Source organism: Mirounga leonina, unplaced genomic scaffold, assembly GCF_011800145.1.
Source record: "Mirounga leonina isolate KUSES-001 unplaced genomic scaffold, KU_Mleo_1.0 Mir_128, whole genome shotgun sequence".
NCBI classification, from domain to species: Eukaryota; Metazoa; Chordata; class Mammalia; order Carnivora; family Phocidae; genus Mirounga; species Mirounga leonina.
This window is the reverse complement of record NW_023270320.1, coordinates 1,843,802-1,980,567: the sequence shown is the minus strand read 5'-3', so window position 1 is coordinate 1,980,567 and position 136,766 is coordinate 1,843,802. Positions and strand designations below refer to the sequence as shown.

Genomic DNA, 136,766 nt, shown 5'->3' with positions numbered 1-136,766 from the left:
GGGGGGGAGTACTTCTCTTTGTCTTCAGGATCTATCTGACCCTGGATAGAATCAAATTACTCTGAATTAAAGTCCCTTGAAATATCTCACTTCTGTGCATTATGCCACAGCTCCATATACTGTTCGGTCTGCTTGTGTAGTTGCTTTCAATTTTTAGGGATTTTTTTCCTTTGTAAATTTAACTTTTTTATAATTGTACAAAATATTTACTTGATTTCAGGGGCACCTGGCTGGCTCAGTCGGTAGAGCATGCGACTCTTGATCTCAGGTTGTGGGTTCGAGCCCCACATTGGGTGTAGAGATTACTAAGAAAGATAAATAAGCTTAAAAAATATATATTTACCTGGTTTCAAAATCAAATCTACCAGACAAGTTACAGTCAGAGAAGTCTAGCTTTCTAAACCTATTCTCTCAACCCTATTCTCTTTTTTCCCTGTCGGTAATCTCTTTCCTCCTTTATGGTTTCTTGTTCCATTTTTAAAAATACAAGTTTATATACATCTATAGAAAAATATGGGGATGCCTGGGTGGCTCAGTGGTTAAGCATCTGCCTTCGGCTCAGATCATGATCCCAGGGTCCTGGGATCGAGCCCTGCATCGGGCTCCCTGCTCCGCGGGAAGCCTGCTTGTCCCTCTCCCTCTCTCCCTGCTTGTGTTCCCTCTCTTGCTGTGTCTCTCTCTATCAAATAAATAAATAAAATCTTTAAAAGAAAGAAAGAAAGAAAGAAAAAAGAAAAATATGTGTGTGTGTGTATATTTATATAGATTCATATTCCTCCCCTTTATCAAATAAATGGTATATTAACATTTCTTCACTTGTACTTTCCACTTATTGATATAATCTGGAAATAACTATGCAGTACTAGTATATGGAAGTATTTATTGTTCCTTTTCTTTTCTTTTTTTAAAGATTTTATTTATTTATTTGACAGAGAGAGAGACACAGCGAAAGAGGGAACACAAGCAGAGGGAGCGGGAGAGGGAGAAGCAGGCTCCCCACCGAGCAGGGAGCCCGATGCGGGGCTCGATCCCGGGACCCTGGGACCATGACCTGAGCCGAAGGCAGACGCTTAACGACTGAGCCACCCAGGCGCCCCGTTCCTTTTATTTTCTGTTACATACCTCTCCTCTTTGAAAATGTGAGTAATTCAAGCTGCCCCTATTGAGGGACAGTTGGTTTGCTGCCAATCCTTCGTTACATGGTGCTGAATAGCCCGCCTTGTACACGCATCTTTTCTTATTTTTGCTACACTATCTTTGGAATAGCTACCAGAAGTGGGAAGTCCAGGCCAGTGAATAGATGCATATGTAATTATGCTAGATATTGCCAAATTTCCCTCCACAGGAATTACACCATTTTGCATTCCCAGCAGGAATGTATAGGAATGCCCATTTTCCCAGAGCGAGGCCAACAGAATGTGTTGTCAAACGTTTTGGCTTTTGTCAACCTGCTAAGTGAGAGGCATGGTATCTCCATGAACCTTATTTTGCATTCTTCTTATTGTAGGCAAGGTTGAGAATACAGTTAAGGGCTGTTTGGATTTCATTTTCTGTGACTTGTCTATTCATTTTTCTAGTCCTTGTTTCTATAGATTTGTGGTCTTTTTCTTCTTTAATTTAGAAACTATTTATATATTAGGAAAAATAACATTTTGTCTATAATTCCCCCCCCCCAGGCTGTTATACTTTGCTTATGGGATTTCTTGCCATGTGAGCTTTTTTTTTTTTAATGTAGTCAGATTTATAAATCTCTTCTCTTATTGCTTCTGGATTTAAAACCTTAGGGAAGTTTGCTCAGTGCATTCATTACACAAGAATTCACCCACATTTTCTTCTAGCAGTTGTGGGGCTCAATTTTTCACATTGAAGTCTCTTATCCATTTGGAATTTATGTGTACCATGTGGAGAATGAATCTACTTTTATCTTTTTCCACAAGGCTATCCTAGTATCTTAAAACCACTTATTAAAATGACTGGCTTTCCCCCACTGATTTGAGATGCCTCCTTTATTATACACCAAGTTTCCTTTTGCAATTGGATCTTTCTCTAGATATTCTAGTCTGTTTCTCCGTCTGTGTGTCTACTGATTTGCCAATACCACACTGGTTTATTTATGGAGGTTTTACAGCATTTTCCTGTTTTACCCTTTCCTATTGTTCTTTTTCAGGGGTTTCCTGGCTATCTTTGCCTTTTTGTTCTTTTAAATAAACAAACCATTCCTTCTATAATTTACATGATTATACACTTTATAATCAACTTTACCTCCATGAGATCACCATGACCCCTGATAACCCCACCAATTCCATCACCCCGTATCTAGATGCCTCTTGGAGAAAAGCCAGCTAGCGGGTGGAGGATGGAAGCTGAGCATTTGTTCAAGAGAGCGAATCATCCAAAAGAGACGGAGATGCCACTCTCCGACAAGCTTAAAGCTCAAGGGAACTTTCCTGTTACCCTGAAGGTGAGGTCTCAAGTGAAAATTCATATTGCTTATGGAGAAATAAAGAAGATATATTTTCTTTACATATCAGCCCAAAAGTGTGAGTAAACATGCGATGCTGCTCTTTCTCTTGATTTTCTTATTTCTCTTAGCATAACAATTCTCATCTGATGGAAACCCCCGGGGGGTCTTTGCGCCTCTCCTTCACACTCCTCATCCGATCAGCCACCAAGGCCTGTCATTTCCACCTTCACAGTGTCTCCGTGCTTTCCCGGATAGCAGGTCAGCAGGACCTCAAGGCTCTCAACCGTGTTGTCCCATTGGCACCCCGCTGTCATTTTCAAAAGAAACATCTTTCCAGGGTCAATTCTAAGAATACACATGTATGCATTCTTCTAACCAATTAATTTTAGCCAATTAACTTTGAGGAACAAAACACACCAAACCCCCATCATGGCTTCATCTCTTTCTCTGTGCAGCATCAATGGTGATGTTGTTCCTTGTATGAGGGGAGCCTGCCTCTCCCTCTCCCACTCCCCCTGCCTCTCCCTCTCCCACTCCCCCTGCTTCTCCCTCTCCCGCTCCCCCTGCTTGTGTTCCCTCTCTCGCTGTGTCTCCTCTGTCAAATAATAAAAAAAAACTTAAAAAAAATCTTTAAAACAAAACAAAAAACAAAACATTATGCCTTCTCCAGACTGGGGCCCGTCACAATTAAAAATTCATTTTCTGGAAAAAAAATTCATATTCTATGGGCTGCAGACAGATCTCTCTTTAATAAAGATCTGTACACATATTCAGATTTAAAAACTTAGTGTGCTTTATCTAGGAATATTTTTAGAATCGAAAAATACCATCAGATTCGACTCTTAGATGTGTAGCAAGAGTCATAAAGCACACTCACCCACCAAAAGACATGTGCAAGACTGTTCATAGCAGCTTTATTTTTTTAAAAGATTTTATATATTTGTTTGACACAGAGAGAGAGAGAGAGTGCACACAAGTTGGGGGGAGCAGGAGAGGGAGAAGCAGGCTCAGCGGGGAACCTGACGCCAGGACCATGGGTTCATGACCTGAGCCGAAAGCAGATGCTTAACCGACTGAGCCACCCAGGCACCCCTCACAGCAGCTTTAGCCATAATAACTCCAAAGTGCAAACAACCCAAATGTCCATCAGCAAGAGAACACACAAATAAGTTGGAGTATTTTCCTCCGATGGAATGCTACATGTCAATAAAAAGAGAGGACTACTGCTAACATCGATATGGAGGACCTACAAGCATAAGCATGGGGGCAAAGGAACAGACAATAAAAAAAAGAGTACATATTCACTAGATCCATTTATATGAAGTTCAAGACAAGTAAAACCAATCTATGAAGACAAGTCGGAATACTGGTTCTGAGAGGGAGTATAGTCTGGGAAGTGGAAACTTTGGGGGTGGAGGGTGGGTGGAGATGTCTGTATCTCCAGCCGGGTGGTGGTTAGCTAGTGTTTAGTTATGCAAAAATTCCCCCGGGGTTGTATATTTAACATTTGTGTATTTTCTTTGATGTAGGTTATACTTCAATAAAAAAATAAATATATCTTAGAGAACCTCCCCTCCCAAGTCCCTTGTTTAGCAAACTTCTCTAAAATCCCTTGGTCCCCAAATATCTGGGACAGGAAAATCCATGTTCTTACACACCACCAGGAGTCACAGATCCAATTGTATTCTATGTAATGGTGCTCCCTGAAGCATTAAAGAAATGTACAGTTTACATTCTGGTTAAAATGGAATTTCTCAGCCTTTTATTCCCCATTTACCCCAATCATCATGTGCGCGAGGGAAACCTGGCTCAATTTATGAATCAGTAACACAATAAGATGAGGTTGGAACTCCCATACAGGACAATAGAAGTTCTCATGGCAGGCATATAGCTAGCTTTAAAGGCAATTGTAAATTCCTTGAGGGTGGGGGATCATCACCCTAACCATTATCTTGTCCTTTGAGCCATTATTACTGTGCCTTTCCTTTTTTTTTTTTCTAAGATTTTATTTATTTATTTGACAGAGAGAGAGAGAGAGCACAAGCAGGGGGAGTGGCAGGCAGAGGAAGAGGGAGAAGCAGACTCCCTGCGGAGCAGGGATCCCAATGCGGGACTCGATCCCAGGACCCTGGGATCATGACCTGAGCTGAAGGCAGATGCTTAACTGATTGAGCCACCCAGGTGCCCCACTACTGTTCCTTTCTGGAACAGAGCAGAAAATCAGGATGGATTAATAAATGGATGGATGAATGGATGAATGGATGGATGGATGGATGGATGGATGGATGGAACCTTACGTCCTCAGTACAACAGTTTAATTATCACTTCTAAATGCATGTTTTCTTTGTGGTAAGTCCTCCTCAAGGCTACATGATTATAACAAGCTTCCCTCATCTCTTCCCCTTCAATTTTATTGTGTCTTTGATGAAATATAATTATATCTAAGTGGTATTTTTCTCAGTGTTCTTCTTTGTTGAAATACGTCCTGTTCTCATGATTTGTGTCCCACGGTGAAATTTTCCAGTGATAAGAACTGGTTATAATCTCATATTTTCTTTCCATGGGAACTGGCAACATTAACAATTAGAGTCGTTAGTTTAAAATACACAAAATATATGAATACTGGGATTTCTCAGCAAAGGCTTAATGTAAAAATGAAACTGCCTAGCACTTCTCCTGGATAAGAGTAAATTTCTCATTGAGAGCCAGTCCCACCAGCCTGGGCCCAGGGCAGCGGTCCACCCAGGGAAGGGCTGTGGGATAACTGGGATTTCTTTCTGGGGCGGTGAGGCTCTTCTGGACTATAGAAGGGAATTGTTTGATTCAAGGTTGCTGCTGTGTTTCTAGAGTTTGTTAGAACAGGAGTGTTTGTGATGTGAAGACACCCTTCTGTTTCCACCTAAATGCTGCCATCGTCCTTAGGTTGCAGGTTGAGGAAGAAAGATCCATGGGTGCCTTCTTTTTGCCACTTTCTTTTTATTTTAAGATTTTATTTATTTATTTGAAAGAGAGAGAGAGAGCATGAGGGAGTGAGGGGCAGAGGGAGAAGCAGACTCCCCACTGAGCAGGAAGCCCAATGCAGGGCTTGATCCCGGGACTCTGGGATCATAACTTGAGCTGAAGGCAGACGTTTAACCAACTGAGCTGCCCAGGCTCCCCCTCTTTGCCACTTCTTAGAACATCTAAAACATTCTTTCCACTTTATCCTACACCCATCCTTAACCCTCCAGAGAACCAGACTCCTGCTGTTTGTTGGACTAGAACCAGAACCTAACCTTGGCACATTAACATTGTGGGCAGATAGTTCTTTTTTGTGGGGTTCTCCTGTGTTAGTAAGGTATTCAGTAGCATCCCTGACCTCTACCCACTGAATGCCAGTAGCATCCCTCTTCCCAGTGTGACAACCAAAATGTCTTCAGACATTGCCAAACGTCCCATGGGGGACAAAATGGCCTCCAGTTGAGAACCACTGAATTAACTGATCAGATGTGAGGGCCAATACTCAAAACCCAGGGACCCAGCTCCCACTTGTTTCTACCCCACACAACTTCTAACACCACCCTACTGATAGCAACTGAGAAGGGAACAGGAAAACATTAACTCCATGACTCAGTGATAGCCACTGGGTGCAGTGTAGGTAGAAACTATCAGATATAAGAAAAGAAGATAACAAAATGCAAATTTTATGATAATATTTCTGGTGTCCAGGACATCTTCTGCCTGCAGGCAGGCCACAGAGAACTCACAAAGGATTGCAGAGTTGGTGAGATCAAGGAGTACGTTTCACAAAACCTTCTGAATCAAATCTAAGAGCTAGAACATTTCCTTGGTGGTTACTGTGTTATAGAAAGAAGGGGGAGCCTGGGAATTCGCTCGTTAAATGTTTTCTGTGATTCCATTCTTGGACTTCAAAGACTACCCAGTGTTTCTGCAAGGCCTGCATAGCCAAAGAGCCATGGTGGGTTGTGGTGGCAGTGAGCAGACTCACGCAGGCCAGGAGATGGCCCCAACCTGTGTCGATCGCACATTTCCTTGGCCCATTATTACATACTTTCATGACCGCTTTATGTCCATGAGTCTCGTCTTGCCACAAGGACTGTGTGGTGACTTGATTTTGTCTGACGCCCTATGCTCTCTCCTTCTCATAAAGGACCCTACCTACATTCCTTAGCTACAGAGGGAACACAGGATCCAGGATGGGTCCATTATAATACTTCATCTCTGGCCACAGTGAATAGTGGCCAACATTCTTTTTTTGACATTTTCAAAGTTGGGAGAGAAGCTCCCTTGCCTCTCTGGTCAGGGACTAGGTGAAAGGTACAAGTGAGGCTGGATGCAGCAGGCACGACGTGGAAAACCATCTACACCAGGAGACACGAACACAATACCTGGAGAGAGAAAGCTCCAGTGACTTTGAGTCCCTAGTTCTGGTCTTCACGGTGCCCAGAGTCCTGGTTCCCAGCCGTCCTGCACCTGGATATTTAAATCTTCATCTGACTGCATAAACCCCCCGAGGATGACTCCATTAGGTGCCCCTCCATTTTTTTATTCCAAGCAAGTGTGATTTGAAGTCTTGCTCATTCTAACAAGAAAGTGCTGGCTATTGTAGATTGCCAGGATGGACAGGATGCTGTCTTCCATTTTTGTGTATTACTCAAAGTTTCTATCACAGATGACCTCAACACTGGTTTTCAAGAGATTCTCGTTGATCCATTCTGAATATTGAAGTCTGAATAATCGTAATTCTTAAACAACAGCCTTCACATTGTTGGATAAGCTAGAAATTTTCCTGCTTTACTATCTGCAAAACTATGCGCCTTTAGCTTGACTGAGAGGGACTGCACTGACATAAACCATGTTCACGTTTAAGGATGACCTGTCTGTGACATGTCCCCCTGCCATCACCAAGGTGATTTGGCTGATATCCCTGGGACATGGGGTCTTTCCTGCCTTCATGAGTGTCACTTCTGAGGCTTAGTCTAAGAGGATAATCTTCAAAGCATGTAAGGACTAATTGTTCTAGCATGGCTGTATTTGTCTGGAGCAACTTGCTGGAGCCTATATTCAATGGAATATTATCTTTTTAACACCTATAATGGTATTTAATCAGCAGTACATAAATATATATTTAATAGAATTATATTATATATAATTATGTCAGTAGATGGCACATGGAAATTGAGAACTCACTCCGGGACACTCAAATTCCAGTTATTTGAATGTTTCTTATATCACTCATGGGGGCCAATAAATATGGCGGGTATGGGGGTAGGTCTCTCTGGTCTGGCCTCCTCATCCGTTGAAGGCCTACTGATGTGGCTCCTCTAGCCAGACCCTTTTCTCCACTGTTGTGATCTTTGCCTCTAGCCCTGTAGGGACAGAAAACTCGACGTTCTCAGTCTCAGTCTCAGTGGTCAGTTGGGTCCCCTGAATATCTCTAAAATCCACAACTCACTAAAAATAAAATAAAAAATATATTAATCATGAGGAAGAAGAACAGCCTCAGTTTTCTTTTCTATGGGCCACCATCTTTGTTTTTCTGATATGTACATCTTACCTTCTTGCTTAATGCAAAGGACAAGCAATTCTAATATCTGTGCATCTGAACTATAATCAAATTATAAATTGTTGTCAACAGTTGCAAGGAAGAAAAATGACACCTCGGAATCCCATATTATCATGCCTTATTGCTCCTTTTATAAACCAAAGTCATTTGGTTTGGGTCATTTGGGAAAAGATGGGTGTGTTTTAAGAGCACCCAAGAACTCGCTTAAACTTTCACTGTTTAAAACCCAATTGAGAATTTAGTTCATTCTGACTCTTGGCTCAAAAAAAGACTCCAGTAGTTTTGAGAGGGAAACAGCTTGCCACGTGGGTAAGATGACTGTTCTATAAGACGGAGGATTGGATAAGAGCCAGTGAGGAATGCATAGAGAGGAAAAGAGAATAAAAGAAAAACAATAAGAAGGAAGAGTGAGTGGGCTGCCTGGGTGGCTCAGTGGTTAAGTGTCTGCCTTCGGCTCAAGTCATGATCCCAGGGTCCAGGGATCGAGGCCCACATCGGGCTCCCTGCTCAGCGGGAAGCCTGCTTCTCCCTCTCCCGCTCCCCCTGCTTGTGTTCCCTCTCTTGCTGTCTCTCTCTCTGTGTCAAATAAATAAATAAAATCTTAAAAAAAAAAAAAAAAGGAAAGAAGGGTGAGTGAAGGTAAATGGAGTAGATGAAAGAAATATCATCAAAACATAGGTCGGAAGATTTCTGTTTCAAAGAACCATTCATCTTCTCTCCCCCATAAAGTTCCCATTAAAGATTTTTAAGAACTACAATTTAATAAATTTTCTAATCACGAAGCTTAGAAGCTCCACAGCTCAGCAGGGCTACTATCAATACACAAACAAACAGAAAATGACAAGTGCTGGTGGGGACACAGAGACTTTGGGACCTGTGTGCACCGCAGGTGGGGATGTGACATGTCACAGCAGCTGTGGGAAACAGTGTGATGCTTCCTTGAAAAATTAAAAATAGAATTACTGTATGATCCAGGAGTTCCTCTTCTGGGTGTACCCCAAATAACTGAAAGCCGAGACTCAAAGGGATATTTGTACACCCATGTTCACAGCAACATATTCCCAGAAGGTGGAAGCAACTCAAGTGGCCATCGACAGATGAGTGGATAAACAAAATGTGGTGCATCTACATATATGCAATGGAATAGATATATACAGTGGAATATTATTCAGCTTTAAAAAGGAAGGCAATTCCGACCCATGCTCCAACATAGATGAAGCTCGAGGGCATTGTGTCAAGTGACATAAGCTAGTCACAAAAAGACACAAATATAGCAGTATGATTCCACCTATATGAGTAATCAAATTCAGAGAGAGAAAGTAAAATGGGGGTTGCCAGAGGCTAGGAGGAGGACACAATGGGGAGTAGTGTTTAGTGGGTACAGAATTTCAGTTTTGCAAGATTAGAAGAGTTCTGGAGATGGATGGTGGTGATGGTTGCATAACAGTGTGAATGTGCTTAACACTTCCAAACTGTATGCTTAAAAATGTTTAGGATTTTATGTAAATTTATGTTATGTGTATACTAACACCATTTTTTTTTTTAAAGCCCAGAGCCCAAGAGTCATGTTCTTTTCCTGGAGTCCAGCATCCTACCCTGCCCAATCTCCATGCATTGCCCTGGAATGCAGCAGGTAACACCTGGGACCTTGTTGGAAATGTGTACCATGGGTCCCACCTCAGATCTCTTGAATCAGAAACTCTGGGCCCTGGAATTAGTCTTAGCAATCCTACCAGGTGATTCTAACATCCCTCAAGTCCGAAAACCACTGCACTAGGGTAATTGAAGTAGAGCTAGAAGGGAGATGTTTTGAGATTCAGAATATGTTTTGAAGATCGAGAAATTATGATTTTGTGGGGGACTGGATACAGAGTAGAGAGGGAGAAGAATCAGGAGGTAAAGATTAAATGGATACCTGTTGGATGAATGAACATTTTTAAAAACTGCCCTTAATTTGTCTTTGTTTTACTAGAGTCAGAAAGGGGCGGGGGGAAGCATGCTTTCTTAAAACATCAGGCTGGAGAACAGGAAATAGGCCAGGATGGTTGACCTATAATCTTTAGAAATCCATGCAAGATAGGTTTTACCCAAATGTGTACTTACCTACACAAATGGCAATTATGTAGCAGGTGAATGGTGGAGTCATAAAGCTTACCGGCTGTAAAGTCACACACAACACCTGCCCCTCCCCCCTCAGCCCCCCACCCCCACCCACCCCAGAGCTGTGAACACACCTCTCTTCTTTCCTTTTGTACTGATGTCAGAGGGAGGAATGATGGGACTCAAACCTGGGATTTTCTGGGATAGGGGACTTTCAGTTTTAAAACTGGGACACTCCTGGGCAAGTCAGATGGTTGATCACCCTGCTTATGACACAGACTCATAGAATTTTCAAATTTAAGGGAAGCAGAGTTCATCTGGTCTATTGTTTGACACTTGGGCTGCAGATTGGAATTACCTGGAGAGCTTAAAAAATACATGATTGCTGGGCTTCACAGTGGACCAATTAAAATCAGTATCTCAGGGGCGCCTGGCTGGCTCAGTCAGTAGAGCATGAGACTTTGATCTCGGGGTTGTGAGTTCAAGCCCCACGTTGGGTGTAGAGATTAATGAAAAATAAAATAAAATCAGCATCTCTGGATGCCATTCTCAGGCATCAGTATTTTTAAAAGCTCCCCAAGGGAGCACTGAGAACTGATCTAATCCAACTTTTGTTTACTGGATAGATGAGGAATCCAACGCCGCTAAAAGTTATTTATCCAAGGTCACACAATTAATTAGTAGCAAAACTCAGGGTTCCTGACTCTTATGCCAGTGATCTTTCCACACACCACAATCCTTTTATAGAAAATTAGTGATTAATTACTGGTAACCAAGCCCTTTGCCCAGTGCTGTGAGGGCAACTCACGCACACACACCACCTGTCTGGCTCTCAATAAAACAGAACTTTGAGCTTCCAGATGGGTGCACTCACGGCTGAAATCCAAGACTCTCTTTTCTTGCTCCCTTCCAACTTCCTTCTCTACCGCCTGCTCTCTTCCTAAGTCCCTCTGATTCCTGAGAGACACAGCTCGGATTCCTTGCCCCGGGCATCCTCTTTGCTCCTGTTTACTGATTTGGCCTCAACTGTTTTGACCCCAACACCCTCTCACTTCACGTTCTGGCAGCCCCTGCGTGCATGTGTGGTGGGCACCCAGGATCACTCACCTGGGTCCAGAAGCCCGCCCTGGCAACAGCCTGCTTGAGCAGCACTCCCACCAGGAGGGGCTAAGATGAAGCTCCCTTAATCACAGAGCTTATTCTGTAGAACAAGCTAAATCCACAGCAGCCTGCAATGCAAACCCTCCTCCGTATTTGCCAGGGGAGGGGTGAGCCTGGCTGCCTGACCACTGGCCATCTAACACTAAACAAGCACCACTGCTGAAGATGAGTCCAGAATGAAATTAAACGCCTCTCAAAGGTTAGGGTTGGAAACCCAAACCTCAGGCTTGGCAATTCAGAGGAGGAATGGCTGGACTGTGTCCCTGACCAAGAAAAAGTGCTGAAAATGATGGTGGCGAGTTGACCATAGTGAAGGAAGACTCCATCATTCACATAGGAGGCAGCCAAGTCTCGGAAAAGGAACAAATGAAGAATGAAATTGAAAGTGCTGAAATAAATTTCTAGGCTCAAGATGGAGCCGCTCCCACCCAGGAGCCACAGCGGCAAACGGAGACCTGGATGACTTTGGGGTCCCTACAAATGCTCTGCGTGGCCAGGCATGCCACGGACCCAGCCAGCTGGTCCCCACACGCCCAACCACCTGTGGGCCTCCTCCTCACCCCAACAAGACGGCCAGGCCGATATTTCCTATTTGTCTCATCCTTGATCTTTTTTCTTTACCCAATAAAACTTCCTACCTTCTGCCCCATTTTTGTCCGACAGGAGACTGTCCACTTCGTGAAATGTGACATTGAGTGTGTGTCACCCAAAGTGTCTTCTTTAATCCTCTTTGTAAGAGAAGAACAGGAGCAGCCCCTCTTCCGCCTGAGCCCTCCCTGGACCTGGGCAGTCCTCCTGGGGAGGAGGGGGCGGGGACCCTGGGACCTCCTGGGGATGCCCCCCACCACCCCGCCCTGGGCACCCCGAGGCCCTCCTCCCCGCGGGGTGGTCTCATGTGGTTGGGCCCACTGTCATCGAGTGTTTCCTCCGAGTCCTTGTGGCGGCTTAACTTAGAAGACCATGCAAGTCGGTGGTCTGCGGCAGTAAACCCTGGCTTCTCTTCAAAACCACGTGAGCCCCATTCCAGACCCCCGGATCGAGAATTCCTGGGGAAAGCATCCAGGAATGTATGTTTCTCAGAAGCACAAATAGGTCTGGGAAACGCTGCTGTGCGGGGGAAGTTTAGAGATGGTTTCTCGGTTCAAGCCGTCCTTCCCACAGTGACCGCCAAGGTTCCCGGTGGTGGGCGCTCCCAGCGCGGCTGCGCCTGAACCCTCCCGTGCACCGCCCCCCCCCCCCCCCCCCCCCGCCCCCCGCCCCCTACCCCCCCCCCCCGCTCAGGGGCGGCCCTCAGCTCATTCCAGCCGTTCCTGGCGGCCTGCACCCCCTGCTCGAGAGCTGTGTGACGATGCGTGGAGCTGTTAGACCAACAACCCACTGCATTCTGGTGCTTAGGTTAGGATTTAGGCAGCCCGCTTTTATTTTAGTTTATTTGTTAAATTTAAATTTTAAGGAACGAATATCTAAAGCACACGTCCTTTAAAAGGGAGCCCGTCGGCCTAAGCCTGCAGTATGCCCCAATGTCCACCAGGGGGCCCCCAAGTCCCGTACCGCACCTCTGGCGTCGCTAAGTCCTTTCTCCGGGTCCTAGTCGCCACTAACGTCAAACCTGGGGAAATGCAAAGCATTCCCCGCAGCCCCTTGGCTCCTGGCTTGAGCGCAGGAAATAATTTGACACGTATTTAAAAGCCGTGAATTTCAAATCTCTGCAGATAATGAGCAATGTTCCTATTGGGAGGATGTCACGTAAGTGAGCAGTGCAAAGAAAGGAAAAGGGTTGAAACTCTTTGTATTAAAGGGCTGTCCCTCCCAGGCTCTTTGAATTTAATAAGTTTGAAACCCAAAGAATTATCTTTAGAGTGAAAAGTGAGCCATGAAAGGATGGGAGATTATTTGGGAGGGCAGTGAGACTTTCGAAGTCATATACTATGAAATTCTAGACCTTTGACTCCTATGACTACCAACACCCCGCCCGAATCCCTCCCACAAAACCTCCCACTGGTGGTAAGAAGAGTATTTGAAGTTCTAGTAATGCTGGCTAGATGGAAAGGCAGACAGGCAGCAACAGGGATGCCTGAGGTAAGACCTGGGGAGGGGCCCAAAGAAGAGAGTGTGATGAATAACTGGGGAAAGTCAGAGGGATGAACCTGCAAAGGCAGGGTGTGTGTTCTCTCCATGCCCATTTCTCTATATACAGTCTGGTTAATGGGTATCTTAGTAAGTGGCATGGTACATGATTCTGACCCTGCTTCTACCATCACCCCGCTCTGTGCCTCAGGACCATGACTCCACCTCTTTGGGCTTCCCTTTCTTTGCTTGTAAAATGATGTTGGTGTCCAGGAGTTCACTGTCACATAGCAAAACTTTTCACAGCTAAAAGACAGTTCCCTAGGACTTCTTTTTCTCTAATTGAAACTCCTTGCTCTTTAACCATTTCTCACAAGGCCTACTTTATAGACCCTGGGTCTCTTGACTCCCCTAGATGAGCTTTATTAAAGCATGTAGCTCTCAGTGAAATGGTTCGAGGTGCCTCTGGCAAGGTAGAGCTGCTGCTCTGGACACCATTCTTATGGCAACCAAGAGGCTGTCTGTATTATATAATTGCAATAAAAGCAATTCATTAATGAATACCGCAATATATTTAGTGTTTCTAAGTGTTCAAAAATCTTTTTGGAGAAATGGACATATTTTGTCCCAATTCACACAAATGTCATTCAAAGCTATCCTACCTTGTCGGTATGGGCTCAGCATCCCAGTTTTTTGAGGTTGCTCTGGATCTTGATTCTGTCACAACAGTAGATGACAAGGTTGTATAGTTTAGTATTGCAAGGGACCTTGGCAATCAAGTTGATCCTCTCATTTTTGTGTTATTTGCAAATCTGACAGAATATTTTCCATGTCTTTAAGAAAGCACTTAAAGATGTTCAATGTGTCAGAGCCATGTTACCACAAGGGAAAATGTCACTAGAGACCTTCTTCTAGGTTGGCATCCACTTGTTAATCAACACCCTGTCTGTGGTTGCTCAACTAGCTCTGAATCCACTTAACTATACTCTGGAACCATCTACAATTCTCCCTTTTGTCTTCCTACAAGTCATGAAATCATTTCTAAAAGTTTCTTTTTCTCCTCAAAGTTGATGTTAACACATTCTCCTTTTTAATGTATCAAGTTTTATATTACAAATAGTAACAGTCCTGCTGAAGGTTGTGGGGGGGCGGTGTGTGTGTGTGTGTGTGTGTGTGTAGACCAAGATCTTGATGGTGGTTAGATTAGGAAGATGAATCATAAGTGTTTTTAAAATTTATGGTTAGGGGCACCTGGGTGGCTCAGTTGGTTAAGCGACTGCCTTCGGCTCAGGTCATGATCCCAGAGTCCTGGGATCGAGTCCCACGTCGGGCTCCCTGCTCAGCAGGGAGTTTGCTTCTCCCTCTGACCCTCCCCCCTCTCATGTTCACTCTCTCTCTAATAAATAAATAAAATTTTTTTAAAAAAATAAAATTTGTAGTTAGGATTATACTACTTTCACAATTTAAAAAAAATACTGATCAGAGGCACCTGGCTCAGTTGGTAGAGCACACAACTCTTGATCTCAGGGTTGTAAGTTCAAGCCCCACATTGGGTGTAGAGATTACTTAAAGAAATAACATCTTTAAAAATAATAAATAAATAAATAATAAAAAATACTGATTGTAACGTTTTCCAAATCTTCAGTTGAAAGCACATCTGCTTTCTCTCATCTTCAGTTTTGGTTTTGTGACTCTCATAAGTATGTGTCTGGAGCGCATTCCAGAGCCTCAGAATGAGCGAGCTCACTGTTCACACGGAGCACATTTGGTCAGTGATGGATGAGCAGAGGTTTTGCTTGGGGTCTTAGAATGCAAACTTATCCTCCATGGATAATGGAGACCTCTGATTATTTCTGCTTTGATAGACCCAACACCATAGCCCAGGCAGCTGCCCAGCTCATGTTTATTATTGGTTATAGAATGGGCGAGGGAACATGCGCACATTGGTTCAAAACAGGATGATTTTTTGAGGTAAGGACTTGTGTTTTGTTCTCTGTATGTCTTATTTCTACATTTTCCAAGAAAGGAGCTGGGCTCCGGGCTCCTTGAGTTTACAGGGACCCAAAACAGAAGCTGCTTAAAGACAACTTCTCTACCTGTTCATCTGATGTCCACTGACACTGAAAGTCTAAACTCACCGAAGAGATCATTCGAGGCTTCCAGACTGCGACGGAGACCAGGTGAGTGGCTTTTCAGGGAGAAAAGCGCTGCAAGGAGAGATAGGTGAGAACTTTGCAAAAGTGCAGAAGGAGCCAGAGGCTGGCTGGTCCCTCCAGCAGCCAGAACCATGCTACAAGGGTGACACCCAGTAGAGGTGGCCATCCTCAGGAGGCAATGGCCCTGTGGACACTCAGAAAGGGGGGCATTCTCTCACCCAGACTTCCAGTCCTCGCAGAATCCTGGGCATTCAACCAAGCAAAGGGTAGCACAAGTGCCACTTCCAAAGGACCCTGTGGGCTGGCCACTGCTCCGTCTGCTGTGGTCAAGATGGACTGGAGCCTGCAGGGCCTGCCCTGTATTGTGGGCACCACAGAAGCCTTCCCAGGTCTTGTGCTACCCCAGGCAGGAGGATTGAGACTGATTTTTCTGCTTGCTCTGTGGAACGGCAAGCTTCATTTTATTTGAGTTATTGAAATAAAGAAAGGTGATACATCCTGCACCTCTGGGTTAGTGGTTAATTTATTCCTGATACAGTTGTAAATTCACAGCAGGCCCAGAACACGATTCAGATGCATAGGAAATCAATGTCTGATTGTTTCCTTCCTCCTTTCTTCCAAGCAACACTCTTAAGCATTTCACGTGATAGGCACAGGAGAGAAAGTGGAGTTACAGAGATAAAAGAACAGAGCCCCATCCTTGGGGGTTCTCAGAGAGGATCAGAGAGGTGGGCATGAGGAGGGGACAGAGTCCCGCCTCCTCAGCCAGGGCTGTTTTGATTATATATTGGTAACTTATTGAGCAGTGCCTGGTGTTTGAAAATTGTTAGTGGCACATAGTGGGAGCCTAATAAGATAACATCAAGCGAATTTTAAATTGGATTAAGACAGTGTTAAAAGGGGGAGGAGGGTCAGTAATGTATCCTCCAGACTGAGAAGGCACTTTAGTACTGAAAAACAAAACACCATTTACACAGAGTTTTGTTCAGTGTCGCTTACTGACGGACAATCAGAGGGGCGAATGGACCAACCATCCAGGGCACTACACAGTAATTCTCCACCCCTACTCTCGGCCTATTCTCTGCAGCTATCCAGACCTTAATCCCCAGATTTTATGGAGTGAAGGGCAGGGCGTGTGTGGTCACAGGATAGTTATCTAAGATGGCACCACCTGCGCCCCAGATGGAGGACCAAAGATGGAGTCAGCGTGGTCCAGGTGGAGTTCCTCAGTGCCCTGGAGCATGTCGCTCCAGCGCTCAGTCCCCATCCATGTGCCTGTTCCCACCTGGCCCTCTCCTGTATCCAGCCTTCACTTACACTCGTTCATTCATTAGATTTGCATTTATGAGGAACACGCACTGACCTCGATGAAAATCTGATCCACTGTGAAGAAGGTGAATCAGAGCAAGGGTGGCATTATCAGATCTCCACCCGGGAGAAAAATACCACAGGGCATTCAGAAGTTGTCTATCCTTTCCCTTCTGCCCTGCATCTCTTTGTGAGAGAGCAAATTAATAAGTCAGGAGTTAGGACCCAGAGCTATGTTTTCAACTTACACAATCTGACAGCTGAGTGGAAATCAATGAAGTGTAGTTGAAGAAACATCACACTGATGTGAGGTGGTTTGAGACTCTCTTATCCCACTTCAGGTGTCTACTCTCCCCTTGGGTTCCGCTTCGGATTTTGAACCACTGCATTTTCTTTTCAAAACCTCCCTTTCTGATGGAAATACTGTACTGTTTAAAAGGAAGGGGTTATCTTTCCTACACTGACAGCATGAGACTGGCAGGCTTTCTCCTCGTGTTCATCGTCCTTGGTGTCACTCCTTCAGGTAAGCTCAAGTTAAAGTAAATTAAAACTTCATCATTGTACAATGATTAAAGCAAGGGAGGCAGAAATATGGTGTTGATAATGTTAGAAATATAAAATGTATAGGTATCTTTAAGGATAACCTCTAGGATGTGGCTGTAATGAGTAATTCTAGGAAATCTGCATGTTGCTAAAGAAATCATACCTATGGATTCCATCAGATTTATGCCGTTGTCTTCCTTTTGAATCATGAACTTGGTAGGAAGATATAAAAGGAGGAAAAATGTTACTGAATGCACTGAATGCTTCTCAGAATCGTTAAAATATATGGCACAGAAATTTACTCTGTCAACATTTTTATATCATGTCTACTAATAATCATTATATCTGTGTGTAGGTACTTAATTGTATCCAATATATTCTATAGACTTATATACAAACTTTAATAAATTTGTGTGTAGGTATATTTAATGTGTTTGTATATCACAATTAAACAAAAATAGACATTACATGTCTATGAACATGTGTGAGTTTTCTGTGACTGTTATCCATGTGAAATTTGGAGAATTCTTAATAAAGAAAGAGGGCAAAAAAAGGAGAGAGGGAGAGAGAGATGGACAGACAGCCAAAAGAGAAATGGAAAGAGGGAGAAAATAACTGCAAAGTTTAGGGGGAAATGGTCATTTGCACCTGCCAGCTCTCTGGGTTTGGGAAACACTTCACTTTTTATGTAACTTAAGAACACAAAGCCCTTCCCATCACAGTGGAAACCATTAGAGCCAGGGGCCAGCTGGCTGTCCCATTAGCAGTTTGCATTTATTTCTCAGTAGGAATTTTGCCATGTTTGACTATTGCTCCTTTCAGATGGGGAACCAGGAGCACCGAGTGAGATTCACCCAAGTCCTGAAATAAATCCTAGATTTAATAAATTCTAGATTTCAAATCTAGGCACACACACCTGAACAGTATCATATCTTTAAAAACGTAGCCTTTCTTCATACTGAGGACTCAAAAGGAGTCCTTTCTAAGTACCGAGGGCATCGGACCCACTTTCAAATATCACTAAATTTGATCTCTGGAGTCTGAAATGAAATTTGTCAATCATAAAAATGATAATCAACTTCTGTGTGTTTTAGCATACAATTAATATCCACAAGTCTAATGTTTTTCTGCCTTTATTTACTGTTCCATTTACTATGAAATAATTGATTCTTACCATCTTTTGCCCAGGGAAATCATCTTACTCGCAGGGGTGGTTGCATAAACCCTCTCCATTCACCTGTGTACCCCCTTCCTTGCATAGTAACGGTTACATAAGAAAATTGAGAATGGAAGGGAGCCTGGTACTCATTCTCTATCAAGTAGGGCAAGGGTTTGGGAATGTATACTGTGCTGGGTACATCTGTCACAGATCTATAATAAATCAATAACCTGTAGTCACTCTTGCATTTGTGGACATTTCTAGATCCCTTGGAGTCTATTTCTGTTTGCAGATCTGTACCACCTTTCCTTAAGTTCTTTAACTTTGCTACTCCTTGCAAAGGAAATAGTTTCTTTTTGTTACCCAGAACTACCTTTTCCAAATTACAAGGGGCAACCCCTCATTTTTAGATTTCTGGCTTTGGTGGAGAGGATGATTGTGTCTGGGCATGTGACATTTCTTGTGTTGCAAATTCATGCTTTGTGTGTTTGGGTCTGCTCCCAGAAAAAGGGACTGTATCTTACTCATCTTCCCATCACTCTTACCGCACGATGACATGTATTTACTCATTCAATAAATATTTACTGAGGATCTACTGTATCCTAGGAACAATTCCAACATGGGGGATGCAAGAGGGAGAAAACAAAGTCATTCGAATAAACTCTCACGCTAGGAAGGATCCATCCAATATTTATTATTTATTTCACCCTGAGGGCTAGTTCTGTGTGTTGACAGCAGAGGTAACATATTTGTGGTATGATTTTTTTTTTTGACGAGGTGGTGATAATGGAAGGACAAAACCAAAATATAACAAAAGGTATCTAAACAAAAAAATGTGTCTCTCTCAACCATGTTTGCTGAGGTTTAGAAGTCTTCAATTACTTCTTTACTCTCTTAGCTAAGGATAAACAATGATGTTGTCTTCAATAAAACCATAAATAAGCATGTGAGTTGTCATCAGTTAAGTCTTATCAGTTATTTATACCTCAGCGTGCATGAACTTGTCAAAATTCTGCAGAAAGTGGGTTTTGATAATTGAGTGAGGAGAGAGCAGAATGTCTGAGAGCCTGAAGAAAGGAAAGGAAACACGGTCAAGAAGAATAAAGAGGCCAGAAGTTCAAGTTGTAGGTTCCAAAGAAAAAATTCTTTGTCTGAAGCTGGTATGGGTACCTCATCCAATCTCTCATGACCCCACTTACAGGGGTTGAGAGAGTCTTAACTCCTCCTGAGTCCTGTCTAATCCCTTCATAGTGTTAGTTACGTTACCTGATGTCTCCTCTGTTACAGTAAATGGCAGCCAGGAGTAAAGTTCTCCAATCAATGGTACATCTTAAACATTACCTCTTTTTTGTGTCTTCAGAATAGCAAATATTGGGCATAATAGATCACATTTTATGGCTGTTCACGGACATGAAATCCTGGAAACATAGGGTGTGTGAGTTGGTAAGGGCTTACCAATCATCCACATTCTATTTTTACTGGGAGAGGTTAAATGCCTTGCTTAATTAAGATCGCCTGGTTTGGAAACAAGACCAGAACTCATGTCTAAATCTGAGTCCAGTGGTTCTCAATGTTAAATAAATATTTGTTGGATTCTCGTTTTAACAATAACGAGTTTGGCAAGAGACTCAGCATCCAGAGCCAAGAGTAGAGTGCCCTCCTACAGCACTTTCCCAGCCTGAGTTCCACATGGAGGAAATTACTAGAATCAGGCAGAGAGCTCTCCGTCTGTCTGATCGCTTGCATGTGCTCTCCCTCTGGTTCTCCCTCTTCTTGTCCTCCACCTGCGGAGTTGCTTATGTAGTCCCAAGAGAAATATTTTGACAAAGAAAAAATAAGACAAAGATTAAGTAGAGAGAGGGAGAGAAGAAAGGGGGGGGATTGGGATTTAGGGGAGCAATGGTGACAAGCTTTAACAGCCAGCACACATCCTCTGGAGATGTGCATTAGACTATGTGTGTGTTGGGGGAGGACGGGGGTTGCAAAGCAGGACTTAATGCAAGGAGATGTGAGGAGACCATGGTCAAGTCTGAAGCAGGATTGCTCCTACTATAAAGCATTGGGTGTCCACCTCCAAGGAGAGTGACCACAGTGCCCAACCAAGAGGTGCCCAGGGCCAAGCTCAACTGCAGCAGAGGGAGACTGAGTAGGATTATGGGACACCATCACCAGTGTTGAGCATCTTCCTATCACCAAACATTATCTGTGACCTGGTTTTAGAATATCATTCTTCCTGGCGATAGATTGCTTTCAACAACAGTGAAGTATTTTTGGTAAATACAATGCTAACAACAACACAGCAACAAAAAAAGCAAAAACAATAAATATGTGTCCATAGACATGAATTGTTGAAAGTTTTTATGTGGCCATAAAGTAAGGAGACCACAGCATAGGGAACAGTCTTTTTGCCTCCTCAATCCTCCATGGATGAGCTGATGGAAAGATCGACAACCTGGGAGTCAGAAAACCACACCCACCACGTATTAGCTGGGTTGACCCTGGGTAAGTCACTCCCTCTCTCTGCACCCCAGGATCTACATCTGTAAAAGGAGGGGCTTAGATCATCTCAGAAGTCCTTTCCAGCTCCACTGCCTTCACTTCTTCATCATTTCACTTGTCCTTCCTCTTTCATGCTGAAATTATTTATGAATACAAATGCTCTCTCATCCCTCCCCATCCAGAAGCTGACTTTGGGAAATGTAAGCACCCACTCAGGGAGTCACTCATCTTCTGACATCAGCTTCCCAACTTGTCCATGTATTGCTGAGATATATCTTAGAATGTCAGTCTTGTCAAATTTGTTTAAAATACAAGTCCATTTGCAAAAATTTGGTTTACACACATTTCAGGAATCCATTTATTCCTTAAAACAGAGACCACTTGTCCTGGAAATCCTGACAACATCTGTGATTCTACACCCTCTGGAGCAGTGAGCCAAGCTCACTCCGCCTCCTTCCCTGTGCATGGAAAGTGCTGTTAGAGCTTCTTTGCATTTGGTTCATTCACCAAACATCATTGAGTATTTACTGAGGCCCTAGCCTCAAAGAATCAACAGTGGGAGCACTTTCCCTTTCTTATCATGTTCTATTTTACAGGAAGGACAAACCAGAGACATTTCTAGGGCATCTCTGCATCTGTTCCAATAACATCAATGACTTCAGCTTTTATTTGGGGAAGCTGAGACAGGTTGAAGATGTTGAGCAGAAAGCATTGAACCTCTGGCCTTTTTTTTTTTTTTTTTTTTTTGGTCAGATCTGTTTTGGTCTTTTTTTGGACAGACAGATTTGTGCTGTCTTAGACAGCTCGGGCTGCCATAACAACACACCACAGACTGTGTGACTTACCAGAAATTTATTTTCCCACAATTGTGCAACCTAGAAGTCCATGTTCAAGGTGTCAGCAAGTTCGGTTTCTGGTGAAAACTCTCTTCCTGGCTTGGAAACCGCTGCCTTCCGGCAGTGTCTTCACCTGGCTTTTCCTCATGCCTGCATGGAGAGAGAGCTCTTTCGTGTCTCCTCCACTTCTTCTAAGGACACCAGGCCGATTGGATTAGGGCCCCACACTGATGACTTCATTTAGCCTAAATTATGTCCTTGTAGGTTCTATCACCAAAGATAGTCACACTGGGTGGGGGGGGGAGGGCTTCAACACAGGGATTTGAAGAGACACAAATATTCAGTCCATAACAGCCTGTGCAGATTTACCTTTTTTGTTCCTCGATTCAGACAGCAGCTCACCTTCTGACATTGGCCGAAGTGGGTAAAACATACAAAGGTCCCTGAAAGAACAGATCTGCTTATTTCCCTTTGGAGCCCAGCAAAGAGCAGGGATCCAGCCATTCTCACGGAGGGTGTAGCTTTGAAGGCGGCAAGTGCTGGGGATTGTCAAGGTCATCATTTTAGAAGATCCCTCCCAATGGGCAACTCCACCTTCCTGCAAACTGACAGTCAAATTGTCCTGCCAGGAAAGGAAACTCAAAAGTACAGTTTCTGTTCTCGGGATCCCCCTCTCAAGTCCAGAATTAAAATGGCAGGGTTGTCCAAGCTAAGAAGTCTGTGTGTGTGTGTGCGTGTGTGCGTGCACACGCACGCATGTGTTAGTTCAGACATTATGCAGTTGTTCTCAGCCCTCCTGGAGCATCTCCATCCACTGTGAGATGGTGTCATAAGTAATTAGTTCTCACTGGCCTGAACTGGAACACGGGCTGTCGGGGAAGGGCAGAACTCTGGTGCTAGGACTGCGCTCAGATGCGTGTAACGATGGCTCTAACAAAAGAGGGTTGCTTTTCTCACACACCAAAAAATTTGGAGGCAGGCAGGCCTGGGCTGGTTGGGGGTCCTATAGTGCTCTCAGGGACCCAGGCTCCGTCGGTCTTTCTTATGTGTGGAGCTTTCATCAGGCTGCGTGAGGTACCTGTGGGGCCCAATCCCTAGATACCGTGTTCCAGCTCCAGGCCGGAAGGATAGAGAGCGAAGGGCGAAAGAGGAAAGGTGAAAGGTGCAGGTCGGGCCGAGTCTGTCCTCTTCAACAATATTTCCTACAAACGGCACCCACTGGCTTCTGCTTGTATCTGAAGGCGCCGATGGATAGGTCACATGGCCGTCCCTAGCTGTGAGGGAGCCTGAGAAGGGAACATTTTAAGCTGGCACCATGCAATCCTGAATAAATTTAGCATCTGTTACCGAAAAAGAAAGGGCAAATGGGCTGTTGAGCAGGGAACCAGCAGTCGTTGCCATGGTGCCCGTGAAACAATATTCTCCTTATGGGAGGGCCGCTCACACAGGGGAAGGCCGAGGGGGCACCGCTGTGGCCTCCCTGCCTCTCTTCTCCCGAGCAACTCAGCTCTGGCCCAAACTCTCCAAACACCACTCAGCAAACAAAACCCAAGTAGCTCACTGCCTTGCTACGCAGGTGTTGGCTCAGGGGCCACGATGTGCCAGACCCCACAGAGCTGGGAGGCGGTGGCCAGGAAGGTTTCTAGGAGCGCCGTTTTCCCAGGGGGCAGACAGACAATAAGCAAAGACACATATAATATGTGCAAGGGCTCCGATGCAGGATAAAGTACCGTCAAGGGGATAAAGTGAGAGGAGGGATGTTTAGACCGCTAACACATACACATATGTCCCTTGCCACAGTGTGTTGTGAATTCGTCATTGTCCATAAAGTGCTGACCTCACGGTGGGAAAATCCCGCGGGAGTGCGAAGCTCTGGGTGAAGCATAGAGTCTGCTTTCAGCCGTGTGTTGTGGGCATGGAGCATGGTTCGAGAACCCTTGTACACTCAAAGCTGCCTTCGCCGCACTAGGCCGTGTAGACTATATGAAGGTTCAGGCTGTAGGATGCTAAACCAGCCATTACGCCTTTCCCATTAATTCGGGTTTCCCTCATGATTCTTCCAGCCGCTGCAGGATTCAGCTCAATAGCTGAAAGTGAAGATGCCCTCCTCAGACACTTATTCCAAGGTTATCAGAAATGGGTTCGCCCTGTATTAAATTCTAATGACACCATAAAAGTATATTTCGGACTGAAAATATCTCAGCTCGTAGATGTGGTGAGTAATCCTTGGCACAAAGCTGAAAAGAACATGCATTTCTTAACCTGTTTGTGAGCCTAAGATTTTATTTTGTTTTCTTTCCGCATGTCTGCCATTTCCATTTTAAAAATAGCTTACTGTGAGAGAAAATCTGCCCCAAGAGGCCAGTGAAATGACCCGAGGAAGGAATGAGAAGTGTCACGGAGTAAATTTTCATTGCAGCACTGTTTGTGTGGGACCTTTGGCTGGGGGGTGGATGTGGTGGCTAGGACAGGCATTGCCCCTGGCAGGTTTGCTGAGCACCAGGACGAGCACCCAGGGAGAAGCAAGGGCTGGAAGAGAAGGCAGAACTGAGCCAAGGGCTCGTCAGTGTCCCCCTGGCTGATTCGGCGTCACCCTGACTGCGGATTGGGTGAGGGCTGCCAAGGGTGCTGGCAGGGAGAGAAGGCAGATGGTGCTGGCACCCCAGTGCTTGGCAACCCCATCACCCTCCTGAATTCCCCCAGGACCCCGCAAATTCCCCTGGCCCCACCCATACCTTAGCATTCTCTGCTAATGTTCCTGTTTGGCTCCCACTTCTGCCATGATTGCGATCCCAGGAAATCAGTGAACTTTAACAAGCCCATTCTGCAAAGTCATCCTGCTGTGCTCCACAAAGTTCCAGAACAATCCCCCCATATTGCCCCAATCCCCTGCCCCACCACTGGCACACTCACCCAGCTAACTCGATGCCCAAGGAATCCTTCTAGAAAATCATGCAAAACCAATCTCTGATTTAGCTAATGTTCATCCTACATTGCCACCTTACCATGCTTTCTGGGCTATGCAATTTTAGATGAATACCACCACAATTAACTGCTACTTGCTTTAATTGTTATTTTTTATTTTAAGCAAAATATGTGTAATATTTTAGGATCCCATGCCATTTAACTGTGCTTAAATTGAGAATCCTTTACACTTTGAATGCCTCAAATGTATGTGTCAGAGAGGTCTTTCTGACAAAAGAAAAAAATTGTAAAAGACAACTTCACTTAATTTGAATTTACATCTTCCTAATTGTCACTTTCTTAGGATGAAAAGAATCAGCTGATGACAACAAATGTGTGGCTCAAACAGGTAACTGTCAATCCAAGCATTAGATATGCTAACCTAATTATTTCCATTGCTTTTCTGTTTAGAAAGACACCCATTTGAAAAACAATTGTTTTACAGAGCATATTGGGTTCCTCGGGGAGATATTTGGGAATGGTTGGGAAGGGTTTATTATTTACTTTTCTTTTGCGGGAGGTGGAGAGCAGCTTCTGGAAGCTCGGAGGCATGCCTGGAGGGGACTCTCTGACACCCAGGCCTGGGTGCTGCTCCTTGGCTACTTGGAGAAAGGGGGGAAAGCTCCAGAGTGCCACTTTCCCCCCACTAGGGTACCACAACTGGAGCAGACAATCATCAATCCTAAATTCTCCCTCATCCCCACTGGTCCTCCGTGGGAGGAATCCGCCCCTAGTGTTTCCCGTTCCTCCCTAGAAAGAGAAAACGGGGAGGACAGAAGGCCTCTCATCATCAGTTTCAGAACAAAGTGAAGCCCAAAACAAATAAGGAATATATGTTTTCCTGGTATAACTAAAAAGGCATTTTGAATGGGTTCAGCTCTCTGCTTAGATGATTGCTTTTAGCTCGACTGGAGCCTGTTTACTAAAACCAAGACATCCGTTCAGAGGAGCTTGTCCTAGAATGTTCAGGAAATAACTATCTTTCAAAGCCCAATTTTGCATGTGTGATGGAAGGAGAAAATATTGACACTTCTTTGATAGGAGATGAGATTTTGGTCCCCTTGTTTGTTTTTCCTTGTTGTTGTTATCGTCAGCAATTACTTGTTTTCTCCTGAATGTCCAGGTATTGCCTAATCTCCCATAGACTTAAAATCTTCCCGATGAGGAATCTTTAATATCTCACTGAATTTTAACATACATACATAATATTTTTGTTTGTTTATATTGAAATAAGTTAATTACTATTCAGGTTCAGGAGACATTGTTCAGTACTGCTAAGGGTTTAAAGGAACAGTGGACCGAGATCATAGGGAGATTCCCCGGGCTTCCTTTCTGTCATATTTGTCCCACCCAAAAACTTTGGTCAGAGTTACAGAATTATTATCATTTTTACTACCCTCTATTCCTCCGATTCCTTAATTGGTAGGTATGTTAGCAAGTTATGAAATAGATCTGTGTATTATTTTACTTGCAAATAAAGATGTCCAGGAGAAAATAATAAGCTGGTAATGTAGATAGAAAAATACAATTCAAATAAACATATTTTTCTGTATACCCATCTCCTTCCTCAGTGATGTATCCCACTTTTCCAACTTAGAGACAGTGGAATTCAGAAGTATTTTGAGTTAATGAAAATCAGTAAGAAGTGCTGTATTTGAGCTTGCAGGGGAGAGAATAAAAACTTTTCTCTTAAAGTGCAAATGGGTTTAGGAAGTTAACAAAAATAAAACAAAAAACCTCTCACTGCTTCACACACACTGCTCCTTGAGATTAAGCTTTTATTAATCTCTCACATAAAACAGTGGTCCGGAGACTCCTGGCCTTTACTATTTGGTACTTTTCACTTTGCCTGAGATTTTGAAAACATGAGGTCATTTCAGTAGAAGTGATCGAGAAGCCACAGCTCCTCAGACCTTAACTACAACTGGGGAAGTGACTTCCAGCAAAGTTGTGCCACCAGAATCACTGTGGCCTGGTGAATGCCTCCAGGTCAAGCCAGAGTCAAAACCTAAACATCTCCAGAACCCAAAACAGAGCAAGAGAAATCCATAGGGATGGGGCAAGCTGATGCTTGGAAAAGCCAGACTGATGCCTTAGGTTCCCATTTTTTAGAAGTAATGAGGATAATAGTAGACTTTTTTTTCATTAAAGTCTGGTCGGCACACAATGTTACTTTAGTTTTCAGGTGTGCAACATGGTGATCTAACAAGTCCGTACCTTATGCTGTGCTCACCACAAGTGTCCCTCCCATCGGTCGCCATACATGCTATTCCAATACCATTGACTACATTCCCTATGCTGTGACTTCTTCATTCCAGAACTGGAAGTCTGTACCTCCTACCTATCTTCACCCATTTTGCCCACCCCCCTCCAACGTCCCCTCAGGCAACCATCACTTTGTTCTCTTTATCTGGATCTGTTCCTGCCTCTCCGTTTGTTCATTTGTTTTGTTTTTTAGATTCCACATATAAGTGAAATCATATGTTATTTGTCTTTCTCTGTCTGATTTGTCTCACTTAGTGTAATACCCTCTAGGTCCATCCATGTTGTCGCAAATGCCAAGATCTCATTCTTTTTTATGGCTGAGTAATATTCCATTGTATATATATACCACATCTTCTTTATCCATTCATTTATCAATGGATATTTGGGTTCCTTCCATATCTTGGCCCTTGCAAATAATGCTGCAATAAGCATAGGGGTACATGTATCTTTTTAAATTAGAGTTTTCATTTTCTTTAGGGAAATACCCAGCAGTGGTATTACCAATCATATGGTAGCTCTATTTTTAATATTTCAAGGAACTTCCATGCCGTTTTCCACATTGGCTGCATCAGCTTGCATTCCCAGCCACAGCGCACGAGGGTTCCTTTTTCTCCACATCCTCGCCAGCGCTTGTTATTTCTTGTCTTTTTTATATTAGCCAGAGAATAACAGACTTTCATTTGGAAAGGGTTGTCATCTCTCTTCTCTCATTTACATTTCTCAACATTCTGAATTCTCACAGCAGGTATCACACTGCCCCAGGTTACAGAGACAGATGGGCCCAGGAATTCATCTGGCTAGAATCTGGGTCTCCCCAGTTAGGGCCTTCTCTGCCATATCCAGTCTCTGCACTAACCATCAAGCCTTGCTTCTAAAGCACTGGAAGAGCCAAAGTAGGAGAAACGTCTGTACATTTCATAGAACCACAGAGAATGCTATCAAAGCTATTCTGCCCACACAGATTGGATTTGGAGTGCAAATATCATGATAAATATTAGTCAATACATGCTATGTTATGGCACAAACAAGGAGGTGTATGTGCTGCTGAAGCAAGCACAGGACACAAAGACTGTGGAAGCAAAAAAAGAAAGATGATTCTGTTAGCATGGTGGCAGTCAGGGAAGGCTGCATGGAATAGGAGGCGTTTGAGCTCCATCGTATGATGTATATGTATCTTTTTATTTCTTTCTAAGATTTTATTTTTAAGTAATCTTTACACCCAACACAGGGCTCAAACCCATAACCCCGAGATCGAGATGATCCATGTTCCACTGACTGAGCCAGCCAGTTGCCCCTAGCTTTTTAAAACTACAAAGCTAAAAGAAAGGCGAAGGGCAAAAGAAAAGAGATGATAAAGGCTAAAAGAAAAGAGATGCTAAAAACAAGATAAAATTGATGTTAAAAACCATGGGTGTTTTATACACATCTCAGTTTTAGAGTAGCTAATAATAACACCTAAGAGTTATTGAGCACGTACTAGGGGTTGAGGTGCTCTGCGTGGGTGTGTCATAGGAATGAACTCAGTTCATTCTCACAGCCACCTTATGAGGTAGGTTCTATTAGGATCCCCACTTTGCAGATGAGAAAACTGAGCGTTGGAGAATTGGAGTGACATGTCCAAGGTTGGGCACTGTTAACTGAAGTCGGGCTCACATGAAGAAATCCTCCTGTTGCCTTGGACAAGGGAGCGGATGGAAGATGTTCAGTGGTCCGCTCAGTGCTGTCCCTGTGGAGACTAGTTCCTTCCTAGTCCTTGTCTTCTAAGGTTTTGGTGCCTCAGCCTCTGGGACATCTGATGGTCTAGAAAGGCATTTAGGAGAGAATGAAGTAAGGATTCACTCCATCTTCCATTCATTCCACAGGGTTTATGGAGAGCCTGCTAAGTATCAGCCACTCTGCTAGATCCCGGGTATATGAAGAGTAAAATACAGCCCTGCCTTCAAGGAGAGGATAGAGTGTCACTTGTGTAGAAAATAATGACTGTCATATGATAAACACCATAAGGAAAATCTGCATGAATACCGTGTCACTATAAAAATGACAATGCGACAGGGAGAAAATCAGGGAATGCTTCCAAGGGAGGGGATATTTAAGTTAGGTCTTACAGGATCAATAGAAGTTCTGCAAGCCAAAAAGGTAGAGAAGTTGTGAAGCCCTGTATACTCTTCCCAATCGCATAACTTCCCAAAGTTCTCATGCCAGAACAAACCTACGGGAAACTCTCCCCAGCCACCCCTGTATGCCTCAGTCAGAATAAAGACGGAAACGATAAACCCCTGTTCTTTTCTGGACACTGGAAAATGCTCCCTGACTCATATCACAGAGAGAATAAAACTCTTCGTACTTAAAACAAAAACATGCTCCATGTAGTTTCCACAACTGAGATGCTTGGTATTTAATTCCAATTCTTCTGTCTTATCCTCTATTTCCATAGTTCCCTTCTGGTATATTTAGACGTTCTTTCTCCATCCTCTTAACCAAAGACCTTTATCAAGCACAAATTTAGTGACATCCTGAGAAAGTCCTCTGTGTGGAGCTATTTTTATTTTATTGATTATATTTTGGAAACTCATTTGTCTTCCTCCTTCCTACTTCCAGAAAGTAATCAAAACCCTATAAATCATAAATAGATTATTAACACTGACTCACTAAAACTACATGAGAAAGTACTTAATGGCTCGCCACTCAGATTCTGCTCCATCATATTCAACTGCATCGCAAGCACCTTAAAGGCAAATGGGAAATGAAACCACCTTTTCTTTAGTGATAAAGGGTTGAACCCTTGGCCTAGACGTGATCACTAAGACAACAGATGTCAAAATTACTCACTCAACAAGCATTTACTGAGCACCTACTATGCACCGGGCACTGCATAAGATGCTGGACCATCGGGTGTAAACACCAATAAGACAGTAAGATTCTGAGTGATCCGGCTTCACTGTAGCTGAGAACACTTTGCTGTCCTACCCCCTTCATTTTCCCAAGGAAAATAAAACTGCCTGAATGTCTGCCAAGGCCAACATCTCAAAGTAGCCTTGTTTCTCCAACAGCTGATTCCCGTTTTAGACCAACAAAAAGTTCAGCAAACATATGCAGGCCTCAGAGGCTAGATCGTGGCGCTGGTCTCAGAGGGGAAATCAGAAACAAACCTGCCATGGAAGGCTCAGCCTTGCTGTAAAGGTCTGGGGAATCTTCCTGAAGTCTAATTACCTTCCACAACCTGCAAAATGGCACCTGCAAGTCTGTGAATGTATCCCCGACCTTTACTCAACATCTTAGTTTCCTTTCTTCTCCCAGCCACACTCGGACCTTAGCACAGGAGGCCGGGTTGGTGGATGCTGAGTGAGAATTGAGCAGGAATTAGGAGTTAGGAATCAGAACTCCTGCTACGTAAACTTGGGCAAGTCATTTTGCCTCTCGGACTCTCAGTCTCTTCATCTATAAAATAGAGGCGATGCCTAGCTCACAGTGTTAACAGGTGAAATGCGATCATGTGTGTGAATGCAACTGGTACCTTAACTGGCGAGTAGTGGGGACTCAATCAATGTCATTTCCTGCCGCCATCTTTGGAGGCTTTTTCATCCTTAATGACAAATCCCATTTCTTGGCCCTGACAACTCATGGTTATAATGGGAATATGAGACATATCATATGTCATGTTGTTGCCTTTAAGATTAAAATGTATGAACATTAACTTGTTTTAAGAATTTCACACTTGAGGGCACCCAGGTGGCTCAGTCGTTAAGCGTCTGCCTTCGGCTCAGGTCATGATCCCAGGGTCCCGGGATCGAGCCCCACATCGGCCTCCCTGCTCAGTGGGAAGCCTGCTTCTCCCTCTCCCACTCCCCCTGCTTGTGTTCCTCCTCTCACTGTGTCTCTCTCTGTCAAATAAATAAATAAAATCTTAAAAAAAAAAAAAAAAGAATCTCACACTTGAGAGCGCCTGGGTGGCTCAGTCACTTAAGCGTCTGCCCTCAGCTCAGGTCATGATCCTGGGTTCTGGGCTCGAGCCCTGCGTCGGGCTCCCTGCTCAGCAGGGGAGCCTACTTCTCCCTCCCCTGCTCGTGTACTCTCTCTCTCTCTCCCTCTCAAATAAATAAATAAAATCTTAAAAAAAAAATAAAGAATTTTACACTTGATTTTAAGATAACTGAAGATCCTGGGGATGCCCCAGAGGCTACAAATCAAGGCACTACTTGTTCCTTACTATCTTTTGGTCTTAGAATTAAACTAAGAATAATTAGGAGAATTTTTTTTGTAGTAAAAAAGTCTTTGATTTAGGTTTAAAAGAAATGTTGTTCTGGATAATAGCTAAACATTTAAGAGTGGTATTTCAGATAACGTATGTAAGAAAAGACAATTTTAAGGGAATATATATGATATGGATTTGAAATTGCACTTTTCAGAATTAAGAAACCTATTTTTCCATTTTTTTTTTCTTAGTCACAGATTAACTTTGCTCTTTGGCCCTGACATATCATATGCTCTCCCATTTCCTGCAATGACACAGCTCTCCACCCTGGAACTGCTTCAAGGTAGAGCTGAGGTTTGTAAAGGGCTTTGAGAATCTTGGCTGGAACATGCTATATGAACACAGGATATTATTTCTAATCTCTTACTTGAAAAAGGGAGAAACAGGAGATTAGTCTCCAGATGCCCCTAGGGTTTCAGGGAGAACAGGAAGTAACCAGAAGGTCTCAGAGCTCCTTAGCAAGCTAGAGGATGGGGGCTCTGAATCCTCACCCTGACACTCTGACCTAGCACGCGTTGTCGTCCTGGGGCATGGGGCTCTGTCCACACCGTGATGGACACATATGTTGATAGAAATTCAGGGAACCCCTCTGGACGGACATGTCAGGGAGAACATCTCTGATTCTTCAGGTTTGGTTACAGAAGGACACCTCACAAAGGAGTACAACCGATAAAGGACCATACGGGTGGGGAACTCAGGGTTTCTGACTCTAATTCAGTGCTCTTGTTCTTCTGGGTACTCCAAAGTAAACAATATTCACCAAAAGTCCCACCTACCCCCTTTCTCTTTACTGGTCAGAAATGAAACCTAGGCGACACCTGGGTGACTCAGTCGGTTAAGCATCTGTCTTGGGCTCAGGTCATGGTCCTGGGTCCCGGGAGCCTGCTTCTCCCTCTGCCTGCCATTCCCCCTGCTTGTGCTCTCTCTCTCTCTGTCAAATGAATAAATAAAATCTTAAAACAACAACAACAAAAGGAATGAAACTTCAATCACTTTAGATCTCTTTATGTCCTCCTCAAGGATTCAATGCACCCCTCCTTCATCGTTCACTCATTTCTGCCCCAGCACCTTCCCGAGCCCCCTTCTTCTCCCTACCCTTCATTTCTGCCCCACACCACCACTCACCACTCCTCCCTACCCTTCAGGTCTCCGTTTTTGAAGGTTGTCTCCTCAGAACTACCTTCCCTGTCCACCTTGCTGTTCCCTGCCATTTTACCCAAACTTCACCCCTTTCAGAGCAATGACCACAAGGTGTGCTCATTTGTTTCTCGTTGTCTGAGGCAGCCCCAGGCCAGGAGTACAAGGCAGCAGCGGTGTGCTCCATGTGAGCACAAGCCTTGCGTACTTGTGGAATGCATTATTCCCCCCAAACTGTGAGCCCAAAAAACCACCACCACTCTGTTCTCTCTGGCTGCAGATGTCCATCCTGCAGTTGGAGGCCTGGTGAGCAAGGCAAACCTTTCTGACGCCAAAGTCCCGCACCCTAGGGCTTGCCCTGGTTCCCTTAGAACAGTTTGTAAAACGTTCTAGGTATGTGTTGGCTGGGATTTGCAAGAAGGCAGGGGTCCCAGCATCATAGCTGTCCACCTTCTCTGCAGGGTGGAACCGGGCACAGGAAAAGATGGCTATGCCTGGAGCAGAGAAGAAACTGGATCCAGGAAGCAGGCAATTTTGTTTGCAGCAATCTTTCCCTTCCAGATGGAGGAAGTGTGAGATTGGACTCTGTGGCTGAGCTCACCAACGTTGTCCACTCAAGACAGAGCCAGCTCATAACAGCGCAGTTCCAGCCAACCTGCCCGAGTCTGTGTCTGCCCCAGGGCTCACTGCCTGCCTGCCGGCCGGAGAGCTGCTCAAATTCTCCCAGGATCAGCTGAGAACCTTTTAGTTGCACATGACAGAGAACCCAACCCAGACTGGCTTCAGCAAAAATAGAATGTATTGGCTTACACAGCCTGGAAAGTCCAGGGACAAGGCCAGCGTTAAATGCAGCTTGATCCAGGGGCTCAAGCAATATTCCCAGGGACGGTGTTCCCTCTGTGTGTCTCTGGGCTCCTCGTCCTCTGGGTGATCCCATTCTCATCTTAGCCCGCCTCTGGTGGCAGCAAGGTGGCTGTATCAGCTTCAGCCTCAAAGTGCTTCCTGTGTTCAAGTTCAGCAGGAGAGAGAATGGTCAGCCTCTTTTCCAGTGGTTCTAGAAGATTCATGCTATCTCGCTGTTTCCCATTTGTTTACCTGCTATCTCTGAAGATCACAGTGGGCAGGTATGAGGTGCAGCCCCACTTCTGGGGCAGAAGGAAGAGCCAGATTCACCCACAGCTGGTGGGTGACAGTGCAGTAAGGGGGTTCTCCAAGAGGAAACTGGGGTGCTCTTACCAGGAGAAAGGCAGGTGAACTTGAGGCAACAGGCAGTATGTGTCCACTTTATTTCTGAATTCATTTTTCTCCTCTTTCTATAAAGAGCTCTTGACATGCCATGTCCTTCTCCAACGAAGCCTTGCCTAAGTGGAAGTCAGCCAAAGGCTCCTGTTATTAACAGTTCATTTTCATCCCATAATTTCTCTCCCCTTCTTTGTCCATGAACTGGGACACAGTGTAACATGCTTATTGTGTAATTCCTCCACTTTTGGACAGATATTTCACCATTAAGACCAAACAGATTTTCTGTTGTTATTGTCTTCATTTTCTTTTTTTAACAGAGGAAAAGATGGAATAAGCTACTTTTTTAGCCTGAGTACAGTCAGTAAGCCTTATAGCGATCAGCGCTGGAAATATCATTGAGAGCGGAGCCATAGAAAGCCTGATCAAACAGTTGACGTTATGAAGAATTTCAAGCCACAAGTTCTTCCACTGTAAGGTAGCATGGGAAGAGGGGAAAGAGTGCAAGGTGTGGCTTTCAATGTACCATGGCACACCTCCAGGGGGCACCCTTTACATCCTAGTCAATGTGGAAGGCACCTCCTGGAGTTGTGATGCCAGGCATACACAGTCATATGCAGCAGACTTGATCCTGTTTTCTCTGCTGACCAGCTGTGTGGCCTGGGACAAGTCACTTGAACCCTCTGAGCCACAGGTGCCTCATCTAGTATAACACTAATAATAGGTCATTTGTAGGTTATTGAAGAAATTAGCATTAATAAATATAAAGCACTTAAGCCAATGCCTGGCACATCATCAGCACTCAGTAACTTTTATACTTACTATTTTTATCTTATTATCAGCATAGCTACAAAATAGTAGGTTTTTAATGTATGCTACAGTCGTATAAAATAATCAGATAAACATTCCCAAAGAAAAGTATTCCCACTGCTAAGAGAGAAATATATGGGTTGTTTCCTCTCTTGTAATTAACCCAGACTTGCGTTAGATATCTGGTGAATTATTGGAATGTATTTTTTACATCTACACCAACAAATATTGTTTTAAAAATGCTTCAGTAGCAAAAGCACAAAGGTACATGTCACCTATTTCACTGTCCTCATCTTTTCTCAAGGAAACCTCACTGTGTTTTTATTTGAATTCAAACATCAGGAAAATGGTTAGAGCAACACCCTCCTTGCCAGTGCATCCTTATTTTTGAAAGGCAGCAGTCTACGTATTTTTCTGTGTATAAGAAGAAAAAGTATTATATAAAACTGTGATACATCAAGACTATGTGGGGTGGATCCCAAGAATGCAAGGCTGGTTCAACATTTGAAAATCAATCAGTATAGGGGTACCTAGCTGGCTCAGTCGGTAGAGCATGTGACTCTTGATCTCGGGATCTTGAGTTCAAGCCCCATGTTGGGTGTGCAGCCTACTTAAAAAGAAAAAGAAAAAATCAATCAATATAATTCATCTTATTAGGAGATTAAAGAATAATCATGTAATCGTCTCTATAGAAGCTGAAAAGCTTTTTATACAAATCAGGATCCATTCGTGATTAAGAAAAAAAATCTCAGGGAGTCTGGGTGACTCAGTTGTTGAGCGTCCAACTCCTGATTTTGGCTTAGGTCGTGATCTCAGGGTCGTGGGATCCAGACCAGCATAGGGCTCCACACTGGATGGGGAGTCTGCTTGGTATTCTCTCCTTTTCCCTCTCCCTCTGCCCTTCCCCCCACCCGCCCCGCTCACGCTCTTTCTCTTTTGCTATCTCTCTACCTAAATAAATAAACTAAAAAAAAACAATCTCAGCAAACTAGAAATAAGAAGACACTTCTTTTTTTTAATTTGAGATCTTATTTATTTGAGGGGGGGACACAAGCAGGGAGAGTGGGAGAGGGAGAAGCAGGCTCCCCGCTGAGCAGGGAGCCCGATGTGGGGCTCGATCCTAGGACCCCGGGTTTGTGACCTGAGCCAAAGGCAGATGCTTAACCAACTGAGCCACCCAGGCGCCCCAGGAAGAATCTTCCTTAATCAGATAAAGGGCATTTATGAAAACCAACAGCTAACATAATACTTAATGGTGAATAACCAAATGCTTTCCAACCAACATCAGGAACAATGCGAGGATATCTACTCTCCCACTCCTATTTAATGTCATACTAAAGATCTAGACAGTGACTTAAAGCAAGAGGAAAAGAAAAAAACAATAAAAGGCACTCGGATTGGAAAAAAAGAAATAGAATTTTTTATTTGTAAATGATGTAATTGTCTATGTAGAAAATCTACCAAAAAAGTTCCTAAAATTAAATGAGCTTAAATAAGTTCACAGGATATACACAAGGTCAATATACAAAAATCAAATTTATTTATATTTTAGCAATGAACAATTGGATTTTTTCCCTTAATTTCAAAGTACCATTTACACTAACATCAAAACAACAGGATTCCTCTCTCACTGTGTCTCTCTCTGTCAAATAAATAAATAAAATCTTTAATAAAGGGGGGGGCACCTGGGTGGCTCAGTGGTTAAGCGTCTGCCTTCGGCTTGGGTCATGATCCCAGGGTCCTGGGATGGAGCCCCGCATCAGGCTCCCTGCTCGGTGGGGAGTCTGCTTCTCCCTCTCCCACTCCCCCTGCTTGTGTTCCCTCTCTCGCTGTGTCTCTCTGTGTCAAATAAATAAATAAAATCTTAAAAAAAAAAACAAGAAATACTTAGGTATAAATCTAACTAAATATGTGCATGGTCTATAAGCTGAAACTACAAAACACTGATTAAAAAACATCAAAGACCTAAATACATGGATTGAGAAATGATTTTCCTGGGTCAGAAATCTCAATATTATGATGTCAGTTCTCCCCAAACCAACCTATAGATTTGAGGCAATCACAATTAAAATTTCAGAAGGATTTTTCTTGTGGATAGCAACAAACTGACTTAAAAATTTATACAGAAAAGCAAAGGAACTAGAATAGCCAAAATGATTTGGAAAAGGAGAATACAGTTGGAGGACTCACATTATGGGATTTCAAAATTTACTAGAAAGTGATGAAGGTTAAGAGAGTGTGGTACTGTGGAAAGGAGGGACACAGATTAATGAAACAGAACAAAGAGCCCATAAATAGACCCACACAGTTTACGGTTAGTTGATTTTTGACAAACATGTATAGGTAATTCAATGGAGAATGTTTAGTCTTTTCAACAAAAGGTGCAGGAATGATCCGACATCCATATGCGACAAAACCCAAAAAACTCAACCCATATTCACACCGTAATTAAAAAATTAACTCAAAATGGATTTTAGATCTAAATGTACAACCCAAAACTATAAAATCTCTAAAAGAAAACATGGGAGAAAATCTTTGTGACCTTGAGTTAGGCAAATATTTCTTAGATATGACATAATTCCTAAAAGATAAAAATGGTAAAATAAACTTCAGCCGAGTGTAGAACTTCCGTCTTGTTAAAGACGTTATTTAGAGAATTAAGAAACCACAGACTGTGGGAAACTATTTGCAAATCAAGTATTTGACCAAGGGCTTTTATCCAGAATATGTAAAGAAGTCTAAAAACTCAGTAATAAAACAAACAGTTTGATTAAAAAATATGCAAAAGATTTAACAGCCACTTCGCCAAATAAGATGTATGGGTGGCAAATTAGCACAAGAAGAGGTGCTCAACATCATTAGTCATTAGGAAAACGGATATTAGAAACCGTAATGAGATACCAAGTCACAACTCTTATAATTAAAATAAAAAATAAGATAATAGCAAGTACTGGAGAAGACACTAAAGAACTGGAACTCTCATACATTGCTAGTGGGAATGCAAAATGAGACAGACACTCGGGGACACAGTTTGGCAGTTTCATATAAAGTTGAACATACACTTATGATATTGTCCAGCCATCCCACTCCTGGTTATTTATCCAAGAGAAGAAAAGAATGCTTTTCACTCAAAAAGCTGCAGAAAATGTTTATAATGGTTTTATTTGTAATCATTAAAAACTGGAAGAATCCAAATATCCTACCTGGAGAATGAATAAATAAACTGTGGTATATTCATACAAGGGAATACTACTCACTAATAAAAATGAAAAAATCACCAATATAGAAGAATCTAAAATGCATTATGGTAAGTAAAAGAAATCAAGATCAAAAGACTCTCTACCCTGCAATCAATTCTATTTATATGACCAAAGGCAACATTACAGGATCAGAAAGTAGATCCTCGTTGCCAAGGGGTGGGGGATGGGAGGAGTTGATTACAAAGGAGCAGCACAAGGAAAACTTTTTGGGCAACAACATTGTTCTTGTATCTTGACAATGTTACTGATTATACAACTGTTTGCATATAGAACCATACACAAAGAGTGGATTTTATTGTATGTCAATTTTTAGAAAGTAAATGAAGTGAAAGTGAAACAAACAGAAGGTGCTATTCTGACTTCCTTTTAACATTTCTGAGATTCAGACCTGCTGCTGGTAGTACAAGTCTCCTTAGCAGGAGACAAATTATTCATAGGAAGGAAAATATATTTGCTTTTCAAAATGGGCAGAGGAGGAGGAGGAGAGAAGCCTGTGAGTACCAAGTAAACATGGTAAATACTTTATTAGTTTGGGCTCTTAAACTGTCAATCTTCACATGCATGCTTTTCCATAAATAGCCATGCAATCTTTTATCCTTTAGATTGTAGCTTTTTAATGACCCATTTCCTTTTCCATTTGTTTTTCAAGAATCAAACCTCACAAATATTGTCTAGGATAGACAACATCTCATCTGGGGTATAGTGTCTCATACTTTTTCAGGCATCATGCATATTTTAATACTTTACTATCTAGTGAAGTTACTCATCTGCTGACTCCTGATTTTTTAATGACAGGAAGGCTTGCATCGCGCACACCCTTCAAACTTTCTGAAATGTCATTTAATATTATCCTACATCATTACTCAGCTGTCTACATGAGGGACAGTGGGATAGAATAATTTAATTTTCAGGTCAGATTTCATAAGATTCTGGACCCAAATCTTTTTAAGAAAGTCCACTTCTGCTGTAATTGGATCAACTATATATCATCCTCTTGACCTTCATAATCCAATCAATTAGTGGTCAGGTTGGTTAATCTGGGTCCATTAGCTCCTATAAAACATGATAAATGATTTCATTCTATTATGAGGAAAAATACATAAGTATCTGGAGGCTAACAATATTAGGAATATAATTTAAAACTGTAATTGGGTGGTCACAAAATAAATTCAGATTAGAACTTAAAAGGAAATTCTTGGAAAATATTTTTTCATTGGATTAAAGTTATAATGTCAGCAAGACCAGTCAGTGGATACTGGATTTTTCATATTAACATAGTGGGTGGATGTTTGTTCAAGACTCTGGAGTGATATTCAAAATTGTTTGTACCCATTATCACTAAAATATTATTGGACCAACTGTCCTAGAATAAACTGAGTTAGATCTATCATTGCTTTTCTTTTGCTTCTTAAGAGAAAATAGGCTGAAAAAAATAGATCACAAATCAGTGGTGTTTGTTGCTGAGACTCTTCACTGGGAGGCAGATATATGGCAATTTTGGAAATCCCAGGTAGGATGGCTCTGTGGGCCTGGGCAAGATCAGAGGCCAGACTGGCCCAACCTGCATCCTGAGAAGTGTAGCGAGCCACAGGTAAGGTCATAAGATCTAAAACGCATGGATTTCCCTTTTTAAAGAAAACCCTTGATTAGTAAATTAACATAAACTTGAAGAATTCCACAGTGTAATACACTGACTTTTCAGAATAAAATTACAGTACACTCATTTGGTGCAGGAATGGACAGACCACAAATTACGCTGGAATCCTGATGAATACGGTGGAATTCGTTCAATTAAAGTTCCATCGGAATCTCTCTGGCTCCCCGACATAGTTCTCTTTGAAAAGTAAGTATCCCAGAAGAAATACCCCCTGGTCAGATTAGGACCAGAGATGGAAAAGCCTGACTTTGGCAGAAGAATTGGGAGAAATGTACAACTTTGAGTAAGAGGAGAACCGTTTCTTTCTGAAATAATGTTTGACTCTGTGGTAGGAAAGTAATAAAGGCCAACAGTAGAGGGCGGGGTGGGCAAAGACCCAAGTCATCAGTGTCGACTCTTTCACCACAGTGCTGATGGCCGTTTCGAAGGCTCCCTCATGACCAAAGTCATCGTGAGATCCAACGGCACCGTCTTTTGGATGCCCCCCGCCAGTTACAAAAGCTCGTGCACCATGGACGTCACGTTTTTCCCATTCGACCGGCAGAACTGCTCCATGAAGTTCGGGTCGTGGACTTACGATGGAACCATGGTTGACCTCGTTCTGATCAATGAAAACGTTGACAGGAGGGACTTCTTCGATAACGGAGAATGGGAGATACTCAATGCAAAAGGGATGAAGGGCAACAGGAGAGACGGCGTCTGCTCCTATCCGTTCATCACTTACTCGTTCGTCCTGCGCCGCCTGCCCCTCTTCTACACCCTCTTCCTGATCATCCCCTGCCTGGGGCTGTCTTTCCTGACGGTGCTCGTGTTCTATCTCCCTTCCGACGAAGGGGAAAAGCTGTCCCTGTCCACCTCGGTGCTGGTTTCCCTGACGGTGTTTCTCTTAGTCATTGAGGAAATAATCCCCTCTTCCTCCAAAGTCATTCCTCTCATTGGGGAGTACCTGTTGTTCATTATGGTTTTCGTGACCCTGTCGATTATTGTGACAGTTTTCGTGATTAACGTTCACCACAGGTCCTCTTCCACTTACCACCCCATGGCCCCCTGGGTGAAGAGACTCTTTCTGCAAAAGCTTCCTACATTGCTTTGTATGAAGGACCACGTGGATCGCTACTCTTTCCCAGATGAAGATGAGAGTCAACCAGTAGTGAAAGGTAAAGCTCTAGAAAAAAGGAAACAAAGACAGGTGAGTGATGGAGAAACAGTTCTTGTTGCTTTCTTGGAAAAGGCCGCTGATTCCATCAGATACATTTCAAGGCACGTGAAGAAGCAGCATTTCATCAGCCAGGTGAGTGCACTGGTGTTCATCCCAACACGTCCACCGAAGCGAGCAAAACCAACGTTCTCATATCTCTCTACAGCAAAATGCTGTCATTGTTTAAATGTGACACTATTAGCTATCTGCTTTTCATGTGGAGAATGTTAAGCAAGCCCTGAGATAAGAAAGAATTTTAGTATGGATTTTTAGGAAGCAGTTCACAGAAACAGAAGGAGCAAAAGTGAAGCAAGTGCAGATTAAGCGCCATTCCTTATAATTAGACTTGATTCTATTTAAAATAATTTAATTCTACATTTCAAGTTGGTTATCCTGGTCTCTGGTAATGTATCTCTCATTTTTAGTGCAATGATGGTTATTTCTATCTGTAGTATTTGGAAATAAAAAAACAATTAGATTTTGGGATTAATATAAAGATATAGTGTTCCAACAGATATTTTGGTGAGGGAAAAGGGCATAGTTATTTAGCTTACAGATTTAAAAAAAAGTGTAGCAGAAGTGTGGATTTCAGACCCAAGACAGTCGTAGATTGAGATCGTACCTGCTGCTTAAAACAAGTTATAGGCCAATTTACAGCGTTCAATTACTTTACTCTAAAATCAGTGAAAATTAGTGCCAAGAGCTTGATCCCATAAACAAAATTACGAAAGAATTTTTTTTTAAAGATTTTATTATTTTTGACAGAGAGAGAGCGTACAAGCAGGGGAAGCAGCAGACAGAGGGAGAGGGAGAAGCAGGCTCCCGGCAGAGCCGGGAGCCCGATGCGGGGCTCGATCCCAGGACCCTGGGATCATGACCTGAGCCGAAGGCAGACGGTTAACCATCTGACCCACCCAGGCGCCCCTATGAAAGAATTTTTAATTAATTAATTAATTAAATTCAATTAGCCGACATAGAGTACATCATTAGTTTCAGATGTAGTGTTCAATAATTCATCAGTTGCATATAACACCCAGTGCTCATCACATCATATGCTGAAAGAATATTTTTTAAAGAAATATCCTTCTATATTTTATCTAGACACTACCTAGTATATTCTCTCTAACTATTTGTTGTGTTTTTCATCCACTGAAAAACATTTTTAAAGCATTAGGGAAAATGCTATAGAACAAACATTTTGGCTCTTCTTAGGGTTGTTTGTTGTTGTTTCTTTACATCCTTTAAAAATTCTAATTCAAAGATTCAGAAAGCCTTTTAAAAAATTATAAAAGTAACACCTTTATCAGGGTAAGGAATTTGGAAAATACAAAAAGTATAAACAAGAAAATTAAAATCATTAATAGGGGTGCCTGGGTGGCTCAGTTGGTTAAGCGACTGCCTTAGGCTCAGGTCATGATCCTGGAGTCCTGGGATCGAGTCCCGCATCGGGCTCCCTGCTCGGCAGGGAGTCTGCTTCTCCCTCTGACCCTCCTCCCTCTCATGCTCTCTGTCTCTCATTCTCTCTCTCTCAAATAAATAAATAAAATCTTAAGAAAAAAAAAGTTTCAAAAAAAAATAATAAAATAAAATCATTAATAATCCCACTACTTCAGGTTGGCACTTCAAACATTTCAATGTGTCTTCTTTGTGTTCTTCCCCAAAGTTTTACTCCTAAACCTCTGTGTGTGCAGAATGCATTTAGGTTCCTCATCAATACCTGTGTCCCTTCTAGAAGTCCTGTTAGGTTCCATCTTTATAAAACCCCCATATAATAGAAACAGGACATTTCTTTTCCTTCGGAAGAGAACTGGCCCCTGTCCTTCACACCTCTCACCTTGTTCCTGCTCTGACCTTGTTCTTACAGTGGATTGCCCACTGTGCCTCAACTTCCCTTCCTCCAAAGAGACCCCGTCTCCCCTCTCCCTTACGGATTGCTGTCCTGGCTTGATCACTTCTCCTCCCCGGCAGTTCCCCAGCATTCCAGAGATGTAGCAGCCAAACCCACATGCAGAGTGGAAGATGAGAAGGCTTGTTATATTAGGCCATGAAAATGCTTAATTTATAAGTTTGTGATTCATTTCTTATGTAGTATCAGGAAGAGATACTAGTTTTTTATGTGTGTAAAAATCAGGGTTTTCCCATTTTGATCAGTATTGTTTACAAATTCATACATGATTCCGTTGTTTCTTTTTTTTTTTTTTTAAAGATTTCATTTATTTATTTGAAAGAGAGAGAATGAGAGAGAGCAAGCACATGAGAGGGGGGAGGGTCAGAGGGAGAAGCAGACTTCCTGCCGAGGAGGGAGCCCGATGCGGGACTCGATCCAGGGACTCCAGGATCATGACCTGAGCCGAAGGCAGTCGCCCAACCAACTGAGCCACCCAGGCGCCCCGATTCCGTTGTTTCTATTTCACATCTTCAATGTCGAAAGTGTTCACAGGCCAGTAAAGTCACGGGGAGAATCTGAGCCTACGCTGCAGGGGATGTGTTCGGTGCATTTTGAAAACTGAAGTGCTGTACATCTGAATATTACTCTTTTTCAATCCCTTGAAATGAATTCAGAACAGTTGCCCTGCAGCTTGAAAGGAAGGCATCTTTTTCTCTTTTGCAGGTGGTACAAGACTGGAAATTCGTAGCCCAAGTTCTGGACCGAATCTTTCTGTGGCTCTTTCTGATAGTGTCAGTTACAGGCTCTGTTCTGATTTTTACTCCTGCTTTGAAGATGTGGCTCCATAGTTCCCACTAGCAATCCAGAGCCATCTAAAATACCATAAAGACAAAATTACGCCTTAGAACTGACCTCCAGCTGGCATGTACGTACAGTATCCAAATGCATGAGCTTCTTGTAAGGGCCTGTGTGGGACTCGGGGAAACTGAACATTGGCAAATGTGGGTTTGCCCACAGTAAATTCATGACTGTCACTGGAGCTCCTCAGGCCCCTACCTTGGCTTCCCCAGATGTTCAGGGAGTCATAGGTTCCAGGCCTGACATCACAGCCAGGACGCACTAGGACTGTTGCTGATTGCTGGACTGAGGCCCCCAGGAAGCTGCACTGAGGCCCCGCCAAGGATGCACACCAGGAATTCAAGACAGGCAATCTCCGAGTCAAGCTATTTGTGCGCTCAGACCTGGGCCTTCTGCGTCCACTGGTGTCCTTGGTTTGGCCTGAGTTTGCAGACTGGTGCTGTGTGTCATGCCACTGGACAATGTGCTTGCACAAAGCTCGACAACCATTCAGGGAATTGCCCTGGTTGGACAGATCTGGCACAGCACGCTTGTTTTCACAAAGATCCCAAGATGCCTGGTGACTGAAGTCCCTCCCCTTCCCCCCCACAAATGTGGTATTTGTTGAAAATAGTCTCTCTTGAATGTGGTGACCTCTCAGGCAGGTGGTATTCATGGATTGTTCATAACATTATAAAGGTTTTCTGATGCTGAAACTAGAACCTACTGTGAGTTGTGACTTGTTTAAAAGGCCACATCAAAATAACTGACAATAGAAACAATGTTATCTATTACTGGGGGTGCAGTCATTAATACCCATCATCTTTTCCTAGAAAATACAAGTACCCAACATTCTCTGATGATGGCTTTTTATGTCCCCGCATCCAATCGAATCCACTTCAACAGTACTCTCAAGACTTTCCATTCTGTTTCTTTTCTTTTTTCTTCTTCTGTCCACAACCACATTATAAACAAGTAATTGTTTTACTCATTTCTTGGTTCACCACCTTTTTTCTCCTGTTCTCCTTTCTCTGATTCATTTCATTATCTCAGAGGAATACGTCTCCAAGCAATTCTTATAGAAAGTTTTGAGTGGATAGTATATGTTAATTAAAAAATTAAAATAAATTAAAAAATAAAAATAAAAAAATAAGCAAAAAGAAAGTTTTGAGTGGGGTTACCTTTCTGAATCCTTGCATTTCTGAAACTGGGTAGGTTGGTCCTCATAGGATAGGTTAGCTGAGCGTGGAATTCTGAATTCAAAATCATTTTCCCTCAGAATTGTGAAGATAGTATTCTACAATTTCCCATGATCTTTTTTTTTTTTTTTTCTTTTCAATTTCCCATGTTCTAGATGAGAAGTATGGTGAGGATTGATTCTTATTCCTTGTTCCTATAGATTCCTGTTTTTCCCTTTATGAAATTCTTGGACTTTTCTTTTTATCTTTGGGCTTTATAAATGTCGCCTGAATATGCTGTATGTGTCTAAATGTAGGGCTTGTACTCTCTCTCTCTCTTTCTCCCTCTCTGTTTTTGTCTTGGCACTTGATAATTAATGTCTTTCTTCAACTCATGCAAATTTTCTTCTCTTATCTCTTTTATTATTTCCTATCCTCCATTATCCCCCTCCTTTCTTTTTGAAATTTCTAGAAGGATCTAGTATTCCTGGATCTGTCTTCCATGTTTATTAACTTATTAACTCTTCTTTCATACTTTTTATTTCTTTAATTATTTACATTTTCAGCTTGATAATACCGCTAACTAATTTGATATTCAGTCTTTGTCTATGCAGCCCACCTACTGAGGTGAAGTTTTATTTGTTTGTGAAAGAATCATGTATTTGATTTCCAAGAACTCGGTTCTTCTTTTTGGATGTCATATGCTCTGCAATAACTTGGAGGAATACTAATTGTGGTTGTTTTTAAGTCTCCTTCTGTTGTCTGCATTAATAATTTTTCTTCAGCAGTTAATTCTCCTACTGAGTTTTAAAATGCCTTTTGTGGTAGTTTTACTCCAGTGTTTGTTGATTTTTGATATTGTTTCTTTACCTGACAGTGGAAACCATTTCTGATTACAGGACACCAGGCTCCAGGTGCTTTCCTTTACCTTCTGTGTCCAAGAAAGCATTTCTCTAGGGTGTGTGACTAGCTCATCTTCTACATTCAAGGAACCCCTTTCTTCTTGACAGCCATAAATAATCTGGGGGCACTAAACTGTTTCTCTGACTCCAAAGCCCACTCTGGTTTCTCCTGTGTCAGAATGTCCACCAGCTGGGACAGACCACGGAAGCCAGAATGAAAAGTGGAATTGTATCTTGTCTCCCCTGTGTATAATCTTAGAATTATTGTGGGGTTTTGTTAGAAAGAAAATAATTTCTTTGGTGGTCCCATCTTTCCTTCACGGGACCAAAATTCCACTGTTCTGTTAGGTTTTATCATAAATCTGACCTCCTGTCCTACATATTTCAACCATTCCCCACCAGTCTGGTCTATGAAGGTACCTCAGCCAACTTTCCAGGGCTATAATGGATGTATTCATTTTACATTTTTTTGATATATCAATAGGATTTGGAGGACAAAAAAAAAAAAAGGAAACACATCAGCCAGCCATTTTATGCTGATCTTTTCTAAATCTCAATCCTTATGGAAGTTGTATATAGAAACTAGGACACTGTAAAATCATTTTACCATGAGAAGGTGTGGACCTATTTTTAAGGACTCTGATTAATCTTGACTTCACAGACTGGTGGATGCTGGACATGATGGGGCCTGGTAAGATGATTCTGTTGGGAATAAAATTATCAATAATAAAATATTAATTATTGACCCCAAAAAAGTGAAGCATGTCTTGAAGTTAATGATCCACATATGTTGTTAGATTTGGCAGGAGGACTGATAGGAATCTTCACACCTGGCTGTTTACAGTGTTCTGGACATCTGCACTGGTTTCCAAACTGCTTCTCCTGCTTCCAGTCAGAGCTCCATCCTGTTCACACCAACTATCCCCTTGTCCTTTTCATACCTAATCTCTCCTTCCCTTGTGCCCTTGATCTCTCCTCCTGGAAATGGCTTCTTTAATTACCCTGTCTGTCTTGTATGGCTCCCTTTCCTAGGCCTACAAAGTGCCCAGATCTGTTTTCATTTTAGAACAAACACAGACCAGAGTGAACAGAAATAATAGAGTTTTTTCAAAAAGCCTGGACTGCTTTAGTAGAGAGATTCATGCCATTCAAATCATCCTCAAAAGCAGTTATAAATTCAAAAACAGAAATCACCTTTATATATTTTTAAGTGTTTAAGGAATATTTAATATGGTTGGTACATTTTTCAATAGATACTGAATTTTATACAATAGAATTATATTTTTATGTGCTATGCACACACATTGTAGAACATTGGGCTCCTTGTATGATCTTCATATCTATTACTTTTCTGCACATTTTACCGGATTTTTAAAAGGGAAACACCATGGTGAAGTGAAATACAGGTCACTAGGACCTTGGGTTCTAGACCAGCCATTACCTAGGTGTGTGGGCTGTGGGGCCTTGGGTGGGTCATTTGCCCTCCTGGTCAATTAATTAAAAGTTATTACTCATGGTTCTCTCCTGCTCTAAAATGCTATGCTTTGGAGATTTTCACAATTTTTAAACCACACAACTTCTAATCATAGCTTTGTTCCTTTGGGAAATGTCATCTGTTTTATCACTGCTTTAGAACAGGATTTGCAGGGATACGTTGTGATGAAAATCAAGGATTCCCTGCCTTAAATCCCTGATCGGATTGTGGACTCAAAGGGCAAATCATTGTTCTTCCTTTTATTGAGAACACTATTGACTTTAACTCATTACTTAACTTTATCTAACTCATTAGTTTGCTAGGTAAATGACAATACTAATCTTAGAAAAATGCATTTAAATTCAAATTCAGTTTTAAATTTTGAAAAATACCACATGAAACACTTTCCACAGCAAGCCTCTTTCTGACCAGACACAAATACAGCAAAGGTCAAACATTTGTATGTGTACACACAGCTTAAGATAGGACACAATAACAGTTTCAAATACCGGAAAGCATAAATATTTATACATCACAATAACCCAAAGATAGTAACTACGAAAGATAACTTTAAAGCTAAGAAATTTTAATTTCAAATGTATAACAAGAAAAATCTTTTGTGGGCAAAACTTGCCTGCTATTGCAACCAGGGGGCAAGGGTCCAAGAGCACCTGGCTCCGGGGGTCCCAGGCAGACCAGGTTTGGCCATTCTCCGCTGACAAAAATCCAAAGGCAGAGAAACGGGGTGACTGGGTGGCTCAGTCAGTTAAGCATCTGCCTTTAGCTCAGGTCATGATCCCAGGGTCCTGGGATCGAGTCCCACATCGGGCTCCTTGCTCCCTGGGGAACCTGCTTCTCCCTCTGCCTGCCGCTCCCCTGGCTTGTTCTCTCTCTCTCTCTCTCTCTCTCTCTGTCAAATAAATTAAATCTTAAAAACAAAACAAAATAAAACAAAGGTAGAGAGACGAGTGGTGGTAAAACCAGAAAGGAATTCATTCTTGTGAGGCCAACACTGGGAAGACAGCGGACTGAGGTCTCAAAGACTGTCTCCAAAGTGCTGAAAATCCTTCCAGGTTTATATAAGGAAAATGTGGGGCAAATGTCAGTGGGTACATGCAGGTGGCCAGTAGAGGTCAAGTCGATCACTGTCTTGGCGTCAATCACCCCGGGTCTTGCTGACGTCAGAGCAGCTGCCATTGTTGCTTGAGGGGTAGTGGTTTCGGTCCCCATCAAGGGATGCTTTGCCCACAGCTGGGTCTTTTGCCTGAGTTAAGAGATATGCTGGAAAGAAGAACTTAATCAGAAAGTACAGACTGAGGTCAGAATGGAAGTAGGTAGTTGAAGTCCTCTTTCACTATTTCCAACAAGCGGATTGTGTGAAACCCGTACAACTTTCCATCACAAGTGTGGGCATGTGGGCCACACACTTGTGCGGACACACAGAGAGCTGTCCTAAATTGGCCTCATCCTTTACATCTCTGCTCACACCCCACCTCATGAAGCCTTCACAGAACGTGGCCCTGATTAAGCTGCCTGTCTCTGAAAGCCTGTGGTGTTTTCAGTCTCCGCTAGATAGCGTAGAAAGTAATTGTCCCCTATTATTTTATTAAGTGAATTTTATTTCCTTTAGTTATATCATAGCATATCATCCCTTATATCCCCAACAGCATCTAATAGAGCTGAGTACATGGCCAAGGCCTAATTAATATTTGTTGGTGAATTAAACCAACACCAGAAAATTTGATTGTTTAATTTGTCTAAAATGAGGACAAATTTGTACTCTTGCTCAGCCTCTCTCAGTATTTGCAGCTCCGTGTGTGTGTTCATGCAGGTGTAATTTTCAGTATGCACCTTAAAGAAACATTTTCCTACATTGAAAAATGTCTAAAGTACTGTTATCATACTTAGAAAAAATAATGATTCCATATTCAAGTCCCTATCTCAAGAACAGCCTAAATTTGTAGCCAGCTTGTTTAAAAGAGGGTTCAACCACAGTGTTATACCTCTTAAGTGTATTTCCATTTCTTTCTTGTCTCTGACTTGTTGCAAGGACCAGATCAATTTTCACCAAGAATGTCTCATTTTGGGGATTCATCTGGTCACTTGCTTTTGGTGTCATTTAGCTTATTCCTCTATTTCTTCTATTTCCTATAAATTGGAAGTTACAACATAATTCTGGTTAAATATTTTTGGCAGAATACGTCATAGATTGTGCTGTGTGGTTCATATTGTACCGTAGGTCATCATCAGTGTTAAGACTAATCCCCGGATCAAGATGATAACCGTCTGATCTCTCCCCCTACCCAGGGGTAAATATAGTGGTATAGCTTCATGACAAACAGCAAAGTTATAAAGACTCTTCCATATCACCGTAGACCCCTTAAAGATGGTCTCTAACCAGCTACGTTAGAACACTGCAATTTCCAAAGAGTAACATTTTTTATGCTAGGTTGGACCTTTGGTGGTGTCATAATTCTTTCTCAGAGCACCTACTATTATGTATTAAAGTGAATTCGTTTAATGAACGCTCTGGTGACTACCATTTATGTTTAACCTGGTATGAATTCCTCCTTTCTTTTAAGACTTTCTGTTCAGTATGTCAATAAAATAATAGTGAAAATAAAAGTAACATTACTTCTTTGGTTCCTGGACAATCTTAGGTTTGGGAAAACTAGCCGAGAGCAACAGTACATCCACTGGTGTATCATCCACCCCAGAGAGACCGTCGTGGGGGCAGGGCAGCCTGGCCTGTTGTAAAATCAGGTATACCCCCGAGCTCAAGGGTGGTCCCAGCTGTGGGCAGCCAAAGGAGATCCAGCCAGGCCCGAAGAATGCAGCATAAAAAGGAAAATCATACCAAAAAAGAATACACATTATGAAGATTAACTCAGCCAACCTTCTAAACAGCCCGATGAGGAAAGCACTATAGTCATCCCTGCTCACAGGTAAAGGTCTCCTTCCCGGGCAGAAGTCGACCCTCGGGGGAAATGAGCAGGAAGGATCAACCTACTGTTTGTCCTGCAGAAAGGACGTTCTTGCCACCAAGAAGTACCCATTGAGGGTGTGCTCGCGGTGGGAGGCATGCTGTCTGACGGCCCCTAAACAAGCCGGCTTAGCGTGTGTTGTCCCAGCCTGCGCCCCAAACGGGGACCCTCAGGAGGCCTCTGCTTTTTCATGGATATTTTGATGATTCTACAGTGGCCTGTCCCACACATGGCAGGATGCTTCGCATCCTAGCTCCCAGGCCTTACGTGACAATAGTCATTGTGACAAGCAAAAATGTCCTTTTAGACATTTTCCAACACCAACTGGAAATAGAGTGTGTGTGTGTGTGTGTGTGTGTAAAAGGGGCACAATAGCATTTCTGGTTCAGAATGGCTGGATACTGCTGAAGGGGCCAGATGACAGTTCAAAGTCAAAAGGGGGGATGGACAGGGGCGCCTGGGTGGCTCAGTTGTTAAGCGTCTGCCTTCGGCTCAGGTCACGATCCCAGGGCCCTGGGATCGAGCCCCGCATCGGGCTCCCTGCTCCGCGGGAAGCCTGCTTCTCCCTCTCCTACTCCCCCTGCTTGTGTTCCCTCTCTCGCTGTGTCTCTCTCTCTGTCAAATAAATAAATGGAATCCTTAAAAAGGGGGGGGGATGGGCAAAAGGAGATGCTCAGGTGTAGTTCCGCTGTTCTTGTGGCCCTGTCCCCTCACCGCACACAGGAGGCACACGCTAGGCCCTGTAAGGGGCTGCGGCTGGGTGGAGGCATCCCAAGGAGATGCTCCCTAGGCCCTCAGAGGGTGCCTCCTGGTTCTCGGAGTCCACCTCCTCCCTTCCCACTTCTCACACTTCCCTCCACCCAGACTTGGTCCCCTCTGGTAAGACCTCACCCAACGGAAGGAATCAAGCCCCAGTTTGTTCAGTCAACACTGCAAACTCCTGGCCCTGCTACAAACTCCTGGCCCAGCACACTGGGCTCATTTGGCTAACACAAAGATTTTATTCTTGTTTCTTAACTTAGTTGCCACACTTTAAAACTAGGAGACTTTATATAAAAAGCTGGATTTTTAGTTTTTCTTTAAAAATCAGAAGTTCGGGGCACCTGGGTGGCTCAGTCATTGGGCGTCTGCCTTCGGCTCAGGTCATGATCCCAGGGTCCTGGGATCAAGCCCCGCATCGGGCTCCCTGCTCAGCGGGAAGCCTGCTTCTCCCTCTCCCACTCCCCCTGCTTGTGTTCCCTCTCTCGCTATGTCTCTCTCTGTCAAATAAATAAATAAAATCTTTAAAAAAAATAAAAATAAAAATCAGAAGTTCAAGCACCCAAGCCCATACCTGTATCCCTTGTCACTGTTAAAATAAACCTTGACACTAATACGACCTTCCCCAAATAAGGGAGTATGTGCTGCTTCACCTCGCTAACCTGGTTGACATCTCACTTACATTACACGTGTTCCTCCTGATTCCTGCCAGTGAGAGGCTCTCCCCACCTTATAAGGCAAGCGTGGGGGTGTTGGGGGGAGAAGATGGACCAGCTCAGGTGATTCTCTTCTCACAAGAGCCACTGAATTGTACTGGGGTCAGGGAAATGAGGAAAGAATCTGGAGATGTGGAATCTGTTAGCTGTGTGATCATGGGCAAGCCACTCTACCTTTTGAGATTTAAAAAAAAAAAAGAGTTGGGCTAAACAATCTCTGAGTTCCATTCCACCCCTAAAAGTCACTGATCTTGGGCACCTGGGTGGCTCAGATGGTTAAGCGTCTGCTTTCGGCTCAGGTCATGATCCCAGAGTCCTGGGACAGAGCCCCGCATCGGGCTCCCTGCTCAGTGGGGAGCCTGCTTCTCCCTCTCCTTCTCCTGCTCCCCCTGCTTGTGCTCTCTCACTCTCTCTGTCAAATAAATAAACAAAATCTTTTAAAAAAAGTCACTGATCTTATAGTTCAGATACACAGACACTCCCACGCATGTGCACTTGTGTGAGTGGGTGCATGAGCACGGGGCCGCATGCACCCACTCACACACACACACAGATACTGATAATGAAATCATAACCAGGGTAATTTCAAGTCAATTCTAAAAGTTAAAAATGTCAGTTAACAAAGAATTCTTTATGTTTTACTGTCTTCATGACTATGAGTTTTCAATCCTTGCTTCCCCTTGTTCTTCTGAACAAACGCTGTGACTTCCCTTTTATTCACATGCTTATCTTTCTTTTAAATTCATATTGCTGGTTTGCTTACCTGTGAGTACAAGATCCTCTCTCCTCTGAGGATCACTGAGCAGATTCTGGCAAGGTGGGCTGGAAAGTCTGAGGTATGTTCATGTATAAAAGGATGTGCAAAGAAGTCAGGATTGGGGTCTCCCTGCTCCTGGCTGGGAGCATTTTCCTCCCATCTTCCTGCTTTGCATTTCTTACAAGTCTTGTTTTTATATCTAATAAGGGGTTAATGTTCAGAATATGTAAGAACTCCTACAACTCAACAACAACGGAAAACAACCTGATTTTTAAAAGTGCAGAGGACCTGAATATACATTTCTCCAAAAAAAGATATGCAAAGAAGGAGAAGAAGAAAGGAGGAAGAAGAAGAAGGGGGGGGCGAAGAAGAAGAAGAAATACAAATGTACAGTAAGCACATGAAAAGATGCCAATGATTAGGGGAATGAAAATCAAAACCACAAGGAGGTATCACCTCACACCCATTGGGATGGCTGCTATAAGGGGGCAAAAAAGCAGAAAATAGCAAATGTTGGCAAGGATGTGGAGAAAATGGAACCTTTGTGCACTATTGGTGGGGATGTAAAATGGTGCAGTCACTGTGGAAAAACAGCATGACGGCTCTTCAAAAAATTAGAAAAAGAACTGCCATATAACCCAACAATTCTACTTCTGGATATATACTCCAAAGAATGGAAACTCAGAGATGTTTGTACACACCTATTCATAACAGCATCATTCCTGATAGCTAAAAGGTAGAAGAAACTCAAATGTCCTTTGATGGTTGAATGGTTAGACAAAATGTTGTAAGTACATACAATGGAATATTATTTAGCCTCAAGAAGCAAATAAATTCTTATGTCAGCTGTACTTCAATTAAAATTAATTATTTTTTAAAAGCAAAAACATGCTGACACATACTACAATATGGATGAACCTTGAAGACTATACTTAGTGTGGTAAGCCAGTTAGGAAATAGACAAATCCTATATGATTCCATTCATATAAGGTACCTAAAGTAGTCAAATTCATAGAGACAAAGTGGAAGGGTGGTTGCCAGGAGCAGACAGAGTGGTAGGGACAGGATGAGTTGCTGTTAATGGCTACAGAGTTTCAGTTTTACAAGATGAAAGAGGTCTGTGGATGGATGGTGGTGAATACCACTGAACCGTACACTTAAAATGGTGAAGATGGTGAATTTTGTTATGCGCATTTTAACACTATTAAAACTTTTTAGGGGTGCCTGGGTGGCTCAGTCAGTTAAGTGTCTGACTTCGACCCAGTTCATGATCTTAGGGTCCTGGTGATGAAGGATAGTTGGAAGGCAGGCAGGTGGGGACAAGGGGCTCCCCCCACCCTAAGAGGAAACCACCTTAAAAGGATTTTACACCACCCTGGAAGGAGCCCTCCACCCTTTCCCATATGATAGAAACCTGATTGGATGACAGGCACAGGGGGGATTCATCAGATTAAAACAGCCCACCAACAAGCCCTAAAAACCCTAGACCTAGAAATTCCGGTGGCCACCCTCTTGGGTCCCCTCCCTCCTCTGGAGCTTTGTACTATCACTTTTCTATCACTCAATAAACCTTGCTTTGCTGTTCACCACTCTGTCTGGTCTATGTCTTCATTCTTCGAAGCAGCGTGACCAAAAACCGTGGGCACCAATGGAGAAAAAATTCCTGTTACACTGGGCTCTGTGCTCAGCAGGGAGTCCATTTGTCCCTCTACCCCTCCCCCTGCTGGTACTCTCTCTCTCAAATAAATAAAGCCTTTTAAAAAATAAATAAAACTTTTTAAATAATAATATGAAATATCAATTTGGCTTAATAGTAAAAAAAAAGGTGTCAAGTAGATCAAACCATTGTAAGAAAGATAAAAAATATAGACATGATCACAAATATGAAAGGCAGTAAAAATACTTTAAAACAGAGAAATTCAAGTTCACGACCTCTGCCCGGTGTGCCACAGAGTGCCTTGAGGCTCCTGGTTGAGATAGACAAGGAAGAAGAAGCATGAGGTAATAGTTCTGGTGTATCAACACAACGGAGATTAGGCAATCATAAAAAGTTTAGGTCAATGTAGAGGCCGCTGGTAGGCCACAGGCTTGAGCAACGGAAACCCAAGCAAGGCCCAAGGGCCCCCGGTTACCACGGGGCTGAGTGCAAGCAGGCTCGGGAAGCGACCCACCTCGAAATGGCCATAGGCTCTAGCTGACCAATGGGCTACTTACACCCAGGCACAGTTACCAAAACAGGGAAAATCCTATTCGTTTCCATGCCTCCCTCATTCCACCCTATACCTAGAGCCCCTCGGCACCACCTCATGTCAGACAATCTCTCTCTGCTGTCCTGTCCGCAGCTCCCTTGAGGTGTATTCAATAAACTGCCATCTCCCTTGTTCTGCCGCCCTTGAATTCTCTCACCATGCGCCGCCAGCCCCCACGCGAGAGGGACACCCCACATTCAAGCCTATGTAACATCACGGAGAAATACTGCTGACATGTTTTGAGAAAACAGCAAAATACAAAATTGAAAGGTAAAATTGAAGTGTAAAATTATGTGCATGCACAGACGAGGACGAGATGGGGAAAGGCAAGAACAAAAGGAGTGCCTTTGTTAAGTAGATTTATTTTTTTCTGCTTTGAAATACATTTTTTAAATATAACAAATATGCAGATAAATTAGAGTGGAATGAAACAGAATTCCCAAAGTGTCCCTCTCAGAAAAGGTATTGCTCCAAAAGGTACCAGAACACAATTTCTTACGGAAGAAATAACTTTGTCTGGAGTCCCAGCTACAACGAACAAATGGAAACAGCTGACAAGGGCAGCCAGCTCTTTAACCCACAGCAGAAGTTACTTCACGTTTGCGCGGCCACAGCATGTCGAGCTCTCCTCCTCCAGCTGCTCTAGTCACATTCCCCACGCGCTACCTGGTCCCGGAGATCTTGGTGTTTGGTGTTTATGACTTCTCCCAAAAAGCTGCAAGTGCTTTCGGACAGGACCTATTTTGTTGCCTTCTCAATGCCCAGCACAGTGCTGGGTTACCACTCCAGTTTCTTGCCCGAGGAATGCTAATTCGACGCAGCCTGCTGAGCTACACCCTGATGACCTGCTATTACTTTTTGCCAATTAATATATAAAATAATGCTGACGTGTCTGAGTACAACCCAGAGGCATGCCTAAGAAAGCAAGCGTGTAATAGTTCCTAAGCGCTGCTGCAAGGTACAAGCTGGAGTTTCCTGTCTGGATGATAAGCAGTGGAAACTGGAGGTACAAGAGTACCCCTTTTTAGCATGGCTCGATGTTGATTACATGGCTTACTGTATTATGGGTCATTCGTGTCCCTGGAAGTCAGACATGTACAGAGAAGAGAAGCCTGTGGGTGCTGCCAACTCTGGGCTCCAGTGTTATAAAACATCTTAAAGTACTCCTCCGTGCTACAAAGGAGGGCATTCAGCCTCCCGATTTGCAATAAAGTCCTCTTTTTCCATCTAGCCATCAGCTTCAGTATATGGGGGACTTGGATGGAAAGCTTTATATCCCTTTCCTGATGGTCGGGAACAAAGAACAAATACAGCATCTGTAAGTTTCAAAAGCTAAAAGGAAAATACATCCTTAAGACTTTCCTGTGTTCCCTAGCAGCGGCTGTAGAAATAGCCCCGCAGTTCCAAACACACAGACAAATATAAACACCCAAAGAAATACCCTGTCCACCACCATGGCCACGTATTTCCAGTCATCTTCTACCTGAAAGGCAAACAAAAAGTAAAAAAAATTTAAAAATATATTGAAACCATAGAGAATGTGCTTTGTCTCATAAATAAGCTGCTTCCTTTTCAAAGAAGACTTCTCTGGCAATTTTTAAAGCAAATATTGGTTTTAACCTGGTTAAGCCATGTCGCCTGTATAGTTCACAGAACTTTGAAGAGCGTGGATGCGCCCTTCCATGCCTCATGCAGATGGCTACCTAGTGAGCACAAAGGGCTTTTCCCGCAAAAAGCATTCCCGAGATAGCTCAACTTTTGCTCAGAGAGCTCAACTTTTGCCATTGGCACCACTGGATATTTTGACTCCTTGGCAGGTCTGGGAAATGGGTTTGGGGCAGGGGGTGCAGGACGTGAGGAATGATGGAGGGCCCCCTTCTCAGGAATAGGCAGCCCTCGAGACTGCAAAGTCATGCTGGTTGTGGGGAGTTCATTGCATTTCTCATGTCGTTCTGATGAAGTACAGTTGGAAGGCAGGCAGGCGGGGACCAGCCCCCCCTTCGCCCTAAAAGGAACCCCCCTTAAAAGGATTTTACCACACCCTGGAAGGAGCCCTCCACCCTTTCCCATATGACAGAAACCTGATTGGACGACAGGCACGGGAAGGGTCAATCAGATTAAAACAGCAACATGACCAAGAACCGTGGGCTCCGATGGAGAAAAAATCCTGTAACACTTCCAGATTCTGGCTTCCAATTGATTATGCCTCCAACTTATGCCTGAGGCCTACGTCTCAGGTGGTGTCTTGAGGGCCCTACCCAGTGGTGTTTAAGTCAACAACTCTTCCCTCCATTTTATGAAGGTGTCACCATGAAGGTACAATTCTGGGCTCACCTGTCCCATGATACATCCCCCACCCCTGCCTTGTGACTCGCAATCACAGGATCGTCCCCTGCACCAATGGGGCAGACTTCGGGTCTCGAGACAACCTTTCACTAGGAGATATGGATGCCGGCAGCTGCGGTATGAAGTCAAACCCAGACACCTGACACAGGTTTTCAGATGCCCTCAGCTAGTCATCCAGATGAAATGGAAAACTGGCATGATTTTCTTGAGCTCTCTCTTTGGAGGCTGGGGGAGGTCCTTGCTGCTATTCTGGGCAACAAAAGCAGACAATGTTGATGCTAAAAATATCCCTGAGGCTCATTCAGTCCACACCTAAATCCCTCTCCTGTAGAATAAGTGGGGTTGGAATCGCAGACTCAGTCCCCTCCCCCAGTACTCTCAGACTGCAGGCTGCTCGGAGGGGCAGATCTCCCCATTCACCCTTCCCTCTGCCACTGTTTTTAAGAAACACTTTCATTAACCAAGGTTGTCCTGAATGTTTATTTTAACCAGATTTCACTGGAGTTAACATTTTCAGAGGTGGAGGTTTGCAATGAGACTATGGTTTACTCCACCCAACCCCCAGGCCACTTCACCCATAACTGCATAATAACCAAGCTCGGTCTTAGAGTAATGCTCCCTGACCATCTTGGAAACAGAACTCACACTGAAGATCCACCCTGCTCTATAAAGTGCCTCTAAGCCTGCTACGGGTGGACAGGCCAGCAGAGCCAGGTACCTACCTCCTTTGTTTCATTTTGGCTCTTCATGTTTTCTGCTATGAATTGAACACTATTAATTACATCTTCGACATCAGGCGAGCGCTCTGAATTCGCAGTCATCCATTGTAAAGGCTGATGACTTGATCTCTTGCCGGCGGCAAGCTCACTTGATTTAGGACAGCGGCAGCATGCTTTAGGAACTTTGGTCTCTCTGCAATGATCAAAGTTGACTTTGGTGGACCTACTGGAAATACCTTTGGAGTTTTTATCAGAACTTGTCTCCCTCATCTTGTCCAGAGGCCTCCTCATCATCAGGATCTGGGGTAACAGCTGGAGGAAAACCGTCTTCACCCACTTGGGCATGGTGTGTGTTGTTGGGGTGCGATAATGTATGTTCAACACGAACACAGTCACCACAATGGACAGGGTGACAAAGATCATGGTGAATAGTAGGTACTCACCCACCAGTGGGATCACAAGAGACGTGGACGGGATGGTTTCCGTGATTACCAGCAAAAACACAGTCAGAGAAAGCAGAACTGAAATACAAAGTGTCACCTTTTCACCACAATCAGAAGGAAGATAAAAGACCAGCACGGTTAGAAATGAAATAAAGAGACAGGGGATGATCAGATTAATGGTATAAAACATCGGCAATCTTCTAATGTAAAAAGAATAGGTTATATCTGTGTATATCTCCTCACAACAGTTGTATTTTATGTCATGCTTGTAGCCAGAAGCATCAACAATTTCCCATTCGCTGTTTTCCCAAAAATCATTCATATCCACTTTAGATCCAATGATTAGAAGATCAATTTCAGCTTTGTCATATGTCCAGGAACCAAATTTCAGGGAACAATTTTGATGATCAAAAGGGAAAAAAGTGATATCCATAGGACAGGAACTCTTGAAAATAGCTGGAGGAGTCCAGGTTATCATGCCATCATATTTAAGAAGAGCTTTTGTCTTGCCTTCGACTTGAAAATCGCCAACAGCACTGCAAAATAAACTAGACACCATTAGTAACACCCCCTTTGCTGTACCGAAGGCAACTTTGGAAAGAGACAACTGCTGCCAAAAGCCCATACTTGTTGTAGAGAACAATGTCAGGCTTCCAGATCTTATCCGCAGGAACACGTAGAGTCTCAATGCCATCATATTCCACTGGGTCCCAGCGCAATTTATAATCATTCCAGATCTAAAGGCAGAAGAAGTCAGTTGAATAAAAAATTCTTAGTAACTTTCTTCCAATGTTAATTCTATGTTCGTTTAGCAGGGTTTTTTTGAAAAAGTAAGTTCTAATTTAAAGAGTACATTAGAAGGCACCTGGCTGGCTCAGTCAGTAGAGCATGCAACTCTTGATCTCAGGGTCATGAGTTCAAGCCCCACACTGGGCATGGAGCCTACTTAAAAAAATAAATAAAAATGGGCGCCTAGGTGGCTCAGTCGGTTAAGCGACTGCCTTCGGCTCAGGTCATGATCCTGGAGTCCTGGAATCGAGTCCCACATCGGGCTCCCTGCTCAGCGGGGAGTCTGCTTCTCCCTCTGACCCTCCTCCCTCTCATGCTCTCTGTCTCTCATCCTCTCTCACAAATAAATAAATAAGATCTTTAAAAATAAATAAAAATAAATAAAAATAAATAAAAAGTACATTGATGTCTTTCTTTGTGTGTGTGTGTGAGAGAGAGAGGGAGGGAAGGAGAGAACAAGCAGGGGAAGGGGCAGAGGGAGAAGCAGACTCCTCGCTGAACAGGGAGCAATGCAGACTCGATCCCTCAACCCTGGGATCATGACCTGAGCAGAAGTTTAACCAACTGAGCCACCCAGGCGCCCAAGAATACATTGGTTTCTACCAAAAGTTGAGAGAATAAATCCATGTGGAATAGGCGGCTAGGTAGCTGAGCTGATTTTGACAAATATGACTTAGATAATTAACTATATTATTAATTAGCTGGCCAAGTTTATAAACTCAACTTCTATGTTCCATAGACTATATTCACACTGGAGTAGCAACTCATTTCTAATATTAAAAAGATAGTTTAAGTGTAAGATGATGAGTTTGTTACAAAGTCTGTGTAAAAGATCAAGGCAAGAAGGACGCATGAGATGGTATAACTGATAAAACCCGCTAGTGGGAATCTAACCCAGGGGCTCTCATATTCAGTTCCTGACTTCCTTAGGCCTGGTGCAACAGGATCAAAGAGTGGGCAAGCATCTGACTCTGGGGCTCACGTTACAGATAAAAATAGGAGACTTGAGGGCAGAAACCAGAAGGGACAGGTCTCTGTGTCCCAGAGAACTTTATCACTATGTTTCTGCACCTGTGAAGTTTGCATCAAGCAGCTGTTATCAGAGCTGAATTTTAGGCTTCGGAGACAGATAATAGTTTATGCTCTGTCATAATTTGGAAATGGAAAGAGGGAATGCTAGTGAAATTTATCCATTAGACATTGTTAGCCTGGCACATGAGTAAGACACGTCCAAAGGAAGGACACATACGTGACGTAGCCACAGATTGGTTTCCATGATCTGGTTTACTTCATCCTGGGAAAAAGAAATAATATTTTTTAGCCTTAAATGTACTTGCTAATTAAGGTGGATCTTAGAACAAGAATTATAATAAGAGAGAGCCAAATCTGAGTTATTTATACTAACAGAGGAAAACAAAGAGGACTGAAAAAGCAACTTATAAAATACAACCAGAAATATGGTATTTTCACATCTGGTTCCAACCCTGTTGACTCTGAGAAAAAATGTGGCTTAAAGACTGTCTTTCAAATCTGATTTGAGTCTCACCTCTTCTGTGAAACCTTCCTTTTTTCTTTTTTTTTTTTTAAGATTGTATTTATTTATTTGAGAGAGAGTGAGAGAGAGCATGAGGAGGGGGAGGAGCAGAGGAAGAGGGAGAAGCAGACTCCCCGCTGAGCAGGGAGCCCGACAAGGGGCTGAGTCCCAATCCCGGGACTCCAGGATCATGACCTGAGCTAAAGGCAGCTGCTTAACTGACTGAGCCACCCAGCACCCCTTGTGAAGCCTTTCTGATCACCACAGCCTGTAAAGGTTTCTGATTCCATGAAAGAAGGAAGAGAAGGGGCAGTGGGAAGGAGGGAGGGGAAGAACTGCAGATGATGGGTATCAGACCCTGGTTCATTGATTTTACCATCTTCATCCCCAGTCCTTGAAAACCTCCCTTCCTCAACTGTGCTTGGCACTCTCTAGGCTCTGAGTCCTGAGCCCAATTGCCCCTTGAAATGTCAGCCTCAGTTCACCATGGAGTTTCCCAGCTGGGACCTACCACTCCATTGCAACACATCCCAATTCTCATCCAAGCCATGCTGATTGCTTCAATCATTCATTACTTGAATATTTATTGAGTACTTATTATGTGCTCTATAAATGCTGGGACTGCAGCAGTAAACAGGTGGAAAAATTCCCTACCTTCATGTGTCTAAACTATTAACTGGGGAGACAAAAAAATCAATAATAGATATATAATATAATGTATGATAGTTATAAGTTCTGTGAAGAAAAATAGAGAGGGATGGAGTGGTGTGTGTGTGCATGTGTGTATGTGTGCATACATATGTGCATACATATATGCTCACACATCTGTTTTAGACAGAATGGTCAAAGAAGGCTTCTCTGAGGAGGTAGTTTAAGCTGGTACCTAAATGGCCTGAAAGGAGTCATGGAGCTATCAGGAAGAAAACATTTCAGGCCTAAATCCCAAATATGTGTTCCTAAGCAGCTACCAGCCTTCAGTGGGAAAACTGAAGACATATCCAGAACTTTCAACAACCTTACAGCACAACAGCTTGGAAGGTATTGGGTGTTCCCAGTGGCCAACAATGCATTCCCAAAACTTACCAACTGGAGCACTTGGGTGGCTCAGTTGGTTAAGTGTCTGCCTTTGGCTCAGGTCATGATCTCGGGGTCCTGGATTGAGCCCCATGTTGGGCTCCCTGCTCAGTGGGGAGTCTCCTTCTCCTTCTCCCTCTGCCCCTCCCCATCGTTTGTGTTCTCTCTCTTGCTCTCTCTCTCAAATAAATAAATAAAATCTTTAAAAAAAAAAGTACCAACCTTGCTTTACAAGACACATGGACACCCCGAGAGTAAATGAATTCAACTGTAGTTGACAGAGCTGTGGCCAGGACTCAGACACCAACTGGCTCTTTTTCACTGAGCTGCTCTGTACTTCACAACCTCCCCTGCCAAGCTTCCTCCTTCAAATGGGTTTGTGTCAAGTCATAGTAAGCCCCAGGGTTTTAAAAGGTCAACAAAAGGAGTTACATTTATGGTTTCCTATTAGCCAGGAAAAGAAAAGAAAAAAAAAAAAAAAAAGAGGCTATACCTATCCATTGACCAAGCAGTCCATGGCTTTATAATCACCCAAGCCTAAGGCTCATGCCTTCTGCTTTCGAGGTTATGTTGTGACCTATAGATTCCAGCAGAGGCCATGTCAATAAATCCGTTGGCTGCCAATCAGGAATGGACGAACGATGCAGTCCAGGAAGGTCTTAAGGGTAAATGTCTTAAGGATCTTCCAAAGACTGCATCCTCTCTGTACACTAGTATACGTGTTGATAGAACCAGTGTACACTGTGAACTAGTACACTGTGTTCAAATCATTCAAATCTGTTGGCAATATCATCCCAACAACATCTCTGTCTCCCCCCCAACACATCCACAGGCTGGTGAGGCTCCGGGTGGTGTGGACATCCTCAGGGGCGTCAGCCAACTTTATGGATCGGGACTTGTTCTGGCAAGTCTTGTTCTCCACCCAATTCCAAACCACACTGATGGTCATGGGCACTACCATCAGACAGCCCAGCTGGAGGAGGCCAGAGACCCACAATACCATTCCACATTCCTGGGACCATTGCCCTGTATCTCTTTCTTGGGAAAATAAATTAGTTGGAACCCTGCCTGCATCAAAGGATTGGAGTTACAATTTCAAACTGATTAGCTTCCGGAGCAGCGGAGACTGAGATCAGAAAGGCCAGGTGGACTACACTTTAAAGGCCTTTAAGTTTGTCATTTCAGATATGGGAGGCCATCAAAACACTAGACAGGGGCTTTGTCTTGAATCGCTGTTGGGAGGACAGCAGATGTGCTCTAACATTGAAAGATCATCCACCCAGAAAACTCTGTGACCAGAGTCATTCTGTATGGCAGAAAAACACTTCTAGGTAGAGCAGCAAGAGGCCTAGAGACTTTGAGAAGGGAGTTGGTGGTTGTGCATCCTGGCTCCTACATCACAGAGCCATCCCCAGAGCTCACCATGGCTCAAGGACAACAATGAATATGATCCACAGGGACTTTTGGTGCCCCACCCGAGAACAGGTGGCCTCTAATACACCAATGAGAATGGCTACATTAATATCTGACAAAGTAGATTTCAGAAAAAACAGTTAGTATAGGCAACGAGGGACATTACATAATGCTAGAAGGATCAATTCACCAGGAAGACATAATAATCCTAACTGTATACACACCAAACAATAGTCTTCAATTACATGAAACAAAAATTGATAAAGCTGAAAGAAGGAACAAACCCCCTATTATAGTTGGAGACTTCAACTCCACCTCCCTTAGCACCCAGTAGAACCACTAGACAGAAAATCAACAAAAATAGAGAAGATCTGAAGAACATAATCAATCAACAGGATCTAACTGACGTATATAGAACACTTCACTCAAAACAGCAGAATACAGCAGAATACAGAATATTTTTCAAGCATGCATGGAATATTAACCAAGATAATAAACCACATTTTTATCATGGGCCATAAAATAAACCTCATAAAATTTAAAAGAATTGAAAATATACAGTGTGTTTTCTGACCATAATGGAATCAAACTAGAAATCAATAACAAAAAGACAACAGGAACATCTCTAAACCCATAGGAACTAAACAATACTCTTCTAAATAATCCATGGGTCAAAGAGGATGTCTCAAAGGAGATTTTTTTTTTTAAGATTTTATTTATTTATTTGAGAGAGAAAGAACACATGTGTGCACATGAGCAGGGGGAGGGGCAGAGGGAGATGGAGAAAGAGAATCCCAAGCAGACTCTGCACTGAGCACGTAGTCCCATGCAGGGTTTGATTTTACAACCCTGAAATCATGACTTGAACCGAAATCAAGAGTCAGATGCTTAACCGACTGAGCCGCCCAGGTGCCCCTCAAAGGAGATTTTTAAAAATACATAGAACTAAATGAAAATCAAAACACAACATATCAAGACATGAAGGACATAGCTAAAAAACAGTGCTGAAAATAAAATTGTAGCATTATATGCTTACATTATAAATAAGGAAAGATCTCAAATCAATAATCCAAGTTTCTACTTCAAGAAATTGGAAAAGAAGCACAAAATGAACCCAAAGCAAGCATAAGGAAGGAAAAATAAAGATAAGGGTAGAAATTATGGGGCACCTGGCTGGCTCAATCATTGGAGCATGCAAATCTTGATCTTGGGGTTGTGAGTTCGAGCCCCAAGGTGGATGTAAAGATTACTTAAATAAACAAATAAACTTAAAAAAAAAAAAGAGTAGAAATCAATAAAATTGAAAAGGAAAACAATAGAGAAAAATCAGTGAAACAAAAGCTGATTCTTTGGGGGAAAAAAAACAACAAAATTGATGACCTTGTAGCAAGATTGACAAAAATAAAAACAAAGACACAACTCACCAACATCAGAAATGAAATAGGAGCACCAGAGATCCTGTAGCCATTACAAAGAATAGACAATACTATAAACAACTTTATCATACATTCAAAAATTTAAAAGAAGTGGATTAAAACCTCAAAAGCCACAAATTATCCAAATTCAAAGAAGATGAAATTGACAGTCTGAATAGCCTATAGCCATTTTTAAAAATTGAATTTACAGTTAAAAACTCCTGGAAAAGAAACCTCTAGATCTAGTAAATTCCCCTGGAGAATTCTACCAACTATGTAAAGAAGAACTAATATCAATTTTATACAATCTCTTCCAGAACATAGAAGAGGATGGAACAATTCCAAATATTTTTTATGAAGTGTTATCCTGACACAAAACCCAAAGACAGTACAAAAAAAGAAAACTACAGAGCAAACTGAATCCAACAATATATAAAAAGTTATCCACCATGATTAAATGAGATGTAAGACTGGTTCAACATTCAAAAATCAATCATTGTAATTTACCATATCAACAAGGTAAAGAAGAAAAATTATGTGACCATATCCATTGATGCAGAAAAAGCATTTAACAAAAATTCAACATCAACTCATGATAAAAATTCTCTGAAAACTGGGAATAAAGAACTTCCTCAACTTAATGAAAACCTCTATAAAATGCCTACAGCTATCATTACACTAAATAGTGAAGGACTGAATGCTTTTTCCTTAAGATTGAGAACAAGGCAAAGATGTCCACTCTCACCACTTTCATTCAACACAGTACTAGAAATTCTAATCAATGCAATAAGGCAAGAAAAAGGGGGGGAAAAGGCACAGATTAAAAAGGAAGAAATAAAACTATCTCTATTTGCATATGACATGGTTGCCTACATAGAAAATCCATGGAATCTATAAAAATACTGAAACTAATCAGCTAGATCTCAGGATACAAGATCAATATACAAAAATCAATTTAATTTCCATATACTAACAATGAACATGGAGAAACCAAAATTAAAAGCACATTCTTTTCTTTTTTTTTTTTTTAAGATTTTATTTATTTGACAGAGAGAGAGACAGCGAGAGCAGGAACACAAGCAGGGGGAGTGGGAGAGGGAGAAGCAGGCTTCCCGCCGAGCAGGGAGCCCGATGTGGGACTCGATCCCAGGACCCTGGGATCATGACCTGAGCTGAAGGCAGATGCTTAACGACTGAGTCACCCAGGCGCCCCAAAAGCACATTATTTTCAATTGCTTCAAATAAAACAAAATACTTACATATTCACATAATAATGCATAAACAGGATCTGTATGCTGAAAATTACAGAATGCTGATGAAAAAAAGAGCTAAATAAATGGAGAAATATCTTGCATTCATGGGTTGGAAGATTATACAACAGTGAAAATGTCACTTCTCCCCAAATTAATCTATAGATGTAATGCAATTCCTTTCAAAATCCCAGCAAGGTTTTTTGTATACATAGACAGCTTCTTCTAAGGCTTAAGCCCCAGAATAGCTAATATAATTTTGACAAAGAAGAATAAGGTGGCAGGAATCACTCTGGCCAGTACTAAGACTTACTGGGTGCCTGGGTGGCTTAGCTGGTTAATGTCAGCCATTAGCTCAGATCCTGGGATCAAGTCCTCCACAGCCTCCCTGCTCAGTGGGGAGTCTGCCTCCCCCGTCCCTCTGCCCCTCTCCCTGCTTCTGTTCTCTCTCTCTCAAATAAATAAATAAATCTTAAAAAAAAAAAAAAAAGACTTACTATACAGCTACAGTAATCAAGACTGGGTGGTATTGGTGGAGGGCTAGTCACAGAGATCAATGGGATGGAACAGAGGACCCTGCAATAGACCCACACAAATACACTCAACTGATTTTTCACAAAGGTGCAAAGCCAACTCAATGGAAAAAGGGATAGTTTTTTCAACAAATGATTCTGGAGCAATTAGACACCACAGACCACCCCCTGCCCAAAAGAACAAGCCTCACATTTTATACAAAAATTAAAAATTAACTCAAAATGGATAACAGTCTTAAATGTAAAACATAAATAAAGCTTTAAGGAAAAAAATAAAAGGAAATCTCTGGGATCTGCAATTAGGCAAAGAATTCTTAGGCTTAATATCAAAAGCACAACACATAAAAGGAAGAATTGAAAACTGGACCTCATCAAAATGGAAAAGTTTGAGTGAAAGCCCACATGAAAAAGATGAAAAGAGAAGCTACAAACTAGGGTGAAATATAGCTGACCCTTGAATACACAGGTTTGAACTGTGCAGGCCCACTTACACGTAGAATTTTTATGGCACTGTGCTGTAAATGTATTTTCTCTTCCTCATGATTTAATAACATTTTATTTTCTCTTCCTTTATTGTAAGAATACAGAATATAACACACATAACATATAAAATATGTGTTAATCAAGTGTTTATGTAATCAGTAAGGCTTCAGGTCAACAGTAGACCATTAATAGTTAGGTTTTGGAGGAGTCAAAAGTTATATGAAGAATTTTGACTATGGTAGGGGCTGGCACCCCTAACCCCTGCATTATTCAAAGGTCAACTGTATTTACAAACCACATATCTGGCAAAGTATTAGTATCTAAAATATAGCAAGAACTCTCAACACTGAACAGTTAAAAAAAAAAAATCAAACAATCCAATTAGAAAATGGGCAAAAACTATGAACAAACATTTCGCCAAAGAGGATATACAGATGGAAAATAAGCCCATGAAAAGATGTTCTATATCATTAGTCATTAGGAAAATGCATATTAAAACTACAATGAGATATCATTGTATACCTATTAGAATGGCTAAAATAAAAAATAGTGACACCACCAAATATTGGTGAAGATGGGAATAAACTGGATCACTTATATATTGCTGGTAGGAATGAAAAAGGATAGATCCACTCTGGAAAGCATTTTGGCAGTTTCTTAAAAAAACTAAACATGCAACTACCACATGACCCAGCAATTGCACACCTGGAGGTTTATCCCAGAGAAATAAAGATTTACATTTGCACAAAAACCTATACCCAAATGTACATAGCACTTTTATTTGTAATAGAACAAAACTGGAATCAACCCAAATGTTCTTCAACCAACGAAAAGTGAAATAAACTGCAGTGCATAAGTACCACGGAATATTACCCCTCACCAAGAAGAAATGAACTATTGATACAATCAACAACTGGCATGAGTGTCCAGAAAATTATACTGAGTGGAAAAGCCAATCCCACAAGATTACATACTATATTATTGCGTTTTTATATAACTTTCTCGAAATGACAAAATTTTAGAAATGGAAGACATTAGTGGGTGCCACTGGGGAAACTGGGCAAAGTGTACAAGGGATCTTTCTATTATTTCTTACAACTGCATATGAATCTACGATTATTTCGGTAAATAAAATTCAACTTAAAAAACTAAATTTCCTAAGCCTCCCTTACAGCTAGAGGTTGTCAGTGAGATAGGAAGCTAAGGATGTAGTAGGACTTCTAAGAAAACTCCTCAAGGAAGCCACAGATGTCTGTTATGTGCCCTTCTCCCTTCCTCCTGCTTATTACCAAGGGTGTGAATATGATGAGTGAAATCAGCAGTTACCTTGCCAACACTGAGGGAAGAAAGCACATGATGAAATAGAAAGATGGGAACTTTGCTCACTGCCATCATGCACGGTTTATGCTTTAAGCATCATGGTCCATGTGATTGGCATCCCCTGGATGTTGTGCAGTGTCTAACCTGAGCAACCCAACACCGTGGTGCAATCAGTAACACCATGAAGCCACCTGGTGTAAACCTCCTAAACTGTTAACCTTTAGATTTATGTTACATAAGAAAGATATAAACTTGTTTTATTTAAGCCGTGTTATGTTTTAAAATCTCTGATAGCAGCCAAATGCAAATGTCAAAATCTGTAATCTGCCGTCCCCACCCACCATCCTCAGAACAATGTCCTGAAAGGGTTTATCAACCATGAATTTGAAGTACAGTGAAATAGACTGACTTCAGGTGAAACTTACTTTATAACAACCCAATCCACAGCAAATTATGGCTCCCAGCCCAGTAGGAGGCCAGTAACTAGTATAACACTCTTTGGGGGTAGAGAGGATCAGAATAGGTACCAAATAAATATTTTTTAAATGAATGAGCGGGTCCATCTAAGCAAAAGAAAACATATGACTTTTTTTAAACCAATATGTACCAGTATATACATATTTCCAACTTGGGCCAGAAGCCAGAGGACCAGGCCAGGGTCAGCCTCGTCCACCAGGAAGCATGGACCGGAGAAATATCGTGGGCCCTGACTTCACATCTGTAATGAAGGTCTTTCCCCAGTGAACCTTGAGAGCCACCACTGATTCCCACGGGGCAAAGCCTAGGAAGATGGAGGGCTCCTTCCTTATCCATTGGCTGGGACTGATGAAGGGGTTCCCTTTGTTGTGCACTCTTGTCTCTCTGCAGATGCTTACGCTCCCCTTACTTCCTGAGCCTGCCTATTCCTGGAATTTGGTCCAAGCCCGTCCCATGTCTTGGAGCCAGAACTCTGCTCTATGTTATAGTATCAGGTCTCACTACCTCCTCTCCTGCCAACTAGGGCATGAAGATTATTCAAAAAGAACTGCAGTCAGGTGCCTGGGTGGCTCAGTCATTAAGCATCTGCCTTCGGCTCAGGTCATGATCCCAGTGTCCTGGGATCAAGTCCCACATCGGGCTCCCTGCTCCTTGGGAAGCCTGCTTTTCCCTCTCCCACTCCCCCTGCTTGTGTTCTCTCTCTCGCTGTCTCTCTCTCTGTCAAATAAATAAATAAAATCTTTAAAAAAAAAGAAAAGAAAGAACTGCAGTCCTACTTGCCCTTGAACATAGTAGCAATAAATTAAAGTAAGAACTCCAAATTACCATCTGTTTTTTCAGGGCTGGATGGAATTCTATATGAAAGAAGGTGATTTTTTTTTTCTTTCTTACATAATGTAGAAGACTTAAAGCCATTCTTTTTTTATGGAATGAAAAAAACATAAGCTTTGGAGTCGGACAGGTTTGATTAAGATCTCAGTTCCACCATGTTTTAGTCGTACGACCTTAAGAAGTTTGCTTAACTGAGCTTCCCTCCAGCTATAAAATGCAGATGACAGCCACTAAGTGTAGACACAGCGACTGGTGCATAATAGGTGCACAATGAAGTTAGTTCCCTCTGTATTCTCCCTTCAACTTCCCCTTCGCCTCCTTGTTTCATAAACTCGCTCTGAAAGCACTTCCAGAAAGACACTGCCTTGATGTGAGTAATTACAGCATAAATGGGGAAGCGTCTTCTTCCCAACCGGAGGCTTTGCAGGGCCAGCGCTCATGTAGATGTGTGTTTATTCGTGTTTTTAAAATTTCTGTATTTACCCTATACAATAACTAGGACAATGTCGAGAGTTGCTCTGCTCCCCACCCCCACCGCAGAGTCAGGGTTTCTCTGGGAACAGGCAGTGAACTGGCAGCACTTACCACATTGGCCAGCTGTGTGATGGCCACTTCAAAATGCACTGCGACGGGATCAGAAACATTTTCTACAGGCCTGATGAACTGGTTATAATGAGAAAACAGTTTGTGGAAGAGTCTCTCTTCAGAGGCACAGCCTGCAGAGCCTGCATGGCCAAACAGAGGGAAGAGTTAGAGAAGCAGAGAGGGTGCTTGCGGACGGGGAGGTCCCGGCACTGCCATCACCAAGTGACGCGGGCAGTGGGGTGTCCAAGCCAACGGAGCCCTCCTGCCCCTGCGTTCTGTCCACGCATGCAGACTGGCCCTGTGCCCATGTACCTGTACCTCTGGGCCTCGGTTTGTAACCTCTGCCCTGAAGACACAAGGGGAATGCGTACGTCCCAGAAAACTGTGATAGCAAATAAAATAATATTGGCAAGAGCACTTTTAAAAGTCTAATGCCCCACACATGCAAGGGGATAGCATGAACTCCGATTGTGGCTTATGTCACTGAGGATAGCTCACGATCTTACTGCTCTGGTTATTAAGGAAGAGTCCTGCCCTTTCTTGTCAAAACGCTGATCCAACTACCTGTTTCTACAACCAGTGAGGGGCTTAGCTGGGGAAACTTCACCAAGCAAACTGAAATAACTAGTAATCTTATTAAGATCTTAACAAGCCATACTCCTTTTTAAAGTCAGCTTTGAATTCAATTATTTTGGAGATTTGTGTAAGTGCAAGGTTTTTGAGGCAAACTTACTTAAATAGTTTTAAAAGAATTCAAAATTCGTTCTTAAATAACAGCATTTCAGTCACTAAATCTTAAATAGCTTAATGTGTATGTCTGTATTTTTCCAAGAATGCATTAAAAGTAGGTTACTTGCCTTCATTTGACATAATTCATTTCATTAATACCCCTCTATATTTTCCCTTATAGAAGCCAAATTTGACATCTGACATACTGTTCTACAAATTTCCCAGAGGGATTTATACCCTGAAAGAAAGTTAAAGGGACTGAAAACTCATTCTGCAAAAATGAACAAAAAATAGCTGTTGTATCACTAAATAAAGAGTAGTTTGACAAATGCACTTGGAAACACTGAAACTGAGCTTTCAGCAGGAAAGAACAACTTTAAATGTAAAACAGCACTCTTGCCGCTATAATCAATAATGGTAGAAATATTTCTACATAAAACAGACAAGAAACAATTCTCTCCATTACCCCATTCCCACCCGCCGCCCCAGACGCTGTAGATAAGCCCTCCATGAGTCTTGAAGAGCAAGCCCCCGCAAAGCCACCAGCACGTGGAAATGTGGTTTTCTTCCACAGAATAGCAGCTGTCTGTTTCCAAGGCTTAACTTTAAAATGAATATCTTACTCTTAGGACACATTCCAGCACAGTAATATGACATGCTTCCCAAAACAATGATGATTACCTTCAAAATGGAAGGGTTCCCGGAATAAGTCATAGTATCAGCTAACAAACAAATCACAGTTAAAAATATATATATATTAAATACAAATACAAATAAATCAGGTGAATATACCCATGGCAGAGATGGATAGAAAACTGCATCATTATTATCACCATATTTTTAGTGGGACAATAAAATAAGGTATAGTTTACAAGGTTTCATTGTCCTCCCCACCCCACCCCCTAAATCTCATGTTAAACCCACCCAGTAAGAAATAGATTAATTATCAGTTATAACTGCAGTAATTCCTCTGCAGACCCTCTGCATATTCAGACATCGAATATCTCATCTCTGCTCAATCAAGCACAATTAGAAAAGAAGAGCAAACACATGTAGCTGAAAAGAGGATATGAGATAAAGCAGAAATAAAACCTACCTTTCAAGCAAGGCATGAATATACACAACCAGAGACACAAACCAAAGGGAAGGAGTCCCTGGCCCTTGCTGGTCAGCATGACTAAAACTCACTTTGATTTCTTTTCTAGTCAAAGGAGTGTGGAAAACAGAGCTACCAGACAGCCACACGCATCAGACCTTTACATCATCAGAGTTCCACTGCAATCCACGTGTTTCTTCTGTGCAATAAAAACATTCACAAGCGCAATACGGATGTTCCCAATATCAGAGCCTGAGGCCAACAAAAGGGCAAATAAAAAGGACTCAATCTGATGTCAGATGAGTCATCACTTTCCTGTCACCCTAGATCTGTCTTCATGCAAGACCAGTGAAGAGAAGCAGTGAGGGAGCACTGGGCAGGCAGGACCGAGGGAGGATGGAAAACATCGCCTGGCTTCGAGCTTTCCGTACGTAGCACAGTCTCAGCAGTCCTCCTTGGGGGGAAGAAACACCCTCTGACTGAGCCCCAAGTCCAAGGGAAGCAGGTGCTGGGTGCCAGACAGTGTGTTCTATTCACTGAGTTCTCTGGTTAATCAAGGCTTAGCCTTGTCATTAGAAAACTTCCCAAAATAGGAGTTTCCTTTCCTGTCTTAATAAGTGTGGCTTCGAGCAGCACTCATCTGATTTCATCTGACTCCAGCGCTTCTGGTGTCTTGTCTTTCTGAGCTCAGCAGTCACCATCCAGGACCAGAGATTAGCTGTCTGAGAACCAGAGGGATGAGTACTGAACACAGGATGTCACCTGGACAGCCCTATGATTATTGAAACATCCTTGTCATCAACTGGCTTTCTTATAAGTTTCTTCTTGCCTCTATAAGTTTAGTGTCAAGAGGATTCTGATGAACCGGGCCTTCTCGTCAGATTTTGGTGTTGGTTAAAGAGGAGACAGACCCACAACAAAATGAAAAAGCAACCTGCAGAATGGGAGAAAGTATTTGCGACCATATGTCTGATAAGGAATTAATATCCAAAACATGTAAGGAACTCATAAAACTCAATATCAAGACATATCCAATTAAAAAGTGGGCTTCGGGGCGCTTGGGTGGCTCAGTTGGTTAAGCGACTGACCTCAGCTCAGGTCATGATCTCAGGGTCCTGGGATAGAGCCCCACATCAGGCTCCCTGCTAGGCCGGGAGCCTGCTTCTCCCTCTCCCTCTGCCTCCCACTCCCCCTGCTTGTGCGCTCTCTCTGTCAAATAAAAATATAAAATCTTAAAAAAAAAAAAAAGTGGGCAACGGACCTGAATAGACATTTTTCCAAAGAAGACATACAAATGTCCAACAGGTTTACGAAAGGGTTCTCAAAGTCACTGATCAGCAGGGAAATGCAAATCAACCACAGTAAGATCTTACCTCTCACCTATTAGGATGGTTATTCCCAAAAAGACCAGACATATCAAGTGTTGGTGAGGGTGTGGAGAAAAGGAAATCAGTGCAGCTGCTATAGAAAACAGTATGGAGTCCCTCAGAAAATTTGAAAAAGGAACTACCAGGAGCACGGCCCTGCCATTCGCTTGACTCACACCTTCGCAGCTACCAGTTACCTCCGCACCCAGAAGGAAGAGTAGGCCAGAGCCGGTGAGAACTCTCTTCCTGCTGAGATGTCTATCAAATGGCTTGCCGATTGTAGTCCTATGCGGGGCTGAGGGTCCCATTGTGACGTGTGAGACCAAGCCAGCGAGGTGTATCATGGGAAGCTCTTTAAGACCAAGGACAACATAAACTGCCAGATGTCCAACATCACACTCACATACAGAGAAGGCCGAGTGGCACAGCTGGGGTGGGTGTACATCCGTGGCAGCAAGATCCGCTTCCTCATCTTGCCTGACATGCTGAAAAACGTGTCCATGTTAAAAAGCATGAAAAATAAAATGAAGGCTCAGGGGCTGACTGGAGAAAAGTTGCTATTCTGAAGGCCCAAGTCGGGGTGTCTGGGTGGCTCTGTGGGTTACACATCTGCCTTGGGCTCAGGTCCTGATCCAGGGTCCTGGGATCGAGACCCGCATCGGGCTCCCTGCCTAGCGGGAACCTGCTTCTCCCTCTCCCTCTGCCCCTCTCCCTACTTCTGTGCTCTCTCTCTCTCTCTCTCAAATAAACAAATAAAATCTTAAAAAAAAAAAATGAAGGCTCCAGTGGCTACAAGAGGACAGGTACTGGGGCATGGAAACATCTTCCAGAAGAGAAGATAAATTTATCTGTTTAACAGGACTTTGTGTTATATTTTCTTTTAGGTTATCTGGGTTCAGGGAGGTGTGTGCTTATGTACATGTTTTAGGTTTTCTTTTTAGATCAGGGTCAACTCAATAAATATGGTGGTGGTTTTTGGTGGGTTTTTTTTTTTTTTTTTTTTTTGGAAAAAGTAAAGAAAGAACTACCATATGATCCAGCAATTCTACTTCTAGAAATATAACCAAAGCAAATGAAATTAGGATCACATTTGCATTTCTATGTTATTGCAGCATTATTCAAAATTATCACAGTATGGAAACCACCTAAGTGTCTGCTGATGGATGAAAAGACAAAGAAGATGTGGTGTATATATGTGCACACATGTGTGGAATATTATTCAGCCATGAGAAATCCCGCCACCTGAGACAACATGGATGACCCTGAAGGACAGCGTGCTGAGTGAAATAAGTCAGACAGAGAAAGACAAACACTGTATGATCTCATGTATGTGTGGAATCTAAAAAAAGTCGAACTCATAAAAGGATACAGACTTTCAGTTATAAAATTAATCAGTTCTGGTGATCTACTGTGCAGCATGGTGACTATAGTTAATATATACTTTAAATGTGCTAAGAGAGGGGAACCTGGCTGGCTCCATCGGTAGGGCATGTGACTCTTGATCTCAGGATCATGAGTTCCAGCCCCACAGTGGGCGTAGAGTTTACTTAAAAAAAAAAAATCTAATTAAAAAAATTTTTTTAAGTTTTCTAGGAGAATAGATCTTAAGTGCTCTCACCAACACACACAAATGGTTACCAAGTGAGGCAACGGATATGTTGATTAGCTTGACTGTGGTATCATTTCACAATGCATATGCATATCATATCATCACATCATACACCTTAAATATATACAATTTTTATTTGTCAGTTAGACCTCAATAAAGCTGGGGGAAAAGAAGAGTTAGACTAGAAGATGATCTCTCGGGCCTTCCCATCCAAACATTCTATGACATCATCACAAAGGTAGTACACTTTGCAGATGTGCCGAATTCAGACCAATGACTTTCCTCAAAATTCTATTAAACTCATATGTCTTGAGACAACGAAAGAGGAACCGACATTCAGCACCAAACTTAGACCCACCCAGAGCTGTCTGGCTGCCTGCTTCAGATATGTCATCTGAAGATGTTACTCAAGTGCTCCCCATAGCAGATGGGCTTTTGGCCTTTGCTGAAGTGTCCTGTGGAGTTTGGAGAGAATCTAAGGTGATGAAGAGAAAAGGCCTGGACAACACTTTACCACGATGGATAAAATGCCAAGTCATACCCCAAAATGGGACAATGCCTCAGTCATTTTTAGAGTAAAATACAAATCAATTTGGCTGTTTTCCAAAGCACCAACAATACCCTCAACTATTTCTATTTCTCAGCCTTTAACTGATTTGTTCCTCACACTTTCTAACAGATGCACACTGCAGTTTGTCAAGAAAACTGTTGTTTCAGGGCACCTGGTGGCTCAGTCTGTTAAGCCTCTGCCTTCAGCTCAGGTCATGATCTCAGGGTCCTGGAATCGAGCCCCGCATTGGGCTCCCTCCTCAGTAGGGGGTCTGCTTCTCCCTCTCCCCCTCTGCTCCTCCCACCCCACTCCCCCGCTCATACTCTCTCTCAAATAAATAAATAAATAAATCTTGAAAGAAAGAAAGAAAGAAAGAAAGAAAGAAAGAAAGAAAGAAAGAAAGAAAGAAAGAAAATTGTTGTTTTATGTTTTTGTTTTATCCAACAATCCTCTATAGCCATCACCTGTCACCTTAAAGAACCACTTTAGAGGAGCGATCCTCTGGAATGGGTCCCAAATCAGCCCTGCTTTCTTCCAGGAGCACGCCATCAGGAGCCAGGGTGCAGAGTGGGAGGGTGGGGGACTTTATGAGAGGAGGTCACAGAAGAGCCTCCCTGGAGGCAAAGAATGCAGAGGGAAGAATATGGACTTCGGGGTCAAATGGACATGGATTTGGATCCTGGTGCTGATACTTGGGGGATATTGGACAAGTTACTTAAACTCCTTCAGCTCTGTCACCAAAAAAAAATGTGATTAAATTCAGTAGTATAAATCATTTCACCTCTCCCTACCCAATTTTTTCTGTCATTTTTACTCACTCTCTCTTTTGTTTTAAGTTTATTTCTTTATTTTAGTAATTTCTTCCTCCAATATGGGGCTTGAACCCATGACCCCGAGATCAAGAGTCACACATTCTTCCAACTGTGCCAGCCTGTTGCCCCTCTCTTACCACTGCAAACAGACAACACAATTGAGTAGCTCTCAGGCCTGAACTTGTAGGAAAAATGTGCTGTATTTTAAATGCTTATATAGAATATACATTCTCCCATTCAAAGAAAACATTTATACTAACCCCTCATCATCAGAAAAATGCTTGAGTTTTGTAATTCAGTTATGGGTTTACATCCTGCATCAATCCCTCTCTGAAAATTGCAGGGATAGAAGTTAAAACCAAAGACACAGAAGAAAAGAAGCACACTTTCAAAAATTTTTTTAAAAATTTAATTCAAGAAACAAAAGAATTAAAGATATTTTGTCTTTCCCTGATGTTACTGGTTACCATTTCATGTTCATATTCCAGTAATTAGTTTAGCTGAGCTCTCACACCAACCAGAAGTTTAGTGCCGCTCATGGTTTATGGAGGTGGAAAGGCTGAAGGGAGGGAGAGGTTCATCAACCTAGGAAGAGTCAGTCCTGTCTTGCCCTCCCCTCCCTCGCCCCTACCACACACACACCCCTCCACCCCCGGACACCCTCATTCCCCTTAGCCTGTTCCAAAAGGAAAAAGGAAGAAGCAATGCAGCTTAACTTTTCCAGGGCCATAAATCTGATGAAAACTGTGGATCCTAAGCCTCCATGCTCTTATGCCTATTAAATAAAATTTGACATTTAATTCCTGGGGATTTCCAACCTCAGGGGGAGGTAACCTATCATTTTCCCACTTTCTGCTCTCAGTCACCCCACATCACCCCTTTAAAAAAAAAAAGGTTTTATTTATTCATTTGGAAGAGAGAGACAAAGAGAGAGCACAAGCAGGGAGAGAGGCAGAGGGAGAGGGAGAAACAGACTCTTTATTGAGCAGGGAGCCCGATGCGGGGCTCGATCCCAGGACCTGGGATCATGACCTGAGCCAAGTGCAGATGTTTAACCATCTGAGCCACCCAGGTGCCCCCACATCATCCCTTTTTAAAATAACACCCTAGAGAGCTAATGTGTCGAAACCCATAAGTTTCAGAGACTCATTGTTGTGTTCCTTTTGGGTTTTTATCAGTAGATACTAACTTCAATTTGGAGGTTTTCTGAGAAAAAAAAAGTGATACTGCTTAATATGAAACTTTTAATTCTTAATATTGTTTTAAGAGTTTTCCCCCTCCAGTTGCTAAATTAAAGCCATTGCCTCATTTGCTCTAAAAATAAGGGCGACTGTTTGATACAGTTCCATAAAACTGGTTAAGTGCTTAATTGAAGTCTGAGGGGTTTTTGGCATAGAAACTGCACGAATGAACATTTTGTTGACCTTTCTCCAACTGTCAGTTCTCTTTAAACTCAAACGAGAAGACTCTTTAGTTGTCCCTAAAGAAATGTAAAGGAAATAACCCTTTAAACATGTATTATTTATAAATCCACTGCAGCAAAACATCATCAATAATTTAATGATCCCATATGCCTGTTTTTTTTGGTTTTTTTTTAACTACTGTCATTAAAACTGTCACATGTTCAATATCCCTAGTCAGTAGTATTTCACAGTCACCCCACCTGACATTTCCCATGCAGGAAAAATAAGAGCAGTAGGGTAAGTATTCAAATTAAATGCTAATTTTAGACCAAGAAGAAACATTTAATAAATAGCTCATAAGAGAGGCTCAAATTAATCCTACAGTGCCCACCTTTGGACCACCTACATTTTAAGAAAAAGGGAAAGCCTTTGAACCGAGGGTGAGGTAAAGCAGAGAGAGAAAGTCAAAACTGAGTTGAAAGGCGAAGACCGAGCGTCGCATGATAGCTCCCTCCCCGCAGCCTGTGTGCGACCAGCAGGCTAAGTCCTTGCCATTCTCCTCTTTATCCCCACACACTGGAGGAAGTGAGACGCGGTGTTGCAGGTGAAGACACTGACGCTCAAGCAGGTTAAGTAACTTGCTTCAAGGTCCATCATCGCTGATCAGTGGCTGAGTTAAGACGCCAGTCTCGCTCTGTCTGAATCTACCGCTGACGCTTTAACCTTAAAGCTATCCTCGAGTGCTTTTAGATCCATGAATACTTTATAAGTTCAATATATTTTTAGAGGGTTGTTATTGAAATGGGCCGTGGTTAACACTAACTTCATTTTCTTTTGCCATGGATCCTTCACAAGAGTCGAGGGAGCCAAAGCTGATTTATAAAGGGAGCTGGAACGGAGCACATAGTGCCACACAGGAGTGAAAGCCCAGAGATTGCCCCACTTAAGGCACAAGCTGACATCAGGCAAGTCCCCAGCTCGGGGCGTGTGGGCGATGGCGCCCGAACGCATCTCCGCGGGTGCCGTTGCGGGCCGTGCGGCGAAGGTCGCTAGGCTAAGCACTTAGCGGTGACGGCCGTGGTAGGCCAGCTCTCCCAGCCAGAATGATTCCCACACAGAGCTCTGGGAATTCTGTACCTTCCCTCCAGACTTTCCCCATCACTAAATGGGCAGCAATTACCTCTGGGTCCTTCAAGGTAGAAGCGAATGTGCTTAAATCATAAATCCCCTAAAAGGAAGAACCGATTCAAGGTTACCATCGTCCCACAACCCAGTAGTAATAAAATTGTAATACAGTGTATTCCACTTCCAGTAGACCCAGCTCTATGATTGTAAATAGGAGTAACTGCCAATTCGTATTCCTTTCCTGGGGCTGCTATACCGAATTACCACAAACTTGCTGGCTTCATGCAACAGAAAGTTATTTTTTCACAGTTCTAGAGGCTAGAAGTCAAAATCAAGGTGTCAGCGGGACCATGCTCCCTCTGAAGGCTGTAAGAGAATCTTCCTTGCCTCTTGCAGCTTCCGGTAGCTCCAGGGGTCCCTTGGCTTGTGGCCACATCACTTCCGTCTCCACCTCTGACATTACAAGGCCTTCTACTCTATGCCCATGGCTTTGCCTCTTTTGTGTCTTACAAGGAAGCTGGTCCTTCGATTTAGGTCCTAGTGGGTAATCCAGGATGAACTCGTCTCAAGATCCTTAACCAAATTACATCTGCAAAGACCCATTTTCAAAGAGGGCAACATTCACAAGTACCAGGAGTTAGGACACAGACATACCTATCTTTTGGGGGCCCCCATTCAACCCACCACAAAAACTTACAGCATTGTGGTGAGGATTTAATTAGAAAGTATACGTAATAGCAGTACCAGCATTCTGTAGGGGCAACGCACATTCATTTTCTTTTTCCAGAGAACAGAACTCTGATGTGTACAGCAGACTTCAAGGACTGGTGGGGAGGCCCAGAAAGTATGACTGTTTTTGTATAACATGGCGATTTCTTGTTCTTTCAAAGAAGAAAATCTGAAAAGTCACATATATCATGGTCCCTGATTAGTAGGTCAACTGTTAGTGTGCATCAGGATCAAGAGTAAGGGACAATCTTAAAAAGCACAGATTCCAGGCCCTGTCCTCAGAAATTCTGGTTCGCTGGGTCTGTGGTGGGACCTGGAAACTGCATTTTTATAAAGCTCCTGAGTTGATCCTGATGCAGGTGGGCAGTGCCACACCTCTGAGGAGCTCCTCCAGCAAGCTGCGGTAGGATTTCCACCCGGTCCCTCTACAGTGTGCTTCTGTGATATTATAGAGTTAGACGTTTCTAGAACAGGCATGCCCCCACGAATGCGTAGGTCACAAAACAAAAATGTTAGAGATATTCCGAAGTTGCTGTATAGGCACTATGTTTTGTGTGAGAAAGCTCCTTCAACGTAGGTGTTTACTGAGTCCTACTATGTTCTGGGCACAGGGATAGATGCTGAAATAGAGCTGTAGAAAATATACACTTATGTTTTCAAGTATCCATGGAACATTTACAAAAATGGACCTCTTGTTACGACCAAAAAAGTCTCAAAAAGTAACAAAGAATCTTTAGCATACAGAACACTCTCTGTGCACAAAAAAAGCAGAATTAAAAATTCCAGGATAATGCTCCAAACTTCCCTTTCTTGCAGAGCTCAAAATGTTGTATCCAGTCTTCTCGTTTTCAAGAAGCTAATAATGGAGAGAAGTCGTATGGCTCAGGTTTCATGGGTCCAAATATAACTAAGACCATATTAATCTTAAGGTGCTGACCACAGCAGTCATGCAGCCTGGAGCCCCCTCCCCACACTGCCCTGCTATTCAGGCTGCTGTCTACGCCTCTGCAGGAGCTTGACTCTGCCCCGGGCTTTCCCGCTACTTTGCTGAGCATGGCTGTCTTCCCACCATCAACAGTTCCATAAGGTCTGAGAGGTAGGGATGAGGAATGGGGAGTTTGGGGGGTGGGGGTGGGGGAGGTGATCAGGGCAGGAAGGAACCAGAAAGATTCGCCACCTCCACCTGCTGAAGCAGGGCTGCGTGTGTCCCAAACCTTACCTGGACTTTTCTAAACATGGCGGTAAGGGAGCAGCTAGGCCCTCGGCTAGGCTACAGTCTCCATCTGCTAACCCCTGCGCGGTCTTTCCCGGAGCCCCCACACCAGAACACTTCCCTCTTCCTCGAACTGACAAGGCAGAGGCCCGGAGACCTAGCTGTGGATGTGAATTGCTAGGGACAGAGTTGGCACTAGGAAGCTCCAATGTCCAGAAACAACAAGTGAATGGAGGGACTGAGGAAGGAGGAGGGAGGCACCCCCACAGGATGCCCTGGGGAGGCTCCCTCAATGTGCTGTTACTCATAAATAAAGTTTCATGGGGAGGAGAAAGAAAATCAAACTTGTGGCCAGGGAAGTGTACTGATCCTAGAACATGGTGTCAAAGCATTGTGCTGAAAGCAACCAGGGCCATGTCAAGAGACCCAGTTCAGCCTCCACCACCACCTGTGCCCCCTGATTTTCCCTCTCTAGGCAGCAACTTCTTCCTTCAAATGAGGTGATAGGACCAGATGAACTCAAGGCCTCCGCTCTTAGTTTTACTCAACGAAATATAGTGACATGAGCAAATGTGCGGTGGTGGCCTACCATGGCCAGTGTCTTAATTAAAAATCTAGCCTAAGATTAGAGGGTGCAGAGAGGTACAGCCATCCTTGAAGGAAAGCAAGAAAACATCCACTTAAATGACATGAATGAAGGGGGGCAGTCTGTCAGGGGAAAAACAAAGAAGTGAGAAAGTAGGGTATCTGGACAGGTGAAATAGATGAATTTGGCTACCTGACTGAGGAGTGAAGATGCCACTGGATGGAGAGCTCAGAGCTAGATTTTGGAGGAACTTGAATGCTAAGCTAACACATTTGGTCTTTGGGAAATAGGAAACCACTGGAAAGTTTGAACATGGGATTAACATGATGGAAACTATACTCTAAGAACATTAATTTTCACCTTACGCTGTGTTTGTTTTGATGTATCAGACTTTTTGTTTTTAATAATTTAAAAGTATTTTCTCTAGCATATTTGAAGGAATTTAAAGGGATTGAAATGCATTAAACTAATTCCCTTAAGACATCCTAAGACTTTAAAACCCTGTGCTCTTTTCAAGTCCAATGTTCTCATGACTTACAAGAAAAGTTTTAGAATCTACTGCAAACTCATTGTACGCCACTGTAGTTTTTACATTTTAGTTTGAACTTAAGGAACCTATAACCTAAGACTTGAATTACGTGTTTAATTAGCTTCCATATGTTCTCTAGAAGTTCAAAACTAAAAAGGCTAATTTATATGACATCTTATAGTTCAGTTGAAACAGTTGGCAAGACTGTTCTTCACTTCCCCTAGCAAATACGAGGTTAAACCAAAGTAATTCAACTGTTTTGATCTACAAAGATGGTAATTTTGTATAGCTTGGCCGATTGTATTGTTATATGTTTTGTTACTCTACATTTAATGTTCCTTTTTCCTTTAAAAGTGTCCAGAGAGGGGGACGCCTGGGTGGTTCAGTCGGTTAAACATTCGGCTCAGGTCATGATCCCAGGGTCCATCCCAGGGTCCTGGGACTGAGTCCCACATCAGGCTCCTTGCTCAGCAGGGAGCCTGCTTCTCCCTCTGCCTACCACTCCCCCTGCTTGTGCTCTCTCTCTCTCTCTCTCTCTCTGACAAATAAGTAAATAAAATCTTTAAAAAAAAAAAATTAAAAGTGTCCATAGAGGGATGACTGGGTGACTCAGGTCATGATCCCAGGGTCCTGGGATTGAGTCCCACATCAGGTTCCTTGCTCAGCAGGGAGCCTGCTTCTTCCTCTGCCTGCTTCTCCCCCTGCTTGTGCTCATTCTTTCTCTCTCTGACAAATAAATAAAGAAAAAGCTTTAAAAATAAATAAAGAAAAAAGAAAAGTGTCTATAGAGTATATACTACATGTGAGGTATTGGGGCAGAGGGAGAGGTTACTGAGACAAATAATAATGATCCTTACCCTCATATACCTTAAAATCTAGAAGATTCTCAAACTTGCAAATATATAAGAATTATCTGGAGATTTTTTTAATTAATGCAAATTCCCAGAGACTCTAATTTTTGCCAAACATGTAAAGCCAGAGTTCTCAGACTATACTCTCTCAAACACTGATCTACAGAGAGAAGCACTTTAATGACTAATATGTTTGGGAGGTAGGACAGCTAGAACTCAAAGGAGGACCATTTTCTCCCTGGAACTCTGAGGAATTCACTGAACATTTAGAAGCTATTGTCTCCTTAAGGTCCTCCCAGAAATAGGGATGATCTTTGGAGAAAAGGGTTAGGTAGAAAGAAGAATCAACTTTGGACTGTTAATAAGACTTCCCTGGTCTGTGGGTCTCCCACCTCAGTTACATTCCTTTTTTCAAAAATGGTCTAGAAATAGATCACTAACTTAACTGGTAAGAGTATTCTAATGGCCAATCTTCTATTTTCTAAGTAGAAAGTTCAGATTATACTTCTAATTTATTACAGTAAAAAGCACCTGCTTGTTCTGAGACCAGGTCTGATCTTCCACAATTTAATGACTCATCTTTCTTGCAAGTGTCTTCATCTTCTTGGTGTTCTTCTTTTTCACGCATAACCACCATTACCAGCACAGGCATACTCTGGGTGCAATAAAGGCATTACACTAGACCCCCCCAAACCCATACTCTTGTCTCAAGCACACTTCCCTTACTAATAAGTCAACTTAGAAAGTTGATGGTAATCCTGTTTATCCCACTGTGATAGCAGGACCTGAGGCACGTTTTCAGTGAAGTTGGATGTGCTTTGAATAATAAGACTTAGCAGATAACTTAGATGTGAGGAATCAGATAAATTAGTACTGTCAATAAAGGTTAATTAGGAGGCTAACACTGCTGCATCCAAAGTGTGACCATAGGTTTTAAAAAAAAATCAATAAATAGAAAATGATAGAATTTTTATTTCTAGCAATATGATGTATGCTAGAAATACTGGAAAGCTTTTGAGAACAGAACACTTAAAATGATATTAAAAATACAAAAACAGGGTGCCTGGGTGGCTTGGTAGGTTAAGCGTCTGCCTTCGGCTCAGGTCGTGATCCCAGAGTCCTGGGATCGTAGTCCTGCATCGGACTCCCTGCTCCGTGGGAAGCCTGCTTCTCCCTCTCCCACTCCCCCTGCTTTGTTCCCTCTCTCACTGTGTCTCTCTCTCTCTGTGTCAAATAAATAAATAAAATCTTTAAAAAAAATACAAAAACAATCTTTTTAATTCATGGATGAGATGGCAGGAAAGAAAAGAAAATCGTTAAAGTGAAGGAAAGAAAAGAAAGAAAGAAAGAAGAAAGAAGAAAGAAAGAAAGAAAGAAAGAAAGGAAGAAAGAAAGAAAGAAAGAAAGAGAGAAAGAGAGAAAGGAAGAAGGGGAGGGGAGAGGAGGGAAGACAGACATTAGAGGCCCCAAATCCAGATAGGTATGCAAGCTAATTCAGACAGGTAATGAAGCAATAAAGCAACCATTTGTCCTGAGGTAGCATCTGTTGATCCCAGGTTTCAGAGTGAGAGGAGACAAACCTGCAGAGCCCTCACCTCTTCACACATACATAAAGGCAGAACTTGAGTTTGGAGCTGGGGTTCATCCTATCTCAGTTACACAGGAAACCTCAAGGGGAAAACTCAGTTTAAAATGCACAGAGTGCAAGGGCACCTGAGTGGCTCAGTCTTTAAGCATCTGCCTTCAGCTCAGGTCATGATCTCAGGGTCCTGGGATCGAGCCCCGCGTTGGGCTCCCTGCTTGGTGGGGAGTCTGCTTCCCCCTCTCCCTCTGCCACTTGCCCTGCTTGTGCTCTCTCTCTCTCTCTCTCTCTCTCTCAAATGAATAAATAAATAAATAATGCACAGAGTGCACAGGTTGGCACTTGCCCCCTCCTCCCAGGGACGTGAAAGTAGCAAAGCATATCTTTTTTGGATACACCCTTTTGAAGCCCAGTCCTCAAAAACTCCCCACAGATAAAACTCTAAGTAATATGAAGAATAGTTTTTAAAAATCACAGACACATAAAAAAATAAGCCACTGTGAGTAAAAGTCCAAAGAAACAATAAACATAGAATAAAGCTTGCAAAGATTTAGTTATTAAATCATTTATCAGATAGATACAGATTCTGAAATATATTTCACATATTTAAAGAGAAAAGAAAGATGGTTATCATAAACATGATGAAGGAACAAGTGACTCTCAAAATGACCAAATGACAGATATGAAAAAGAATATAATAGAACTTCTGAAAAGGAAAAATATAATCATTGAAATTAGAAACTAAATGGATGGCTTAGACTAGAATTAGACATAATGAACTAATAATGACTTGAAAAATTATGTAGAATGTAGCACAGAGACAGATGGAAAATATAAAGGAGATATTAAGAGACATGGAGGAAAGAGAAAGAAGGTCTAAGATATATCTAATTGAGGGCAATAGGCTAGGGTCACAAGAGAGTTTGTGGGATTGATGAAATAATAATGGCTGAGAACTTCCTAGAGTTTATTAAAGACATTGCATCCATAAATTGGTATAAATACCAAGCAGGATAATTAAAATGAAATCCATACTGCAGTGAAGATGCAGAGCACCACAGGAAAAAATCTCAAAACAGGCAGAAAAGACAAATCACGTACAAAAATATGACATTTCAACTGAATGTAAATTTATCTGTAGCAACAATGGAGGTCAGAAGGTAGTAGACTAGTATCTTCAAAGTGCTTAGAGAAAACTATAGTCAACCTGTAGGTGTAACGCTACCTTTCAAAACCAGGGTGAGATAAAGATTTTCAACAGAGATAATACACCCTAAGTGTTAACTAAGAGGCCCTCACTGTGGTACCTTCTAAGGGATCTACTTAAGAAAGAAGGAAAGTGGGGGCACCTGGGTGGCTCAGTCGGTTAAGCGGCTGCCTTTGGCTCAGGTCATGATCCCAGGGTCCTGGGGTCGAGCCCCACATCGGGCTCCCTGCTCGATGGAGAGTCTGCTTCTCCCTCTCCCTCTGCCTGCCTCTCTGCCTACTTGTGCTCTCTATCTCTCTGTCAAATAAATAAATAAAATCTTAAAAAAAAAAAAGAAAGAAAGAAGGAAAGTGATCATGTTAGATCAGAGATGGAAGAAGAAACAGCAAAGAGCATTGTAAACATGTAGATTGCTGTAAACAAAGATTACTTATCTTAACTGCTGAGCGTTGGTTGGTTGGTTGGTTTGTTCGTTTGATACTCTCTTAAATTTTGGGCCCAAGGCAAGAGCCTCACTCACTTTATTACGCCCTAAGGAAGGGTCTCATCATTCAATGTGAAGAGTTTCACTTTATCTCCCTATTTTCAACATGTTACCCTCCTCCCAGCCCCATGCTTATCTGGGCCAGCTTGACTCCCTTTGGTTCAATATCTCAAGACCATGAAACTCTAGCCCTTTGCTTGGAGGAAGAAAGGAGATCTGGGGTCCAGTGTTTATTATACATTCAGAAATCTTCCTGTTTTTGTCCTTATGTGTATCCCTCATTTCATAAGTATCCAGTGTTTCCAATTCCTGACTTTTCTGGGGATCTGCCAATTGATTGATGGATTTCTCCACTGCTGGCCTCGGTTTCAGCTTTCTTGGGCTCATAAAGTCAATTATCACTCATCTAGCTCTTCTAGCTTCCAAAATTTTGTCTTTTCTCCCATCACCTTTACCCTTATGAACTTATGCTGTGTTTAATCCTTTTCCTAGCATTTTTTTTTAATTTTCTTTTTTTAAAGATTTTATTTATTTATTTGACAGAGAGAGAGAGACAGTGAGAGAGGGAACACAAGCAGGGGGAGTAGAAGGAGGAGAAGCAGGCTTCCCGCTGAGCAGGGAGGCCAATGTGGGCCTCGATACCAGGACCCTGGGATCATAACCTGAGCCAGAGGCAGACGCATAACGACTGAGCCATCCAGGCGCCCCTTTTCCTAGCATTTTAATGGAGTTTCAGTTGGATGAGAGGCGTCTTTTAATCCACCATATTTTAACTACAGCTTCATCTCCTGTGACTCTTTCTTAGGAGAGAGAAGAACTTCCCAGAGACTCCTTCAGCAGCCTTCCCCTTTCATCTCATCAGTCAGAATTAAGTCACACACCCAATTCTAAACCAGTCACAGGCTAAGAGGAGGGAACTGTCATACTGATTCAAAGCCTTATTATTTGGGGTGGAATGGATATTTGAGATCAACCATACCCTCAAGAATCTTAATTAGGGAGTGGATATGCAAACTCCAAACCACTTACCCAAGCTGGAAGAGGACCTCTTAAAGGCAGTGGTCATATTTTATAACTCTTTATACCTTTAGCAGTGAATGTCAGTGTTTATTTGACTGAGGGAATGATCTATTACATAAATACAATGTACAGAGATATTTATATACAAAATGGTGAGATGGTAAAGCAAGATGATAATAAAGGTTATCCACTCAGACAAGACCTGCAATCGTGGAGGGAGGGAAGCTTTAGAGACTCTGTGGTGACGCTGCCTAAGTCCTGCTGCGCTAGCCTGTAACAGTGACTTCCTGTGTAAAGAGGCATTTTAAATGTCAAAGAGCTAAAAGACAGGATTATGGTGGCTTTCAAGCTAAACACTAAATCAAATTACTTTAAGGATTCTAGTCTTAAGGTCATATTTATATAACGATAGCCAAATTAGACTGGACCAAAATGTTTGGGCCATTTGTTTACTGTGGCTTAAGTGTATATACATATATACACATCTGGAACACTCCCCCATTCAGCAAGGCATTAAAAGAGCTTCTAACAAATTTAATCAAGTGAAACTTTGGTCTGAAATTAAAATTTGTCATAATCATAAGGTTTGGGTTTAATATGAAATTTTAAGAGAAAGTCAACAATTTATTAAACAGAATATTTTTTTTATTAAAGATTTTATTTATTTATTTGAGAGAGAGAGAATGAGAGAGAGCAAGTACATGAGAGGGGGGAGGGTCAGAGGGAGAAGCAGGCTCCCCGCCAAGCAGGGAGCCCAATGCGGGACTCGATCCAGGGACTCCAGGATCATGACCTGAGCCGAAGGCAGTCGCTTAACCAACTGAGCCACCCGGGCGCCCTAAACAGAATATTAAACAGTTATATTGGTTTCCTAAAAAACAGGCAAAAACCATGGAAAGACATGTTTTCTCATAGTTCTGAACTGTCTGCTACAAAAACCTTGTAGTTTAAGAAAGAATATATGATATTAAAGAGGTTCCATTTTTTGTCTCCTAAATATCTTGCTAAGAGCTCTTTAAGGGGCACCTGGGTGGCTCAGTCGGGTGAGCGATTGATTTTGCTCTTGATTTCGGCTCAGGTCATGATCTCAGGGTTGTGAGATGGAGCCCCAGCACTGGGCCCTGTGCTGGGCGTGGAGCCTGCTTGGGATTCTCTCTCCCACTCCTTCTGCCCCTCCGCCCAACTCCTCTCTTAAAAAAAAAAAAAAGGCTGGGGCGCCTGGGTGGCTCAGTCGGTTAAGCGACTGCCTTCGGCTCAGGTCATGATCCTGGAGTCCCGGGATCGAGTCCCGCATCGGGTTCCCCGCTCAGCGGGGAGTCTGCTTCTCCCTCTGACCTTCCTCCCTCTCGTGCTCTCTGTCTCTCATTCTCTCTCTCACAGATAAATAAATAAAATCTTAAAAAAAAAAAAAAGGCTATTTAAGTGTGTTTTTAAGTGTATATTTCGGTAAGATTTAGATGCATAATTGAAAAAGAATCTGGGAGTCTCTGAGAAAGATATTTACCTAGAACTGTTAGTTGAGTTTATTGCTAATGCAGAAATCCAGAAAGTTACTGGCCATTTCCAACTTCCAAAGCTGCTGAGCCGCAAATTTTTGAAAAATGAAGAAACATAAAAACTATACAGGCAGGGGCGCCTGGGTGGCTCAGTCGTTAAGCGTCTGCCTTCGGCTCAGGTCATGATCTCAGGGTCCTGGGATCGAGCCCCGCATCGGGCTCCCCGCTCCGCGGGAAGCCTGCTTCTCCTTCTCCCCCTCCCCCTGCCTGTGTTCCCTCTCTCGCTGTGTCTCTCTCTGTTAAATAAATAAAATCTTTAAAAAAAAAAAAAAACTATACAGGCAGCTTTTAACAGAAAGTGCACAAGGGATTATATTCAAATTACACACAAATATGTAGTACAAATACCTAAGTACTATTTTCCTAAAAATGTACTTTATATTGATGATAAAATATCCTACAATACCAGATTTTATGTGCTATGCATATGTGAAAAGATAATAAATTTCTAAATATGTGTCCCCTTGTCTGCCTTCAGCTTGAGTCACATTGGGCTCCCTGCTCAGCGGGGAGTCAGCTTCTTCCTCTCCCTCTGCCCTTCCTCCCCAATCAGGTGCACATGTGTTCTCTCTCTCTCCCAAAAATAAATAAATAAAGTCTTTAAAAACAACAACAACAACAATGCCCCTTTCCAGCAAACTCATGAGTTTATGATATCGCCATGGGGAATTTACTCAAATTTTCACAGAAGAAAGAAAGGTAGATCTTTTAAACTTTGAAGCCAATGGGTGATATATCTGAGAAAAGAAGAAAACTACGTCACACTCCTGACATTTTTAAAAAACAGTATAGGGGCGCCTGGGTGGCTCAGTCGCTTAAGTTTCTGCCTTTGGCTCAGGTCATGATCCCAGGGTCCTGGGATCGAGTCCCGTATCGGGCTCCTCGTTCAGCAGGGAGCCTGCTTCTCCCTCTCCCTCTGCCTGCCGCTCCCTCTGCTTGTGCTCTCTTTCTCTGACAGTTAAATAAATCTAAAAAATAATAACAAAATAAATAAACGGTACAAATAAATAATAGTATAATAAATCAATGCCTTTTTTAAAAAGCAGTAGAACTACAGATGGTTACAAATACTGATCTGATATTCTTAAGCTGTTCTCATTGCTGATAATGCAGAGAAATAGGAGATAGATGACAGTGTACATGGAATTCAGCACCTCCACTGCCGGCCTCTATCCCACAAGGTTCACAGGGGAATGTATGCTGGGGAGGAGAAAACATTTACTGTTTTTATTTTTTTTAATTCATTTATTTTTTTAAGATTTTATTTATTTATTTGAGAGAGAGAGCATGTGCACACGAAAGCACAAGCAGGAAGAGCGGGAGAAGGAGAGAGACAAGCAGACTCCCCGCCGAGCAGGGAGCCCAATGCGGGCTTTCTAGCCCATCCCAGGACCCTGGGATCATGACCTGAGCTAAAGGCAGACGCTTAACCGACTAAGCCACCCAGGCACCCCAATATTTACTCTTAAAAGCAAGCTCCAGTTTAAGACTGTTGATCTGAGCAAGGGCTGCCAACTCAAACACCTTTTAGAGCCAAACAAGTAATAGTCAGGAGTAAAAGGGCAGGTGGGGGAAGTTGCCCGCATCTGCCTCTCCCGATACGCCACAGCCCTGCGCTGCTCCAGCCCATGGGGCCACGTGGAATGGTGTTGCCAGGATTGCTGATTTTTCAAGAAAAACACAAACTTTTGATTAGATGTGATTTCTCTTGTTTCTTTTTGTTCTTCTTTTTTTCTTTTTTAAAGTAATCTGTATGCCCAATCTGCAGCTCAAACTCACAACCCCAAGATCAAGAGTCACATGCTCTACCAGCAACTGAGCAACCAGGCGCCCCTCTCTTGATTCTTAATGTTGACAAATATAAAAACATTTTATTTTATTTTTTAAATTTCATTTTAAAAACATCTTAAATAGCTTGTGGCCCCACAAAATATGTCTGCTGACCAGATTCAGACCATAACTTCATAGAATTTTTTAGAATTTCTAGAATTTTCAGGCGCCTGGGTGGCTCAGATGGTTAAGCGTCTGCCTTCAGCTCAGGTCATGATCCCAGGGTCCTGGGATCGAGCCCCACATCGGGCTCCTGGCTCAGCCGGTAGTCTGCTTCTCCCTCTCCCTCTGCCTCTCCCACTGCTCATGCTCTCTCTCTCTGTATCTCTGTGTCTCAAATGAATAAATAAAATCTTTAAAAAAAAAAAAAGGATTTCTAGAATTTTCTAATTCTACTCTAGAAGAAAAACTGTAGGTAGAGAATTGCAGTGTCACTTAAGAAAATATGTAGATGGATCTTTTTGCTGAGCTAGTCTGCATTGCTTAGCTGCTCTACATAACAAAGTAAGGTAAATGTGTCATTTGCATGGAATTTGGGGGCCAAAAAAAAGACAGAAAAAAATTTCTTGGGAGTCACTTGGAAAGCAGATGTCAGCAATATGGTTGATGGTCTACACTTAAGCTGAGTGAGATGGTCTACACTTAAGAAACTCACAGGGATGAGATGACTGAAGCTTTGTGTGTGTGTGTGTGTGTGAAAGAGAGAGAGAGAGAGAGAGGGAGAGAGAGAGAGAGAGAGACACTGCAATGACCCTCTGTTACCACAGACCAAAAGCACTGCAGAGACTGCCCTAGCAGAATACAAGCCCAAGTTGCCTCACTGGAAAGTTAGAGAAGTTCTGAAAGAAAGATCAGAGTGTAATTATTAAGAATGATGACTACCAGAATGCAAATGTGTATGGAAAAGGAAAATAACAATTTTGGCTACTTCATTTTAATTTGGAGAGTGATGTGTGATGGCAGGGACTTTCAAGGAGGCATTATTTTTGTGAATAGGGGGATTAAAAAACCTGTTTTTTCTTCCTTTCAGACACTTCAAATACCAAGCTTTCCCTGCCATCTGCTGGTTATTGGTTGCAACTTTAAAAAAATATCTTATAATTCATAAAGTATAAAGAACACACCCTACAATATGCCAGCTTAAGAAATAAAATATTATCAATATAATTTAGACTCTCCTGTATTCCTCTCCCTGACTGCATCTCCCTCCTCTTCTGAAGTATTCATCTTGAATTATAAGTTTATCATCCCAACACACTTTATAATTTTTCTGCATATGTATGTATCTCTAAGCTATGCTGGTAATGTTTTGTATGCTTTTAAAGTTCATATAAATGGTATCATTTTGTATAGAATTTTCTGTATGAAATCTGCAGGTTACTTTTTAAACCCACATTGTGTATATGAGATTCATCCTTTTTTTTTTTGTTTTTTTTTTTTAAGATTTTATTTCTTTTTTTGAGAGGGAGAGTGAACGAGAGAGAGAGAGAGAGAGAGAGAGAGAGAGAACAAGCGGGGGGAGGAGCAGAGGGAGAGGGAGAAGCAGACTCCCCGCCAAGCAGGGAGCCCAGTGCAGGATGGGACTCGATCCCAGAACTCTGAGATCATGACCTGAGCCTAAGGCAGACGCTTAACCGATGACTGAGCCACCCAGGCGCCCCGAGGTTCATCCATGTTGACCAACAGTGAGTTTTCACTGCCATATAGAATACTATGAAGTGGATATGTTGTAAGTTATTTGCCCATACTCTTTTCAATGTGTATTTAAATAGCTTCCAATTTTTTACTAATACTAACATTGCTTGTCTGAACATTCTAGAATATGTAACTATTTTGTCAGAATGTTTACACATCTTCATCCCCACTTGATATTGTCAGATTCCTGAATTTTTGTAGTTCTGGTGGGTGTACAGTGATATCTCTTTGTGACTAGTTTCATGACCTCAGTGGCCTTTTGCACCAGATCTGTGAATCAAGTTATTTAGGACGTCTAGAATAAAGGCTTACAATCACCTGCATAAAGATTCTTTTATTAGATTCATTCTTAGGTAGATCATATTTTTATTGTAAATGTATTGTTTTTAAATGACATTTCCTAACATTTTTTTGGTACTAGGGTATGCATCTGATTTTTATATTGGTTTTCTGTCCCTTAACATTGTTAAATTCTTTCATCAACCCCTAAGACTATATTTGTAGATTCTTCTGGATCTTCTATGAAGGCAATCATATTTTCGATGGATTTTTGTTTTCTTTTTTCTTTTTAAATTCTCCTCTCCCCTATTTTTCTGATCTTATTACACTGTCCTGGGTTGTTGTACAGAGTTGAATAGAAATGGTGAAAAACAGGGGCGCCTGGGTGGCTCAGTCGTTAAACGTCTACCTTCAGCTCAGGTCATGATCCCAGGGTCCTGGGATCGAGCCCCGCATCGGGCTACCTGCTCCACGGGAAGGCTGCTTCTCCTTCTCCCGCTCCTCCTGCTTGTGTTCCCTCTCTCGCTGTGTCTCTCTCTGTCAAATAAATAAAATCTTTAAAAAAAAAAAAAGAAAGAAAGAAATGGTGAAAAACAGCACCTTTGGACAGCCCGTGATCTTAGGAAGTTCCCCTTAGTCCTAGTTTTGTAAGAGTTTACTTTTTTTTTGTTTTTACCATGAATGTGTGTTAAAACTTATCTTTTTGGCCCTGAGTATATTAATAATTCTATTTGGTTTGTCTCTTTCATCCTGTTACTCCAGTAAATAACATCAATAGATTTTTTTCGGACTGAAACCATTCTTGCGTTTGGGGGATAAACTTAACTTGAGTTTATCTCAAAATGAGTGAGCTCAAGCCTGAAATGTTCTTTTCTTACACTGTCTGGTTCTGGCATATCGGCCACATAAAATAAATGGGGTCACATTCCCTCATCTTTTCTCTGCCATGAAAATTAAGACCCAGTAGAAATATCTGTTTCTGAAATCTGAGGCATCAGTGGGAGCATTTAAAGAGTACTTCAGGGGTGCTGGGTGGCTCAGTCAGTTAAGCATCTGCCTTCAGCTCAGGTCAAGATCCCAGGGTCCTGGGATCAAGCCCCGCATCAGGCTCCCTGCTCAGCAGGGAGTCTGCTTCTCCCTCTCCCTCTGCTGCTCCCCCTGCTTGAGCTAGCTCGCGCGCTCTCTCTTTCTCTCTGTCAAATAAATAAATAAAGTCCTTAAAGAAATAAAATAAGGAATACTTCATTTCACTTTACAAATGTATAGTCTACAGTTAAAAAGAAAACCACAGGCCCAAAATGGTGTCATTTAGGTTGAGGCTCCGACTCAGTAAACCCAGACTTAATACCTAGTCTAACCGCAATTTCAACCCCCCAGAAATGTGACCTTTCAGCAGCCAACCTGGGAATTTCCTGGCCAGCACTAGGAATTTTACTGATAGACCCCTTCCATTCCCCTTAGGAGGGCAACCTTGCTAAAAACAATGGATTATTGGCTCATAATTTCTTTTTTACCACTCCCTCTCTAACTTTAAAAACCTTTCCTTTTCTGTAGCCCTTTGGGGCTCCCCTCTACTTGCTAGATGGGCTGCTGCCAGATTCATGAATCCATTAATAAAGCCATTAGATCTTTAAAATTTACTCCGTTGAATTTTTGTTATCTGACAGGGCATATGTCAAAGACTGACTTAACTCCTTCATGAGGGAATCAGCAGGGGAATAAAGTTGGTCGAGTATTGAAAGACTGAAGAGGTACTGAAGCCAGATGCTGGAATATGATGACTAGATCAGATTCAAAACAGGTTGCACGGAAATAAAACTGTCACCCGTGGGGTTATCTCTTCTACCAGACGGAAATCTCAAGCATCCTTCCTGAGAAAAAAATTTACAGGTTAGCGTTCAACTTCAAAGGATCTTGGTTCTAATCACTATTAACAAGTCAATCAGACAAAGGTATAGTTTCTTAGAGAATGAAATAGTCTTTGTGAGCCTGTCAGATAATGCACTGGTTTGACACTGAAAAGATTTGCAGTCATCCTTTGCCTTACTTCCATGTTTTGCCTCTTATTTCTTAACAATTGAATGCCTATTATGGGCTGAGCACCCTAGTGGAGACTAAGGTGAATGACTATCCTACAGTCTAGCAGAGCAAGACAGCCATGTCAATGACCAAGTTCAATACTGTATTATAGGTACTGTGATTAAGTCTCCCAGGGCATAGGAGAGACACTAGGAAGGGTGGCCAGGTGTTTTGGAGAGCACAACAGCAGACGCATTGCCCAGATGCTGGGGAGGGGAGGCCATTCCAGGGAAGAGCCATCAAAGGCAAGATGGTGTAAAAAGCCAGTCATTTTACTTGTCACAACCACTATTTATAGCCTTTAATTACATACTGTCCTAAATTGTCATTTAGCTGCTTTGTCTAATAGCAACATTTCAGCAGCATCACATGCTTGAAGTGGAAAAATGCTGGGCAGAGATGTCTTGTGCTTTTTGAAAAAAAGTAAGAGGTCATGGGTAGCCTATGAGATTTGTAAAAATCAGGAAAATTGACATGAGGAACCCACGTTCAAATCCCAGCTCGACCATTTGCTAGCTGTGAGAACTTGGGTAGATTAATAAACTCTCTGTGATTGTTTTGTGCAAAGGGGTCCCCAGACTGCGTGACATCAGCACCGAGAGGTATAGATGAAGAACAGTGCTTCTTTGGAAGCTCTCACGTGGGAAGACGGCAGAGTCCAAACATCACCTGTGCTCCTGCCATCCTTCTGGTCAGCGTGCTAGGTCAGGCAGATAGGGCTGGGCACCTATGGAGGTGTCCAGGAGAAGGACTCCACTGCATAATACCACTCTAACTATGTTTGGGGGAGGGCGAGAGCCAGAGGGAACATTTAGATGAAACCGTAATTACAGGAACTTTCTAGAGGAGGACATGACCTTTTTAGAAAGATGGACCTCTGGTTTCAGCCTGTCAGACCTGTGTTCAAAAATTATCGCTGCACGATTTTAATTCATGCAGGTGACCCAGTGCCAACAGGAGAGGCCAATGCCCTTGAGAGAATTTATCACCTGCATTTCCCATGGGAAGGGGACATTGTAAGGCCGCGCAGGGTCACAGGGGGAAAGCCAGGTTTGGTCAGGTGGCAGAAGACAGGAAGGATGGGAAAGCCGAGGCCAGAGCTTCCATTGGGGTTTAGGGGAAAGGCAAGGCAGTGGCTGGTGGCGGGGGGGGGGGGGGGGGGGGGGGGTGGTTACAGTTTAGAATTGGCTAGTTCAGGTAATTCCGGTGGCTTGGGCTATGAAGGTGGTCTCCAGTTGTCCCATTCCTGACACTGGGGTGATTTAGGGCTGGGGAGACACCGGTTTGGTGTGCAAGAGTCAGAGAAGGAGGTGGGGAGGGCCCAGCCTTGCGTCTGCCAGTCTGCCCATGAAAGGTGTATTCTAGGCAAATTACCCACTGTCCCCAAGAAGTCACTAGCCCTGGGAAGGGCAGTCTCTCCCCAGGTTCAAAAGGCCCCCAGGAGATGTCAAAACATCGTAAGATACAGAAAATTAAAGAAACATAATGAGTACAGCCTACGGGGCCAGCCTCCGGCATCTCCTGGACTGCCCGTCCTCACCTCATCTACCACATGGGAGGAACATTCATGTTAAACCTACCCCACGAGGTCATCACGAGCCTGAAGTGTAGCAGCAGATACTTCAATAATCCCACATCACTCTTTTTTACTGGAGTAAAATACCTATAACATAAAATTTACTGTTTTAACCTTTTTTTTTTAAAGATTTTATTTATTTATTTGAGAGAGAGACTGAGAGAGAGAGCATGAGAGGGGGGAGGGTCGGGAGGGTCAGAGGGAGAAGCAGACTCCCTGCCAAGCAGGGAGCCCGATGCGGGATTCAATCTAGGGACTCCAGGATCATGACCTGAGCCGAAGTCAGTTGCTTAACCAACTGAGCCACCCAGGCGCCCTGTTTTAACCATTTTTAAGTATACAGTTAAGTGGCATAAATACAATCACTTTCTTGTGCACCTATCACCACCATCCAACCACAGAATGCTTTTCATCTTGTAAAACTGAAACTCTGTACCTCCTTCTCCCTTCCCACCAGCTCCTGGCCACCACTGGTACACTTTCTGTCTTTTTTATTTTAACAACTCTAAAATATGTCATGTAAGTGGAATCCTGCAGTATTTGTCTTTTTCTGACTGGCTTATTTTCCTTAGCATAATGGAAGAAGATTCATCCATATTATAGCGTATTGCAGAATTTCCTTCCTTTCAAGGTTGAATAATATTCCATTGTATGTCTATACCACATTTTGCTTCCCCATTCATTTGTCAGTGAACACTTGGGCTGCTTCTACCTTTTGGCTACTGTGAATAATGCTGCTATGCACGTGGGTATGCATATCTCTTTGAGTCCCTGCTTTGAGTTCTTTTGGGTGTATATCCAGAAGTGGGATTGCTGCAACATATGGTAGTTCTATTTTTAATTTTTTGAGGACCCACCATATTGTTTACTACAGCAACTGTACCATTTTACATTCCTGCTGACAGTGCACAAGATCTCCATCTTCTCTACCTTTGCCAACACTTGTTTTCTGGGGTTTTTGGATAGTAGCCATACTGATGTGAAATTATATATTGTTGTAGTTTTGGTTTGTATTTCCCTAATTACTGGTGATGTTGAGCATCTTTTCATGTGTTTAGTGGCCATTCCTATATTTTCTTTGGATAAATAGCTATTCAAGTTCTTTGCCCATTTTTGAATTGGGTTGTTTGGTATTTTGTTATTGAGTTTTAAGAGTTCTCTATGTATTCTGGATATTAATCCATCTCTAATTAGATATATGAGATGCAAACATTTTTTTGCCCATTCTGTGGGTGCCTTTTCACTCTGTAAATAGTGTCTTTTGATGCACAACATTTTTGAATTTTCATGAAATCCAATTTGTCTATTTTTTTCTTGTGTTATCTGTGCCTTTGGTGTCATAGCCAAGAAATCATTGCCAAATCCAATGTCGTGAAGCTTTTGTTCTCTGTTTTCTCCTATCAGTTTTATTGTTTTAGGTCTTGCATTTAGGTCCTTGATGCATTTTGAATTAATTTTTGTATAGTGTTAGGTAAGGGTCCAACTTTATTATTTGGCATGCATCCAGTTTTCCCAGTACCATTTGTTGAAAAGACTGTCTTGAATGGTTTGGTACCCTTGTTAAGAGTCATTCAACCATCTATGTGAGGGTTTATTTCTGGGCTTTCTATTCATTCTATTAATCTATGTCTGTCTTTATGTCAATATCACACTGTTTCTATTACTGTAGCTTTGTAGTCAGTTTTGAAACCAGGAAGGGGGTGAGTCTTCCAGTTTTGTTTTTCTTTTTCAAAATTGTTTTGGCTCTTCATGGGCCCTTAAGATTCTTTATGAATTTGGGAATGGGTTTTTCTATTTCTGCAAAAAAAATGCCATTGGGATTTTGACAAGGATTACATTGAATCTGTAGATTGCTTTGGGCAATATTGACATTTTATTTTATTTTTTAAGATTTTATTTATCTATTTGACAGAGAGATAGAGAGAGCCAGAGAGCACAAGCGGGGGGAATGGCAGAGGGAGAGGGAGAAGCAGGTTCCCCACCAAGCAGGGAGTCTGATGTGGGGCTCGATCCCAGGACCCTGGGATCATGACCTGAGGCAAAGGCAGATGCTTAACTGACTGAGCCACCCAGGCACCCCAATATTGACATTTTAACAATACGAAGTCTTCCAATCCATGTACATGGGATGTATTTCCATTTGTTTATGTCTCCTTTAATTTCTTTCAGCAATGTTTTATAGTTTTCATTATATATATCTTTTAACTCCTTGGTTAAGTTAATTCCTAAGAATTTTTTTTATGCTATTGTAAATAAAATTGCTCTTGTAATTTTCTGCTCAAATTGTTTATAGTTCATATATATAGATATATAACTGATTTCTGCATAATTGATTTTGTAACCTGCTACTTTGCCGAATTCGTGGATCAGTTCTAACAGCTTTTTTTGTGCAGTCTTTAGGGTTTTCTACACATAAAATCATAGCATCTGTAAACAGAGATAATTTTACTTCTTTTTCTCCAATTTGGATGCGTTTTATTTCTTTTTCTTGCCTAATTGTTCTGGTTAGAACTTCCAGTACTATCTTAAATAGAAGTGATGAAAGCAGGTATTCTTGCCTTGTTCCTGTTCTTGGAGGGAAACTTTCAGTCTTTCACCATTGAATATGATGTTTGCTGTGGGGTTTTCATACATGGCTTTTATTATGTTGAGGTAGTTTCCTTCTATTCTTATTTTGTTGAGTGTTTTTATCATGAAAGGGTGGTGTTGAATCCCACATCACTTTTTTTTTTAAGATTTTATTTATTTGGCAGAGAGGGACACAGTGAGAGAGGGAACACAAGCAGGGGGAGCGAGAGAGGGAGAAGCAGACTTCCCGCTGAGCAGGAAGCCCGATGTGGGGCTCGATCCCACTGAGCCGAAGGCAGACGTTTAACAATTGAGCCACCCAGGCGCCCCTCCCACATCACTTTTATTTCTCAAAGCAATCCCTCAAATCTACCATGACCATATCAGTAGAAAGCTCATTATCTCTTTCTTAGGCTCCTCCTGCAAAAGCAGAAACTGGATGCAGGCTCTTGGAAGCTAAGGCAGTGAGAGTACTGCAGAGTGAAGGATGGTCATGGGTACTCTGCTGGGACAGCATCTGCCAAAGAGCTGCTGTTGGGAGGGAGAGTCATCCAAAGCAAACTCGTGTCTGCTCCTTTGCAGCCCTCCACAACTAGTACAAATCCTGTTCCAGCCCCAATGGTCGTTCACACAGACAATTTCCCATTCTCAGCACTCACTTGGTCAAGGCTGCCCCACACACTTTCCTTTATGCCCATGTGCCCAGGTGTTGCTGCCTAAGCACATTCACTGTGAGTTGAGGAAGATGGAGCAGGACTTTCACACCCTGCACTGGGCTCCCTGTCACCAGTCTGAATGAACCATTTCTTCATATTTAGTTCTTCCAGAGGGGCCCTGGGGGCCTTCCCTGCCGGTAGACATCACTTGGTCCCTTAGAAAGGTTCTAATAATATTGAATCTTCAAAGGGAAGTCCACTATACCGCTTGAAACTGTCAAGGTTATGAAAAACAAAGAAAGGCTGAGAAACTGCTGCAGACCTGAAGAGACTAAGGAGACATGACAACTAAATGCAGTGTGGATCCTGCAACAGGAAAAGGACAATAGTGGAAAAAGTAGTGAAATGTGAATCAGTTTGGAGTTTAGTTAATGGCAACATACTAATGTTGGTTTCTTGGTTTCAGCAAAGGTACCCATAGACTATGTAAGATGAAAACAGGAGAAGTTGAACCTTTGCAACTTTTCTAAAAATCTGAAATTATCCCAAAATAAAGTTTATTTTAAAAAAGGGGGGGTGGGGGAGTCCAGGCCTTAGTCCCATTTCTTCTAGATGACACCCTGTTTCATACACGAATTTATTCACCTCTTTCTTACCCATAAGTTTCTTTTTTCTTTTTTAAAGATTTATTTATTTATTTGAGAGAGCGCACGAGTGAGTGGGGGAGGGGAAGAGGAAAAAGAGAGAGGAAGAGAATCCCAAGCAGACTGCCCACTGAGCGTGGAGCTTGACCTGGGGCTCGATCTCATGACCCTGAGATCATGACCTGAGCTGAAACCAAGAGTCAGACGCTTAACCGACTGAGCCACCCAGGTGCCCCCACAAGTTTCTTTTAAAGACAAAATTCTTTTTTGGCAGGGCAACCTGGTCAAACCAAAAACATGGACACATTCATCCTTTGCATACAGTACCTATTTGTTTACATTTATCTAACACATGATGCATGATTCCCACAGATCATGGAAAATCTGCTCCAAGAAGACTAAGTAGCTGAAAACTCCTAAACACCTCCTTTCGCTAAATAAATATAAAGTTCTGGGGTGCCTTTGTAGCTCAGTCAGCTGAGCATCAGATTCTTGATTTAGCTCAGGTCACGATATCAGGGTTGTGAAGTCAAGTCCTGTGTCCGGCTCTGCGCTGAGCATGGAGCCTGTTTGGGATTCTCTTTCTCCTGCTCCCTCTGCCCCTCCCCACACTTACACTAGCTCACGTGCATGCTCTCTCTCTCTCTCTCAAAAAAAAGAGAGAAAATGTAAATTTCTGCTAATCCCCCCCTTATAGTAACTACTCTTACTGTTGATACGAACTAATGAGAAAAAGATAATTACCATATATTTTTTAAATAATAAATGAACCAAGTTACTTATTTACAAATCTTGACCTATGGAGAGGTATCATTAGCATCTTCTAATTGGAAGAGATTGTCTAGATATCTCCTAGGATAAAATGACCCCAAAGTGAGTTCTCCCATTCAGTGTACATGCATTATTTACATTCTGTGTTGGTGTCCTTTTATTGATGAAAACTATCAAATGACTTAGCTGTAAGTACGTTAGTTACATGTTAAATAGCTATCAACTTGACTGCCAACATCCAATATTACAGGAATGTGTTCAGTAGTCCCATAATGTCCAAACTTGTAAATATCCAGGGTTGTAGCAACTTGAATGAATGAATGTGAGCAGAGACCTAGGTCCTCCAAAATCTTAGTCTTATACTGACCTAATAGGGAATCCTGTGCCAAATATACCACAGGTTCCCTAATGAGAAATGCTAAGGAGAGGAGAGAAAATACTTTTTCTGGCCATACATAAAAAAACAGATTCCAAAAGTAAAAAAACAAAAAAACAATAAACAAAACAAAGGTTTCAAATAAATGACAGAAGAGCTAGCCAATGACCATAACTCTTGGTACCCTTCAGCTGTCCCAAGCCAGAAGCTGATCAGGTATTGAACTTTTCCCCACCTCTCAGCAGAATTTAAGCAAGAAGCCTAAATTCAGTAGACAGGACTATTTTGATGCTCCTGCTTTAGCCAACTGAGTGGTTCCCCTGTTCATCATGATTCCCCCAAGATGGAGAATGGGGACCAGCTGGTGGCCAGGCCTCCTATACTAGATGGTAAAATGGGGAAGAGATGAGGTAGAACACACTAAGTCCTCCTGAGCACCATATTCCCAAGAGTTCTATTTTAAGACCCTAGCTATGGGCGCCTGGGTGGCTCAGTCGTTAAGCGTCTGCCTTCGGCTCAGGTCATGATCCCAGGGTCCTGGGATCAAGCCCAGCATCGGGCTCCCTGCTCTGCAGGAAGCCTGCTTCTCCCTCTCCCACTCCCCCTGCTTGTGTTCTTGCTCTCGCTATCTCTCTCTGTCAAAAAAATAAATAAAATCTCTTTTTAAAAAAGACCCTAGCTATTATGAATGTCTAATTTGAATGTGTAAGTTAGGGAGGGTATCTGTCAAGGCTCTTTGTTTTAAGCAAACAGAAATCAATTCTGGCTAACTTAAGCAGAGAAAAAATGACCATATTTAACTGATTTCTACACACATATTTTTTACTTTTGAAATCTTTTGAAATCAGGAATATCTTTCAACAGATGGTGCCTTATAACTTCTGTTGGCCACGTGGCAGTCGTGACATAGTTGTCATTGCCTGAACGTATGCAAACTAGGTTGATATTCCCATTGGCATGACGAAAAACTGCTGTCCTGGACATTTCTGTCAACAAGCCATTTAAGATCAAGAAAGTGTGAGCATCGCAGCTTGAAAAACTAGTATGAGAGACGTGGAAGAACCTTGAGTGGACAATAGTGGGGCACCCTTTTAATAAATGCTTCATCACCTAAGCTCTTAGTGGCGTAGGGAGCAATGTTGTATGGGGAAAAATGTTTTTTAAGGATTCTAAAAAGTCAGACTCTGAATGAGAAGATGTTTTTGGAATACCTTAAGCCACTTGTTCAGTGAATAGTTTCCTTTTCATGTGTTCACAGGTGATATATGATCAGGAACTATGTCTAAATACATCTTTAAAAAACATCTTTGATGAGTATATAGATTTAAAATTCCTGGTTGTAAGAAGACATTTCATCATCATTAAATTGGCAGCCATTTCTCTTTCATAGTGATACATGAACTGCTAGTTCATTGATCATTTGAAGGTTTCTTAGATTTGATGATAATTAAGATGGTATGGTAAACAAGAATTACCAAGAGAACCAAAGAACCAAAATTGAGGTCAGAAGTCAAGAACAATGCTGAGGAGTGAATGGGTGGTGCAGTCTGTTAAGCATCAGACTCTTGGTTTTGGCTCCGATCATGATCTCAGGGTCATGAGATCAAATCCCTCGTTGAGCTCCTCATTCAGTCTGCTTGAAATTTCCTCTCCCTCTCCCTCTGCCCGTCTCTGCCACTCTCTCTTGCTCTCAAATAAATAAATAAATCTTTAAAAAGAAAAAAAAGAACGATGCTGCAAATCATGCCACAAAAATGCTATAGTGTGCACACTGTTACTCCCACTCCCAAGTGTGGATACCAAAGCTCACAACACCCATACCTTCAGCACTAGCTGCCGCAGCAGCATCATAGCCAATGCTGACTAGAACTCAACGTTGCTCTCTTTTAATCCCTACTAGAGACCATGTCTCACCTTTGTTTTCTCCCCTACACTCCCTATGTGTCACCTTTTTGCATTATTAGCTTCTGATACAAAGACAAAGGTGGATATTAATGCCCTCACCACAGAGACTGGGAAAACCAGTATTTGGCATTTTGGTCCTTCATAGTAGAAAGTGGACTTGGTCTCTGGCCAGTACTTACAGATAAGGGAATTCTCCAGCTATAAGAAGGGGATTCAGACGTGGGGCAGCCAGAAAGAATGACAAATATCCACACCGAGAGGATTGTGATAAGACCTTCTACTGGTGAAATCATAGTGCCCTTCTATGAGGCATATGGTAAAACAAACAAACAAACAAACAAAAAACCATGGTTAATGCTGGGGAAAGGTCAGAACCACAAAAACTCTGAGTCCACCCCAAAATCAAACCCCCAAGGACACCAAGGATCTCCAGAAACTGCAGTACTAGATCAAGTGGTTCTGTGCTTATCAGACTTCATGTTTCAGCTTCACTGGTCCTGATTCATCTGTCCAAAATAATAATAGAAAAAATTATTTCCACTTTTACTTTTGGAAAGTCCTTCATGTATTTGGAGATAGCAACTTCTTAAAAAAGATTTCAACATATTAAATTTTAAGTTATGAGAAAATAGAAATTGAAAAATTCTATGCTAGGGGTGCCTGGGTGGCTCAGTCAGTTAAGTGTCTGCCTTCAGCTCTGGTAATGATCTCAAGGTCCTGGGATCGAGTCCTGCATCAGGCTCCTGCTCAGCAAGGAGTCTGCTTCTCCCTCTCCCTCTGCTGGTGCACAGTCTCTCTCTCTCTCAAATAAATAAGTAAAATCTTAAAAAAGAAAGACAGAAAAAAAGAAAGAGAACAATTCTCTGCTAGTATCCTCAGACTAAGACATTTTTTGCCTTGTAGAAAATTTATGGAGAGGAGTCCAAGATGGCTGAGGAGTAGGGAGACCTTAGTTTTGTCTGGTCCCAGGAATTCAGTTAAATAGCTATCAAATCATTCTGAACACCTGCAAACTCAACCAGAGATCTAAGAAAAGAATAGCTGCAACTCTACAAATAAAAAAGAGACCAAATTTGGCAAGGTAGGAGGTGTGGAGAAGTGAATCTGAGGTGATATATAGGAAGATAAACCATGGGGGTAGGGAGCTTCCATCAGCCGCTACCAGCAAGTGATAGAGCAGTGGAGCACCAAATCAGAACTTTTAGAAGTCTGCTCCATTGAGGGATCTCTCTGCCTGAAAGCCGCCCAGGAAGCTAAGTGGGGCGCAATTCTGAGTGGGACAGTGTGGTCTCAGGACCCAGAAAGACCGGGGGTGCCTGAGTGCGGCAGAGCTCCCAGGTATCGGAGCGGGGAAGCCAGCTGCAATCAGCAGGCCCAGGGTGGGCTCTCAGCTCAGGGTTGCCATAAACTGCAAACTGCAGCACAGTCGGGCGACCGTTCTCCAAGCAGGGGCCCAGCAAGCGGCAGATCCACCACCAGACACGCCCCCGGGAGGAGCGGCGCAGGAGTACAGTGCAGGAGTCTGCAGGGTTTGGAGACTCGAAACAGGGTATCAAGCCTGAGACAGAAACTCTCAGTCACAGGCCAAGTGAGCAGGGAGTGCGGCCAGAGACTGGGGAGACAGGAGTGACTGACTGGTTTTCTCTGGGGGCTCACTGAGAAGCGGGGCCCCGAGTTCTCGGCTCTTCTGGGGCAGAGACTGGGAGGCCGCCATTTTCACTCTCGTCCTCCAAAGCTGTATGGAAAGCTTGCAGGGAACAAAAGCTCCCAAACCCGAGCAGACTACTTAGCCCAGACCAGCAAGCAACTCTGCCAGGGCGAAGACAACTGAGAATCAGCACAACAGGCCCCTGCCCCAGAAGATCAGAAAGAACATTGGCTAAGACCAGGTTTACTGATCACACAGAATGGCAAAACTCCAGTGCTAGGGGAAAATAGTATATAGAATTCATAGGTTTTTTTCCCACAATTCTTTAGACTTTCAATTTTAATTTTTTCTCTTCCCTTTTTCAATGAATTTCTTATTTTATCAACTCTTTTTTAAAACCTTTTTTAATTTTCATTTTTACATTTAGATTCTATCCTTTCATTGTATTTAATTTTATTTTTGTATATATATAAGTTTTTCTTTCTTTACAATTTTGGGATACAGTTTCTTCTAACAAACAGACCAAAACACACCCAGAATCTAGTGTATGGCTCTGTCTTCTTCACCTATCTGATTATATTCTCTCTCTCTCTCTCTTTTTTTTTGTTAAAGTCTTTTTTAATTTTCATCTTTACAGTTACATTCTATCCTTTCAAATGTATTTAATTTTATTTTTGTATATATGTAAGTTTTTTTTCATTACAATTTTGAGATGTAGGTTCTTCTAACAAACCGACCAAAATACACTCAGGATATACTGTATTGCTCTGTTATGTTCACCTGTCGGTTTATATTCCTTTTTTTTTTTTTTTTTGTCTTTTAATTTTCATTTTTACAGTTACATTTATCCTTTCGTTGTATTTTATTTTATTTTAGTACATATATAAGTTTTTCTTTCTTTACAAGTTTGAAATCTAGTTTTGTAACAAACAGACCAAAATGATTATGAAGACCAAAATGATTATGAAGATACTAGCTGGGCTTGAAAAAAAGCACAGAAGACACTAGAGAATCCCTTTTTGGAGAAATAAAAGAATTAAAATCTAATCAAGTTGAAATAAAAAAGGCTATTAATGAGGTTTAATAAAAAATGGAGGCTCTAAATGCTAGGATAAATGAGGCAGAAGAGAGAATTAGTGATATAGAAGACAAAATGATGGAATAAAGAAGCTGAGAGAAAGAGAGATAAACAACTACAGGATCATGAAGGGAGAGTTCGAGAGATATGTGATACTATAAAGCAAAACAATATTAGAATAATTGGGATCCCAGAAGAAAAGGGAAGAGAGAGAGAGGGGGAGAAGGTATACTGGAGGAAATTACAGTGGAGAACTTGCCTAATCTGGAGAAGGAAACAGGCATTCAAGTCCAGGAGGCACAGAGAACCCCCTCAAAATCAGTAAAAATAGGTCAACACCCTGATATATAATAGTGAAACTTGCAAATCTCAGAGACAAAGAGAAAATCCTGAAAGAAACTCAGGACAAGCAGTCTGTAACTTACAAGGGTAGACACATACGCTGACAGCAGACCTGGCAACCAGAAAGGACTGACATCATATATTCAGGCTGCTAAATGAGAAAAATATGCAGCCAAGAATACTATATCCAGTTAGGACGTCATTCAAAATAGGAGAGATAAAAAGCTTCCAGGACAAACAGAAATTAAACGAATTTGTGATTATTAAACCAGCCCTGCAAGAAATATTAAAAGGGATCCTTTAAGTGAAGAGAGAGCCCAAAAGTAACATAGACCAGAATAGAACAGAGACAATATACAGAAATAGCGACTTTACAGGTAATACAATGGCACTAAATTCATACCTTTTAATAGTAACTCTGAAAGTAAATGGGCTAAATGCACCAATCAAAAGACACAGGGTATCAGATTGGATAAAAAAACAAGACCCATCAATATGCTGTCTGCAAGAGATTCATTTTAGATCCAAAGACACCTCCAGAGTTAAAGTGAGGGGGTGGAAAACAAATTATGCTAATGGACATCAAAAGAAAGCTGGGGTGGCAATCCTTATATCAGACAAACTAGATTTTAAACCAAAGACTGTAATAAGAGATGAATAAGGACACTATATCATAAGTAAAGGGGCTATCCAACAAGATCTAACAATTGTAAATATTTATTTCCCTAACATGGCAGCAGCCAATTATATAAACCAGTTGATAACAAAATTAAAGAAACACATTGATAATAACACAAGAATAGTAGGGGACTTTAACACCCCACTCACTGCAATGGACAGATCATCTAAGCAGAAGATCAACAAGGAAACAAGGGCTTTGAATGACACACAGGACCAGATGGACTTCACATATATATTCAGAGCATTCCATCAGTATACACATTCTTCTCGAGTGCACATGGAACATTCTCCACAATAGATCACATAGTGGGTCACAAATCAGGTCTCACTGATACCAAAAGATTGGGATCATTCCCTGCATATTTTCAGACCACAATGCTTTGAAACTGGAACTCAATCACAAGAAGAAATTTGGAAAGAACTCAAAGATCATCCTACTAAGGAATGAATGGGTCACCAAGGAAATGAAAGAAGAATTTTTTAAAATTCATGGAAACAAATGAAAATGAAAACACAACAGTTCAAAACCTTTCAAATGCAACAAAGGCGGTCCTAAGAGAGAAGATATATAGCAATACAAGCCTTTCTCAAGAAACAAGAAAAGTGAAGAAAGAACAGAAAATAAAGCCTAAAACCAGCAGGAGAAGAGAATTAATAAAGATTAGAGCAGAAATCAATGAAATAGAAACCAAAAGAACAGTAGAACAGATCAACGAAACTAGGAGCTGGTTCTTTGAAAGAATTAATAAGATCAATAAACTAGTGGCCAGACTTATAAAAAAGAAAAGACAAAGGACCCAAATAAATAAAATCATGAATGAAAGAGGAAAGATCACAACCAATGCTGAAGAAATACAAACAATTCTAAGAGAATACTATAAGCAATTAAATGCCAACAAATCGGGCAATCTGGAAGAAATGGATAAATTCCTAGAAACAAATAAATTACCAAAACTGAAAGAGGAAGAAACAGAAAATTTGAAAAGACCCATAACCAGCAAGGAAATTGAAGCAGTATTCAAAAAACTCTCAACAAACGAGAGCCCAGGGCCGCATGGCTTCTAAGGGGAATTCTACCAAACATTTAAAGAAGAATTAATACCTATTCTTCTGAAGCTGTTACAAAAAAAAAAAAAAAAAGAAATGGAAGGAAAACTTCCAAACTCTTTCTATGAGGCCAGCATTACCTTGATCCCGAAACCAGAAAAAGACCCCACCAAAAAAGGAGAATTACAGAGCAACATCCCTGATGAACATGGATGCAAAAATTCTCACCAAGATACTAGCTAATAAGATGCAACAGTACATTAAAAGGATTTTCACCACAACAAAGTGGGATTTATTCTTGGGCTGCAAGGGTGGTTCAACATCTGCAAATAAATCAGTGATACACTACTTAAATAAAAGAAAGAACAAGAACCATATGATCCTCTCAACAGATGCAGAAAAGGCATTTGACAAAGTACAGCATCCTTTCTTGATCAAAACTCTTCAGAGTATAGGGATAGAGGGTACATACCTCAATATCATAAAAGCCATCTATGAAAAGCCCACAGTGAATATCATTCTCAATGGGGAAAAACTGCGAGCTTTTCCCCTAAGGTCAGGACCATGGCAGGAACTCTCATCACTGTTGTTCAACATAGTACTAGAAGTCCTGGCCTCATCATTCAGACAACAAAAAGAAATAAAAGTCATCCAAATTGGCAAAGAAGAAGTCAAACTCTCACTCTTTGCAGATGACATGATAGTTTATGTGGAAAACCCAAAAGACTCCACCCCAAAATTGCTAGAACTCATGCAGAAATCAGCAAAGTGGCAGGACATAAAATCAATGAACAGAAATCAGTCATATTTCTATACACTAACAATGAGATGGAAGAAAGAGAAATTAAGGAATCGATCCCATTTACAATTGCACCCAGAACTGTAAGATCCCTAGAAATAAACCTAACCAAAGAGGCAAAGGATCTGTACTCAGAAAACTACAGAACACTCATGAGAGAAATTGAGGAAGACACAAAGAAGTGGGAAAACGTTCCATGTTCATGGATTGGAAAAACAAATATTGTGAAAATGTCTATGCTACCTAGAGCAATCTATACATTCAGTGCAATCCCTATCAAAATACCATCAGCATTTTTCACAGAGCTAGAACAAATAATTCTAAAATTTGTATGGAATCAGAAAAGACCCAAACAGCCAGAAGAATGTTGAAAAATAAAACCAAAACTGGTGGCATCACAATCCCAGACTTCAAGCTCTGTTACAAAGCTGTCATCATCAAGACAGTATGGTACTGGCACAAAACAGACACATAGATCAGTGGAACAGAATAGAGAACCCAGAAATGGACCCTCAACTCTATGGTCAACTAATCTTCGACAAAGCAGGAAAAAATGTCCAATGGAAAAAAGACAGTCTCTTCAACAAATGGTGTTGGGAAAATTGGACGTTCACAAGCAGAAGAGTGAAACTGGACCATTTCCTTACACCATACACAAAAATAGGCTCAAAATGGATGAAAGACCTAAATGTGAGACAGGAATCCATCAAAATCATAGAGGAGAACACAGGCAGCAACCTCTATGACCTTGGCTGCAGCAACTTCTTGCTAGACATATCTCCAAAGGCAAGGGAAACAAAGGCAAAAGTCAACTATTGGGATTTCATCAAGATAAAAAGCTTTTGCACAGCAAAGGAAATAGTGGATAAAACCAAAAGACAACCGACAGAATGGGAGAAGATATTTGCAAATGTCTTATCAGATAAAGGGCTAGTATCCAAAATCTATAAAGAACTTATCAAATTCAACACCCAAAGAACAAATAATCCAATCAAGAAATAGGCAGAAAACATGAACAGACACTTCTCCAAAGCAGACAACCAAATGGCCAACAGACACATGAAAAAATGCTCCACATTACTTGGCATCAGGGAAATACAAATCAAAACCACAATGAGATACTACCTCACATCAGTCAGAATGGTTAAAATTAATAAGTCAGAAAACAACAGATGTTGGTGAGGATGTGGAGAAAGGGGAACCCTCTTACACTGTTGATGGGCATGAAAGCTGGTGCAGCCACTCTGGAAAACAGTATGGAGGTTCCTCAAAAAGTTGAAAATAGAGCTACCCTATGACCCAGCAATTGTATTACTGGGTATTTACCCCAAAGATACAAATGTAGGGATCTGAAGGGGTACGTGCACCCCAGTGCTTATAGCAGCAATGTCCACAATAACCAAACTTTGGAAAAAGCCCAAGATATCTATCAACAGATGAATGAATAAAGAAGATGAGATATATATGGAATGTGATACAATGGAATACTGCTGATCCACCAAAAAAAATGAAAACGATGTGGACGGAACTAGAGGATATTATGCTAAGTGAAATAAGTGAAATAAGTCAATCAGAGAAAGATAATTATTGTATGATCTCACTCATATGTGGAAATTAAGAAACAAAACAGAGGATCATAGGGGAAGAGAGGAAAACATAACACAAGACGAAATCAGAGAGGGAGACAAACCATAAGAGACTCTTAATCATAGGAAACAAACAGGGTTGTTGGGGGGGGTGGGACAGGGTGACTGGGTGATGGACATTAAGGAGGGCACGTGATGTAATGAACACTGGGTATTATATAAGACTGATGAATCATTGGGCGCCTGGGTGGCTCAGTTGGTTAAGCGACTGCCTTCGGCTCAGGTCATGATCCTGGAGTCCCGGGATCGAGTCCCGGATCGGGCTCCCTGCTCAGCAGGGAGTCTGCTTCTCCCTCTGACCCTCCCCCCTCTCATGCTCTCTCTATCTCATTCTCTCTCTCAAATAAATAAATAAAATCTTAAAAAAAAAAAAAAGACTGATGAATCATTGAACTCTACCTCTGAAACTAATAATACATTATATATTAATTAATTGAATTTAAATTAAAAGGAGAGAGAGGAGAGGAAGTGGAGACGTTTTCTTTTTCTTTTTCTTTTTTTTGAGACATTTTCTACTGTAAACTTTATTAAAGAATTTTGCTGTTAAAAACATGGTGATCTGAAGGAGCACCTGCACCCCAGTGTTTATACCAGCAATATCCACTATAGCTAAACTATGGAAAAAACCCAGATGTCCATCGATAGATGAATGGATAAAGAAGAAGTGGTATACACATACACACACACACACACACACACACACCGGAATATTACTCAGCCATCAAAAAAAGAAATCCTACCATTTGCATCAATGTGGTTGGAACTAAAAGGTATTATGCTAAGCAAAATAAGTCAGTCAGAGCAAGACAAATACATGATTTCACTCAAAATCAAGGAGAAAGAAGGGAAAAATAAAAGAAGATGAAATCAAAGAGGGAAACAAACCATAAGAGCCTCTTAACTATAAGAAACAAACTGAGGGTTGCTGGAGGGGAGGGGGGTGAGGGGATGGGATAAGTGGATGACAGGCATTAAGGAGGGCACGTGATGTAATGAGCACTGGGGGCAATATACAACTGATGATTCATTGAACTCTACCTCTGAAACTAATAATACACTATATATTAATTGAATTTAAATTTAATTTAATTAAAAAAAGAAAACTTATGATAGCACATCGAGAAAAAAATAAAGTTTATTACAAGGCTAAAAACTACCATTTCCAAGTTAAGTGAGAATTACATATAGCAGAATAACATAAAATCTTTATGATAGGATCTTTATTCATCATTACCTGAATCTGAATTTAACTTTTAACTTAGAATAATGCAAATCAAAATGCTTTCAAATGCTTTCTGCATGAGTATCAATAATAATGATAATAATTTTTAAAGTAATTATGCTGTGACTTGAATTCATTATCATGCATTCTTTTTTTCCAGGTTCACTGAGATATAATTGACATGTAACTGTGTGAGTTTAAATTGTATGACATGCTGATTTGATACATTTATATATTGCAAAATGAGTACTACCAGAGTATTAGCTAACACCTCCGTCAGGTCACACAGTTACCCTTTTTTTTTTTTTTTTTTTTTTGGTAATGAAAACATCTAAGATCTCTTAGCAGCTTTCAAGTATATAATACAGTATTATTAATTATAATCACCAGGTGGTACAATACATCCCCAGAACTTATTTGTCTTATAACCCGAAGTCTGTACCCTTTGACCAACATCTCCCATTTACCCTACCCACCAGTTTTTGGTAACCACCACTCCACTCTCTAGTTTCTGAGTTCAGCATTTTTAGATTCCACATATGAGTGAGATCATACAGTATTTGTCTTTCTCTCTCTGACTTCTTTCAGTTAGCATAATGCCCTTAAGTTTCATCCATTTTTTGCAAATGGATGCAAATATTCATAAGCTTCCTACATGTCCTGAAATTTGTGCAAATAGGTCTCTGAGGTCATTTCCATCTTGCTTCTAGAGTTTAAAATATTTCCTCCTGAGAGGCTAGAATTCAGAATGTTCAAAATATGTAACCATTTCTTTTTCTTAAGAGTTTAGAACCCTAGTCAAGCCCTGGTTTTTCAGATTCTTTGCTTTGAAAAGAATAGTATCATGTCTAATAGGCATGGTTTTCTTCACCATACACTCCTCTCATCTAGAGGTAGGACCACTTTTTTACTTCTTAGGGAAGGCAGCATATCATGATGGCTAAGGGTGTCAATTTTTGAGTCAGGCTGCTAGAGTTCAAATCCTAGCTCTGCCTCTAACTGTGGGATTTCACTGTCCCTCAGTTTTCCCATCAGTAACATGAGGATAATAATAGTATCTTCCTGACTTGCTCAGGTGTCCTGAGAATCAAATGGTATGAAGTGTTTAGTAAGGTGTCTAACGTATATTAACTGCTAATAGATTGGCTATTTGTTGCTTTTTTTTTTTTTTTTTGGTTTTGGAAACTCAGGTGTATGAAATTATATTAAGTGGTTAATCCTTGATTCATAACCCACTGTCATCATTGGCCCATATATGGTACTCTTTTGTTTTATTCCTTTTATTTAATTTGTGTTCATTTTTTATTTTTTATATTAGCTTGTTTAATAGTCTATTAGATACATACCAACACACTCAACCCTATTACCAATAATTTGCATCTGCTTAAAGGCTCTCACCTTGTCCTCATCTTTAGCCTTGTTCCTCTCAGAGATAACCACCATCTTGAATTTTCTGTTACTCCTAAATACCTTTTTAAAAAACTAAGTTATATACCTATATGGCTCAACAATATAGTACTTAATATTGTTGGTTTTGTACTTTAGAATAAGGGTACAAAACCATACATTGTGTTCTAAGACTTGCTTTCATCACACATTATTTTATTATGATTCATCCATGTTTATTCATGAGCTCTGATTCATTCATTCTCACTGTTATATGATATTCTATTGTGTGACCAAACCACAATTCATCAATTCTCCTATCAATGGGGATTTAATTACTTCCTTTTTTCTTTTTTTTTTGTTTCTATGAACATTCTGGTACACGTCTCTGGTGCATATGTGTAAGAATTTCTCTTGGACATATAAATATAATGGATGTGCTAGTTTATATGCTAAATTGTTTCCCAAAATGGGTGTACCAATATACAATCTTACTAGCAATATGTAAAATACCACAGTGGTCTACTTTCTCTCTAATACTTGGTATTGTCAGACTTTTTTTTTTTTTCCAGTAATACATTTATTTTTTGGCCTTATTTGGGAACTATACACTAAACAAGTGATTTTCTGTTAATTTATTAAAAATAGAGAAGGATAGAGGGGTGCCTGGGTGGCTCAGTCGGTTAAAAATAGAGAAGGATATTTGAAAACAATATATGACATTTCAATTGCTGAGCATCAAAGTTGATCTCATGTTCAACAGAAAAAGAACAGAATTGAAGCTGTTTTTTCTCAGTATGCTTAATTTTATGTTTGTTCATTCATGAGCTACATGTATATATTATGATTAAAATGCTAGGTTAAAAATATAATATTAATTGAATGAAATTTGAATAAGTAAAGTCAGTTCTGTATTTTTGTTTCTTATGAGACATGATTTAGATTGCTGTTCAGTTAATAAATTCATTCATTTAACAGATTTATTTTAAATTTATTTTTACCTTTTCACTTCTTAATTCTTTTTTTTTTTTTTAAGATTTTATTTATTTATTTGAGACAGAATGAGAGAGAGAGAGCACATGAGAGGGGGGAGGGTCAGAGGCAGAAGCAGGCTCCCTGCCGAGCAGGGAGCCCAATTCGGGACTCGATCCCGGGACTCCAGGATCATGACCTGAGCTGAAGGCAGTTGCTTAACCAACTGAGCCACCCAGGTGCTCCCTCACTTCTTAATTCTTAACCATCAAACGAGTATGAAATTGTATTTCCCATTATGGTCTGTATTTCCATTTCTCTAATTATTGATGAGATTGAACATTTTGTATATGTTTATCAGTCAAATATGTTTCCATTTCTGTGAAATGCCTTTAAGCAGTCATTCATATTGGCATTTAATTATTGTTTGTTAGTCTAGCTAAAGTTTGTCCATTTTTTGATTTTCCCATACAACCAATTTTTAGTTTCTTTTACTTTCTCTATTGTTTTTCTATTCTCTATTTCATTAATTTCTACTTTAATATTTATTATTTTCTTCCTCCTGCATACTTTAGGTTTAGCTGGTTCTTTTTCAAATGTCTTTAGGTAGAAGGTTAGGTTATTGAGTTGAGATTTTGCTTTTCTTTCTTTCTTTTATTCTCATCAACTTTTTTAAAATTTAATTTTATCATTTTTAAAATTTTTATTTTATTATGTTATGCTAATCACCATACATTACATCATTAGTTTTTGATGTAGTGTTCCATGATTCATTGCTTGTGTATAACACCCAATGCTCCATTCAATACATGCCCTTCTTAATACCCATCACCAGGCTAACCTATCCACCCACCCCCTCCCCTCTAAAACCCTCAGTTTGTTTCTCAGAGTCCATAGTCTCTCATGGTTCATCTCCCCCTCTGATTTCCCCCCCTTCATTTTTCCTTTCCTACTATCTTCTTTTTTTTTTTTAAACATATAATGTATTATTTGTTTCAGAGGTACAGATCTGTGATTCATCAGTCTTACACAACTCACAGTGCTCACCATTTTTGCTTCTTTATTTAAACATAGGTTATAAATTTCCCTCTGAGCATTGCTTGGGCTCCATCCCATAAGTATTGATACTTTTTTTTTTAAATTTTATTTATTTATTCATGAGAGACAGAGAGAGAGTGAGAGAGAGGCAGAGGGAGAAGCAGGCTCCCAAGGAGCAGGGAGCCTGATGCGGGACTCGATCCCAGGACCCTGAGATCATGACCTGAGCCGAAGGCAGACGCTTAACCATCTGAGCCACCCAGGCGCCCAGTATTGATACTTTGTGTTTATTTTTATCTGTCACAAAGTATTTTTTAATTTCTCTTGTGATTTCTCCTTTGTTCCACTAGTTGCATAAGGATGTATTTTGTAATTTTTATATTCTTAAATTTCTTTCTGCTTGTCAAATTTCTTTCTGTTATTGATCTCTAATTTAATTCCATTGTGGTCAGAGAATATACATTGTATGATTTAAATACTTCAAAACTTATTGAGACTTTGTTTTTTTATGGCCCAGCATGTGTTCTTTGTGATTTGAAGAGAGTACGCACTCTGCAGTGGTTGGGTGCATTGTTTTATAGAGGTCTGTTAGGTCTAGCTTGTTTATAGTGTTCTTAAAGTCTTCCATATTCTTGTCAATTATCTACTTAATTGTTCTGATTATCAAAGGTGGAATATTGAAGTCTTCAACTATTATTGCTGCATTGTCTATTTCTCACTTTCTTTCACTTTTCACTTCATGTATTTTGGGGCTCCGTTGTTAGGTGCATATGTGTTTATAATAGTTATCTTTCTGATGTATTGACCTTTTATCATTACCAATATCCTTCTACATCTAGTAATTTTTTTTTTCTTTTAAAGTCTGTTTTGTCTGATATTAACATAGCCACTGCAGCTCTGTTGTGGTTGCTATTTGCCTGGCATGTCATTTCCATCTTTTTACTTTTGACCTATTTTTGTTTTTAATGTAAACTGTCTCTTGTAGACAGCATATGGTTGGAGCTTATTTTTCTTATCCAGTTTGACAATCTCTTTCTTGTGATTGGATTGCTTAATCTATTCACATTAAATGCTATTATTGATGTAGCTGGATTTATATCTGGCATTTTGGTTTTTGTTTTCTCTATTCCTCCTTTATTTCTTTCTTTTGCATGAAGTGATAGTTTCTAGTTTAAAATTTTAATTCCTTTAATGATTCTTCCTCCTACATTTTGGAGTTATTTTCTTAGTGGTTGCTATAGGGCTTACCATATTTATCTTAATTTATCATAATTTACTTCACAGCTGTACCAACTTAATTCCAGTGAGATATAGAATCATTAATTCTATGTACCTCTATTACCTCTTGTCCCATTTGTCTATTATAATTATACATATTACATATATATGTTACAAACGCAACAATACATTTTTAAAATTACTACAATGTATATATATTTTTATATCTTCAAAAAAAAGCTGAACAAAAAAAGGAGAACAAATATATATTTATAGTTTATTAACCTTTTACTTATCATTTTTGTTTCTCTACATGTCTCTTATGGATTCAAATTACCATCTGGTGTTATTTCCTTACTTCAGTACAGCTTTTCTTCCCACCCACTTGTTACTGTGAAATAGATTACATTTCTCTATGTTATAGGCTAACAATTACCCACATAGATTTATGTAATTGCTTTTTAAATTAGTTAAGAGGAAAAAATGCAGTTACACTGTCTTTTATAATTACACAATTATCTTTATTGGTAATCTTTGGGTTTTTTTTATTCAAATTACCGCTGAGTGTCACTTGCTTTCAGTCTGAAAATCTTCCTCTAGTATTTATTTTAAGGTGGGTTGGCTAGCAAGAGATTCAGTTTTTGTTTATCTGAGAATCTTTTTACTTTATCTTCATTTTTGTAGAACTATTTCTCCCTTCAATTGTGCCAAATTTTTCTTTATATATTTTGGTGGTCTGTTATTAGGTATATGAGTGTTTATAATTTTTATGCCCTATTACTGTATTGAGCCTTTTATTAGACAAAATATCCTTTTTTGTCTCTTGTAAACTTTTTTTTTTACCTAAAACCTATTTTGTCTGATAGCCACCCCTGATTTCTTTTGGTTACTGTTTGCATTGAATATCTTTTTCCTCTCCTTTCATGCATAATCTATTTGTGTCTTTGGATCTAAAGTGAGTCTCTTAGAGACATCACATAGTGAGATCATGTTTTGTTTTGTTTTGTTTTAAACCATTCTGCCAATCTCTGTCTTTTGATTAGAATTATTCCATTTACATTTAAAGTAATTACTGATAAGTAGGGACTCACTTCTGTCATTTAGCTACTTAATTTCAATATGCTTTATGGCTTTTTTTGTTTACTTCCTGTACTACTGTCTTGTGCTTCATTGAATTCTTTTTATAGTGAAATATTTAATTTCCCTTCTTGTTTCCTTCTGTGTATATTCTAGAACTATTTTCTTTGTGGTTACCATGGGGATTACATTTTACATCTTACATCCTTTATAACACTATAACACTATAATTTGAATTTATACTATTTTAACTTCAGTGACTTATGAAAACTCTGCTCCTTTACTGCTTTATTCCTACCCCTTTCAGTTATTTATGACACAAAATTACACTGTTTGTCCAAAAATATAAACTAATAATTTTTTGTTAATGTATTAGTCCTTTAAATTATGTAGAAAACAAAAGGTGGAGTTACAAACCAAAGTTACCATAATACCACTTTTTAAACTAATAATTTTTTTTGAATGTTTATGCAATTATGTAGAAAACAAAAGATGGAGTTACAAACCCTTGTTACAATAACAGTAGCCCTTGTGTTTACCTTTACTGAGATCTTTGTTTCTTCATATTGCTTCAGTTGGTGTTTCCTTTTATTTCAACCTGCAGGATTCTCTTTAGCATTTCTTACAGGCAGAACTAGCTGTAATGAATTCCCCAGCTTTTGTTTATCTGGGAGTGTCATAATTTCTCTCTCACTTTTGAAAGATAATTTTGCCAGATACAGGATTCTTGGTTTACAGGTGTTTCGTTTTTGTTTTTCCTTTTAGCACTTTGAATATATCAGTGCCCTTTTCTGGCCACTAAAGATTCACATGAGAAATCTGTTGATAACTTACTGAGGATTCCTTATATGTGATGGGTCACTTCTCTTTAGCTGCTTTCAATATTCTCCTTGTTTCTTGACAGTTTGATTATAATGTGTCTTAGTATGAGTCTTTTCGAGTTTGTCTTATTCAGAGTTTGTTGACTTTCTTGGATATTTATATTCATACTTTTCATCAAACTTGGGGAATTTTCGACCATTGTTTCCTCAAATATTCTCTCTGACCCTTCTCTCTCTTTTCTCTTTCTGGGACTTCTGCAATGCATATGTTGGTCTACTAATTTGTGTCCCACATGTTTTTTAGGTTCTGTTCACTTTTCTGCAATCTTTTTTTCTCTTCTTCAGATTCAACTATTTCAATTGTCCTAGCTTCATGTTTGCTGATTCTTTTGCTGGCTCAAATATGCCTTTTAACCCCTCTAGTGAATTTCTCATTTCTGTTATTGTACTTTTCAGCTCTAGGATCTCTCTCTCTCTCTCTCTTTTTTTAAGTAGGCTCCACATGGAGCCCAACATGAGGCTTGAACTCTCAACCCTGAGATCAAGACTTGATCAAGAGTCAGAGGCTTAACCCACTGAGCCCCCAGGGGTTCCCAGAATTTCTTTTTAATTCCTTTTTAGATTTTCTATCTCTATTGACATTATCATCTTGTTCATACATAGTTTTCTTGACTTTCTCCATGTCTTCCTTTAGTTCTTGAGCATATTTATTAAAGTTGTTTTAATATTAAAGTTGTTTAGTAGGTCTGCCAACTGATCTTCCTCAGGAATAGTTGCTTTGGATTTATTTTTTCCTTTGAATGGGCCATATGTTCCCTTTTTTGATATGCTTTATGATTCTTTTGTTGAAAACTGGACATTTGAATCTAATGATGTGGTAACTAGAAATCTGATTCTCTCCCCTCCCCAGGTTTTGCTGGATTTCATTTTTTTTTTTTATTGTTTTAGGCTATCTACTAAGAATCTTCCAAGGGTAAGCATAAAGTGAAAACTTAACATCTTCTCAGGTCTTCTGCAAGATTTCATTATTCCCTGGGTATGCACAATGACTTTCTAATTTCCCTGTATGTATGGATGGTTTGAATGCCCTAGTCTTTAATGCCTGGCTCCCAAAAGAGGAAAAAAATGATTTAGGGAAGAGAAGTCACCAGCCCCTTAAATTCCCCTGAAGTCACTTCGGTCAGAGCTTAGGAGCTTGTGGAGTGAGAGGGATGCAACAATGGCTGCCCACCTCTGTATCTTCACCTTTATGATCGAAATGGCAGTCATCTTTTAGAACACAGATCTTGATATTTGGAGGTCAAGATCCTTATTGCTCACCATAGCTCTCACCAGCTGCATATAAGCTTCTCCTACAACTCCTCCACTGCCTGCCATGGGGCTGAGGGTGGCAAATGGGTGACTATCACTGAGCTAATAGCTGAAATTGACTGATATTAACCACAGTTTGCCATCCAAGCCTTCTTCTGGAAGTTGCAAGCCCTCAATAGATTCCAGAGTTCCAAATATTTATATCAGATCGATTACATCAGTGCTATTGTTGCCTAGGTGGGGAGACAGATACCTGGTGTTTTCTACTGCACCATCTTCCTGAAAACCTTCACTTTCATTTTTGATGGTTTTGCTACATATAATATTCTTGGTTAACAGGTTTTTCTTTCAGCACTTTGAATGTCATCTCACTGCCTCCTGGTCTTCATTTTTTCTGGTAAGAAATCAGATGTTAACCTTATTAGGGTTCCCTTGCATATAATGTCATTTTTCTCTTTGATTTTGATCATTTTTTACTATGATGCATCTGGGTGTGGATGTCTTTATCTTAGAATTTGTTGGGCTTCTTGAATTTGTAGATTAGTGTTTTTCATCAAATGTATGGGATTTTCACCCATTATTTCTTCAAATATTTTATTTTTTTAGTAATCTCTATACCAAAGGTAGGGCTTGAACTCAAAACCCCAAGATCAAGAGCCAGTCAGGCACCCTTCTCCAAATATTTTTCTGCTCCTCTCTCCCTCTCCCCATCATTTCTATTCCACCCTTCCTTCTTCTGGTACTTCCATTATGCATATATTGATATGTTTAGAGGTACTATGTTTCTTTGAGGCTCTGTTCATTTTCTTCATTCTTTGTTCTCTATTTTTCAGATTGGGTGATCTATCTTCAAGTTCACTGATATTTCTTCTGCAAGTTCAAATAACTGTGAGCTTCTCTAGTTAATTTTTAGTGAATTTTAATTATTGTACTTTATACCTCCAGAATATCCTTTTTTAAAAATTTTACCTCCTTGATATTTTCTTTTTGATGAGATATTGTCATCATTCCTTCCTTTACTTCTTTAAGCATACTTTCCATTAGTTCTTTGGAACTAATATTTATTTAGCTTATTTATAATGGCTGCTTTTATGTCTTTGTTAATTCTGACATCTGGCCCTTTTCAGTTTCTGTTGCTTGCTCCCCCCCCCCCCCCCACCCCATATGAGTTACACTATCCTATTTCTTTGCATATCTCATAACTTTTTGTTAAAAACTGGACATTTTAGATTATATATATTGTAGGATCTTTGGACACTGATTCTAGTGACCCACCCACCCCTCTTCCAGGCTTGTGATTGTTTTATTTAATTACTTGACTAATTTAGTGAAGTTAATTTCCCCTTCAGGGTGAATGAAGTCTCTGATTTCATTTCTTAGAAGGTGCAGCCTTGGGCATGCACATAGTCACATAGGGTGATAAGAGCTTCTAACAGGCCTTTCTCTATTTTCCTGATCTCTTTGTTAAACTATCTGCCTTTGCTGGTGTCAAACTCAAGACATTAGCTCCATGCCAATGGATTGCTCTTTGTTTTGATGATGCCCTAGGGCCTAAAATGCTATGTAGTCTGATCTAATTAGATCTGGGCCTTTTTGCACAAGTTTTTGAGGCTAGTCTTTGAGGCTTGTTACGACCCCAGGAGGTCTCTTTTTACCTCTTTCCCTGTTCTCTGGTTAAATTACCTAGCCTAAAAATAACTTAGTTTGTTACTCTGGTGGAGCTACCAACCCCCTTTTAATTTTTTACCATGAAGTTTTCCATTTCCTTCAGAGTTCCTTAGTCCTGAACTTCCCCATACCCTTCCAGATAAAATTAGTTCCTTTGGGGGGCGCCTGGGTGGCTCAGTTGGTTAAGCGACTGCCTTCGGCTCAGGTCATGATCCTGGAGTCCCGGGATCGAGTCCCACATTGGGCTCCCTGCTCGGCAGGGAGTCTGCTTCTCCCTCTGGCCCTCCCCCCTCTCATGTGTTCTCTCTCTCTCAAGTAAATAAATAAAATCTTTAAAAAAAAAAAAAGTTCCTTTGGGGAGAGCTTCAGAGTTCTCTGTTCTTATGGCTTCCTCTCCCCTGGGGGAAAGAAATCTATGTCACTCCTCTGTAGCTATGGGTGGTAGGGCCACGATCTGCTTCTCTAGGGTTGATATACGTACTTTATGATCAGAACTCAATTGGGATGGTAGCTTCTGGTCTTCTTGGCTTGACTCTCCTGGCATGGAAACTTCACCCTATAAGCATCTAGGAAGAGGGTGATCAGAGTCCTGATACTCTTGGCCTGCTACACCAGGGGTAAAGCCTCCACCCTGAGTGGGAGTTGGGTGGAGGGTCCTGACCTTTTGGCTGCACTTGGCTGCAGATTAGCCTTTGCAACACAAATCTAGGGGGGTATGAGAAATACTGGCTGCCTGCCCCTCCTTGGGAGATACCACAGGACTTCAGTGGATACTGCGAGGACAGTGAGCATTGTCTTCTTGGCCATATCCACTCAGAATGGGGTTTCTGTAGCACTGAGCTGTGTGGGGGGGGTGGCAGTGGTGGTGGTGGTTTAAGGCAAGAATAAGTTGCAGTGTATATGTCACCATGCTCTTAATGTTCTTTTAGAGATTTAGATTTTCTTGAATGTTTCATTTACTGTATGACCTTAAGACAATATGCAGAGACCTTAAATCGTTGTTTAAAAAAAATTTTTTTAACCAATCATGGTAGTTAGGGTGAACATGTAGCCATTCCAGAAGTTATTTGTCTATTTGTTGCTAATATTGTACAGTTTGTCTCACCAAAAACAGTTTAAAACAAAGGACGTTTATTCATATACTTTAGATTTTAAAAATGAAATTTTGATAATCTCAAAACCCCAAATACTATGAATTTAGAAAAGAATAAAAATTCTCAATAGATTTTTTTGCGTTTAAAAAATATTTATCATTCAGAAAAAAATCTCAATAGAATAAAATAACATCCAAGGTAAAAAAGATATCAAGACATGGAATTTTAAGAGCAAACTTTTTCATTATTTTAAGTACAAGAATTATAACTGCTTTTTTGCTTGTTTGTAAATCACTGTTTGCTTTTTGATATTTTTCTTTCACGTTGAGGATTGTATTTTAATACACAATATATAAAATCATAATGCCCAGAAACACCAGTTACCATCACAAGAGCAATGCTCTTCATTTATTGGTTATCCAATTCACATGGTTGCCAATTATTAGGAAGAGTAATAATCAAGCAGATTTGTAAATCTGCTCTCTTTTTCATTTAAATGCTATTCATGGATGGCTGTCTTTTAAGAATTCTGGAACATAAATGGGAGTTTTCTTTTTACAGATCACACGGACTTTTAAGTATATTGTCTTATGCTGCTTAATACTGACTTTATAAAAGCCATAGGTGTTGAGTATGTGTGTATAATTATTTTTAAGAGCTAGAGATGATCAGAGAATATTAATTGAACCAAAAAAAATCCATATCAAGGGAAACTTTCATTTGCTTTCACCATTTCTGTCACACTTCTAAGATAGGAATTACACAAATTATAATTAAGAGAAAAAAAAGATCTCATGTACTTGGACTTCCAAGTAAAAAGTTTTGCCAATAATTTTAAAACACCACTGTTTCTTTACTGCAATGACAATTATTTTTAGTTCACATAACAGATATACAGTTACTAAACATTTAAATTATTTTACAAAATTTTAAAACTTCTTTAACTCAGAATTTGATGGTTCAAACTATGCAGCAGTTCAAAGTGAAGTTTATATTTCCACTACAACCAAGTATAAAAAGAATGGCAATTAATTCTATCCTAATCCAGAAACCCATTTTAAAGAATCTGAGAATAACTGCTTAAATGTAAACAGTAATCAGAGAACAGATGACCACTTGTCACAGATATTTTACAAACAGATTTCTGCAGGGTTTGGAGGTTAGACTAGTGTTCAGTCATTTGTAAGTCCCTTCTGATTCTAAAATTCTATGATTTCATAGTTTTCCTAACAGTTTTATTAAGGAAGTTATTTCTTCTCACCATTATTGCCAGATTACATCATCACACATAAATGGAAATTTTAGTACGTTACTGTATGTACTTAAAATAAATGTCATCTTTCAGAATATGCTGCAGTTCACATGAGTCTTCCCCCAATTTGTTCCAGATTGAGACTGTGTCCATTTGTTTCAGAATGAGTTTCATCATGTTTGAATAGGACCTATTTCCTTTACCTGGCAATGTAAGAAACAATACAGTAGCCAAAATGAATTTTTAAAACATTTACCAAATATTACATCTTATATTCAGAAATAACCACCTGTACCTCAAACTCCCTATGTTAAACTATGATATTTATTTAAATGCAAACAGCTGGTATACATGCTGCTTGCTCAGTTCTCTCCAAATAGAGATTTGTTTGTTAGGAAAAGAAACTTCAGGTTAAATCATAATGTTAAGATGCTAAGTAATTAGGATTGCCACTTTTACAATTCAATTTTGGATTCTTGGTTTGGGGGACACATACACACAAACACACACACGTTTCCTTTTATGTAGATAACAATAAGATATATGCTTTGCAAGATGTTTACTCATATATCCTCCAGGAATTGCTAGACAGATGAAATATAAAACCAACCTATTTTGTGGGTTTCCAAAACAGTGATGACATCCATGAATAACTAGAAAACATCTTCTGATTCATTAGCGTTAGTTCTATATGTTATCAGACCATATAACTTTGAATAATCTTCTGATTATAATTTTCTATTTTTAAAATACTGGTTCATAAAAAATCAAGGTATTATCCACTGGTAGCACAGCAGTAAATTACATTGAAAACCACTCTACAAAAGATACTTTTGAATGTCACTGTTTCATATTTTTAATACTGCCTTAAAAGGCCTGTTACTCTTCAACTATCTCAGTGTACTTTGAAATATAAAATAATCGTAATTGGAACAATTAGTCTAAATCTAAGTAGGTAATTCCTAAGGCAGTATTTGTTTACTCAGAACATATTTTCATTTCAAATATGTAACTAAAAGTTCTCACAAAGTCAGAATACATCTCATAGTTTGAATAGAAACTTCAGTGTTTAAATTTCAACATTCAGTAACATAAACACTACATATTAGGTTGCTCTGGAATACAAATCACTCAAGTAAATGGGATATAATTTCAAACTTGTGTTAAAAGTGAAGAAATCCTTTTTTATGTGAAGATGTGACCAAAATCAATTGGTCATATTATTGTACGAATTAAACTCTACTGACAAAACACATTTGTTAGATATTTGGATACAGTTGAGAACTAGATGCTCCTTAAGGTTGGGGATAATGAAAGAAAAGGCATACTATGGATCAGGCCCCCCATTTTTATTACTTTATTAATAACAACGCCTACTTTATTGAAGAATGTCTCTTCCACTGGAGATATGCTTCTAATTTAATAATGCTAGACAGTGGGGAAAAAAAGACAGACCCACTTTTAAAAACTCATACTTATTTACTCATATTGACTAGATATAGAATGACTCTTCATTTTCTGCTCTGAAGACAACCAATTTATTTTTTTAAGTATTGACTTGTCAATTTATCTTTGACAAGTACTTAAGAAAGATAAACAAATCTTCTGACTTTACAAATAAGAATATGTGAATAAGAATATATATATTCTGAGAAGTTACATCTCGTGATCTGACTTACAATGTAACTAAATTCTTTTAATAACCTGCATTAATTTTACATTTTAAACTTAAATTGTCCTTGCTATACTGTTCACATTCACTTTACTTTTCATTTTTACATTTCTATAAATACCCAAAAAACAAAACTCTTCAATTTGAAACCAACTTATATTGGAGTTCTGAGGTTAGTTTATAACTTTTAAGATATTTTGTTAAAATGTAAAAACCCTGAAATTACAAACAAAAAATTTACAATTTTATAGTATATATCTAATTTATTTTTTTAAAAAAATATTCTGAATTGTTTTTATACAAGTAATCAATTGTTATTTTTTCAAATGAAACTCCTTTATAGGCTAGAAGAGGGTGTGTGGTGTTGCCCCATTAAAAACCAATACAAACATCATTTTTTTATGCTGGCACTTCAACTATTTCAAAGTAGTCATTCGGCAAAATCACGTAACCTCTCTCTGATATGTCGTCCTTCTCTTTCTGGAAGTGAACAACCTCCTTTAATTTTTCAAGCTGTCGTTCTTGTCTTCTGCATCGCTGCTGTGCAGTCTTGAGCTTCTTTCGGAGTTTTTCAACTTGTTGTTCTAGCTGATGAATCCTTTTTCTCTGGTGCATTGTATCCTCCACAGTATAGTTGTGGTCACAGAAAACAGAGAGATTATCAGGGGTCTGAAGAGGAGGCATTAGTAATCCAATAGCAGCATCAACCTGGGAAATGGGAGGTGTTAAAGGAGGCGGGGGAAGCTGTTCTTGTGGCTCCAGAAGATCTTCCTTCTACAACAATAATGCAGAGTATGTTCAAGTTTAGTAACTACAAATAACAGTTCAAAAGAATCCACCTATGGAATTTAAGAATGACATTTTTACAAATTGGACAACCTAGAAGAAATGGTTAAATTTCCAGAAACACAGAATCATCCAAGAATGAATCAGGAAGGAATAGAAAATATGAATAGACCAATTGCTAGTGATGAAATTGAAAAGGCAATCAAAAATCTCCCAAAAGACAAGAGTCCAGGACCAGATGGTAAATGCTACCAAATATTTAAACAGTTAATACCTATTCTCCTCAAAATATTCCAAAAAATAGAAGAGAAAGGACTTCCAGATATATTCTCTGAGGCCAGCATTACCCTGATATCAAAAACAAAGACACTACAACAACAACAACAAAAACTACAGGCCAATATCCCTGTTGAACATAGATGCAAAAATAAATATGAGCATATTCAACAATACATTAAAAGGATCATTTACCACAATCAAGTGGGATTTATTCCAGGTATGCAAGGATGGTTCAATATTTGTAAATCAATGTGAAGCACTACATTAACAAAACAAAGGATAAAATCATATGATCATCTCAGTAAATGTAGAAAAAGCATCTGACAAAATTCAACATCCATTCATGATAAAAAGTCTCAACAAAGTTGGCCTAGAGGGAACATACCTCATAATAAGAAAGGCCATATATGAAAAATCCACAGCTAACATCACACTGAGTGGTGAAAAACTGAGAGCTTTTCCCCTAAGGTCAGGTACAAGACAAGGATGTCCACTCTCACCACTTTCATTCAACATAGTACTTGGGAAGTCCTAGCCATAGCAATCAGACAAGAGAAATAAATAAAAGGCATCCAAATTGGTAAGGAAGAAGTAAAACTGTCACTATTTGCAGATGACATGATATAGACAACCCTAAAAACTGCAACAAAAAATTAACAGAGGTAATAAGTGAATCCAGTGAAGTTGTAGGATACAAAATTAATATACAGAAATCAGTTGTGTTTCTATACACTAAAAATGAAGTAGCAGAAAGAGAAATTAAGAAAACAATTCCATTTATAATTGTGCCAAAAAGAATGAAACACCTAGGAATAAATTTAACCAAGGTGAAAGACCTATACTCTGAAAACTATAGAACACTGATGAAACAAATTGAAGATGACACAAATAAATGAAAAGATATATACCATTCACATGGATTGAAAGAATTAACGTTGTTAAAATGTCCATACTACCCAAAGCAATCTACAGACTCAATGCAATCCCTATGAAAATACCAACAGCATTTTTCAAAGAACTAGAAAAAGTAATCTTAAAATCTGTATGGAACCACAAGAGACCCCAAATAGCCAAAGCATACTTGAGAAAGAAGAACAAAGCTGGAGATACCACAATCACAGTTTTCAAGATATACTACAAAGCTGCAGAATCAAAACTGGCACAAAAACAGAAATATAGATCAATGGAATAGAACGGAGAGCTCAAAAATAAACCCATGCTTATAAGGTTAATTAATCTACAACAAAGGAGGTAAGAATATATAATAGGGAAAAAACAGACTCTTCAATAAATGGTGCTAGAGAAACTACAGTTACATGAAAAAGAATGAAACTGGACCACTTTTATACACCATACACAAAACTAAATTCAAAACGGATTAAAGACTTAAATGTGAAACCTGAAACCATAAAAATCCTAGAACAAAACATAGGCAGTAATTTCTTTGACATCAGCCTTAGCAACATTTTTCTAGACCTGTCTCCTCAGGTAAGGAAAACAAAAGCAAAATAAACAATTGTGACTACACCAAAATAATAAGCTTTTTCACAGGGCAGGAAACCATCAACAAAACTAAAATGAAATCTAGTGTGGGGTGCCTGGGTGGCTCAGTCAGATAAGCGCCCCACTTGATTTCAGCTCAGGTCATGATCTCAGGGTTGTGAGATTAAGTCCAGTGTGGGCTCTGTGTTCAGCAGGGAGTCTACTTGAGATACTCTCTCCCTCTGCCCTTACCCCATGCACTCTCTCTAAAATAAATAAATCTTTAAAAAAATAAAACAAAATAAAAATAAAAAAAAAAACATGTGAGATGCCTGGGTGGCTCAGTCAGTTAAGTGTCTGCCTTCGGCTCAGGTCACGATCCCAGAGTCCTGGGATCAAGTTCCAAATTGGGCTCCTTGCTCAGTAGGGAGACTGCTTCTCCCTCAGCCTGCCACTCCCCCTGCTGTGCTTTCTCTCTTTCTCTCTCATTCTAACAAATAAATAATAATAATAATAAAAAAACACAGACAACCTAGTGAATGCAAAAAGATATCTGCAAAAAATATATCTGATAAGGAGTTAATAACCAAAATATATACAGAACTTATTCAACACTACATCAAAGAAATAATCCGTTAAAAAATGGGCAGAGGACATGAACAGACATTTTTCCAAAGACATACACAAGGCCAACAAACACATGAAAAGATGCTCAACATCACTAATCATCAGGGAAATGAAAATCAAAACCACAATGAGTTATCACCTTATAACTGTCAGAGTGATTAGTATCAAAAAGACAAGAAATAACAAGTGTTGACAAGGATATAGAGAAAAGAGAACCCTCATGCACTGTTGGTAAGAATGCAAATTGGTGCAGTGACTGTGGAAACCAGTATGGAGGTTTCTCAAAAACTTAAAAACAGAATTACCATATGATCCAGTAATTCCACTACTGGGTATTTACCCAAAGAAAATGAAAACACTAATTCAAAAAGATATATGCACCCCTATATTTACTGCAGCATTATTTACAATAGCCCAGATATGAAAGCGACCCAAGTGTCCATTAATAGATGAATGGATAGAGATGTTCTGTGTGTGTGTGTGTGTGTTTGTGCGTGTGTGTGTGTGGAGGGTATACCTATATATCTATACATATATATGTACATACATACATACACAATAGAATATTACTCAGCTATAAAAAAGAATGAGATTTTGCCATTTTGCGACAACATGCATGGACCTAGAGGGTATCATGCTAAGTGAAAAAAGTCAGAGAAAGACAAATACCATGTGATTCCACTTATATGTGAAATCTAAAAAACAAAACAACTGAAAAAAAAAAAAGCAAACAAAAAAGCAGAAAAAGACCCATAAATATAAAGAACAAAGTGATGGCTGCCTGAGGGGAGAGGACAGGAGGATGGAAAAAATGGGCAGAGAGAGGTACAGGCTTCCAGTTATGGAATGAACAAGACACAGGGATGAAAGGTACAGCATAGGGAATATGGTCAGTGGTGTTCTAACAGCCTTATATGGTGAGAGATGGTAGCTACAGTTGTGGTGAGCACAGCATAATGTGTAGATTTGTCTAATTAGTATGTTGTACACCTGAAACTAATGTAACATCATCATGTATCAGCTACACTTTGATTAAAAAGAAAGAACACTAGACTTTTTTGGTGAATCCTTGAAATAGGACCATTCTAAAATGAGAAAACAATTTAAGTTTTAATTATACTTTTCCACCTAAAGTAGAAATGGGATGCAAGAGAGAGAATGACTGATAAGATTTAATTAAATACTAACCACTTAAAACTGAGGGGTAAATACTTTGAAACTGAATGGTCCCTGATAAAGAAAACCCAAAACTTATCAACATACGTGTAGGGGTACAGAGTGACTAAAGTAAGTCACAAAGCTAGATTGCCTTTCTTAGTGTGAAGATGTTTAACTTTAATAAACTGCACTTTGTATTTTTAAAAAGTATATCATTGTTGGGGCACCTGGGTGGCTCAGTTAAGCGTCTGCCTTCAGCTCAGGTCATGGTCCCAGGGTCCTGGGATGGAGCCCCACATCGGGCTCCCTGCTCCGCAGGAAGCCTGCTTCTCCCTCTCCCACTCCCCCTGCTTGTGTTCCCTCTCTCGCTGTCCTTCTCTCTCTGTCAAATAAATAAATAAAATCTTTTTTTTAAAAAAAGTATATCACAGTGGTTATCTACAAGTGATGGCTTCCAGGCAACATTTCTTTTTCTTTTTTTTTTTTTTAGAAAGATTTTATTTATTTATTTGACAGAGAGACACAGCGAAAGAGGGAACACAAGGGAACACAAGCAGGAGAGCGGGAGGGGGATAAGTAGGCTTCCCGCTGAGCAGGGAGCCCAATTCGGGGCTTGATCCCAGGACCCTGGGATTATGACCTGAGCCAAAGGCAGACGCTTAACGACTGAGCCACCCAGGCGTCCTGTAACATTTATTTTCTTAACATTACTCTGAATTTTCCACAATAAAAACATTAATTTTATAAATAGAAAGCCCAGTATTTTAAAACACACGTTACCTTGTCATGTGGCTCAGTACAGAGAAATATCGTGGGTACAGCATTCTCTTTCAGCAACTTGTTGTTACACTCCCTCTTAAAGCAGTCAGGAGTAAAGTGTTCCGAACAGATACTGCTGTACTTCGTGGGCTTAAAGTTTTTCCTACGGACAGCTGCCTCCCATTTTTTGCAAAGACTGGGTCGAGTAAGAGGAAACCTAAGAAGAAGAGATAATTCAGTTCTCTGACCTTCTTTTAAAAGGAAAAAAAAAAAGCACATCCAGACTTTCCTGATTAGGAAAGAACTATCTTATATTGATGTGAACAAGCTAAGGGACATTTGATTAAAACACTAGCTCTGCTATCTTTTTTTTTTTGAGTTTTAGTTGTGCCTTTATTCACCTTAGTTAAAAATGTAATTGCTTTAAAGATCCTTTATAAATAAAGCGACCACCCACTAGTGTGTGATGTAAGTCAGCCCTCTCAGCATGGAATTTTTGGTTTTTTTTAAAAGCAGTATTTGGGGGTGTTGTATGTAAGGGATGAATCGCTGAATTTTACTCCTGAAACCAATATTGTACTGTATGTTAATTAGAATTTAAATAAAAATTAAAAAAAATAAAAAGCAGTATTTGTTATAGGAATCTTTTTATCACAGAGTAGTTATAAGAATGTCAGATACAATGATATATACAATTTAAACAAGACAGGCTGATTAAAAATTTACAAAATGTAAAAATATACATATTAAAAGTCAGCCATGCAGACAGATGCATGCAGTGAGAAGAGGATATGATGGGAGGTGGGAAGTCAAGGGACATATGCAGTAATATTTATCTTCATTTACCTCGAAATCAACTGGAATATGTCCATCAGGCCCAGATAAGGGGGCTTGGGAAGAGTTTAAATTTATTGTGATTTTACTCTTCCAGGTCAAGTATTTAGTGAACTGGGGAGACTGGAAAGAAGCCAAAGGATGTTTCAACTCTATGTTACAGTTTCTCTCCCATGTAAGGCATGCTACAGCCTGACTCTGCTATCATGAAGAACTAACCAATCTTTGGGACAGTTCTTTTCTCTGCCCAGAATAGCTGCTGCTACAGGGCCACCATGTAGAAACTGGTAAAAGTACCCCTAGAAGATCCCTGCTGGAAATGGCTTCCAGAAATACAAAATTCAGCACCTTGCACTCCTGTCTCAAGCACTACAATGCTCAGGCTGTTTATGGAGTTCTGTCAAGTTATTTCCCATCTAGTCCCCCAAAAATGTTCTTTATAGGTAAGAATGAGAGGCAGATCAGCTCTTCCTTTGATTCAGTCGTTTCACAGCCAGCAGAAACTATTTCTGATGTGTGAATGCCACCCTTAGTTTCCAGTACCAATGAAAGATTTTCCACATTTTTAGATTCTTTCTGAGGTATCATTAGAAATGGGGTTGTGGGGAGCTGACTGTATGTAACCGTGTTACCATCTTCTAATCTATTCCTACACTTTCAAAGAACTGGAAGTCAATTCACCAACTTTCAGAAATTCCAATAAATGAAGAAGTAATATCAGGATATACTGAAGTAGATCCTGGAAGTGTTAAGTGTTCTCTCTCCTCCTCCAGGTGGAGGGTAGGGGTGGTGCTGGTGGTACATCAATCAACACTCAAGATCTATGTTGTAAGGCACTCATTTCTTTTGGGTCCCTCTCATATCAAACATAAAATGCATCTACATCCCCTGTTAAACACAAACGACAGCACCAAAAAAAATTGAAGGAGTATTTAATTTTTGCTTTTGTAATTATTTACCTATGAATAATTCCTATAATTTACCACGGATCTAATCTCTTAGCTATCGTCTACTTATTGTCGGGAATTCTTGCAAAACAAGTTAATGTAAAAGTAATAAAATTTGTAAATACTTTATTTGGCTGAATGAAAATGCCATCGTGTCACATTTTGCAGACATCCGATTATCATTAAGTCGTTTCCATTTTGCAGTTTTCTTTTCCCATTTTCAAGAGAACATTTTTCCCTCCAGGACTACTCTAACTGCAGCACTTTCTGGATAAAACAGTCCTGAAAGTTGTGGGGCGAGTTCTTTTCAAAGCGCTTCCTCTAGGCGCCCGTAATAGCTCATACTGACTTCTATTATGACACTTGATTATGGCCGGTGTTATTATTGCCCACGTTATCGTTACTGTGCGCTTAAAATATTAAGTATTCATCTTGGCAGTACCACAAGCTTTCTCTAAAACTTGGGGAGTTCCTCAAAGGTTAGTTCCTAGAAACTGGGTAAAAACATCCTCCCTGAAATCCTGGCCAAAACTCAATCTTTAATTACTGTGATGCTGGCCTCCCATCCACAGCAAGGATGAAAAAGAGTGGCTTCGTCATTTGAAAGGTCTTTCTTTGTCTCTACTTCAAATTTACTTCTAAGGTGTTATTACCACCTAGCTTCTCTATTACCCCAGGGGCGAGATCCAGATGCCTCTCGGGTTTGAGGACCTCACGACCCGCGCGGGGTAGTTGGACATCGCTCCTGGGTCGCGAACACGCCAACCCGAGGCGGCGGCGAACCTCCCGCACGGGTTCCGACCCTCAAGCGCGAGAAACGGTCACCGCGGCGACGCGCGCCGAGGACGCACAGCCCTGGGCGGTGGAACGTGAGCTCCAACCCTGGGCGGGTACGCCCACCGCTCGCGGCCGGAGAGACGGCGAGCAGGGCCCGGTCGTGCCCCGCCCCTGCCCCGCCCCTGCCCCGCCCCTCTCATTAGGTAGCGCGCGGACACGCGCCTGGCTCCGCCCCCGAGCCTAACCGGCCGCGCGCCCCCAGCCCGAGCTGGGGCCAGCCCCGCGAGACGCGCAAGGTACTTACTTGTGGAAAGAAACGGGCTTATCCTTATCATACCGGTTCTTGCAGCCGTAGGCGGAACAGGACTGCACCATCCTTCCGGTCTTCAGTCACTTCACTTCTGCCGCTCCCGCAGGCAGGAGAAGCTGCTATCAATGTCGCCGCGCTGGGCTTTGACACCCTCGCTTCTTCTGTAGCTTTGGTCAACAGTTACAGTGATGATAAGCTCACTCGGGTTGGCTATTGCGCCCGTTTTGTTGTTTGCATTAGCAGAAGGACCACAGCCATCGCCCGTCTCCCATCTCCAAGATGGCGGAGGCAGCTTCAACCTCACCTCTCGCGAGGAGTTTGTCTCACTGTCTCTGATTAGCCCTGAGGTCAGAGGTAACGTTCCTTGGGAAGCAGACCATTGGCTAAGGCTCGGCGTTGCGGAAGTGGGTGGGGCCTCGAGCTTCCGGAAAGGAGAAAGGAAGTGTTTGCTAGGAGAGGCAAGGGGAGGGGACCCGAGCCTGAGTGCAGGGTCAGACTCCACAACCTGTGTGATTTCCTTGTGTTAATTTATCTGGGACGGTTTAGGGTGGAGAACGGCGCGGTCTTTGGGTATGGTGGCCCAAAAGAGGACAGGTGTAGAGCTGAGGTCGTTGGGTAATTCTTCCCATTTCTTTTAGCGCAGCCACGGATGGTATATGATTTTTGTGAAACTTTGTGTATCCCTTTCCCACATCGCCAGTTTTCATCCCATTACCTGTTGCTGCAGGTATCACAAGGCTCCGTGAGAGCTCAGGCACCAGAATTTTAGCAATGAAAGACATACACGCTCACTTCTGAAGGGCTTCCATTGCTGTAGTGTTCTGCAGGTGCTGTTGGAAATCATGAACTGCTGCAGCTATTTTCCCACCGTTTGCCTCTTGTTGCGTGCACCTCCCCTCTATGTAGATGAGAGCCTGGAAATCTGGATAGCAGGCTGTTGACAAACTCCATGGCTCTATTATACCTTTTCTGCCCCACTCCCCCCCCCCGCCCCCCTAAGTCCTGATGTTTCCCCAGGGTTCCATCCTCTGCCCTCCTCTGACTCTAAACACCCTGCTGCTTGAATTCAATAAAATGCTATGATTTCCTAAATCTTCTATTTCTTATGTAAATTTTTCTGCCTTCGGATTATCATCTGTGAATTATCTATTCAGTTGCTTAAACCGGAAACCTTAGTTTTCTTTCTCACCCTCTACATCCGATTGATGGCCAGGATAATTTTATAGAATAAATAAATACTTATTAAATCCACCCCTCTCCATCTCTCTTTTCATTGTTCTTGATCAGGCCCTCAGACCCATGCAACAACCCCTGACTGTCCGTCTCTAGTTTTGCCTCTCCAATCTTTCCTCCACATTAAGTAATTGTCATACACTTGTTCACATCCTTCAGAAGCTACCTCCTCTACTGGATAAAATCCAGACTTCTTCTGGTGAGTCATAAAGCCCTTGAGGACCAGCTACCTCTACCTTTTCACCATCATCTCCACTTTAACTTAACTCTTTCCTAGCATATTTTACACAGGGCAGGCATTCTCCTGGCTTCCGGAAATAGGCTGTTTTCCCTTAGGCTGAAATGCCTTTCTCTGACCTGTCCACCTTCAAGATGTGGTCTCAATGTTATGTTTCTAACAAGCTCTCCAACTTAGGCACCTCTCTTGTTCCAGTGAAACTTGTACTTAACCTCTCTATAGGATTATGAACCATACTGTAATGTCTATGTCCTTGTCCCACTTCATGAACTAAGATCCTGTTGAGGAGGAGGACTTTGTCTTATTTAGCCTTGTAACCCCAGCAGCTTGCAGTGTCTGGCATAAATTAAGTATCTAGAAAATGTTAAATCAACTGGGCCCAGAAACCTTGTGCCTAAAATAATTTCAGAGCCATATCCCTTTACCAAATACTAAAATAAATAAATACTAAAATGCTAATAATAAACTTATTAGCATTTCCAGGGATAGACAGGCAGTAATTTCCTCCGTGGTTTGCTGTGCAATAAGGATCAGAATGTGATAAGTGCTTGTGAACTAAAAAGTATATTTTAACTAAGCGTTCACTGAAATTCTTTACTCATCAGTTGATTCAGCAAATATTTACTAAACATTTGCTAGGTTCTAGGGGCTTGAGATACATAAGTGAATAAGACAAAGACTTCTGCCGTCATGAAGCTAACATTCTAGTGGAGGTTGGAGGAGGGAGACAGAGCATAATGACCATATGACATGTTAAAAGGTGAAAGGAGCAATGTGGCGGTGGGGGTTGCAATTTTAAATACTTTCAGGGATCATTTCTATAGTTTGTTAAATACAATGGTTAGGATAAGCCTAATAGAGGAAGTGACTATTGAGCTAAGATTTGGAATGGGCAAGAGTTAGCCAGGAGGATATCTGGGGGAAGAGCCTTGCAGGCAGAGGGAATGGCTAAGGCAAAACTCCTGAAGCTCAGTATCCCCAGCCTGTACAAAGAACAGTAAAGGGGCCAGTGTGGCTGGAGCAGAGTGGGGCACATGGGGCAAATATAAAGTTAGAGGAAACAGGATGAGGCCCCATGTAGGGACTTGGAAGCTAGTGTAAGGACTTTGACTTGTACTCAGATGGTGAACATGTTTTAAGCAGAGTGGTGATCCAATCTTTTAAAACAATCACTCTGCTGTGTTGAATATAGATAGCAGGGGGAACTTAGAGGCAGGGAGACTGACTGGTAGGCAGGCTTGTGTGGCAATGTAGATGAGAGATGGTGGCTTACACCTGGGTGGTAAGGAGTAAGGAGTGATCTTGTCTTCTCTCCCTTTTCCCCCTTCCATTTCTTTATTAACCTTTATTGAGCAAATGGCAGGCATTATGCTAGGTCTTGCTCTTTGTGAACAAGATTAACAGTCCCTGGGGCGTCTGGGTGGCTCAGTCGTTAAGTGTCTGCCTTCGGCTCAGGTCATGGTCCCAGGGTCCTCGGATCGAGCCCCACATCAGGCTCCTTGCTCTGCGGGAAGCCTGCTTCTCCCTCTCCCACTCCCCCTGCTTGTGTTCCCTCTCTTGCTGTGTCGGTCACATAAATAAAATCTTTAAAAAAAAAAAGATCAACAGGGGAAGACAGACAATAAAATATGTGAATTAAATGTGAATTTAAAAAAGTGTGAATAAAATAACATTGTGCTGAGATGCCTGAATACATTAGAATGTAAGGGTGAATGAGGTTAGAGGAGGGCTAACTTACTTTAGCTAGAGTGGTTAGGTCATCTGAGAAGGGAACATTTTGCTGAGAACCAAAGAATGGGAAAAAATCTAGTAATGTAAAGAATGAGAATGGGGAGGCTGGGAAGAGCATTCTCCATACAGGGAGTGTGTACTAAGGCCCTGTGGCAGTAGTGAGTTTAGTATTATCTGGGAACTGAATGGAGGCTGGGGTGTAGACCCAGGGAGCCAGGGGAAGGGCATGAAGTGAGGTTGAAGAAGGTGACTTTAAGTGCAGCAGGAAGCCAGTGAACCTTTATAGGCAGTGGAGAGACATGACATTTTTAAAATGTCATTCTGGCTATTAGGTGACGAGTTTATCAGAGGGGCAACAGTGCACGGGAGTAGCAGACCAATTAAGAGGCCATTGCAGGCAAGTAACACAGGTTGGTAACTTAGACTAAGGTAGTGGCAGTGGAGATGGAATGACCAGGATTTGAGAATATGCTGGAGGTAGAAATGTCAAGGCTTGGTGCTGATGGATGGATATGAGAATGAGGAAGAGAGAGGAATCAAGGTATTAAGGTTGACTTGTACTTGAATTTCTGGTTTCAGCATTTAGATGGAGGGATAGTGGTACCTTTTACTGAGATAGAGATGGCCTTTAAAAAAGAAGTATACCCCCCACCAAATAGAGGACTTGGAGGGTGGGAGCAATTTATGAAGTGGGGTCATCAGCTCTGGGAGTATAGGACTGGGGAATGTCAGAAGAGAAGGAATGTGTAAAAGTTCGCAGAGGTTGGTAATGCAAGCTACTAAAGAAGCATGCAAGGATCACCAGCCAGTGCAGAGCACCCTTTTGAGGTTTGTGATCACTTTTAATCCATTTAGAGTGAAACTAGTCAATTTCATTATTTGGTTGGATTTCCCTCAGTGAAGTTCTCTTCTTCACTCCCCTTTTCTTCTGTTTCCTTTCTTCCAGCTATCCATAACTTGGAAGTGAAATCTACATTTTTATTATTTATTGAAAATAATCCTGTTTCCTTACTTCAAAATGGAAAATTTATTGATGAAGTAAATTGCCTATAATTTAAAAAATATTAATTGAACTGAATGTTGAATTTTTCTTTCTAAAACACCCAAATTTTTACTGTGTGATCTACAAATTAATTTCTTTACTTAACAGAAAAATAATTTCTACTTTCTCTAAACTAATTTACATGCATTGTCTGTTTGTCTTCTCTC

The 136,766-nt window shown here is 41.1% G+C and overlaps 3 protein-coding genes and 1 long non-coding RNA gene across 5 annotated transcripts; 2 read left to right on the top strand and 2 right to left on the bottom strand.

The window, feature by feature from the left end:
• Positions 1-15,403: 15,403 nt before the first annotated feature.
• CHRNB3 (cholinergic receptor nicotinic beta 3 subunit) lies at positions 15,404-44,515 on the top strand. Its single transcript, XM_035003931.1, has 7 exons — positions 15,404-15,538; positions 17,164-17,345; positions 23,923-24,074; positions 25,128-25,172; positions 39,520-39,629; positions 39,852-40,734; positions 43,253-44,515. The coding sequence occupies exons 2-7, from the start codon at positions 17,237-17,239 to the stop codon at positions 43,385-43,387; spliced, it is 1,434 nt and encodes a 477-aa protein (XP_034859822.1). The 5' UTR covers positions 15,404-15,538; positions 17,164-17,236; the 3' UTR covers positions 43,388-44,515.
• Positions 44,516-54,735: 10,220 nt separating this feature from the next.
• Positions 54,736-71,501, bottom strand: CHRNA6 (cholinergic receptor nicotinic alpha 6 subunit). Of its 2 annotated transcripts, XM_035003851.1 has the most exons (6): positions 71,423-71,501; positions 69,598-69,737; positions 59,932-59,976; positions 58,521-58,630; positions 57,454-58,429; positions 54,736-55,868 (listed from the first exon to the last, which is right to left on the bottom strand). In XM_035003851.1, the coding sequence occupies exons 1-6, from the start codon at positions 71,499-71,501 to the stop codon at positions 55,737-55,739; spliced, it is 1,482 nt and encodes a 493-aa protein (XP_034859742.1). In that variant the 3' UTR covers positions 54,736-55,736. The 2 variants fall into 2 exon arrangements, with proteins under 2 accessions (XP_034859742.1, XP_034859743.1); XM_035003852.1 differs by lacking the exon at positions 59,932-59,976.
• Positions 71,502-121,799: 50,298 nt separating this feature from the next.
• Positions 121,800-132,693, bottom strand: THAP1 (THAP domain containing 1). Its single transcript, XM_035003930.1, has 3 exons — positions 132,350-132,693; positions 129,509-129,704; positions 121,800-125,170 (listed from the first exon to the last, which is right to left on the bottom strand). Exons 1-3 carry the CDS (start codon positions 132,418-132,420, stop codon positions 124,796-124,798), a joined length of 642 nt encoding a protein of 213 aa, XP_034859821.1. The 5' UTR covers positions 132,421-132,693; the 3' UTR covers positions 121,800-124,795.
• LOC118009913 lies at positions 132,275-136,497 on the top strand. The gene is made up of 3 exons (XR_004679056.1): positions 132,275-132,341; positions 132,596-132,709; positions 133,083-136,497. It is a non-coding gene; the product is annotated as an uncharacterized LOC118009913 (long non-coding RNA).
• The last annotated feature ends 269 nt before the right edge of the window (positions 136,498-136,766 follow it).

Excerpts from the sequence above, each read along its gene's own strand:
- CHRNB3 (XM_035003931.1), top strand. The coding sequence starts at position 17,237 with ATGGAAATACTGTACTGTTTAAAAGGAAGGGGTTATCTTTCCTACACT. Across the intron at positions 24,075-25,127 it reads TATCTCAGCTCGTAGATGTG|GATGAAAAGAATCAGCTGAT; the intron begins GTGAGTAATCCT and ends TCACTTTCTTAG. Across the intron at positions 40,735-43,252 it reads AGCAGCATTTCATCAGCCAG|GTGGTACAAGACTGGAAATT; the intron begins GTGAGTGCACTG and ends TCTCTTTTGCAG.
- CHRNA6 (XM_035003851.1), bottom strand. The coding sequence starts at position 71,501 with ATGCTGACCAGCAAGGGCCAGGGACTCCTTCCCTTTGGTTTGTGTCTC. Across the intron at positions 59,977-69,597 it reads TCACACAGCTGGCCAATGTG|GATGAAGTAAACCAGATCAT; the intron begins GTAAGTGCTGCC and ends TCTTTTTCCCAG. Across the intron at positions 58,430-58,520 it reads GACATTGTTCTCTACAACAA|TGCTGTTGGCGATTTTCAAG; the intron begins GTATGGGCTTTT and ends TTTATTTTGCAG.
- THAP1 (XM_035003930.1), bottom strand. The coding sequence starts at position 132,420 with ATGGTGCAGTCCTGTTCCGCCTACGGCTGCAAGAACCGGTATGATAAG. Across the intron at positions 129,705-132,349 it reads AAGCCCGTTTCTTTCCACAA|GTTTCCTCTTACTCGACCCA; the intron begins GTAAGTACCTTG and ends TCTTCTTCTTAG. Across the intron at positions 125,171-129,508 it reads GTACTGAGCCACATGACAAG|AAGGAAGATCTTCTGGAGCC; the intron begins GTAACGTGTGTT and ends TTATTGTTGTAG.